The sequence below is a fragment of the Lynx rufus genome, unplaced genomic scaffold, assembly GCF_022079265.1.
Source record: "Lynx rufus isolate CCGP_SWC_20201006 ecotype Redwood Valley unplaced genomic scaffold, mLynRuf1.p SCAF_4, whole genome shotgun sequence".
Lineage (NCBI taxonomy): Eukaryota > Metazoa > Chordata > Mammalia > Carnivora > Felidae > Lynx > Lynx rufus.
The window spans coordinates 113,454,921-113,599,099 of record NW_025814856.1 but is presented as its reverse complement, the minus strand read 5'-3'; the positions used below and the strand labels follow the sequence as shown (position 1 = coordinate 113,599,099).

The 144,179-nt window shown below is 35.9% G+C and overlaps 1 protein-coding gene across 1 annotated transcript; it reads right to left on the bottom strand.

Annotated features, from left to right (window-relative positions):
- Nucleotides 1-41,182: 41,182 nt before the first annotated feature.
- ITGB8 (integrin subunit beta 8) lies at nt 41,183-120,369 on the bottom strand. Its single transcript, XM_047097671.1, has 14 exons — nt 120,243-120,369; nt 94,033-94,118; nt 88,057-88,228; nt 73,139-73,385; nt 71,651-71,816; nt 70,894-71,052; nt 60,807-60,902; nt 57,463-57,552; nt 53,259-53,393; nt 50,287-50,692; nt 47,574-47,799; nt 44,518-44,624; nt 41,402-41,565; nt 41,183-41,305 (listed from the first exon to the last, which is right to left on the bottom strand). Exons 1-14 carry the CDS (start codon nt 120,367-120,369, stop codon nt 41,183-41,185), a joined length of 2,304 nt encoding a protein of 767 aa, XP_046953627.1.
- Between the last annotated feature and the right edge of the window lie 23,810 nt (nt 120,370-144,179).

The following is a 144,179-nucleotide window of genomic DNA, read 5'->3' as shown; positions in this document are numbered from 1 at the left end:
AAGTATGGAAAGAACCAAATGTCTATCGTATCGATGGATGAATGGATAAAGAAGATGTGGTATATATATATGATGGAGTATTACTTGGCAATCAAAAAGAATGAAATCTTGCCATTTGCAACTACGTGGATGGAACTGGAGGGTATTATGCTATGCGAAATTAGTCAGAGAAGGACAAATATCATATGACTTCACTTCTATGAGGACTTGAAGAGACAAAACAGATGAACATAAGGGAAGGGAAACAAAAATAATATAAAAACAGGGAGGGGGACAAAACAGAAGAGACTCATAAATATGGAGAACAGAGGGTTACTGGAGGGGTTATGGAAGGGGGGATGGGCTAAATGGATAAGGGGCATTAAGGAATCTACTCCTGAAGTCATTGTTGCACTATATGCTAACTAATTTGGATGTAAATTAAAAAAAATAAAATTAAAAAAATAAAAATAAAAATAAATTAAAAAGTAAATAACAAAATGAAAAAAAAAAACAAACCTATCCTACAACCTAGTGATAGCACTACTAGGAATTTATTCAAAGGATACAGGAGTGCTGATTCATAGGGGCACATGTACCCAATGTTTCTAGTAGCACTTTCAACAGTAGCCAAATTATGGGAAGAGCCTAAATGTCCATCAACTGATGAATGGATAAATAAGGTGTGGTTTATATATACAATGGAATACTACTTGGCAATGAAAAAGAATGATATCATGCCATTTGCAGCAACATGGATGGAAGTAGAAGTTATTATGCTGAGTGAAATAAGTTAGTCAGAGAAAGATATATGTTTTCACTCATGTGGATCTTGAGAAACTTAACAGAAGACCATGGGGGAAGGGAAGGGGAAGAAATAGTTACAAAGAGGGAGGGAGAAAAAGCATAAGAGAGTCTTAAATACAGAGAACAAACTGAGGGTTGATGGGGGGAATGGGGGGAGAGGGGAAAATGAGTGATGGGCATTGAGGAGGGCACTTGTTGGGATGAGAACTGGATGTTTCACGTAAGTGATGAACCACAAGAATCTACCCCAAAACCAAGAACACACTTTACACACTGTATGTTAGCCAGTTTGACAATAAATTGTATTAAAAAAATAAAATTGCTAGAACTATTAAAACATGCAAATTAAAAAAAATAAATAAATACAGAGAACAAATTGAGGGTTGCTAGAGGGGAGGTTGGTGGGGGGAGAGATGGACTAAATTGGTGATGGGCATTAAGGAGGGCACTTATGATGAACACTGGGTGTTATATGTAAATGATTAATCACTAAATTCTACTCCTGAAACCAATCTACACTATATGTTAACTAACTTGAATTTAAATAAAATCTTGGGGAAAAAATGCAAAAAAAAAAAAAAAAGGAATTATGGTTGCTAATTAGCTGACCTTGAAATAAAGGAGATTATCTTGCATGATCTGGGTGGGCCCACTGTAATCAAAAGATCTTTAAGTGTGAAAGAGGGATGCACAAGAGTCAGCAACAGAGGGCTGTGATGTGAGAAAGACTAACTTTGATAGCTTTGAAGATGGAAGGGGGCGGTGAGCCAAGGAGAGTGGGCAGCTATTCTAGAGGCTTCTAGGCTGGAAAAGACAAAGAAACAGATTCTATCCTAGAACCTTCAGAAAGGAATATACCCTCATCAGCAACTTGGTTTTACCCCAGTGAGACCCGTTATAGACTTCAGAACAACAGAACTTTAAGATAATAAATTTGCATGGTTTAAGTCACTAAATTTGTAGTAATTTGTTATATCAGCCCTAGAGAACTCATACATCCTCCAAATGAATCTCAACGGCAGCACCTTTTCACTCAGCGTCTTGTGTAAAACACTTGAATTATTTTCCTATTTGTTTTAAGATGAAGACCATGTTCCTTAAAGTAATCTATAAGGCCTTGCCTGGGCTGGCTTTCCCTAACTCTATGGCCTCATCTTCCAAGTTTGCCCTGAGCATCTGTCTGCATTCTAGCCACACTAGCCTTCTTGGCTTGTGGTCCCTTCTAACACCAGTTCTGCTGCCCCTGTCTGCTTCAGTTGGCTAGCTCTTACTCTCCCTTCAACCCTTAGAAAAATAATTGCTTCCTCAAGAAGTGCCTCTTACCTCTATAACCAGGTCACTTTCCACTATTAGAAGTTTTGTTAACACTGGAGAGTGAGCCTCTGGTGTGTAATGATCAAAAGTATGATTTTGCATTTGTTCATGTGATTCTTTGATTAAATATACAATTTCTGTGAGGTCTACCCTGTCATGTCATAATTTTTCCTTTTTTTTTTTTTAAAGTTTATTTATTTTGAGACAGGGAGAATGAGTGGGGGAGGGGCAGAGAGAGAGGGAGAGAGAATCCTAAGCAGGCTTCACACTGTTTGCAGGGCTCAAACTCATGAACTGTGAGATCATGACCTGAGCTTAAACCAAGAGTCGTATGCTTAACTGACTGAGCCACTCAGGCACCCCTGTCATAATATTTCTTATGCCTAGCATAATGGCTGGCACCCAGTGGGCATTCAGTATGTATTTGTAGAATAAGGGAATGGATGAATGGATGAGGTTGGACTACCAGAAAACGGGTCCCAGGTTATTTGTGATAACCCCTACAGAATCATTCTAATGGAGAGGTATATTAATATTACCTCTTATCAGGAATACCATTGAAAACAGCTCCATGAAATCTGTTAACTTTGTTTCCTATAGGGCTATTTTTGAGGAATTTTTTCCATCATATTACTCACTTTGCTATAAACCAAGTATGAAAATAGTTTATTTTTCATCCTGTTTTGGAATAACTTTGCTTTGCCAGAGAAAGTAATCTGTTTTCTTTCTTTGATAAGTGAATGGTAGGGGCGCAGCTTAAATGCATGACCTTCAGGATTGCAGCACACATAACAAAGCTCCTAGGAGAATTGACAGCTGATGACTTGTAGCAAAGGCCTTTCCCACTCACCCTCAAATGCCCTCTGCTAAAGAGAGCCACTTGGCCCAACATTACTCCACTTCTCAGGGGTTGAGAGGTATAAAGGCTCTTTTATCCAATAGGTACAACTCTTCAGAGCTGCCCCAGTTTAAGTGCTCCTCAAATGAAAGGTTTCGTTTGATGGCTTCATAGTTCAACTCCTCTCTCTTCCCATTGAATTTTCCCTAATCCCAGGTGCTAATCACAAGAGCCCTCCCCAGTAAACTTCCTGCATACAAATCTTCCTAGAAGTCTCCTGTCTAGAAACCTGACCCATGAACTTTTCTCTCTCTACAAGGAGAACTGAATGATTTTACTTCACCTGGAAACTCAGAAACCCATCTAAAATAGCTGAAGTTCTTACATAATCTACAGATTAACAGATTTGGCCTATGTTGTCTATTTGCATGCTTGTCTGTCCACTGTCTTTTTATTCATATTATATAATTATTTTTATTATATATACTCTGATTTTAAAGTTTCCAACTTTATTTTTTAATGGTTATTTATTTTGAGAGAGAGAGAGAGCAGGAGTGAGTGTGACTGTGCATGTGAGTGGGGGGAAGGGCAGAGAGAGAGAGGGAGAGAGAGAATCCCAAGCTGGCTCTGGACTATCAGTGCAGAGCCTACCCGGGGCTCAATCCTACAAACTGAGCCTAAATCAGGAGTAGGATGCTAACCGACTGAAACATCCAGGTGCCCCTAAAGTGTCCCAACTTTAAAGTGATGAATAATGCAGGATTTCAGTGAATAAACAAACCAAATAAATAGGAATAATATTCTGTTGAGGAGATAAAATAAACACTGAGCACAGAGATTTAGGTTTACCTGGGACATGTTGAATTTCTTGCACTAAATGGAGATAGCTATGCCCAAATATTGTGCATTTTGATTGTTTTCCTGCCAGTGTTCTTCCATTAGGGTACAGCTATGGCCATTTGAAGTAAAAATTAGCTGGACAGAAAAAGGAGGTGTAAGTATACTTGCCTTTTCCTAAAAATTTAGTTTCTGCCTAAGAAGTAAGCTGGGAGAAAAGAAAATGGGGAATTCAGAAGTCAAATGGTTCCTGGTTCAGCCAACCTTCCACAGTTTTCTCCTTTTAGACAGTTGTCCTTAAATAACCTTTATCATGATGTCTTGATTCTGCACAACTTCAAGCCATTTATCTCCTGGGAAATTAAACAACGTGCAATGTTAAATTTCTCCTATAAAGTGGGTATGACTCTGCTTCTCAGTTCCTCATTTTTCAAACCCTTGTAACCAAAGTTACCAAACACAGAAATAGCGTGAGAATTAAATAACAGAAACATTTCCTGATAGAGTCATTCAATTCACTTACTTGAATCTCATAGGTTCATTGTTTTTAGGAAGTAGAAAGCAAAGCTTTTGGCCTTGCGTTTTGGCTTAGGTAAGTGAACTATGGTGCTCTGCTAACATTCCTGAAAGACTATTCCTTGTACCCATATCAAAGACATTTGCATTTTCTGATCCTATTTCCTCAGGGTAAGTTTTTCTGATCTTATTTCCTTATTTGAAATTTATCTCAAAAAACAAAATCAGAAACATGAGTTTCCTTGATAACAGTGGGGAAATGCAAGGCTCTCTTTTTTATCTTCAAGGTCTTCCTTGAGAACACTGAGTCCCTTGACAAAGAAACACTTTACATAACCTAAGGAATACTGAATCTAGTGCATTTCCCATTAAGGGCAAATTACTTCATACAGTCAGGAGTCTGTATAGGATGTTTAATGTAGACCTCAGAGACCATTATAACTTGAATACTAACCTTGGTAATATCTGATTGTCCTAGCAGTGGAAAGAGATGGAGTAATTCTCAAGGTTTATTAGACTATTTGCTAACTTGTTTGTTTACTTTGTGAATACCCATTGAGATCTGCTCATAAAAGTAATAGAAAATGCAACTAAAAATATAGTGAAAACTGTCAGGCAGTTAAAGAATAATTCTTCCTTTAAAATAGAACTAATCTAATAAGCTAGCAAAAGAGTGCTAAGTCATAAGAAAAATCTGCTTTTCAAATCAGTTTATTCTGATAATCATCCTAAGAAATGTGGCTTCTCTTAGGAGTCAAGGCTTTATAAAAAAAGAAATAAACTTTTGGGAGATTAAGATAGTTACCTAGCAAAGTTAAGATGATGGTCAGAAACATGGCTTGGGAAAATGAATCCTGATATAAGAACAAAATTCCACCCCCTAGGAAGATAACAGGAAAACATGACACTAAAAGTTGTGACCTCTTAACCTAATTATACTTAAAAAACCACTATCTCAGTCTTACAGTTTGGCTATAAAATCACTAAATGGACTCAGTAATAGAGGATGGAAAGCAAAAAAGAAAAGATTAGAAGAACTTAAAAGAATGTCATTAGAATGTGATGTGACTTCAGTTAAAAAAAGGACTGCAGTAGATTCTGACCCCAACTAGTCCCAACTTCACAGATTAGGAGCACAGGCCTCCAGAAGAGTGTCTTCATTTCAGTCATCAACTGCAAGGAGACCGTCAGCTACCCTCTCTTCTGACCAGCTAGCTACCAATTTAGGGAGTCCCATTACCTCATCAGGTGTGATAATTTGCTAGAATGACTCACAGAACTCAGGAAACTGCAATACTTATGAATATAGTTTTAATTTAGCCAAGGATACAAATCACATCCAATCAAAGGGAGAGACCCATGGGCGAGGTTTAGATGGTCCCAAACACAAAGCTTCAGTTGTCCTCTCTCCATAGAGTCAGGATAGGTTGCCTTCCCAGCACATCAGTGTATGACAGTATATGTGTTGTCAGTCTGGGAGTTCATCCCAGTTTCAGTGTTCAGAGTTTTCCATGGAATTTTGTTATGTGGGCATGATTGATGGAATCATTGTCCATGTAATTAAACTCAATCTCCAATCCTTCTCTCCTCCTCAGAATTTGAGCTGTTACCATCTTGCTCAAGGCTCCAACCCTCCAATCACATTCTTGATCTCTTGGGCATGGCCAGCCACCATTCTGAATTATCTTGTTAGCATAAATCATGAAAGGGCCTGCTGCGTTCATCTTATTTCAGTCACCTAGTTAGTATAAACTCATGTGTGGTTCCAAAGGCCCACCATGAATAACAAAGACACAGTTATAACTCTGGAAATTCCAAGGGTTTAGAGAATACCAGATAAATTCATTATTAAACAAAAGGGAACCAAAATATTGTAGAAGAGTAGCATTATAAACACAAGAAGATAAAAATTAATTTTTGGATTATTTGTGTAATTGCTATTACGTCACTTCTGTGGCACAAATGCTATTTGTACTTAATGAGTTCAACTACAAGGTGAAGGTATTGCCAGACATTTACTGCACTTACTAGTAGCAACAAGCATTTTTAAGAGCTCTTTAAGTTTTAAGTACCCAGTGTCCATTTTCATTATGCAAAAAGTGACATGAATTACTGGGACAGCAAAAAATATTGAAGGTGTCAGATGATTTTACGTGAAAGAGAATATAGCAATGTTTTGTTAAACTATACAAAGGCTTTCATTTTGATTTAAAATATGCCTTATTTTATAAGCTAACCTGACTTAAAAAATTTTTTTTAAATATTTATTTATTTTTGAGAGAGAGAGAGTGTGAGTGGGAGATGGGCAGAGAGAGAGGGAGACACAGAATCAGAGAGAGAGGGAGACACAGCAAGTTCCAGGCTCTGAGCTGTCATCAGAGCTTGATGCGGGGTTCGAACTCATGAGCCATGAGATCAAGCCCTCAGCCAAAGTCAGACACTTAACCGACTGAGCCACCCAGGTGCCCATAATCTGGCTTTCTAAAAGCAAGTCAAGATTAAACTTCTGATTTATTTTGCATTAATTAACATTTTACATAAAAACCAGGGTTCAAGGGGCCTGGCTGACTCAGTCAGAAGAGTATGTGATGCTTGATCTCAAGGTTGTGAGTTCGAGCCGCACGTTGGGTGTAGAAATTACTTTAATAAAAAGTTAAAAACAAAATAAAGAACTACAGTTCATAGAAAATTACTCAAAAATGAATATATTCCAACTTATGATTAAGACTTACTGATATTTATTCACTGAATTTTGTATTTAAATATTTATAATTAAATATTTGTGTAATGCTAATTTATTTATTTTTTCTAATAACCCCATCGTATAAAATGTGAGATTTTAAGGTTTTGACGTTGCTGGATAAGAAAATAACAGATGGTGTTCACTTGGTTCTGATGAACAAATATGTGCTTCTAGCTTTCCATTTTAGGATTTGACATTTTCTACTTAATGATTTCCAAAACATTGGACTATGTTAATCTTATTCTGTTTACCAAAAGTATAATAATGGAAGCTATTCCTGAGTAATTTTTTGAAGTCTTAGGTCACTGGATTTAAAAACAAGTTTGAAATTCAGTCGTTTCACACCCAAAGGTTTTATATTTTCTAAAGGTAATTTTCTTAGGCTTTTCTAATTTTCAGAAAGGTACTTCCATCTGGAGAACCCCCAAAATAATATTTCCTCAAAAATATTCAGGAAGACAGTTTGTGGAAAGGCCTACTAATTACAGAAAAATAAAATACAGAAATGGCAATGAGATCTGATTCTTTCACTGGACAAATTACTTGAATTTCTAGCTGCAAAAAAGTTTCTTCCTCTTGTTTTTCTGCCCTCCTCCCCTGCCTCCTTTCCTTTCTTCCTTAGAATTTTCAGTCATATGGTGCTTGGTGAGAGAGAGATTTAGAATTTGCAGATACTTTCTTCCTTCCTAGCATATTTAAAATGCTTTTAATATTCTACCCAAGGTTGTCTACTTGTAATGTTAAATTATGGTATTTTTTTAAAAAATCATTAATGTCTTAGGATCCTAGAGTAAAAAGTAATAAACCTCTTTATTTTTGTGTGTATAGTAACATACTTCTACAAACTTAGCAAAATATTTCATAATCCAGCTGTGTAATAATCAAATCCAGAATATTCTACTGTTCATATCCCAAGCATGCAGCCCTAGACAATTCAGAAAATGTGTGGATATTGAGCCAAACTTCTTGTGAAAGCATTTCTCACTCTGTTCTTTGTTGTCATCAAGTAGAGTGGAAGCAGTAGCTAGAATGAGATCTGGAAAAGGGCCAGGTTGATAAGTGGGAAGGCCACTGGAGATCACGGCCTTCTCTAAGCATTATTGCTGAAGACAGAGCAGTCTTCTTTGGTATTTCCCCAGCCAGGATTAATAACTTTGTTCATATCCTGCCTCCCCAGGCCTAGAAACAATCCCCAGCCCTTTCTTTTTACCAGTATGTTCTCTTTTTCTCTGTTAATAACATTATCTCAACTAAGTATAGAGGATCTGATTGGTGAATTCACACTAATAAGTTAATAATTGCTAAGAGCCACATATGTTCTTAGTCTCTTAGAAGGATATTGCACCTTACAGACGACGCTTTGGCTCAAAGGAACAAATGTTTAATGGTAGAATTTTATGAAGTCTTAAGAGATGATGATAATTTTTGCAGATAATTTAGTTATAACCTAACCAGCACAAGAAAATTATGAAAAATGCTTAGAAGTAAGAAAAACAGATTGTCTATAATAAGAGAAGTTTATAAAAGTCAGTAACTTATATGAAATTTACATCTGTATAAAAGGTCTAATGAAAAAAGGACATGGGATATTCTTTATTGAATAACAAAAGAGAAAGCCTTATAACGTATCAAGGAATAATCCCCCAAAACATTTGTTTGGCTTATGAATAAAACTATAATAATATACTGAAAGGTATGAAAGAAGAGTTGAATTTGTACTTTCGTATAGGAATAATGTTTTTGTTTCTAAAGAGGTCAAATCTTTTAAAAAAAATTTAAGTTTATTTTATTTATTTTGAGAGAGAGAGAGTGTATGGGGGAAGGGAAGAGAGAGAGAGAATCCCAAGCAGGCTGTGTGCTGTCAGTGCAGAGCCCAATGTGGGGCTCAAACCCATGAACCGTGAGGTCATGACCTGAGCTGAAATCAAGAGTCAGTTGCTTTAACTGACTGAGCCACACAGGCGCTCCCTTTTTAAAATTTTGAATTGAAGGAGTTGACATATATGATTATATTAGTTTTAGGTATACAGCCTAGTGATTCAATAATTATATACATTATAAAATGCTCACTCTGATAAGTATAGTTACCATTTGTCATCATACAAAGTTATTATAATCCTTTTGACTATATTCCCTGTGCTATGTTTATCGTCCCTGTGACTTATTTACTGTATAACTAGAAGTTTGTGCCTCTTAATGTCCCTCACCTATTTTGCCCATCCTCATGCCCCTCTCCCCTCTGGCAACCACCAGTTTGTTCCTTGTATTTATTAGTCTGTTTCTATTTTTGTTTTGTTTGTTTTATTTGTTTTGTTTTTAGATTTCACTTGTAAGTAAAATCGTGTGGCATTTGGCTTTCTCTGTCTGACTTATTTCACTTAACATAATACCCTCTAGGTCCATCTATGTTCTCCCAAATGTCAAGATTTCATTCTCTTTAATGACTGACTAATATTCCGGTGTGTGTGTGTGTGTGTGTGTGTGTGTGTGTGTACCACATCTTCTTTATACAGAGGTCAATTCTTACTAAATTATTTTTTGAAATCATAATATAATTACTAATTGATTTTTTCTTCTTGGGTGGATGTGGGGCTTGATGCAAAATTCTGAATTTCATGTGGACAAATGAGATTAGCTAAAAATGTTCTGAAGAAAAATATAAAAAGGAGGGATTTGCTTTGAAATGCATAACTATTGTAATTAAAATATTGCAGTAAAAGATCAGAATAGATAGAATAGATGGATAGACATCCTAGTAAGTATTCAGAATTCATTCACAATGATCACAAAGGAGTCATGACTGAAGATTTCCCATTTTCTTAATTTTTTTAATGTTTATTTTATTTTTTATTATTTTTTAATATAATTTATTGTCAAATTGACTCACACACGGCACCCAGTGCTCATCCCAACAAGTGCCCTCCTCAGTGCCCATCACCCATTTCGCCCTCTCCCCAGCCCCCCATCCACCCTCAGTTTGTTCTGTGTAATTAAGACTCTCTTATGGTTTGCCTGCCTCCCTCTCTGTTTGTAACTGTTTTTTTCCCCCCTTCCCTTCCCCCATGGTCTTCTGTTAAGTTTCTCAAGATCCACATATGAGTGAAAATATATGGCATCTGTCTTTCTCTTACTGACTTATTTCACTTAGCGTAATACCCTCCAGTTCCATCCACATTGCTGAAAATGGCATGATTTTATTCTTTCTCATTGCCAAGTAGTATTCCATTGTATATATAAACCACATCTTCTGTATCCATTCATCAGTTGATGGACATTTAGGCTCTTTCCATAATTTGGCTATTGTTGAAACCACTGCTATAAACATTGGGGGTACATGTGCCCCTATGCATCAGTACTCCTGTATCCCTTGGACGAATCGCTAGAAGTGCTATTCTGGGTCGTAGGGTAGTTCTATTTTTAATTTTTTGAGGAACCTCCCCACTGTTTTCCAGAGCAGCTGCACCAGTTTGTATTCCTACCAACAGTGCAAGAGGGTTCCTGTTCGCCACATCCTTGCCAGCATCTATAGTTTCCTGAGTTGTTAATTTTAGCCACTCTGACAGGTATGAGGTGGTATCTCAGTGTGGCTTTGATATTTATTTCCCTGATGATGAGTGTGTCTGTTGGCCATCTGGATGTCTTCTTTGGAAAAATGTCTGTTCATGTCTTCTGCCTGTTTCTTCACTGGATTATTTGTTTTCCGGGTGTGGAGTTTAGTGAGTTCTTTATATATTTTGCATATTAGTCCTTTATCCGATATGTCATTTGCAAATATCTTTTCCCATTCTGTTGGTTGCCTTTTAGTTTCGTTGATTGTTTGTTTATTTTTGAGAGAGAGAGAGAGAAAGGTCCCAAGTGGGAGAAGGGCAGAGAGAGAGGGAGACACAGAAATTGAAAGAGGCTCCAGGTTCTAAGCATAGAGCCTGATTCGAGGCTTGAACCCACGAACTGTGAGATCATGACCTGAGCCAAAATCAGATGCTTAACCAACTGAGCCACCAATGTGCCCCAAGAGTTCCCTTAATTCAGCAACTTACTCAAGGTGAACCCTGACTAATGACATTTGTTTACCAACTGGAGCAGAAGTCATCAGTCCCCATCCTAATCCTCTGGACCTCCCTATTATAGTACACCACCCAAACTTGTGTCCCCTCATCTGGCCGCTGAAGCCAGGTCTGCCTCCAGAGGGTTCTGGAAATCCTGGAAAATTAGGCCCACAGCTAGTAGCTTTCAACCATAGGCTGACTGGAGTTGCTGCCTAAAATCTCCAGTTCCCTCCTTCCTAGTGTGGACACCTTAGAGGACTGAGGTCTACACTGTCTCAGACATAAGTTCCAGTTGCTCACAGTGGTAAAGAGTTTGATAGGACATTCTTTGTTGGTCATTTTCCATGTCTGTTTCTCTTCCCTATTTCTCTATCAGGATCTTTTCAGATCACCTCCCAAATAAATTATATCCACTTGAATCTTTGGGGGTGGAGGAGGCAGCTTCTGCAGGAGTCCAAATTGACCCACCAGTAAGATTACAGCTGGCTATAAGGTTTCACAAACCAGAGCTGCACAGACCAATGGTATAATTTTCTAGAATACACAGTGCTATGCTATAGGTGCCACCATCATATTGCACAACACGGGGAAATGGGTGGTTTATTATTTTTCTTACTTTTTTTTTTTTAGAATTAGTATATTCTTTTTTTTAATGTTTATTTATTTATTTATTTTGGGGGGTGGAGGGGCAAAGAGAGAGGAAGAGAGAAAATCCCAACAAGGCTTTGTGTGGTCATTGCAGAGCCTTATGAAGGGCTTGATCTCTCATACCTCAAGATCATGATTTGAGCCAAAATCAAGAGTCAGGTGCTCAACCAACTGAGCTACCCAAGAGCCCCTTGGAATTAACATATTCTTGAGAGATTTTTAATTTAGAGTGAAGGTATTAAATTTTCTGCACAAAAATGATGCTTTACTAACATCATAGTAGAGTATGTTTTCAAATTGCCATAATTTAAATTTATAAGCAAAAATACATCTTCAGTTTGTGTGATTATGATGAATTCACATATTACAAAAGAAATGACAATTAGATAATTATATGGGGAGAGAATCAAGTTATCCCCAACCTCATAATAAAAACAAAAATAGTGGCACTGACAGTCCAGGGCTGGCTTAGAATTCTCCCTCACCCTCTCTCTGCTCTTCTTCTGCTTGCATGTGCATTTGTGCATGCACGTGCTCTCTCAAAATAAATTAGTAAACTTAAAACAAAAACAAAAATAAATACCAAATTCATCAATAAGTTAAATATGTAAATAAAGAAAAAATACTCTAAAACAACTAGAAAGTACTGCAGACTATGTTGTCTTGGGAGTGGGGAATGACTTTCTAACCATAAAAACAGTGAAGGAAACTGCAAAACATTGTTAGATATTACTACATACAAATGAAATATTTCTGTGTTGCGAGTAATGTAAACGAAACTAAGAAGGAAATTATAGAGTGGAGAGGTATTTTAAGAAGTTTTGGCAAAGGTACTAAAACACAATTTTAACATTATGGACTTAAGAGAGATAGAAATGGATCATTTCACTAGTTTAAGGTTTGGCTATATTTGCTAACTGTGTGATCTTGGGCAAACTAATCATGGTAAGTCTCTATTTTCTTATGTACTAAAAGGAGATAATTGTATATCAAATATATCATAATAATATATCCAAACAACTTAAGGTTGTTTTGACCATTAAATGAGATTATCTAGATAAAGTACTTTGCAGAATGCCTGAAATATGGTAAGAGTTCAATAAAGTCTCATTTTAAGTATTATTGTCTTTAAAACTGGTCTACATTTTTATAAATATGAATACTTACAGTGCTATTTATTCTTTATAAAAGATGAATGTGACAGAAAGAATAAAAAACAATTTACAAAATAAGAGATTGAAATGATTAAGTGCTAGTGATTTATTCTAAGCACTTTACGTGAGTTTGTTATTTTAATACTTACAATAACCCTATAGGATAGGCACATTTGTTATTTTTTATTTTTATGAGATGAGGAAACTGAGGCACAGGGGGGTTGAGGAACTTGTCAGTGGTCACACATCTAGTATTATATTTATTTCTCAAGGAGTTTCAGTGATTATCAAAAAAATATATTTTGAAAATTCCTTTACCTAATTCAGAGTTCCAAAGAACTTTTAATTATTTTTATAATTACTTTATTATTAATCATATATTAAATATTTTTCAATGGAAATTGGTTATTTCCTTTTGTCCTTACCAGACTTGGGCAGCTGAAAATATCTGGTGTTTGTGGAGAAGGGAACTGGGTGTAGGGTAGGAATCAGAGGAACACTCTCAATAATAATACAACATTTTCAAGTAATAGTATAGAGAAATTATTCATGATAAAACTAATAAAAGAGAAAAATGACAACCTAAAGGTCAGACAAAAATGAGAGTTTATATAAAGAAAATTAATCTACTCACAGAAGTCTCAGTATAGGGAGGCACTTGTTTAGGTGTACATGACAGCAAAAGTTTTAAGTCTGGGGAGCTCAAAAGCATTGAGGGCCTTCTGGAATCCTTGGATACCTGTCATTATTCTTACCAGCCAGGACAGTGAAGCTGAGAACAACCTTGGAGGTGGTTGGTAATGGGGTGTCACATGGAAAATTGCCTTGATATAATGGAAGTCTACAAGTATACAATCAGAGAAGCTTTCCCAAAGGTCACAGAACAGAAACACTCAGGGACTAAACTAAAATTATCAAAGCTCACTATTTATTGAATCAACATAAAGCAAAGAGTAAGAAGCAAGAGAAAAGAGATAGGGTACGTTAACACACTTGGGAAAGGGTAAAGGGGTTAGAAGGACCACATGATGTTACTTCTGTGTTATACAGTGTTTCTCTGTCTTATCCTTCTCTCTAAGTTATCAGCCCCCCCACTCTTAGTGTGGTTAAAAGGAATAGTATTGAGAATGAACAAGGAACTCAGCCAATGGAAGGTGCTTGAAGTCAATAAATGCTTGTGCTATGGGAGACACGGGGGCAAATATACCTGACCACAACTATAGCTTGCTCATTGGCTTGTCTTAACAGTTGTAGATTTTAATCTGCATGTCTCAGGGAGAAGACACATGAACCAGAATGGGTGTCACTAAGAGATGGAGGGTAATTAAAAATCTTACGGACATTTGTAGGACATTAGTAGAACATTAAGATTTGGTATCTCATGTGCCATACTAGTATTTGATGACTTTGATCTTTCCATCTCCACCTATGTTTATCACTAGTGGTGTTTTTACTTTATTTATGTCTAACGCATTTCACATGTTATTAACTTAGTGTCTTTGCTTAACATATTATGAGTTTTTTTTGTGTCTCACAAGCTACTTTTATACTTATTATGTTTAATGTTTCTCATGAGTTTTACTGATTCCATTTGCTTTTCCTGTCTTCTATAGGAGATCTGAATATTCTCAAATAATACAGCAAACACACCTTGCAAAGGGGAGGGTGTGAAGAAGGATACAAAGAAGGATCAGGGGTTATACAGAGGGAAGATATCTGTGTGTCTGTGGAGGTAGTTCGTTGGTATGGTCTGCAGGACCTAGCAAAAGGTGAACAAGGTATTCTTCTTCCCTCTGGGTATTTCCTGCATTCCCTCTTAGCTCCAAAACACTGGACTGTTTATACAGTTGTCCTCCCTTATCTGTGGTTTTGCTTTCCATACTTTCAGTTACCCGTGGTCAACCACAGTCTGGAAGCAGATGATCCTCCTTCTGACTTCTCCTTAGAGTATCAGTAGGACCTAATGCTATATCACAATGTTTACATCATTCACTTCACTTCATCTCATCATGTAGGCATTTTATTACCTGGCCTCATCACAAGAAGAGTGAGCGCAGTACAATAAGAGATTTTGAGAGAGAGAGAGAGAGACAGAGACCACATTCACATAATTTTTATTAAAATATATTGTTCTATTTTATTAATAATTGTGGTTAATCTATTACTGTGCTAGAATTTTCAAATTAAACTTTATTTTAGGTATGTATGTATGTATGTATGTATGTATGTATAGGGAAAACAGTGTATGTACAGGGTTCAGTACTATCTCCTGTTACAGGCATCCACTGGGGGGCTTGGTGACCTGTGGGTAAGGAGGGGGCACTACTGTACTTTTTCATGGATGATTATAAAAAGACACTGAAGAATACTCTTTATATAGCTTTATACATTGAAAACATTCCTTTTTAAACTTTTATGCTGTTTATTCTTCTACCATCACATCTTTACTAAAACTAATAAATTGTTTACTTCAGGCTGTCAAGGCTTAACTAGAAAAGCATATCAAAAATCAGAATATCAAAGGATAGAAGAAAGGGGGATACACAGACATTCTCAGGCAGATGGCTCCTAAATTATTCAAGGTAGAGTTAAGACTTGCGCACAGAATTTGACTGTGGGTAACATAAAACTGGGATTCATCCAGTATTTTACTCTGTAATTCCTATTGCATTCAACTTGTGTTTGTAGTTCAAGGCATACATTGATTTGACCATTGAGTACTGTAAATTCCAGCTGAATTTTAATTAGCTGAGTTCTAATATAAGGGAGAAAAATCCCCACTGTCATTTACAGTATAAGACTATCTTCTTTGTTTTTCATCTTGGAGCATGGAAATCACCAAAGTTTTACTTTTGTCTCTTAAGATTCTGATCTGAGTGGGGTGATACTAGTCCAATATTTGGCGATTTCTGTTTTCCCAGGCAATTATTCTGTACTATGTCTGCTATACGAAGACAAATACATTTTAAAAAGGAATATTTAACAACTTGAAATTCCTTACCTAGGTAATTTAATAATCATCTGGATACTGTTATTAAGGCCAAAACTGAAAATGTCCAAATGCATAGGTGGCAAAATACTTCCATGAAAACAGGTGCCAGTTTCATCACAAGAAATCCTGACAGTGCCAAAAGTTGCACTGTTCAGAGCTCCCATACGGTTTTAATTCTGAAACCCAGCTTTAACCACGATGTTTTTCATTTTTGATTTTTAATGAAAACCAGTTGGCTACATTTCAAATGGGTTTTCTATTCAGAGATTATGAGAAAATATTCAAAATGATTTTTAAAAATTAAATATTATATTTCACAATTGTTTGATAATGGAACTAGTTGTGTAAAACTATTCAAAGTAGTGTTAACTTTATGTTAATAATATTTATTTATGTGACCATATATTTTAGTATTTGTGTATTAAATAGCCCTTTTTCCTTGGGTAGAAGGAAGCTGAGTGTGTGTCTGAGGTGGGGAATTACAAAGAAATAGAGATTTCAGTACAAGAAAGTATAAGTAGATTCAGTATTTTACATGTAATTTAAATTTAGATACGTCAAATAGAGTTTGTTTTTATATCTCCAACAAAGCTTAACACAGTGTTTCACACAAGGTACTGCTGAGGATTTAGTGAGTGAATAAATGTAACATTTTATCTTATTCTTTTATATATATTTTTACAAAGGATTTTCAGAGAAACAGGAGGTTCTTTTTATCTTTGCAGTTCCACCATAAATAAAGGACTACAGTCTTCCAGAATTGTTCCAAGAGCAGTAAGGGTGGGAGGAGGATTATCTATGAGCATAACATTACTGGAATCTCCCCATAACTAGAACAAGAAATTCCCTGTATTATTATACTAGGAGAAAAACACCAATTGTAATACTGAAATATTATGCCAGCTTGCCTCATCATTACTCTCCTCCACTGACTCTTGTCTCTATCCCCTGATGCCAAGCAGTTTCTTGCTCTTCTGGACATGGCTTTTGCTGATAAAAAATGGATTGGAAGAGTGCTTACATCCAATGATTAGCCCATGGAAAGGGAATTTAGATAACTGGAGAAAGGATTATGGAGGAGGTAAAATTAAACTTGACCTTGAAAGAAAACAGGGATTCAGATATGTGAAGAGAAAAGAGCATTGTGGGTCAGAGGATGAGCATTGTTAAGAAGGTAGTGAGGTACCACAGATTAGGTTTTGTGATTGCACCATGTGCAAAATATGGTAGAATATGTGAGGTTATACTGTGTAGGGTGTTTAAAAGCAGCTGGGTTAGTTCAGCATTGAAAAAAAATAAATGTTAAGTGATATCAACAAAGAAAAAAACAAAGAAAAAAATTGATCATGTCAGTAGATGAAGTAAAAACATTTGGAAAAGTTCAACATCCATCAATTAAAGAACTCTCAGCAAATGAGGCACAGAAAGAGATTTCCTCACCTTCATAAAGGGCATAAATATAAAAATCTACAGCTAGTAGTTTACTTAATGATGAAAGACTGTGAATGCCTTCACCCAAGAATTGGAGATAATGCAAAGTGTCTGCTCTCATCATTCTTATTTAACATTGTACTGGCAGTCCTAGCTGGTACAATGGAGTAAGATAAAGAAATAAATGCCATACAGGAATGCCTGGGTGACTCAGTCGGTTAAGTGTCCAACTTTGGCTCAGGTCACGATCTCATGGCTGGAGTCCCGAGTTGGGTTCTGTGCTGATAGCTCAGAGCCTGGACCCTGCTTCGGATTTTGTGTCTCCCACTCTCTCTGCCCCTCCTCCCACTGGTGCTCTGTGTCTGTCTCAAAATAAATAAACATTGAAAAAATTTTTAATTAAAAAAATAAATAAATGACATACAGATTACAAAAGAAGAAATAATATTATTTTTATTTATAGGTGACATAATTGTCTAAATAGAAAATACCTAAAAATCTACAACAAAAGCCACTAAAACTTATTTAAGAATTTTTTTTTATGTTTATTTATTTTTGAGAGAGGGAGAGAGACACAGAATCCAAAGCAGGCTCTAGGCTCTGAGCTGTCAGCACAGAGCCTGATGTGGGGCTTGAACCCACATACAGCAAGATCATAACCTGAGCTGAAGTCAGTCTCTTGACCTACTGAGTCACCCAGGCACCCCAAGATACTAAAATTTATAAGTGAGTTTAAGTAAGGTCACAAGATAAAAGGTGAATACATAAAAATCAACTACATTTGTCTATACTGACAATGGAAAATTAAAATTTGAAATTAATAAACTGCCATAAATATTGAATCAAAATATAAAATGCATAAGAATAAATCTAACAAAATATGTGTAAGATTTTTATGTTGAGAGTTATGAATTGTTAATGAGAGAAATCAAAGAACATTTCAATAAATGGAGAGAATATATCTTGTTCATGCACCAGAGGAATCAAAACTAGTAAAATGTCAATTCTCTCTCTAAATTGATTTATATATTCAATAGAGTCCTAATCAAATGATTTGTTTTACCAAGTGCCAAGCTTATTTATAGAGAAAGAATGGTCTTTTTAAGAAATGGTGCTGAAACAATTAGGCTTTCAAAAAATGAACTCACCTCATATTTTTAAATTGAAAATGAATTATATATCTAAAAGTAAAACCTAAATTTATAAAACTTCTGGAAGGAAAAATGGGAAAAAAATCCTTTGACTTTTCATTAGATCGAGATTTCTTAGATATGAATCTTTCCAAAAGCATGAATCTCTCCCTCTCTGTCTCTCTCTGTCTCATACACACTCAAATTTAACTTATCAGAATATAAAATCTATTCTCTTGAAAGATTCTATTAAGAAAATAAAAAAAATAAGCCAAACTCTGGAAGAAAATACTTGAATAACACCTTATAAACAATTTATGCCAAAGTATATGAAGAACTTTTAACTCAGTAACAAGAAGACAACCCATTTTTAAAAATAGACTAAAGGTTTGGACATTTTACCAAAGAAAACATATGAATGGTGTGTTAATTATTACTGCTTAACAATTTACTAAACAACTTGCTGGCTTAAAATAATAAACATTTATTACATTTATTACAGTGTTTGTAGGTCAGAAAATAAGAAGCAGCTTAGCTAGGGTTGTTTGTTTGAGTGTCATCTGAAGCCTTACCTAAGGGCTAGAAGATCTGCTTTCAATATGGTTGAGTCACATGGCTGACAAGTTGATATTGGCTGTTATCAGGAGACCTGAATTCTTCACTGTGTGGATCTCTCCCTAGGTATTTTTGAATTCCCTCATTACCTGGCAGCTGGCTTACCTCAAAGTGTGAGCCAAGATACATCAAGGAGGAAGCAGCAATAGCTATCATGATGTAGCCTTAGAAGTTACACACCATCAGTTCCAGAGTATACTACTTGTTACACAGCCTTATTAAATTTAGAAGAGTGCAACATAGAGATGTGAATATCAATATCTCTGGATTATTTGGGGGGCGGACATCAGTAGACACTGACTACTACAGATAGCAAAGAAACACATGAAAAGATGCTCCACATCTTTAGGCATTAAGGAAGTACAAATGAAAACCACAAAGATAGAGCAGTGAGCAGTACACACCTATTAGAATGGCTCTTAGAAACCTAACACTACAAAGTCCTAACAAGGATACAGAGCAACTGGAACACTTGTGTATTGCAGCTGGGAATGTAAAATGGTACAGCCACTTTGCAGAATAGTTTCGTGGTTTCTGGTAAAGTTAATCACATTTACCATTTGCCCTAGAAATTCTCTGTCTAGGTATTTAAATGAGAAATAAAAAATGTATCTGTATGATACATTTTTGAGAATGCAGACAGCAGTGTTATTATAATCACTAAAACCTGGAAATAGTCCAAAGGCTTGTAAACTAATGAATGAATGGATGATCAAATTGTGGTACATCCATACAGTGGAATTCAGCAATAAAAGGAATTACTTACACAGGTCAACATGGCCGAATCTCAAAAGCATTATGCTAAGTGAAAAAAAAAAAAACATACACAAAAGGCTATTGTATGGTATAATTCCATTTATATGACATTCTGGAAAAAGGAGACTATAGGGTTAGGAATCATTAGTGGTTGTTGGGACCTGGGGATACGAAGAGAGAATTGACTATTAAGCCGCATTAGAAACTTTTGGGCATGATGGTAATATTCTGTATCTTGTTTGTTGTAGTGGTTATACAACTATATGCATGTATTTATTAAGATCCATCTGAAAAGAGTGAATTTTTCTATAGGGAAATTATACCATAATGAACCTGACTTTTAAAAAAGCAAAAATAATGTATTTAAATATTATGCTAGCTTCCATACTTTAGTATTGCTATGAGAAGATTGTGTTTGGGTAAATGTCTGGAGAGGGGCTATTAATTCAAAGGAAAACTGCAAGTAAGAAAGTTGTTTGGCTATAAGTGAAATCGGTGATTGCATGAAAGGGGTGTACTGGATTTTCCATAGGAACAGAAACAATAGGATGGAGATACATCTTTCTCTCTCCAATAGGATGAATATATATTTTATGTTTACAAGCATTTGTTTGTTTATTGGAATTGGCTCATGTAATTTTGAGGCTTAGTAAGTCCAAAATCTAATGGAGGAGGCCAGCAAGCCTGAGTCTCAGGAAGGAGTTGCATTTGGAGTCTAACGGCAGTCTTCTGGAGAACCAGGAAGTGCTGATTTGCGGATGAAGTCCAAACTGCTGATTTTGCTCCAAAGGCAGCCTGCTGGAGAGTTCCCTCTCGCTTGAGGGAGGCCAGTCCTTTGTTCTATTCAGTGATAGAACAAGCTGATTCAACTTCCACTTCAGCTAATTGAATGAGGCCCAGTCACATTATGGAGGACAATCTGCTTTACTCAAAGCCCACTAATTTAAATGTAAATTTTACCCCCAAGCACCCTCACAGAAATATCCAGAAAAATGCTTGATCGCATATCTGGACACTTTTTCCCAATTAAGTTGACACTTAAAATTAACCATCACAGGAGGGATTGATTGACTGGAAAGGGGAATAAAGAACTTTCTGAAATGAGAAATGTTCTATATCTTCATTGAGTTGGTGGTTCCATAGATGTATACATTTGTCAAAACTCATCAAGTTGTAAACTTAAGATCCATGCATTATATTATATGTAAATTATACATAGGAGGAAAACATCCAAAAGAGGCCTTGGGCAGCTGTACTGTGACTGTTAATACTCATACAGAGTTTATGTATATGAGTGTGTGTATGTGTATATGAGAGTGTGTGTTCGTTGGTGAGGGGAGCTGCCAGATAAGTGATAGAAATTGTTCCTGCTGTGACATTTTGTTCTTCATTTCTCTCCTTTATTTTTGAGCCACCCACACCCATCATAAAGACTCAACTGACACCTTCACTCACCATCATTTTTAAGAATGCATTTACTTTATCCCCAGTTCTTTGGAAGTGTGTAGGTTTCTTCTTCTATTCTGCTCCTGTTTTCAAATCATTGCTGACTAATTAGGCCCTTATCTATCCATTACCAGAATAGAGAGTTAAGATGTATGCTTATTCTTACTGAATGACTAAGGAGCTAGGAAGAAACTTAAATTGCATATTTATCTTTTATTAATAGAAGAAATTTAAAATGATACATATAGTTACCATTCTAGAAATCCAGTTGTGATTCAAAGACATATATATATACACACATACACACACGTACACATATATATTACTTATACACACACATATATATATATATATATATGACTTATATACTTACCCAAATAGACTCCATGTAATCAGGAGACAAGGCAATGAAATCTTGAAGTTTAATAATTGGTCTTTTCACAATTTATCCAAGGATAAAGGGGAGAACCATGGTCGTCGAATACCAGGAAGCTAGGAAATTACCTAGTGAAAAGTAACGAATACTTGCAAAATCAATCTGCAGATTAAAGTTAATATTTTTATGCAAATTAATCTCATATATTTTAAATGCATTGAAATATAAACTTTAATTAGCTTATTGAGGTACAATTGACATGCAATATTATATTAGTTTCAAATGCACAACATCATTATTTGACATTTGTATACATTATGAAATGGCTACCACAGTAAGTCTGGTTGCCATCTGTTACCTTATGAAGTATTAATAAAACATTGGCTATATTCCCCATGCTGTACATTGTATCTCCATGTAATTACATATTTTATAACTGGAAGTTATAAAATTTCTTGCCCACTTCTTGCCCTCAACCTCCCTCCCCTCTGGTAATCACCAATCTGTTCTCTGTGTCTATGAGTCCGCATTATTGTTTTGTTTTGATTTTGAGTTTCTACATATAAATGAAATCATGAGATACTTGTCTTCCTCTGTCTGACTTATTTCACTTAGCACGATACTGTCAAGGTTCATTCATGTCATAGCACTGACATATAATATATATCTCACTTCTTTTTAATCCATTCATTTTATCCATGCATTCATGCTTAGTTTCTTTCCATATCTTGGCTATTGTAAATAATGCTGCAATGAACTTGGGTTGCATATCTCTTTTCCAATTTGTATTTTGTTTTCTTCAGTTTGATAACCAGTAGTGGAATTGCTGGATCACATGATACTTCTTTTTTAAATTTTTTGAGGAACTTCTATAAAATTTTCCATAGTGACTTCACCAACTTATGTTCTCATCAACAGTGCATGAGGGTTCTCTTTTCTCCACATCCTCACCAACATTTGTTTTTTTCTTGTCTTTTGATAATAGCCATTCTGACAGGCATAAGGTGATATCTCATTGTCATTCCAATTTGCATATGCCTAATAATTTCTGAGATTGAGCACCTTTTCATGTGCCTGTTGGTCATGTGTATGTCTTTGTTGGAAAATGTCTATTTAGATACTCTACCCATTTTTTAATCAGCTTGCTTGCCTTTTTGTTATTGAGGCATATGAGTTCTTTATATATTTTGGATATTAATTCCTTACCTTGCAAATACTTTCTCCATTAAGTAGGTTGCCTTTTTCTTTTGTTGATGGCTTCCTTTGCTGTGCAGAAGCTTCTTAATTTGATGCAGTCTCATTTGTTTATTTTTGCCAAGACCAATGTCAAGAAGCTTACCGTCTATGTTTTCTTTTATGGGTTTTATGTTTCAGGTCTTACACTAATGTTTTTAATACATTTTGAGATAATCTTTGTGTAGGATGTAAGATAGTGGTCCAGTTTCATTCTTTTGCAGATAGCTGTATATTTTTCCCAACACCTTTTTAATGAAGAGACTGTTGTTTTGCCATTGTATGTTCTTGCCTCCTTTGCTATAAATTAATTGACCGTGTATCCATGGGTTTATTTCTGGGCTCTTTGTTCTGTTCCATTTATCCATGTGTCTGTTTTTGTGTTAATAACATTCAGAAAATATGTATGGTATGTTCTTGATCTTTTTGTACTTTGTTGAGGGCTGATTTGTGACTCAGTATGTGATCTGTTCTGGAGAATGTTCCATGTGCACTTGAGAATAATGTGTATTCTGCTTCTTTAGGATGAAATGTTCTGAATATATGTGTTAAGTCCACCCAGTCCAGTGTGTCATTCAAAGCCATATCCTTTGTTTTTGTTTCCCTGTTGATTTTCTGCTTAGATGATCTGTCTGTTGCCCTAAGTGGGGTGTTAAAGTCCTCTACTATTATTGTATTATTATCAGTGAGTTTATGTTTGTTATTAATTGATTTATATATTTGGGTTCTCACAAGTTGGGAGCATAAATATTTACAACTGTTAGATCTTCTTGACAGATAGACTCCTGAACTATGATATAATGTCCTTCTTTATCTCTTATTATAATCTTTGTTTTAAAATCTAGTTTGTCTGATATAAGTATGGCTATCTTATATCTTATATCCAGCTTTCTTTTGACATCCATTAGCATGATAGATGGTTCTCTATCCCCTCACTTTCTTTAAAAAAAATTTTTTTAACGTTAATTATTTTTGAGAAGAGAGAGACAGAGCATGAGTGGGGGAAGAGAGAGAAAGAGGAAGACACAGAATCTGAAACAGGCTCCAAGCTCTGAGCTGTCAGCACAGAGCCTGACGCGGGGCTCAAACTCACGGACTGTGAGATCATGACCTGAGCCGAAGTCAGATGCTCAACAGACTGAGCCACCCAGGCACCCCTCCATCCCTTCACTTTCAATCTGAATGTGTCTTTAGGTCTAAAGTGAGTCTCTTGTAGTCAGCATATAGATGGATCTTTTTTTTTAACCATTCTGATACCTTTTGTCTTTTGATTGGAGCTTTTAGTCCATTTCCATTCAGAGTGATTTTTGTAAGATATGAATTTAGTGCCATTATGTTACCTATAGAGTTGGTGTTTCTGGTGATGTTCTCTGGTACTTTCTAGTCTTTGTTGCTTTGGTCTTTTTAAAATGTAGTATGTCATGTTGATTCATTTAGACATGTTGAACCATCCTTGCATCCCCAGAATAAATCCTACTTCATTATGGTATTATTTTAAAATGTATTTTTAAATTCTTTTTGCTAACATTTTGTTGTGAATTTCTGCATCTATGTTCATCAGGGATTTTGGCCTATAATTTTCTTTTTCTGTGATGTCCTTGTCTGGTTTCAGTATCAAGGCCAAGTTGGCTTTATAAAGTAAGTTTGGAAGCTTTTTTTTCTTGAGCGTTTTGGAAGAGTTTGATAAGGATCAGTATTAAGTCTTCTTTGAATATTTGGCAGAACACCAATGAAGGTGTCTGGTCCTGGACTTTTGTTTGTTGGGAGGGTTTTGATTAGTGACTCAATCTCCTTGTTAGTAATTCTTGTAATCATGTTTTTTTTCCCTTCACGATTCAGTCTTAGAGTATTTTAAATTTCTATGAATGTATCCACTTTTTTCTAGTGGTTCAGTTCACTGGCAATATAATTTTTCATAGTAGTCTTATTTGATCCTTTATATTAATATGGTATCAGTTATAACTGTTATCTTTCATTTCTAATTTTATTTATTTGAGCTCTCTTTCTCTCTCTCTCTTTTTTTTTTTTGGTGGGTCTGGCTGAAGGTTTGTCAGTTTTGTTTGTCTTTCAAAGAACCAACTCTTAGTTTAATTGATCTTTTCTACTGTTATTCTACTATTTCATTTAGTTCTGCTTTCACCTTTTTAATTTTTCCTTCTAACCTTGTGTTTTGTTTGTTCTTTTTCTAGTCATTTATGTGTAAAGTTTATTTGAGATTTCTCTTGTTTCTTGAGGTAGGCCTGTATTACTGTGAGCTTCCCTCTTATAATTGCTTTTGCTGTATCCCATAGATTTTGGTAGGCCATATTTCTGTTTTCATTTGTCTCTAGGTTGTTTTTTTTTTAGCTTCCTTTATAACCCAGTAGTTTTCAGTAACATATTTTTTAATCTCCACATATTTGTAGTTTTTACAGTTTTATACTTAGAATTGATTTTCAGTTTTAGATTATTATGGTTGGAAAAGATGTTTGATATGATTTCAGTTTTCTTGAACTTACTGAAATTTCTTCTGTGGTCGAACATGTGATCTGTCTTGGACGATGTTCCATATGCTCCTTGAGAAGCATGTTTATTTTGCTGCTTTTGTATAAAATATTCTGTATATATCTGTAAGTCTATTTGGTCTAATATGTTGCTTAAGGTCAGTGTTTCCTTATTGATTTTCTGTCTGGATGATCTATCTGTTGAAGTAAGTGGGGTGTTAAAATCTCCGACTATTGTACTGTTGTTAATTTCTCCCTTTAGATCTGTTAATATTTACTTTATAAATTTTGATGTTCCTATGTTATCATTATGTAGTGCTCCCTTTGTCTTTTATTACATTCCTTGTTTTAAAGTCTATTTTGTCTGAATATAAATATACCAGGTTTCTTTTCATTTTAATTTGCATGGAATATGTTTTTCCATCCCTTCACCTTCAGTGTGTGTGTGTGTCTTTACTTATGAGTCTCTTATAGTCAGTTTATATGTGTGTCTTGATTTTTGTTTGTGTGTTTGGTTTTGGTTTTGGTTTTTAATCTATTTAGCCACTCTATGTCTTTTGATGAGAGAATTTAGCATTTATATTTAAAGTAATGATTGATAAGTGTGTATTTACTGCCATGTTGTTAATTGTTTTCTGGCTGCTTTTGTAGTTCCTCTCTATTCCTTTTTTTTCTTTTCTTTTGTCTCTTCCTTTCTGATTTGGTGACTTTCTTCAGTATTATGTTTAGATTTCTTATTTTCTTTTCTGTATTTACCATCATTTTTTGCCCTGTGCTTATCATGCAGTTCACATGTATCATCCTGTGAATATAACAGTGTATTTTAAATTGATAACAACTTAAATTTGAACACTTTCCTAAATTCTACATTTTTACTCCACCCACCACATTCTATGTTTTTGATGTCACTTTTCACATTTTTCTATTTTATGTATCCGTTAGCTAATTACTATATTTTTAGTTAATTTTTACTACTTTTGACTTTTAGTGCTCTTAGAAGCTTTATAAGGGATTAATCCACGCTTTTACCAAATATTTACCTTTTCCAGTGAGATTTTTACCTTTGTGTATTTTCTTGTTACTAATAATGCCATTTCTTTTCAGGTTAAAGAGGTCCCTGTAATATTTATTGTATGGCCAGTTTAATAGTGGTGAATACCTTTAGCTTTTGCTTATCTGGTAACTCTATCTCTCCTTCAAACCTGAATGGTCTCCTTACCATGTAGAGTATTCTTGATTGGAAATTTTTTCTTTTTAGCACTTTGAATATGACATGCCACTCTTTTCTGGCTTGCCAAGTTTCTACTGAGAAATATTCTAATAGCCTTTTTGGGTTTCCCTTGTACATAGCAATTTGGTTTTCTTTTGTTGCTTTTAAGATTCTCTCTGGCAGGGTGCCTGAGTGGCTCAGTTGGTTAAGCATCTGACACTTGATTTTGACTCAGGTCATGATCTCATGGTTCCTGAAATTGAATCCTGTGTCAAGCCCCATGTCAGGCTCCATGCTGGGTGTGGAGCCTGCTTATGATTCTCTCTCTTTCTCCTTCTGTCCCTCCTCCCCCATGCACACTCTCTCCTTCTCTTAAAAAAAAATTAAAAAAATACAAAATAAAAAACAGATTCTCTGTTTACCTTTTTTTTTAACTTTTGACATTTTTTTTCTTTTTTTTCCCCCAAATTGTTATTTAAATTCCAATAAGTTGGCATACAATATAATATTAGTTCTAGGGGTAGAATTTAGTGACTCATCAACACCCAGTGCTCATCATAACAAATGTCCTTCCTAAAACCCATCACTTGTTTAACCTAACCCCCTGCCCATCTCCCATCCAGTAACCCTCAGTTTGTTCTCTATAGTTAAGAATGTGTTTCCTGCATTGCCTCTCCTCCCCCCTTTGCCCCCCCCCCCTTCCCCTGGGTTCGCCTATGATCCAGCAATTGCACTACTAGGTATTTAGCAAAAGGATACAAATGTCTTGATTCCAAGAGATACATGAACCTCAATGTTTATAACAATATTACCAACAATGGCTAAATTATGGAAAGAGCCCAAATGTCCGTCAACTGATGACTGCATGAAGAAGACATGGAATATTACTCAACAATAAAAAAGAATGAAACATTTTTGCAGTGTGGATAGAGTTGGAGAGTATTATGCTAAGCAAAATAAGTCCATCAAAGACAAATAACATATGATTTCACTCATATGTGGAATTTAAGAAACAAACCAGATTAACATAACTTTTGGTATTTTAATTATAATGTCTTGATATAGCTCTCTTTGGGTTCATATTATCTAAAACTCTTTGGGATTCCTGGACTTGGATATTTGCTTTTTTTCCTCCTAGTTTGGGGAAGTTTTCAGCCATTATTTCTTCAAATAAATTTTCTGCCCCTCTTCTCTCTCTCTTCTCCTTTTGGGACCCCAATAATGTGAATGTTATTCCTCTTGATAACCTAGATATCTCTTAAATTATCTTAAAAAAATTCTTTTTGTTTTCTTCTTTGGGTGAATTCCAGTACTTTATCTTACAGCTCACTGATACATTTTTTTTTTTTTTATACTTCATCCAGTCTGTTGATTCTCTCTAGTGTATTTTTCAGTTCAGTGTTGGTATTCTTCAGCTTTGTGACTTCTGTTTAGTACTTATGTTTGCTATTTCTTTGTTAATGTTCTCTTGTGTTCATCCATTCTTTTCCTGAGTTTAGTAACTATATTTATGACTATTACTTTGAATTCTTTATCAGGTAGAATACTTATCTCCATATCATTAAGGTCCTTTTCTGAGAATTTATCTTATTCTTTCATTTGGAACATATATCTCTGCTTCCTCATTTTATTTGATTCTCTGTGTTTGTTTCTATGTATTAGGTGAAAGAGCTACCTCTCTCAGTCTTGAAAGAGTGGCCTGGTGTAGGTGATGATCCTTCTTTAACCTTGCCCTAGCTCTTGGTTGTCTTTGGAACCTTTGTGTTTGTCTGAACCACCTGATTTATTCCTGATATGTCCCCATTGTTGAGGGTGTGCCAAGATTTGTTAGTGATCCAAAGGAAGGAATCTCATTTACCACCTATTTTCATTGCTGCTGATTGGAAGCCAGACCCTTAAGCAGCAGCTTTTAAAGTATGCACACATATACAATTCTGTATGGCTACAATTGTAATCTCTACTGGTCTGCAAACTAGACATGGAGGTGTCCTCTGTGTGACAGTTGTGTATAAGCTATTTCTGGGAAGTCTCCTTGAGCTGTAATGAGGTCAATGGGTATGCAAAGATGGCTTTTCCCTGTTTATGTTCCCTGGGAGTGAGTGCCTCCTTAGTATCTAGATGTGTGGAAATCCTGAGGCTTATCCCTCAGACTGAAACTCCAGGCTAAATAAATGGGCCTTTTTTACAGGAAGACTGGACTGTGTTTCAGTCTGCTGTCTGTGCAGTGCCCTGGGTGTGGTGGCCTGCCAAGAACTGTCTTTCCAATTGTTACAGTCCCATGGAGCTCTGGAATGCCAGCCCCCTTGGCCACCAGGGCCAGGCAATCAAGGAATATCCCTTGTGTGGATTGCATGTGCCTGCTGGCTTTTGCAAGGCAGCTGGAGAGTGGGGGATGGGGGTGGGCAGGCTTGCTGGCTTCTGAAAGGCAAGGGAATAATGTCTTGAGTGCACCCTTCTGTGGGATTAAGCAGTGTAGCAGGAAGTGCCTTGATTCTACATGTACCAGCTTTAGGCTGAGAGCAAGAGAATGCTCTGAGCTCTCATATTGGCCAGCCCCAGCCAGGGGGAGGGAGAATGTTGCAATTGGCTGCACTGCAAACTTTAGCTGGGGAGCAGAAGAACTCTCTGATCTGCCCTAGTTAGGAATAGGTGAGTGCTGCAACCACCCACACTCTCTGGCCTCAGCAAATATTATGATTGCTTGTCTCACCTATCCCAGCAAAGTGTCAGGAGGGTGCTCTATCCAAGTTCACCCATCTGTGCTAGCAGGCTGTGTGGAGAATGTAGCAATGGCACCCACCAGAGTTTCCCCCTTCTGGGACTGTCTCAACTGATTCAGCCCCTTTAGCTGATGCCCTCAAATCAGGAAGTGAATCTCTTTCTCATATAGTCTAAGTGCTTTTCAAACTGCTATTTTTTCGCTGCATCTCAGGATGAGCAAGACTGAATGTGAGTCATCCATGAGGGGGAATTCTGTTTCCTTTAGCACTTTGGGACTTCCAGATATCAGCCCTATTGGTTTTCTAAGCCAGATATCCTGGGGCTGTCTCTCTGGTGCAGATCCTAGGAGTAGGGGTCCCCAGTATGGGGCACCAACCCCTTGCTCCTCTGAGAGAAGTTCCTCTCAGGTGAGATCCCTTTTTATTGTGTGTCCCTCTATTAGGGGTAGGTGTTTTTTTTTAAATAAGACTGTGTTTGCCTCGCCTACCTCTCTCAATGTGTTCCTTTGTTCTTTGTTGTACAGAGCAGTTCATCTAGTTTTGAGATCTTTTTCAGAGGGAATTGATCCATTTATAGTTGTAGATTTGGTGTGTCTGTGGGAGGAGGCAAGTTCAGGATCTTTCTATGCTGCCATCTTAGACACCCTCCTCTAATTCCTTTTAAAAAACATAATAAACAGTATTTGGGGAAAAATTTTCAATACATGTTATTTGTAGTTTTCAGATTCTGTGGTCAGGGAGAGGGAGTTGTAAATTATATCCAAAATCATTCTTGAGAAGAGTCTGAGATTATTGTTTTGATATTTGAAAGGAAGAAAAATGGCACTTACTTATTCTTTTTCAAGTTATATTCTAACCTATAGAGTAAGAACAGACAGTTAGAAATAGGTAGACATACCTAGTGCTAGCCATTCATCCTAGGAGAAGATAAGACCCGGAGCATAGCCTTATATGTTATCAGCACCAATCTATGTTGAAGTCTCTCTTTTTTTTTTAATTTTTAAAATATTTATTTATTTTGAAAGACCAGGAGAGAGGGGGAAGGGCAGAGAGAGAAGAGACAGAATCCCAAGCAGGCTCTGCTCTGTCAGAGCAGAGCCCAATGTGGGGCTCAAACCCAGGAACTATGAGATCATGATGTGACCTGAAATCAAGAGTCGGATGCTGAACCTACTAAGCCATGCTGGTGTTCCTGATGGAGCCTCTTTTTCTGGCATGAGCCAGACATCAGACTTCTCTGTCTCCCAGATGCAGGAACACATTTTAGAGCCTCTGGTGGGTCCCTTGAAGTCCCACTAGGCTGGCAGTTAGAGGGAATATGTTTCACCCTATCCCTGGAGAGAGGTGAAATAGAGAGTCAAAGCAGAGATCTATAAAAAAAATTTTTTTAACCGATCTTTTTATCCCTACCATCTCTGCCCTCTCTATATTTTCCATGGCTCAAAGGATCCAGAGTCCCAGAACCAATTTTCAGTACCATTTTTTTTTTGGGTCTGTCTGTTAAATACACACACATATGTATTTCTTTTCCATTTTGCTATTCATTGGCAGTATAAGCATTGTTTCCCCTTTTCAAGCCCACACAAAAGCAGAAATACTACCAAAACAAGTGCAAAATTTAGTGGACTAGAGACAAATGTGGATACATGTCCATAGATCTACTTTTTTTCAAAAGAATATAAACCTAGTGTGGTAGGGTTCCCTCCCTAAGGAGAGAAAAAACAAAACAAAATAAAAACCTGAAGGCAACTTGGCTATACATGTACTTGACAACATCCCTCACAACCTTGTAACAAGAGACACTTAATCAGATGGCATGTTTGTGTGTTACCGCATATGGGAAACAAAGAAATAGAAAATGTGTTTAAAAAACTATGTCACATGACATTCCAGGCTCTGTTTTTCGGGTACAAACCCAATTGAGCAGTGCTGCACGAATTAAGTTGCTTCCTAGAAGAAAAGCCTCGATGTCATGACTCTCTGTGTGAGAATCCTGCTACACTAGGTCTAGGGCAAGGGAGAAAGAAGTGAATTAGACCTGAGAGAAGAGTAAATAGATGTGATTCCTCAAAGTAAGAGGGAACATAAGCATTTTCTACTCCAATGACCAGGGAATAGAATAGAAGGGATGCTGTGCCTAGCTGTCCTTGGTGTGGCCGTCCTCCTTGTATTTCCTGAATACAACAAATAGACCTGAATACTTGTGTCACTAAACAGAGAAGAAGGAGATATGTTGTATACTTTGGTGGGGATGAGGGTGTGAAGAGAAGATTTGATTGAGTCTTCTGACCAGGATGGAATTCCAAAGGCCATGTTAGGAATTCCCCTGTTAATTTGGGTAATGATGGAGATACTCCACTGTTTACAATGCACACAAATATAAATACATTTAGTTTTTGGAAAAAAACAGAGAGGTTTTCAGTGACAGAAAAATGAGAACTGGCTATAGATAATCAAAATATTTAATGTGGGCCTCTACATGCACTGGAGATGTTAGGTTTCCTATAAAAAGTAATTGAAGTCAACCTTATTTTTAAAATTTTTTTTTTCAACTTTTTATTTATTTTTGGGACAGAGAGAGACAGAGCATGAACAGGGGAGGGGCAGAGAGAGAGGGAGACACAGAATCAGAAACAGGCTCCAGGCTCTGAGCCATCAGCCCAGAGCCTGACGCGGGGCTCGAACTCACGGACCGCGAGATCATGACCTGGCTGAAGTCGGACGCTTAACCGACTGCGCCACCCAGGCACCCCAAAGTCAACCTTATTTTTAAAAATAACATGCAAGACAATCATTTTATTACTTTGATTTTAACTATAACAAATGACAGGGAAATTTTGAGCACAGGTTTTTCTCAGGGACATGTCTCAGGGGCTCAGAGAAAACAGAACATCACTGACTCTTTCAGCAGTTATTTACTGAGTGCCTGTACTGAATATTGATTATCAGGTACTGATTAGTAAGCATAACCCATAGCTTATGGTCTGTTGATGCTAGTTTTCACTCTTTATGGAAATGGTTCTTAAACTTTGGTACACATTAGAATTACTTAGAGAGTAGGTTAAAACACAGATCAGTGGGCCCCATTCCAAGTTTCTGGTTCAGAATATTTGGAGTTTCTAGTAAGTTTTCATGTGACATTGATGCTGCTGGTCTGGGGACTGCCCATTGAGAACCATGGACTTATAGATTATAATTAATAGGGGGAAATATAAAAAATAATTGTTGCTAATGTCAAATTAAGGTTTTCTTATGTGGATAATGATCTTTCATGACCTTAATGATGGTGAGAGTGTAGTTTGTAGTCATAACAATGAAAAAAAACAGCACAGAATATGACAAAGCCCAATAAAGGAAGTAAGTGTTTTCCTCTCACTACTATAGTCTGAGGATTTTTTTGAAGCTTAAAGCAATTCACTGGAAGAAGTCTAAACAGTACCAGGTCCTAAGCACTAAATAATGCACCAGTCCAAATAAGAGCTAAAGGACTGCCAAGTTGAAAGCCAAGGTATCATTTATTTTTCTTGTGCAGCCTACCATTACTTCTAATTCTGATCAAATTTTTCATATACAAACAACTGCTTTAAGGAAATCCTGTCTATCTTGCAGTTAGGCCTATTTTGATGATTTTGAAAACATGATCATTGACATGGTTTAAATATTCACAGCTTTAGTTTTGTCTGGCCAAATATTTTGATGAAGTTAGAATTTAGTCTAAAAGTCATGAATTGGCAAGAACAATGTGGTCTGTGAGACCAGATTGGAAGGTTTATCCAATTTGGATAGAAGTCTGTAGTGACTTTCAGAGTTGGCATTGGAATTCTCTTCGACTAACTTCTTTTCTTATCACTGATTATCTAGCCAGTCTCCAAATTCTCTCAAATATTCTTTGCAATAGTAGCTCATATTCAACTCCCTTTGTACTTTTCTCTAGATTTTTACTTCCTAAAAAATTTTTAAGCTCGTTTCACTGACTCCTTTTTGTCACAGTTTGAAATGCTTCCCTATTATACCCTAGACCAATTCAAACCTTCCCAACATAAACATTTCTCTCTACATTGGTTCCTTCTTCTCTGCCATTATAAATATGCAGATCTCACCCATTCAAAAGCAACTTATTTAACCAATCTCCTCTTGTTGAATACTGAAGTTTTTAACCAAGATTTTATATTTGGTATTATATCCTGCTCATTCTTTACTCAGTGAATATAAGAGATAGTGGCACATTTATGGATGGGATAACATACACTTATTAAAATGATTGTTGAAATATTGACATGGAAAAATACTTGAAATGCTTTGAACAAAAGTATTTTTATACTAGACTATTCGTAGCATATTTCTGTCTTAGGTACAAACAGGTATATCTGTCTGGAAAATATATGGCGATGTTTAATGCTGGGTGGTCAGACCAGAGAAATATTTATTTAAGTTGTAGTGTCTAGGTGTTTTTGGATGTTTTATAATAAATATGCATTATCTGCACAATAGAAGTGATAAAAGTACAGAGAAAAATAAAATGAAAATATGCGTAGATGTGAAAGTGATTGATGTTAGGAAGTTAGAATTAATATTTTTTCCTGATTTTGTATACTTCCAATTTTTTTATATTAGTACTAAATAATATTTAAATTTGGTATAAAAAGCATTTAATACCATTAATACTTAATAATACTTAAAAAGAAACTTTTAATTGAGTATAGTTGACACATGTTACATTAGTTTCAGGTGTACAACATAGTGATTCAACATTAATAGAATTGAATATTGACATTTAGTATTAAAGGATATGAAATTAATGCTTAATTTAAAAAATATATTTGTTTTATATAAGTATATGCCAAGCTATATATAATTCCGACAACATCACTCTTCTAAAGCTTTAGAGCTTGCTTTTCCCTACCCCAAATTCAAACTTCTAACCCTGGGAATCAAGTTCTCCATAACTTAGCACCTGTAGGCTACTGCCTTTCATTATCTAATGTTGTATCTCAACAAGATTTCAGTGGTATTACATGGAATTCCCAGTCTTGTCTGCTTTACCATTCCCCTAACTCTCCGTGACATTGCCTTTCTGCATATCCACACTCATCTTTTCTTCAAAGTCTAGGCCAAATGCTCTCTTCTATGGACCTGCTCCAGTTTAGCTCTAGCATCTGAGTACATTACCAAATTTTTTTTTTCGTTTTTAAAGCCTATTCACTCCTTCCTGTGTAGTACTTTTGCACATACATTAACTCTCCAACTTAATTTATTGCACATTTGGGAGTGATATGGAGAAATAAATTAGTAAAGCTAATTAAACTAGTAAAATCTATCCTCACAAAACATGATCAGTCATTTATGGAGCATAAAACAGATCTGGGTATGAATTCTGCCTTGGTAACTTGCTGGCTGTGTGTATGTATACAAAGTCCTTAATATCTCTGTGCCTTGTTTTTCTTATTTGAAAAATTGAGGGAAGTGGTATTAGTATTGCTGAATAATCAGTGAAACAATTATATAAAGCATACATTGTTAGAGTGCAGATTATCTGCTAGAACATCGAATACAGTGGTTTAGCTATAAAGATTGTTTCCCCACCAGGTGTCAGTCTTGAGGTGAGCAGATGATTGAAGGGGCCGCTCTGACAATTTCAGTATAGGGCTTCCTTTGCCAAGACAGCTGCTCCAGTTGTTTCAGGCAACAAAAAGAGGGAAAGAGGAAGTGAGATCCAGAGTTGCACGTTTCACTGGCATCATTTAGTCCTGTAACACATTTAGCTGCAAAGGAGTCTAGGTAGTTCAGTCTTAGCTGTGTGCTCTACTGAAACTCAGGTCCTATTATCGAAGATAGAAGGGAAAAAATGGGGCCAAACGGCACTCACAACAAAATCATGATTCTGAGACTGAAAGACTAGTCCCAAAGCCAACTGGGATGTATCCTCAAAAATAAAGTCCTTGTGGGACCTACTTACAGCTTCCATCTGATCTTTCTAGTACAACTTCTACTTATAGATGTGCTACATATACATTTTCCTTCAAACTATTAAAATTCCTAATGACAGGCAATCTGTCTACATGTCTTATTTAACTTTTAACTTGTCCCCTCATGTGCTTTACTCTCGGCCCTCAGATCACAACACAACACTCACAATCACAAACACACAAGGGTATTCCATAAATTTCAGTTCTTAAATATGGCTCTCCAGAATGTGTCACTGAAATTTATGAACATGTTACATTTGTATCAAGGTGATGGTAGAAGTCTCTGGCTAGTAAAGAAAGCCTGATTTATCTTTTAGCTAATTTTTCAGTTCTTTGTAATTTGGATATTCTTTCTACTTCCACTGTTGGTTGAGCAGCTATCAAAAGGGAATAGAGAAATTTGGATGGCCCTACATCTTTCAGTATCATCGGCTTTACAACTTTCTTCAAGTAGCTTTTTGGAATTATGTAATGTCCTCTACCAATGACAATGTATGGATGTTACTACATTTCCTCATGTGAGAATGCTGTTGTCTGGCGGCTCCAAGGGTCATGTAACACACAATGGTAAACAAAGAAGCATTTTGTGCATTCTTAGATCTTTACATTTTTATTTTAAAACATAAAATTTCACATTGATTAATATCTATATTAAACAGAATGATGCATTAATTAAATGCCTTGTCATAACTGTTATAAGCTCTGTTAGAAAAATAAACATCTCACAACAAACTACAGTGTCAGCTCTTTAATAAATACATAAAACAGAAGTTAGTAGTCAATTAGAATTACATGAACAGTTTCATAGTATATTTTGTGAAATTATCATATTTCCCAATTTTCTGTGTCATTTAAGGCAGTTTAACTTCATGTATAATTTAAAGCCAGAAATAATAAGAAATTTGTTTAATGAGAATTTGTTTTTCTTAAGAGCTATTTTATATTCAAATATTTTAATTTAAAAATACACTCTATATTATTTTTTTTACAAAGGTGGGATTTGTTAAATGAGACAAATAAGGTTTTATTACTGATAATTTAAAAACATTTCTAAATTTTATTTTTGCAGAGGTTTTAAAAAACTTTAATGAAGTAGCTGGTAAATGTAAAATAGTTTTTAAAGTTGTATTAAATATACATAAAATGAATTTCTATATTATGTGCAAATTTATATTTTCTTACAATTTAGAATTAAAATATTTCATATTCAATATTCTTAATAAAATTTATGTACCATAAATTTTGTTATTGTGGAGAATTCTTATCAAAATCACATTTATCTGTGGTATAGTGTAAAGTTAGTAAATGTTCTTTACACAAATCACACATTTTCCATCCTTGATAACTGCAGGGTTTTTTTTTATTGTTGGGTTAAATAATTTTAACTGAAGTAGGCCATAGAGGTTGGAAATCTGAATAATAGAGTTAGCTTATGAAGATAGATTTTATGCAGGAAAGTATGCAGGTAGATAAAAGAGTAGTGTTATTATTCTCAGGTGTTTCATTAACAGCTGCCCAGATAGCTGAACAATTGTTTTACATAATTCAAATAACTTAAATATGCAGTTTAATGACAGTCATTACATGGGCTTGAAGGTAAATTTATCAGAGCCAAAGAAAAAATCAAACCAGAGAGCAGAAAGGAGAAAGAATAAAATTGTAGGAGGACTTGAGGGGACAATTGTTTGTTTTTTTTCCTACAGTACTGATTGGTTGTATCATATTTTTCTTTTGTTATTGACATCAGACATACAAGATACTACAAAATCTAATTACAATGGTTTCATATATTTTCCAGTTAATTCTGTTTAAAACTGAGATGATCATATGAAAGTATTCTTTAGAAAGGCATAGAGAGATTAAAAATTTGTTAGCAAAATTGGGAGAAACCCACCCATTCTTATTAGTTAAGGTAGGTATGCTGAAATCGTAGCCAGTAGCATAAAGTATAAATAGGAAGATGAAAGAGCTTTTACAACCTAAAGGTTTGCAGGATCTGAGCTCATAATCAGATAGGCTCCATGATGAGTTGTATGTGATTCAGTTGTACTGAAAATTGGCTTCACATGTTACCATAAATTGGTTCTGAAATATTTATAAGAAAAGGAATGTCCCTATCCCCATGAACATTTAAAGATGAATTAGTGTAATGTTATATAAGAACAACTTTAAACACTGCATCTAAGATGCCAATGATTGTAAGATATAATCACAATTTTAGAGATGCGAATTGAAAAAGTAGAAATCTTAGAATCAATGACATACGAATATGTATAATCAGTTACCCATAAAAAAATTGCCATAGAGTAATTATAAAAGGAAAAGGAAATTATCTGAAAGAATGCTAGTTCTATATTTCTCTGAAAATATATCTCAGTTTACATTGCATGAATTGGAGTTCATAAGGTCAATATAAATAAGGATCATCATAAGTTAAATGTTAAGAGTATATAAAACAGAATACAATGTGCACATGATTGAACTCCCAACTAGCTATATTTCACTTGATACTTATATTAAAAGATCTAGATCTCAAATCCTTTAGACCTGAAAGAAGCTCAAATGGGTGTGAAAATTTTAAATTCTTAATTTCAATGGGTGTGTGTTGGCTCAGGTGCATAATGAATTTTGAAATCATTAAGAGATTTTTGGAAATGAAGAACTTCATTATATCATTACATTCAGTTATTTTTCATGATTAGCCTTATTGAGCCTGGAGTTTTAGGCAAGCTCTTAGGAAAAGTGAGTAGGAAAACTAGGAGTAAGGAAAGGAAGGAAAAGTCATTGAGTATAACTTAACTATACCAGGTACCAGAAGGAATATAATTCTATGGAGAAAAATTTTCATAGTTCATCATGATCATATTTCAGTGTCTCATGGATACCTATTGTCATACACAAGAATATCGTTAGTGGAATTAAGTATATGTTTTTTTTTTAATTTGGAATTTATTCTTTTGTGAAGTTTTGCATCTTTTTCACCCACTAATTTTGAGTTTTGAAAAATTTGCCTCCAAATAAATCTATTCTGATAACCTTAGATTTCCTTTTTATCCCTATAAATCAAAGCTGTATTGAACATTCAGTACATAATCAGATTTTTGGTGAATTTTTGAGTCTTTCAGAGAATGTCTATGACTTCATACATATTAACAAGTTTCAAAAAAAGGTTTCAAATGTTTAGAAATCCATGTACACTGTGGTGTAAAGATGTCCCCAGAGAAACAAAATGCATACAGTTATATTGTAGTGTATATATGGCACATGTCTAAATCATTACATACTTTAGGGCACAAAAATGCTGTCGTACCAAAAGTGTTCAAGTTCTTTGTTAATTATTTAAAATTTCATTACTTGTTTAATATCATGAATCTCAAAAGGCTCCTATGGTCATATTAGTTGAAAATAGGCTCTATTTACATAAATTATTTAATCTAAGCATACCCTGTTTTCCCTTACCTTTTAATTAATTCTAACTAGTCAAATATTAATTCTCTTCTCAAAGCCATTTTATAGGAAAATATCCATTATTCAAGTAAAATATAAGCTCTAAAATCTTTAAGAATTAGGTCTTTAAGTAAAAAAAGAAAGCACAAGACATCACAAGCATAACTACAATCATCATCAAGCCTTGAACTGCCTATGAGAAAGTCTGTCTTTTCCTATAACAGCGTTGGTCCATTATATTAGTGCAAACTAGTGACAGCATAAAAACAGAAGCCCTCGGTTTTTAAGGGTTTCATTTTATTATGCTCCTTTGGATAACTCATTCTACATGGAGATTAGTTTATGAACATTATAATGTTAATTTTTAAAATTGTTGGCATTTTAATAAATGGATAATTTCCACTTTTTCCTTTTGGGGAGCTATAGTGTATCCATATTTTTTCTTTTTAAAATGGATGCTATGTGTGACGGGCAGGCTGCAAAATACGATTTTTATGTTATCCTTGGTGATCAAAGGTATCTTACACAAGTGAGTCACAGTACTGAATTATGTCAATGTCCCCAATTTCATTTGGGGAAGAAAATACAGTTCAATTTAGCATCATAATTGCGTGGCTGGAGGGGACATTTAATGGGACTGCTGTGTTTGCTCCAGAACACTTACATGTTTTTAAATCCTCTTTGTGGTAAAATAAGGGGTGGGAGTTAGTCTCATTAAAATGCAAATATCCTGGCATTTCTTCCAGTGCTTGAAGACAGCAAATTTGGGAAGTTAATTATAAGAAAGCATTTTAAATAAATTCCTTTGTTCTCATAGGCAAAGCTCTGTACTACACACAGGACTATTGGACTTCTAGCCAATAAAATCAGACCAAATAAGTCTGTAGGGATATGGTAATTGTGAAGAAGTTTCCACTGGGGAAGACAAAAGCTGATGGCCTCTATATCAAGCTCTCAGGCTGAGCACTACACAACTCACAGGCTGTCGTTTGAATGGACTTCCCTGTACTTAGGCCATGCTGAATTCTCTTAGAAGCTGATTAGCAAGAAAGATTACAAGCCAGTCATGGAATTCAGTTTGAATTACTCTTTTCTGCTTTCCTTTGAAATTTTCTCATGCTCATATACTTAAGACTTCAGTAAATCACATTTAAAAATACTTGCCAATCAAATATTTTAAAGATTCAAGAGGTAGCATGATATTGTGCAACGGACACTAGCCTGGCAATCCGAAGATAGAATTTCTCTTCAAATGCTGCCACTTAATCACTTGGGTGTTTTTTAAGAAATCATTTAAACTTTGTGAGCCTCAGTTCCCTGACTAACAAAGAGGATGAATTAGCTTACTTCTAAGCTATTGTCTATCCTCCTCCCACTGTATACCTTTAAAATTCTGGTGAGTAGGGTTGAGGTGATTCAGGGACAGAATCTCTTAGGCTGTACTGAAATGCAAAAAAGAATAGAGCTTACTATAGCTTTTAATTTGAAAAATGCTCATATCTACTTGGATTTAATATCTGAGAGAGCGCACTAAAAAATGTGGTACTTTGCTTGAGGCAGAGTTTCTAAATACCTTGTGAACTTCAACCTGATGATTAGACAAATGAAATGGTGGAACATCCAGTTTATCAGGTAAGAAGATATAAGACTCCACGTCTGCACACAACGAAGCTGTTCTGATTTTGATGTGACTTTACAGTGTCCCTTATTAAACATTCAGCTTTTAAAACATCAGTATTCTAATAAAGTGACATTGTATTATTAGGTTTTTATGGCAGTAGTAACTTAGCACTTATTTAATCCAGTCATCTGTGACATAATATAAATTTATCCTGTAAGAAAGAAAAAACATGAAGGCAAAGAGGAGAGAATGTTGGGATTAGTATCTTGTAAAAAGCAGAAAACATAAACAGATGCATAACACTACACAGTTTCGAAAGAAGTTTCCCTCAAGATTAAGGTTTTATCTATTAACCTCTTGAATGAGTGAAACACTAACCATTTATTCATCTAGATGTTCTTGTCTAGTCACTGCCAGTTGTAGAAGTGTTTGGCAACAGTACTATAACTGCCTGTTATTTTTTTCATCCACATGTTCAGTGGAGGGATTACTGTACCCTTGTAGTGACACAGTGCCCAAACTATCTCACAGCATTGTCTCTCTCTGGGAAGCACAGGAATGGCAGGTACCTGTAAAGTGTAATCAGTGCTCTTCAGATGATCTACATTCTATGCTGATCTAAATAAGTTATATATTACAGTAAAGTGCTACAATGACACTAGTCTCAAACAGTAGTAAGACACATTTTTCTCTGAAAAATTCAGCAGCGATGTGAGTCACATGATGATGAGGATGCTTGTCAGTCTTCATTCAAGTGGACAACCAGCAACCAGCATGATCTAGAACAGTTTGTCTCCTCCTGTGACTTCTAACAGTATATTTTCTAGGAGCAATTATTAAAAATCCAGTTTCCCATAAAGTACTTTTTATCTCTTTAGAAGTTGCACCTGAAAGTTTCATGAGCATTTAATTTGCTGATATCCATTTTTATTTCTTCAGGTTTCTCACGTCGGTAGGTTACTGTTCTTGTGCAAACGCTTTGCAGAATCAACTTGTCCTTGATGGAGAAAAAATACTATCGTTAATTAACAGCCTAAATATTGGAAGTGGACAATGACATACTGATAGTAATTCTTTTTTAGAATCCACTGACCTTTTTTGAGGCTGACACCCTGTAATCTGCCGAGGACTTAATTTTATTACTGTTCCATTGTAGTATCACCTGTCTAATGATAAGGACTTTAAGCAACCCAATCAAGAATGTAACTATGAAGATGATGAAAAATATTCTTAAATAGCTTGGGCTAGAGAAACATTCTGTAATGAAGCAAACAAATAAATGGATTAAAACTAGAATGAGTAAATCAAAGGATTCTAACAAGCAAACAATGTTCTCCATCTCAATTAATAGGACCAGAGATATTTTCAAACCTGCATTTTTAAAACAGGAGAATGCCATTACTATTGATTCAAAAATAAACTCCATAATTTTTTTATTACACATTTATTATTAAAATGTTTCCAGGAGACATTCTTTAATTGTATTAACTGGAATGTGTCCAAATCCCTTAAACAAATAAAATTTTACCTGTGGCAGAGAAGAGACAGTTTTTGTGGTGTGTACTGTTGGTCACTAAGTGGGAAACAGGATTTAAAAATTATTTAACAGCTCTGTGCATTAGCATATGTTTCTGTGGTTATGCTTGCTCTTCATTTGTTGCACATCAGTAATGGAAAGTAAAGTAAACAATGCAGAAGCTAAAAGCAGTACTACTCTAATAGATGAATAGCTATTTCCTTTGAAACTGTAGTGTAAATTTCCATTATTATTACAAGTAGCTTCTCCAGGGAGTAGGAGTGTCCAACTCCGGACAATATGCAAATCTCTTTCCTCAATTTTTATTAATTTGGTTTTTACTTGTCCATTAACCAAATCTGTCATATTTTGCTTCTAAAAATTCACTGTGTATTTTTTTCAAGAACAAATAATTACTAGCTGGCGAAGGAAATGCTGCATTAAGAGGAGGAACATACTAGGTCTCTGTTTTAGTACCAGACCTTTGGCAAACTCTAGTTGGAAAGTCTGCAGGCTCTGTGGATGCCAGAAGTATTACCCTATTTTAAGGGGAACATTGCACAATATGTCAGTATTCCACAGAACTCACCAGCTGCCCCAGATTCACAAAATTACCTCCTGGCTTAAAGAGGCAAGTATTTTCTACCCATTCTCCAGACTTTGGGGACTTCACCTAAATGTATGAAGGTCTCCCTGAGAGGGCCTTTTGAGAGGGGACCTTCCAAGTCTTAGACCTTACCCAAACATGGGTAATTTCTGTCTGAATTCCCAAGGGATGACCAAGCATGCTTTTGAATAAACCAAGAGCTCAGGAACAATGTAAGGGCTCCTCACCAAGTGAGAACACTTCGAGCCCAGTTTTCTTTTGGTCAATGACAACGGTCCTTGAAAGAAAGGGTAAAGGGAGTCCAGAGGGCTACTAATTGGAATAGAAACACCAAATGAGAGTACAAGTCTCCCTTTGTTACTGTTCTCACACACAGAGACAATCCAAGATGCTCTATTCAAAAGTGGTGCCCTTGGAGTCTTCCAGAGTGACCTTCAGGTCTATGACATGCATGCCTTTCATCCTGACAGACTGTCATTTCCTCTGGCTGTCTTAGAACTAGTCCATCAGGCTAAAGCAGATCCTTAAAGGGGACACGTGGCTTGATCCCACTTTTTGGCTTCTTGCCTAGGAGGAGCTTAGCCAGAAGACCAAAACACCCTTTAAGTGTGATTGAGTGGATAGATAATAGGGGTGGCTAACAAATGTCCTTTTCCTCTCCTTCCACCATAGTTGTGAAAGGGAGGGGAGCCCCCTAGCTACTGTTACATTTTACAAATATTTCTAATGGGTTAGGATAGAGGACATTTTCAAGGCTCAAGTTTGCATGCATTTTAAAATGTTAGAATATCATTTTGGATAGCCAAACATTTAGCCTTGGCCATGACTCTCATCTTGGTTTAGGTCAAGCAAGGGCTTTTCCTAAGGACCTTTAAGGGAATACTTTTTGTAACCACACTTAGGTCAGAGTAGGTTTGTTTACTTAACATAATAAATGACATGTTGACAGGAAGGGCTCTATTTATTAGAAAAGGCACTTGGCTTTCTGGAGTGATTGCTGCAGCCCCAGCTGGCAGCACATGGGCTGTTTTCAAAGCCAAATTTATTATGGACTAAGATCAGTGTGGATGCAAGAGAAGAAGGAAACAAAACTGGAGAAACTTTATTCTTCTATGCAGGCTCTGTAAGAGCTGGAATTATTTTCATAAGCTGGAGGAGAGACTAGAAATAATAGTAGCAGTAGAAATTCTTTCAAAGAAGACATAATTTAAAGCTTAAGTTCTAATTCATGTGTACTTCAACACCTTAACACCTGAGCAAAGTCGGTTACTGGCTTTTGAGTTCTAATGAAGTTTTGTCTTAAAGTGGTCTTTGAACACAGCTTTCACATGTTTCTCCCATTTGTGTGTCATCTTTTAATTTAAATATATCTGTCATGTTCACTGGCTCATTTGCTGTCATACAATCTTTGAGGTTGGTATTATCATCTCCATTACAGATGAGGAAATTGAGGCTCAGGGAAATTTTGTAAGAGGGCTGGTATTTCTTATTGATGTCAAGGAACATGCTTTAAGCTTAAAAGTTTTCATGCCCTTTCCATTAGGCTGCCTTTATAATCACTCACCCATAAATTATATTTATGTCAAAATGAAAAACACCAGAAAGGGATGGCCCTTTTTAGGACATATATTTTGCAAAAGCATGTAATTGCTACTTAGAATTTTTGGTTCACCTGAAACATAAAGGAGAGTTTTGGTTTTACATGAGGAAGGTTGTAACTGAAAGTAAGCTGGGTTATGAAAGAGAAGAATGTCTCCATAGAGTTTATGTCTAAGGGTGAAACGGACTGTACATAGGAAATTTCCATTCTTGGCTCACTGAGGCCTCTGTAGACACTCTGTTTGGTATGCTTCCATAGCGGGGCCCAGCATGGGCATTTAGCTGGATAATTGAGACAGGAGATCTACTCATTCAGCTGAACTATGGCAAATATACTCAGCTGCTTTTTATAAAGTACCATCTCTGGAAGACTGAAAACACTGAAGCAGTTTTTCCTTTCTTTAGGATGATTGATTATGGGCTCTTTGGGGGAATATGATTCTCTACAGATACTCTCCAGTGCTTTCATTAGTAAGCTTTGGTTTACCTGATGTTTGGTCCATATAATGCTGTTCTGTGAGAGCACATGAAGTTTTACAATGATCAAGTATAGCTTGAGATAGATTATGAGGGTGAAGACATTGCACACAATTCCTATAAAGACAAACAGAAACGAAACATTTAATCTTTGAATAGGTTGTATGCTGGAAGCCGAGCTATCCCGGCCTGAGGGGCAGGGCCCGGGCTGTGGACGGATTGGTGACTGCAGGGCGGCCCACCGACAGTGAAGCTTCTTGGACTCCCGTTTTTAGGTAATTAGGCCTTAAAACTACCTGGGGTATTGTCTGTTGGGGAATTGCCCTCGGCAGGCCCCCTGGGAAAAGAACCATTAGGGAAGAAAATAAGGCTCCCCAAGAAATTGTGGCTCCCACAAGAAAATAAGGCTCCCCAAGAAAATAAGGCTCCCCAAGAATTAGGTTTAGCTCTTGCCACCCTATGCAGACTCCTCTAGTTACAGGAAGGATAGCCTCATACCTTTGCCAGCAAAGAGGGCCTGTAAAGGAGAGACAGTGATTTGAAAGCCTCACTCCGGCAACTAACGAGTGTATCTCTGGGCACAGGTGACTTCAACCCCTAGGCCCACCTGGCCCCCCGGAGGCATTCCAGATGATGACTGAACCTAGTCTGTTAAACTACAGAATGGTTCATTGGTTCCTAGGTGCATTGTCTCTCTGAGAATGTATTAGGCATGGGTTTCTAAGGCTTTTTCAGCCCCTTTCTGGCACCTCGGACCGAGGCAAACACATTGTTCTGGCCTCATGTGGTTAGGAGGTCATGTCCCTGTAACTGTTCCACTTGAGGTGTTGAGAAATGGAGGGCCTTTCACGAGAACAGCAAAGCAAATGCTTTGTAGATTATAGATAAACACAGGTGCATAATGGAATAATGTAAGAAATTAATCTATAATCAAAGTGTATGCGGGAAAGTTAGGGTAAAATCACCATGTTATTTCTTTTTTTTTTTTTTTTAAACGTTTTTTATTTATTTTTGGGACAGAGCGAGACAGAGCATGAACGGGGGAGGGGCAGAGAGAGAGGGAGACACAGAATCGGAAACAGGCTCCAGGCTCTGGGCCATCAGCCCAGAGCCCGACGCGGGGCTCGAACCCACGGACCGTGAGATCGTGACCTGGCTGAAGTCGGACGCTTAACCGACTGCGCCACCCAGGCGCCCCTCACCATGTTATTTCTTAAAGGTCGTTTATACATAGGAACATTTTCAAAATTAGGTAATGTTAGAAAAAACATAGTTGACGTATGCTACAAGGAAATCACTAGTATATATAATGCCACGTTTACTGCAATAAATCGGCCAGTTCAACACACTGCTGCCGTCTGTGTCCATTTTTATTTTAGTTTTTTATTTTAGCTTTTTATTTCAGTTTTTTATTTTTATTTTTTAGTTTTGTTTTATTTTCACTTTTTCTCTGATGCTGTTCATCCTTCTGGAACCCCTGGACCTGCTGGAGCTGGACTCCGGCAGTTGTAAGCCCATAGTATTTTTTGCAAGACATAAAATATCAAAATAGAGTACTGTTTTAGGATAGTAGTCTTGTAAAACTGGGAAAGAAAGCCAAAATATTTATTTGTAATACTGGCTGAATTTAATACCATGCAAAATTATATTCTAATCACTAAAACTATTTTAATAATGTATACAGTCAAAATAATGATTTTTTTTGTATTGAGAAGATAATACCCAAGAAATACATAAGAAACTTTTATTACAAATAAAATCAGCAAAAATATTTTAGAAGATAAATGTTATACTACTAGAAAAATTTATCAGTGAATACACAATTCAAGTTTCACTTGGGTTCATTAGAAATAACTCCATCATTATGTTTAAGTACTGCATTTCCAGGAGAGTTACATAAATTCCCATGTATAATTTTAAAAATTTTACTTGAGCTACCAATCTGAGAAAGTGAATGTCATAAAATTTTTGAATAAAACAAATTAGAAGGCACAATGATGTTTAGAGTAGTGGTCTTTGAACAGGCTCAAATTGTTACTGGAAAATTAGTTACTGTCACCAAACAATAATGCCATCTTCACTTAACATATCACCTATTACTTATACATCACTTTTTTCCAGGGGTGCTTCATAGCCAGTATCTTTCTTTATTTTTTAAAATAATTTAAAAAACTCAAAAATAAAAAAATTAAAAAACCCAATAATAATAGCTAATATTTATTCTAGGATTATTATGCACCAAGTAAAAATGGGTTTTTTTTCACATGAATCATCTAACTTAATTCTGTCACAGAACTATATAGCAAAGTATTATTATTATAATCATCACTTTCAATATCAAGAAACTGAGGCACAGAGAATTTCGACAACATACCCTAGCTCAAACAGCTAATTGATGGTAAACTGCCATCAATTATCATCATGTTGTATACCTTAAGCCTTGAGCCTTGTGTAAGCAAGGCTATATGTCAGTTATATCTCATGAAAGCTGGGTAAAAAACAGTGAGCCCTTATGAACACCAAATCTGATTCTTCAAAACAACAAACCTGTTTCAACAAAGCTAAAGCAGGGGCACCTAGGTGGCTCAGTCGGTTAAGCCTCAGACTCTTGGTTTTGGCTCAGGTCATGATCTCACGTTTCATGAGATCAAGCCCCATGTTGAGATGTGGAGCCCCATGTTGGAGATATCCCCTTGGGGATATCCCCATGTTGGGGATAGCGTGGAGCCTGCTTGGGATTCTCTGCCCCTCCCCCTGCTTATGTGCTCTCTCGCTCTCTCTCTCTGCTAAAATAAATAAATAAACGTAAAAAAAAAAAAAAAGAGTAAAGCAGTGAAAGCCTAGATCAATTCCAATGCTTTCACAGCTATCTAGTGGCCAAAAGTTAGGATCTAAGTTTTCTTGTTCCTAAAGTCCCTATTCAGTTCCTTTTTAGCATGATGATAACAAATTTATCTGGTAGAGAAGATCCAGCAACTTCTAAGATTAAGGAAGGCAAAATAAAAGGATGAACATAGCTATGGTGAAGAACTGCTTCATGTATGTTTGGAGTTGGAGAACACATACCAGTTTTCACTGCAGGCTGTGTGACACGTGGGGCAGTGTTCACAGAAGCGGCCGATGCTCCTGGGATCAGTGCACTGACACTTGCCACATACACATGTGCCTCTTCCACTACACACTTGGCCCTTTGGATTGACACAGTGCTGGGCTGATGCTGATGGGCACTGGCACCGATCTCCTTCCCAGCCACTGAAGCACTGGCATCTGCCCGCTTCACACTCTCCATGCCCTGCAACAGACACTCCAGGACCTAAGTTATTGGAGCCACTGACTTTGTGCAGTGTTTCCAAACATAAATTCCCCTCCCATATCCATGGAAACACACTGACAGTCAACTGAATGGAAATAGCATCGTTTTCTATTCGTCTGACATAAACAATGAGAGGTTTTAGGAGCGTCTATTTTTGAAGCTGTTCTGTTGTAGATAAACCCCATGATGCTAATCTCTTGTGCTGACAGTTGTGACATATGCCCCACTGCAGTGGCTGCCTGACTACCTGAAGGTCACTGTGCATTCAGTTTTAAATTAAAAACACACAAATATAAAAAAGCTACAAAGGCTGAAGTAATGTTAATTGTCAGTCTTGAAATCCAAAAACCAGGGGTATTTGATTAATAGCCTCCATAATCATTCTCTTAGTTTCTCATTATTGCTAAGGGCCTGGGATACTTTTGAAGGTCTGTTAAGGCAAACCCTTCTAGTGCTTCAGTTCTGTTAGTGCCATGTTTAAAGATAAGATCTCTGGCGGAGTTGAACTGATCTCTTCACATCTTGAAGACATTATTTAGCAGGTTAGAGAGGCATGTCCTAAAGTATGCTGTGAGTTGTTATTAGGTGGTAAATGAGAGAAAGCAAGGTGGAGTGTGGGTGTATGTATGTATGTATGTGTGTGTGTGCATGTGTGTGTGTGTGTGTGTGTGCATGTGCGTGTATGCACATGCACACCTGTGTGTTGGGGTTGGGGGCATGCGTGTAGACAAGTAAGTTGAGGAGAAACATTGGTTATATGTAGTTAAATGGGTTTTAGACTTCAGGAAGCATCCAAAATTTAATATGCCCATGTGGATTAGAAATCCTCAAGAAGGAGTATATATTACAGGGTTACGTAGTGTTTCTCAAGCTTATTTGGCTACAGAGTCTTCTTTCCTTCCTTCCTTTGCTTCCTGGCTTCCTTCCTCCCTCCTTCCCTCTCTCCCCTTATTGCAAGCACCTCACAGGGTAACTGCTCCATAGAGTCTACTGTTGGATCAACTCAATTGCTAAATGTAAAACTAATGAGGTCCAGGCCAAACAAATGCCTGCCAGACCCTGTTCCCTATATGCAGGCTGCACGCCCAATCCTAGCCAGCTGACCTGTGAACATATGTTTTTATTCTCAAAGGAAACTAGTGAAGAAAATGTTTGTCAGCTACATTTTGCACTTATAACTTATACACAAATAATTCAAAGCAGATTTTCAACTGCCTGTGGGCTGGTAGAATAGTCATACAGAAGAGCTAGTATATTGATTTTTAATAGTTTACTATAAATAGAGACTGAGATTCCCAATGTATTTCAAGCTGCTATCCCAATATCTGTGGGATATCAGAATTCTTCCTCTTCCCTGTTCCAAATAGGATTAGTTCTAAATATTAGAAGATAATTGCTGGCTTGTTCTTAACTTATCTATAATCCATTCTACCAATGATACAAGATATAGCAGGATACATGTTTGGCATATAAAATATTTTGTGTATATAACAGAATAAAAAGTCAATTTTTCATTGCATATTTATGTGATATATGGCAAATTTATAGCTGACACAAGAATAGAAAATTCATTTTGTATAGGCTTGTCACTTTCCATATGGTTATGATAATGAAATATTTTAGTTCATTAATAATTTAATTAATATTTGCTTACCAAAATGCAAAAATTTTTAAAATGGTGTTGTAACAGTAAGTGGACTTAGCACACTGTCATAGAAAAATTAATTCATTTAAAAACAGTGTTTTGTATTAAATTTCAAATGTTGCATAGATTTTCTAGAATCTAACCTCTAGGTGGCAGTAAACTGAATTAGCCAAAAAGTACTTTTGATATTTTTATTTTAAATTATTTCATTTTTAAACGTGGTCTGTGTGTGGCCTCTGGTACTAATCTTCTAGATTACTTACAAAACCCGTATTCTCTTGAAGAATGCTGTTCTCTGATAATTCTGTTGCTTGCATTGTTCCAAAAATAAACTGGATAGGTTTAAATTATTACAAATTTATAATACCATCTATAATAATGCATTAAGAATTTTCCAATGAATGGAAACTGTGTTTTTAAAGCTCACTATCCTTTGAGAAAGCTAGAGGGAGTGACTACTTATGAGAATAAATCAAGTCTTTTCTAGAAGAATGCTCTGATTATAGACAACCTGCCAGACATCAGAAATTTCCTTTTCTGATATTTATCTTTATAAAATCAAGGCATGGTTGAGAATAACACTTAATTTTTGGTTTTTATTTTCAGTTATTTTCTGTACAAAAATAATTTAAAATATAAATAGCAGAATCATGTGCCATAAATGCACTGCCATGGCCTAATTTCATAGACTTTGAAATTTTGAATATTAATTTCAGATTCAGGGTTGGTAATTAAAAGATGTGACTTAAAGAGACTTTGATATATATGCTAGTTTAATAGTAACTAGTAAAAACTACATGTATATATTTACTTATACTTACCAGCACACAGATTTCCATGGTGATATGGACAAGAAAAGTCATCCTTTTCACAATATTTTCCATACACTTTCCCAAGCTTAATTTTGTGACATAAACATTTCCCACAAACACAAACTCCTCGGCCACTGCAAACAGGTTGATCTTTATGTGACTTGCAACTCTCAGAAGGAAACTGATCTTCATCAAAATGACATTTATTCTCATTACACTGGAAACATTTGGCATCTAGAAAAATTTCATCTATACACTTTCGTTTAGGTCCTCTGCTGTCCTCACACTGACAGCTGCAGTTTCTGTGTATATGAATTTTAGTGGTTTCATTGAAACCAATAGGTTTGATGATTGCATAGCTTTTTCCTCCTGTGACATCACATTTTTTCATTGTAACTGTGACATTGAAAAGAACCTAAATGGAGGGAGAGAAAGAAAATATATTTATATGTCTTGATTATTTTTATCACTACTCTTTATGTGTGAATGATTTTTTGAATCAATAATATACCATCTTATAGAAATTCATAACACTTGTAAATTACACAGGCACTCTTTCATATATAGATGTAACCTCCCTTTTCCATTTCATTTATTTCCTAATTAATGAACCAGAGAGTCAAAAGAAGCAATGACTGCTACTTGTCTCTATTGTACCATTAAATGGACATGGGTTTAAGTCTATTTGAAACGTCTACTCCACTTCCAATGACTAACTGATGTTCTCAATTGATTTCTTAGCAAACTTGAGAGAGAATAGACCATTTTCTGAATTAAGTACTTAAAATGTGGGGTTAACGAATATTTGGCACAAGGGAGAGATCAAATAAACTAAAGGACTACTGCTCTACTGGTTTAAACCTTGAGATAGGATGTTCAGATGAACAATTTTTATTTATAATATATAAATATATAAATATGTAACATATAAATATTAATATATAAACAATATATAATGTATAAATAAATTTATTTATAATAAATTATTTTTAATTATAATAATATATAATATATATAAACCCCAAGTAAAGATTCAGGGTTAAATTTTAGTTTATACGTGGTGTTAATGAAGGAAAACATGAGGCTTTCTCTGATGCTACTTAAGGGAATAAGATTTAGGACTCTCTCAGATCTTAAGATCTCAATACAGGGTCCTACATTTGTCTCAGTGGAGACATGAGCGTACAACTAAAGATCTGTGTTGGCAGGAGTTTGTTTCCCTTGTGAAACAACAGATCCTGCCAAGTTTTTCCTTTCTCTCTATTTTTTTCTTTTTGCACAACATGATTGGTTTAATGTGCCTTTTTTGGATTTGTTAGCCTACCTTATAATTTTCAGGTACTTTGGCAAATAAGCTTGTCTGTTTTTTTTTTCCATCTTAGATTAAGATCCATTACAACTTAAAAAATTTGTGGTAGCCTTTTTTGTTGGGATGAATATACGTGGGTGGGGATATATCCATATATATAAATTCACTCTGACCAAAAAGCCTAGCAAAAATACACACACACACACACACACACACACACACAAGGTATGAAAGATCTAAGTTTAGGCTTTTATATTACATATATGCATCAGAAATTAACATCAGTTTCATAATATTAAAATTAATGCAGTTGGTATTTTACTTGAAATGTTTTTTTGTCTTAAAGAATGTTAAGGATTAACAGATGTGTAGGATAATGTGGCCATTGCCAATATTAATAAAGCAAAATTTGGGGTTTATGTAATTAAGAGGTCATATGACTCTTTCTGAGAGTCAAACTGTTTATACTACTTAGTTGAAAGTGAGGGTGAAAAAGGGATTATAGACAAAGTAAAAGAAAAAAAAAGTAAGAAGGAAAACCTTTCTGCCAAAACTGATTTTGAAAGAATGAACTACTTCTAAAAGGCTAACCCTTTCTCAGAAACTTTTGCTAGCACAAAGTTTTTCTATATTTAATGGAAATCAAATATATATTTATATATTATATGAAAATTATATGTTATAATTGTATATTTTATAAACCAAATATATATTTTTCATATAATGTCTTTTTAACAAAATCCAAAAAGTGATTATGCAGGGACCTACAGAATTAGAAACTAGCCATAATTGATTTCAAATAGCCAGCTTGTTGGAGCAACCATACTACCATACTTCTGAACTACAGCATGACACTAAAATAACAACATCATAGAACTTTAGAGATGAAAGGAAAAGGGATTCTAAATTTTGTAATCTGTTCATTTAAAAATTAGGCAACTGATGCCTCAAGGTGGCTCACTGAAAATCACTTCATCTAACAAGAATTCCCTTGAAGAGCATATTTCTGTGTGTTTACCCTCTATTGTGCTGATACTGGGAGAATTCCTATCACCCCTGGTCCTATTTCTTAACACTGCAATAATCTGGACCCTCTGTTTTCCAGGTTATCCCTTTTTAATTAAATGACACTTCTTTTTTATTGTTCTTAATAAATGTCGCCACTTCGTCCTAGATCATTGTGAGTACTGGGACAATAGCACAGTGAAAGATTTTGGAATTCATTGCCTTTATCAGTTGCTCCATCACTCTCATTCTTTTTGTGGCTTATTACCTTCAATTTCAAATTTATTCTGAGATTTGCAACCAAAAAGGTAGGTATCATCATCATCATAAGTGTAAACACTACTTGTTTGAAAAGATGTGCTTTACTGATATATACTGGCTGTGACACAGAAGTTTAAAGTTATTATCATTAAATAAGTATTTAATATAATATATATTTACTTAATTTGAGAGTTTAAGACAAATAAATATTTAAGACAAATAAATGGAGTTAAAACAAGTAGGAACTTTATAATAAAGAGACAATAAAAATTACTTTGAACTATATAAATATGATCCTTGGAGTCAGTAGTAAATAAAGTTTTCCAGAATGGTTTGATTTTTCTGTGAGAAAACTTGCCAAACAACTTAGTTTATTTTAAAATGGGAAAAATGCACACCCACATACTTCGTCATTGCTTGTCACATTTCCACATCCGTCTGTGCCTGCTTTTCGGGTCCCATCTGGACAGATGGCAGTAATATTAAAATAGACGCCTTTTACCTGGTTTTCCACCTGAACTTTCACTTCTGAAATGAGTTTCTGCAGAGACATCATTTTTTAATTGTATATCATAGAAATTTCAAATGTAAACAACTAAACAGAGTCAAGCTTATTAAATGATTCTAGATTTAATTTTTAACTAAATCGAAGAGTCTGTCCCTATGAAAGGATGAATAAATATACTGTTTCCACATAATGACCCAATTATATTTGATATACATAAGAAATACTGAAGGATTAGACCATATGCATTTAAATTGTTCTATTTTTTTCACATATTTCCATGACTATGCATTTCGATCACTTTGGAGATATTTCTCCTTCAGCCTGTGTTACAGAAATAATCATTTTAAATCCAGTAATGTTTATATTTTGTGACAAAATTTGAATAAAACATTGAGAACACATATATCATCACAGAGGGTAGATCTTAACGGCTTAAAATCTGAAACACAGTCCTGACATTTATGTTATATATAAATAAATATTTCAGTTTCAAACACTTTAGGCTATCATGAAACCTAAAACACCTTACTGATACAGAATTCAAAGGTAAATTTTGGGGAGAGCATTTCTGTACTGTAGGCCTAAGAATTACCTGCCAGATATGTCCTGTAAATTCTCCAAGCATGCCCTAGGAATTTTGCCAAGTCCCTGGGGCTTACTTGTGTTAATCAAATTTGTTCTAATCCTTGATACTGAAGTGGGACAGTGGGAACATTTACTAGACAGGAAAACCATTCACTCATTTATTCACTCATTTATATAATTATTCAAAAATGTTTATGTAATGCTTATCATGTATCAAGCACACACTAATTTCTTCCGTCACAAATCTTTGGTTACAAACATTTCTAGCTGCATTAAATAAGTACTGAAGATCTGCGTGTATTTGATCTCATAAAACAGTCTACCACATGCAAAAGTCCTTAACTTATACTTGTAAACAAAAGGAAGGAGAAAAGATGAAATATATACCTAAGGAAAGATGAATAGCAAGATATGAAGACAGACAATTTTTCCAAAGGCTTCTAATTTTTTACTTGAGTAAATTTTAATTTTCAACTGTATAGTCAATAAAGAGATGTATGCTTACTAATAATTGGCCACAGTGGTAAATCTAGAACAAGATACTTTTTCAAATTAGTAAATTTTATTTGGATTAGAGAAGACTGTGTCAGCCAAATTTTTAAATCTCCCAGAGAGCTCATCCATTGTAATCACTTACTTGGACACTCTTAGCAAACTAACTGCGACTTCTAATGGTATACAAATGGTGTTGATATGGTGATAGTTTGACAGATCAGAAGGACATTCCTAATATAATGAGTGTTCTCAGTTTGTTCTTCTGAAATTCTTTCTGTTAAAAAGTTAAGCTTGTTACACTAATGTTTTTCACTTAAGCAAGGTGTGAAGACAAATATCTAAAATTTTGCCCAGTTTTGAGATTTAGAAATTAGGTTCCAAACACAATATCAAGATTCTTTTTAATATCTAATAGATACAGAGGCAGAATTTATTTTTCAATATTTAATTCTGTTTGTATTAAATATAACTTATTTTTAATATCTTAATTTCAGTTTAAGTTATTATCGTCAGGATTTTTATTTAATCTTAATTCTAATGGCAGTGCTATTGTAAAGGATAAAATTAAAATGAGGTCACATTCACCATACACTAAATTTGTATGTAAATTTTATAAAATTCTTACAAAGGAAATGCAAAAACTTAAAAGTTAGAGTGAAGTATCTTTATTCTTCAATGCATTGTGAATTATTTCTGTTGGACTGTGAAGACAAAATAAAACTTCAGAAGAATTTTGAAAATTATAAAAATGTATAAAATAATAATAGAATCCTAACGTAAAGGAGATTAGTTAGCCAGAGTGAGTCTCGTTGGATTTGCTAGTATTTTCCCATTGTTTAAGGTCAGTCAGAACTGCAGTTTGCTAAGGCATTGGATACCTAACCTTGGTAAATAAAGAATATAAAACCAAATGCTGCTGTTTCCCTTTCTATTGGCATAGTCTGACACACAGGCAAGTTTGTCAATTTATATTTCTCGTTTGGACTAGTAAATGTGTTCATACTATAAAAACTGGGGTGTTTTCTAACACTGTAAATCCCTTCCCTATTTTGATTATTCCTGGGAACAAACTGCAGTTGGGAATGAATTGTATATGTTTGATTTTCCTTGATGAGAAGTTTCCCCAGACTTAATGTTCTTTTGTAATAGTGAGAAATAAAAATAATTAAAGACGGTCTTCCTTATTTCATCCAATGTATTTTTGAGGCATAGAACAATTCCTTGGCAAAAAAAAAAAAAAAGTCTTACAAGATTTATTTTTCTTTTTTTTTAATTAAAAAAAATTTTTTTAACGTTTATTTATTTTTGAGACAGAGAGAGACAAAGCATGAACGGGGGAGGGGCAGAGAGAGAGGGAGACACAGAATCTGAAACAGGCCCCGGGCTCTGAGCTGCCAGCACAGAGCCCGATGCAGGGCTCGAACTCACGGACCGCGAGATCATGACCTGGGCCGAAGTCGGATGCTTAACCGACTGAGCCACCCAGGCTCACCTATTTTTCTTTTAAAAGAATAAAGTTGAGGGTCACATGGGTGGCTCAGTCAGTTAAGAATCTGACTTGGGCTCAGGTCATGACCTCATGGTTTGTGGGTTTGAGCCTTGCGTCGGGCTCTCTGCTGTCAGTGAGGAGCCCAGTTTGGATCCTCTGTCTCCCTTTCTCTGCCCCTCCCTGCTCGTGTGCTTTCTCTCTCTCTCTCTGTCTCTCCTCTCTCACAAAAATGAACATTTAAAAACATTTTTAAAAGAAAAAAGTTTAAACAAGTCATTTTCTATCATGTGCCTGCTTCCTGACTTTACCATTTGTGCTCAAGTTGAAGACAGATGCTTCATGGAGAAAATGAGAAGCCTGAGATTTCTTATAATGCTTGAGCTACTATTAACATTATTCATCTCTATGTGTCAGGAAGAGAATCAGAGAATTTGGGAAGTGAGACTTTATCAATGGCCCATAAATCCAAGATAGAATAAGCCTATTTTTGGATAGTGTGGAAAAAAGAGAAAGAAAGCAAGAAAGCAAGAAAGCAAGGAAGGAAGGAAGGAAGGAAGGTAGAAAGAAAGAAAGAAAGAAAGAAAGAAAGAAAAAGAAAAAAGGGAGGAAGGAAGGAAGGAAGGAAGGAAGGAAGGAAGAAAAACAGGTGGTATCACACAGAAGGAAGCACCTGGCAACTAGAATTAAGGAAGACCTGGGTTCTGATCCTGCTTCTCCTGCTTGTTTCACCTTTGGTTAGCTTGCTTCCCTTCTTTGAGGTTCTATAAATACATAATGGGAGTACAACATCTCGCTTATGGATCAGTTGTCTGGATTAAATGAGGTCATGTATGGAAAGTATCTGATTCTCAGTGGTATTAAAGTAACAATCAAAATTATTACAACATCTTAACAATGATTATTGTATCCAGTAATGACCTGTGTTGAGAGCAGATGTTTCTGTAAAACTTTACATTTGGTACTCACTCTTCGTTAGACTGGGAAGAACATACAACTGTAATTCAATAAAATAGTATACCTCTTAAGGTGATTCTTTTAATCAAATTAGTTTCATAAAACTGCTAAAATAACTGATTAAACAATCAAGTGATTGACCTAGGAAACCCCAACAGAGTCCTCTCAGTCATCTCTATATCCCAGATTGTTCAACCTGACAGGTTGCTGCTTTAAATAGTGTGGATTTCTTGACCTTTACAACATAGGAAATTGTGACATTTATGGTAATAAAGTATATTCTATAGCCGTGATTTAGTGACTTACTTAACATTTGATTTGGAAGGAAATTTAGATAGGCTCTAGCCTGACCCGCGTTTACTGTCAATGAGACAGTGAGGTACAGAAAGCTGAACTGACTTTCCCAAGGTTTCATGACTAGTTAGTAGTAGAGCCAGGGCTAAATTAAAATTCCTAATTTTTAACCTAATTTTCTGTCCACCATTCCTCTCAAGATGATAAGGCCTTAATTTGTATCCTGCCACAGAAATTGGGGTTAAAAGTTTACATGAAAAAAAATAGTGTTTAATATATACGTACCTGATAGGCTTCTACTACCAAATTATTGAGGTTTGCAGCCTTTGATTCTATTTCACCAGCAATGGTGCCAGGCAAGAGGGGTAGAAGGTCCTAGAAAACATACCAATAGCATTTACATGACAGTGGTATATGGTGGTTCAGCAATCAACAAATATTAAACATTTTTATAGTTATTAGTGGAAGTTGAGCCATTACATGAATGAAACAAAATATAAGATACAAGAAAAATGTGAGCAACCAAGTAGGGCAGCCAAAACACATACATCTGAAATGGGAGTGTGTGTATGTGTATATGCATGAGACTGTATGCATGCACAAATTACATGTTGATCTAAAAACCCAATCAAATACAGACCAGCATTTCCCAAATTATTTCTCATGTTCCATGGAACATAGTTATCAAAAGGGTTTTGAGGGCAAGTAAGTTTGGAAAGTTCTCCATATGGTTTCTTCCCTTTAAGTACTCAAAATGCACACCTGCAAAGTAAAGGTTCAGAGAAGTCCTGCAATTTGGAAATAATTTAGCAGCATTTGTTGCAGTGTTTCCAACATTTTTAAATCACAAAACTTTTTCTCATGTAACATATATAAATATTTTGCAGAACTACTATTTTGTGGAGTGACCTATAGGACATGTTGGCCCAGACTGGAGAAAAAATCATTGTCACAAGTGGAGCCTTCATGGAGTGGGTATTCTTGATGGATGGCATTTAACAATTATGGAGAAAACTCTAGGTATTCCTAGTGAGAAAGTGAGAATTAGTGAAGGCTTAAAGGTTTACCTGGTTTAGATGAAGTAAGAAAAGAGAAGAAACCAGTCTGACTGGAGTGAAGGCTGCATATTTATAAGGAATCAGATTATAGAAAGACTTGAAATCCATTTATACACTCATTTTACCATTCACAAATATCATTAACTTCCTGCTACATGCCAGCCACTACTTGGACATTAACAATTTGTTATCTTAGGTAATAGGGAAAATTTATCACTTATAGATTTTTAAAAGCCAATTATTTAACCTTTATTGTATACCTGTTAGGTACCACTTTGGAGTTTCCATCCTTAAGGATTTCATAGGTATATAAATGACAACTTCAAAAAACGATGTATACATGAATAGAGATATGCAAAGACCTGAAGGAGAGGGATACCCAGCAAGTATTTGAGGGCTGCAAAAGTTGTCAGGGATTGTTACCTGGAGGCGGTGACTCATGAGCTGTATCTTAAAGGATGACTAAGAGTGAGCCAAGTAATGAGGGAAAGAGACTTCCAGGCATGGGGGATACATAACAAGAACAAAGGCACAAAGGAAAGAAAGAGCCTGGTGAGTGGGTGAGTGTATGTGCACAGAGGCAAGCAGGACCGAGATGAGCTCATATGCCACATTAAAGACTTGATCCTTTAAATCAGAATGAACCACTGGAATATTTTGCTGTAGGGAGAACTGTGGTCACAATTGTGATTTAATAGATCATTCTGCAGCCAAGTGGAGGATGAATGTGGGACATGGATTAGGAGGCTGTTACAACCCAGATGGAGGTGACTGATAAAAGTATGTCTGGGCAGCCAAAGTAGGTGACTCCAAGGGTAGACACGGGCCTCCTCACAGGACTCGTCCGGCTTCTGGAGCCTGTTGATTCCTACTTTGCACAGATCCTACTTTGCACAGAATTCAATTAATAATAAACCTGGTTTTATGGTTTTATCAGTCAATGAAAATCTGTTTAAAGGAGTAGGGAGAAACTGCTAAAGCCAATAAGAGCAGCAACTATTAAGTAATCCGTAGCAAAGCAGGAAGAGGCTAGAGCAGTAACAATCTAGACGATAATTTGAAATTCAACTATTAAACTTAGAGGTTAAGAACACAGGATTTAAGCTGTTAGGAAAGTTTGGGCAAGTATGTAACCTCTGTGAATGTGTTTCCTCAACTTTAAAGTGGGCTTTAAATTAGTAATACTTCCCTCGTTGTTAGGAGTATTATATGAATTCATGTTAATAAACTCAGTGCCATACCATAGTAAGAACTCAGTAAGTGGAATCTGTTACTATTGTTAATAAAGTAGTTTGGGCATTTAATTTGGAGTAGAGCCCTACTTCTGTGACTATTAATAATTGTCACATTAAAAAGGGGTTCCATGGTGTATCAGCTTGGGAAAACAGGGAACTGATTAAAGTTTCACTGTAGATTTCTAAGGGAAGAAGTGGCATGATTAAAGTAGTGCTTTCAGATGATACATATAAGTGGTCAGGTATTGGGGAAATTGGTGGAGGGAATACCAGCTTTATGGCTAATGCAAATTGATTCAAGCATTTATTGAAACCGAAGGATATTTAGTTTTTCTGAAGTATTGAAAGAAATAAATAGGGGTGCCTGGGTGGCTCAGTCAGTTGAGTGTCCGACTTTGGCTCAGGTCATGATCTTGTGGTCCGTGAGTTCGAGCCCCACATTGGGCTCTGTGCTGCCAGCTCAGAGCCTGGAGCCTGCTTTGGATTCTGTTTCTCCCTCTCTCTCTGCCCTTCCCCCACTCATGCTCTCTCTCAAAAAAACTAAACATTAATTTAAAAAAAAAAAAGAAATAAGTAAAGGACAGTGAGAGTGGAAAGAAGAGGCAGAGATAACAAAGGAGATGGAGATCCAGTGAACAGACACGTGCAATGAAAATCAAGGAGTCACATCATGGAAATGAAGAAAAGAGAGTTTTCTGGAAAAAAGAACCTAAAAGACTGTGAAAACAATATGACAGCAGGGTCACAGAAGCAATTTTTTGTTGGGGGTGGGTCCCACAATGCTGCCAGAGTGACATGGTTTTGCCAAACATCTGTTCTGTTTGTGGGTCTCATCTGGCCTGAAGGATTGTGGACAAAACCAAGATTCTTCTTCCATAGGAAACCTCTAACTGGATCAGCCACTTCAGTGACTCCTCTTGTTCCTTTGTTGGAGGCCTAGACCAAATCTAGCTATGTTGTTACCAGTGAAAACTAAGCTGATGTTCCCCAACCTAATCTATTATAAGAATATGCCCAGAAATTGAATAGAAGCAGGAATCCATACGTGAAAGGTGCAGTTGGAATGTGAACCACTTTTTACCTGATAAAAGTCTTCTCCATTAATGTCACAGTACCACACTAAGTATCAGTGCCCACACTTGGTTCTAAGTGTTATAAACAAAGAATTTATACATAAATGTTTACTTAAGACACTGTGTAGTATACATTAGCTACTACTTTATAAAATTCAGATAGTAAAAAGTATAATAACTCCAGACTCCTTACCTGGGGACCCAAGAAATATTCTAACTACCAATGCAAACATTTTAGTTTTTATATTTTGGAATTCACGCACCTTATACCAATGAAACTGTTTTCCTTGAACGGCAAAGATGACATTAATGTTGTTGTCTATTAACTTCTCAGAAAGTTGGCCTAGTGAGGGATGTTCCTGAAAAAGATAATGAAAAAAAGAAGGGATTGAAATTTATTAGCTCAATTCCATACATACCCAAACATCTATTATGAGGAAAACCATATGACTGACATAAAAATATATTGTGTTGGGAAGGATTAAGATTTTATTAGAGACGTTTAAATTAAAAAAAAATAAGATCAATATCAACATATTAAGGATATTTTCTAGATAAAAGCCCTATATAAACCTGTAAGTCAGAAAAATGAAGAAGGTTAAATCAACATTATGCAAAGTGTGTTCAGCACCTCTTTAGATTAACTTTGGTCTCACAGTGTTATCACTAAAAGATAATGTACTATTCAGAAATAGAGACACATTAGTGACAGTCACATTCCGAAATTTAGTAACAAGTGCTGAAATACAAATATATGCATGTATAAACATAAATACATGTATAATTGATATATAACATGATATAGTACAAAAGCAGAAAACCTTGCACTCAAATCCCAGGTTGTCACTTTATGGTAAAAATTCTATCTCAGGTCCATCCTCTGTAACATGTCAGTGGTTTCTGCCTTCCATGATTGCAAGCAAGATCAAAAAGATACCAATTGCATGTGATCTATTTAGTTCAGCTTCTTACATATGATAGGTACTCAAAACTAATAGCAGTTATGATTTTTATTTCCAGCAGCTCGTACAAGAGGTATTCAGATCCCTCAGCTTATCAGTACACTTAACCTTTTCGTCATGTGATATATGATAAATCTGTTTTACTTTGATAAATAAAACTTGTGCTGAGCTATACTTATTCTTGTGTTAGTGAGAAAGCTGGGGAAGAGTAGGAGAAAGGGTATACAATTTAGTAAATATGAGAAATCTGCCAACTGTCGAATGGTATCTAAAGTTATATAGTTAGACATAGTACTTTATTTTTTCTTTATATAAATGGTCTTCCAAAAATTAAAGTGATGATCTCAAATAACAACTTCATAACTAGACAGTTCTCAGAGGGATGATGTCAAACTTCACCTGCAGTGGTCCTCACCTGTTCGTTGGTACTTAGTTGCATTAGCTAAGTTGCAACTAAGGATCATGTGGCTGAACCTAATACATATCATGTGATTCAAGTTCAAATTCCTCTGTAGTTTTTACTCCTCCTTTCACCTTCCAATGCTAATTGTGTTTTCTTTAAGAGGAGATTTTGCTAAACCATCTTGGTTAACATTTCTGTGTTTTGGCAAACTATGTGAACTTAGTAAAAGAATTAATTTGACTAGTTTCTCTTATAGCCTAAGCTGATACCCACATATTAAACTTACATACATAGATATAAGATAACAGCCTTGTTTTTAAAAATACTATCACTAACATGCTATGATCTGAATATTTGTGTCCTCCTCTCCAAATTCATACATTGAAATCCTAACCCCTAAGGTGATAGTGTTAAGAAGTGGGCCTTTGGGAGATGATTGGATCATGAAGGTGGTGGAGTCCTCATGAATGGGATTAGTGCTATTATAAAAGAGGGCCATCGGATGCCTGGGGGACTCCGTCTTTTGGGCATCTGGCTCTTGATTTTGGCTCAGGTCATGATCTCATGGTTGTGAGATAGAGCATGGCACTCGCTTAGGATTCTCTTTGTTCCCCTCTACACCTCCCCAGCTCACACATGTGTCCTCTCTCTCAAAATAAATAAACTTTAAAAAAAAAGAAAAAGAGGGTCAGTGGAGACCCTTCCACCATGTGAGGTGGTGAAAACATTACAGCTAGAAGGTGTCATGTATGAACTAGGAAAGGGTCTCTCACCAGATCCCAGAATCTGCCAGTGCCTTGATCTTAGATCCCAACCTCTAGAACTGTGAGGAATAAATTTTTATTGTTTACAAGTCACCCAGTTTATGGTGTTTTGTTACAGCAGACAGAATGGACTAAGATAATAACCATAACAAATACATCTCATTTCTATATAACTTATTATTGTGGTAAAAAAACAAATCAAATTTACATGAACTTCATTTAAATGTGATATGAAACTAATTTATGAAGAGGTTTAAGAAGTATTACCACATGGATTTGCATCAGAAAAAAATTCTTCCCAGAGCAATTCTTAAGAATATAATTGTAAACTAATAGAAAAACAATTCCCAAAATACAAGTTCTGCTTGATAAATTCTTATGCCTTGTTGATACTATGTATACTCTTAAAATACATTTCTGACGATTTCCATAATGCTAGTGAATTAAAGAGAACAAGTCCAGGAAGGAAACAACAAATCTATTTGTATTGGGAATATATTTTTTAATGGTAACAACTACTTTTGAAATAGTTTCACTTTGACAAAAAATAATCACAGTTTGCCAAGCATTCCCCCTTAATTTTTAAAACCATTCATATTTTAAGGATAATTTAATCCATATGTTTTTAACCAGTTTATACTTAACTCACATAAAATCAATATTTAAAGAACAGTTCCAAATGTAAGCAGCTTTTGGAGCCTTCTTAATCTTTTTTCCCTTTTCAAAAACAGGAAGTCACATTGACCAAAAGTACACAAAATTTAAATCTAGAAGGTTCTAGTTTGGTCAGAAGCTCATTAAGAGGTCAGTTGGATTTTAAGTTTAAAAGACACATTTTTTTGAACCCTGCAAAGAAATCTGTTTTAAAAGAAAATTCCAGCTACTTTGAGGTAGATTTGTTAAAATTACAAATGTTTAACAGATGTTTAAATAAACCACTGTTGACAGGAGAGCTGTGGATTAATGGCCGTTTTTGAAGCCCCTTCCCCTTTCCTCCATGCAGCATATTATCTTTTAAATATTTTATCTTTTCTGTCTTGTATTTCACTAGCAGAACACTCCCTCTCAGCCAGCTGTCCAATTCTGGTGACGTCAGTGCTCCTCATCTCTAACTCCCCCTCTGTCCAACCCATTACATATTGTTTCTCTAAACTCTGAAAATAATTAATAGAGATAACAGACATTTCAGGGGCAAAAGGGAAAAGGGAAAGCAATGTGCCAAGACAGCTGCTAAGTAATTAAGGGCAAAAGGATTCCTTTCACATTTTTCTTCTTCACCAACACCTTCGCTGTGACTTGTGGGAAATAACTTATAAATGTCAGAAGGAAAGAGGAGGTAAGAAAGGTTCATTGGGAGCAACTCCAGTTAAAGAGATAGTTGTGTAGAAGCGTATGGGAGAATTTTAATAATGTGCATAAATAGTGACGAAAAAGAGAAGTGTTTAAGATTCTTTTCATAAAACTGAACTTGATGTTAAAATTTTTATAAGCTAATAGAGAATTTACAGTAGTGAATATCATCATAAGATGAAAAAAGACCAATGTCTTGTTAAATAAAGTACACAATTATCTGGATTATATTTTTACAGTTCACGTTTTAGAAGAAAGAGATAAAATGAAAGTACTCTGATAGCAGAGATTTATTTAGAGATAAAGACTTTAAATTATGTGTTGTCAATCTCCATCTCTGGCAATAGCCTATTTTCCATTTGCATAGTTGCACAGTAGTAATCACATAGACCAGGGTTTCCTATCAGTGGCTCTATTGACATTTTGGGCTATGTATTCTGTGTTGTGGGTGTACTGTTGTCCTGTGTACTGTGGGTATTTAGCCACATCCTTGGCCTCTACCTACTAGATGTCAGTATCTCCTGCCTTCCCCAGTTGTTTGTAACAACCAAAATGTCTCTGGAGTTTGACATGTCCTCTGCAGGGCAAAATCACTCCAGTTGAGAACCATACCAAGAGCAGGGGCTCTGGAAACAGACCACCTGGGCTTTAATTCCTGGTTCTGCTTTTACTAGCTATGTGATGCTGGATAACTGTTGTAACTTTTCTGTGATCCAGTTTCCATATCTATGAAACAGGTATAAATAGTAGTACCTCCCCTTCATAGTTACAGTGGGGATTACGTGAGTTAATATGTATAAAGGCTTTTACTCACCATTCTGTAATTATTAAATCCAGATTAATGGTGAATAGGAACTCATGTCCTGATGTGACACTTCATGGCATTTACTGTAGGCACTACTATATATAAGGCTGTGTGACCACAGACTAATTCCTGATCCCTATAGTGCCCCCATTTTCTTATTTATAAAATGGAGGCACTAGCAATATCTCTCTCACTATGAGTGTGGGTGATGTTATATAACGTAATGTGACAAGTACCATAAGACTTAATAAAAGATAGTTTCAAGAAAATGCTGCTTAGTAAAAGCCATTTGGAGGACATTACTAAAGGTTAGATATTGGGCTATGCTTGGATAAGCTATGCTTCATTTGCTTCATTGGTTTTGCCTTTGTACCTGGCCCCTCAAATGTTTGAATTTGTGGCTCCTGGCAAACACACTATCATTGTAATCATGCTATCCCAGTTACTGAAGGAGGGGGACGGACTGATAACTTCTGTAAGCTTTTCAATGAAGAGTGGTAATAAAAATTTTCTGCTTAAATATGATTGAACTGAAACATATCATTTAATTGGAACATTCTATTTCATAAATATTTTCATCACATTTTATTTTTATTGTGCCACTTTTGCAAACCATTATATTTTTCAGAGCTCATTTTCAAAGCCATTATAAAAGCAGTGCCAGACTACTCTAAGCCTAACCCAGGTGTTTCTGTGTGCAGCCTTTGCTTTCAATTTAAAAGAAAAAAAACAAAACTAAATATTGTTTGCAGAGATCATTCTCCGGCTATTTTTCTTTGAGCATGAGAAACATTCAGATTAGATCTATTCTAAAGTTATTATTGAAGTCATTATTGTTCTTATGACATTTATAATTTAAAAGTTAAGAGAGCAGTAAGCTGAACAGAGGCATTTTGTTAGTTTTAAAAGTTTCAACACTATTTAAAAAAAAAACTCAACTGCACGTGGACTTAAAACAGGATATAAAATTTTCTAGGTGCATTCTGCCCAGTTGACATTTCCTTTACTTTCCTGATTGTGCATATTCATAAAGCCCAAAGGTGCTAAAAAATCTTAAACTGGTCTTATCTCTTTAATTAATTTTAGAAGTTATAGTTTTAAGTAGTTTTAAACAGAGAGAAAAAAGTAAGAAATAAGGTGAAAATTATTATTACATGCTTTAGTGGAGCCATATTAGAATTACTGTTATTATTATTCCCATAATTACAAATCGGTAATTTCCCTGCGACTAAATAAATACTAATGCTCTCAAAAGGATGGTTTTGGTTTAGACAGTCTCTCCATTTTTTACTTTAAATAGTTATTGTGCTGTTATGCCTCAGTCTGTGACAAAAGGTAGAAGATTAGGGGTTATTCTAGATTTATTTTTCATTAGAAACAGCATTCAGTATCATGCAAAATTAGGACTATTGTATAAACTTAGGCTTGGAAAGTATATTTTTAGGTGTTCAAAACATTTAGAATAATTATTTTGGGAAGACTTCAGGGTTGAATATGCTTAAAACTATTTTTTAAATGACTCCTAATTTAGCTTTCTTTCAGTGTCACCAAAATCACTCGCATTCATTGGTCTTCTGAAAAGCAGTCAGTACTCAGTATGAAGACTTTGGTATAGGGGGCAAGCTAGAGATCTGAGAATCAAGTACCCAGAGCAAGGTATTTGCCCTCCCTCTCCACTTCATTGTGGATTGGTATATGATGCTTACTCTTTTGGGTTGATTCAGAGATTTAATGAGCTAAGGTATGTGGAGGGTCCAGCAGATAGATCATAGAGCTTAGGGTTGGGGGTAATAAATGGAGGCAGTCAGCATAAGCACAGCAATGGATTCTGGTATTAGACAGCATAGGTGTGGATCTTGACTGATATTTGTAGTACCTCAGTGACCTTGCATAAATTAACTTGAGGTCTCTAAGTTTCAGCTTCCTTGTTTATAAAATGGGTTGAAGAGATATGAATGAGATAGCATAAACAATATGCTCAACAATGTGCCAGCATAAAATAAGTGCTCAATGAATTAGCATTTTTATTGATATGTCTGAGACAAAGAAGATGAGCAGCAGAAAAAGGGAAACGTGTAACACTTTCTGAGGTTATTTCTAAGTTACTTCTTAGTCACAGAGCAGCAAAAATAAGTAAAAAGTCTCTTTACTAAAAGATTAATATTGTCTCCTTACATGGAATGCTATATAATAGCATTAATTATAAATGACGCTCTCAGACATTTGAAAATGTCAGAAATAGCCCTGTCAGAAAAATAGGAACACAAATAAATATAATAACTTTAACTTTTGTTAACTCAGCAAAGTTATAGATTAAATTAGTCAAGCATCTTGTCAGGCTCCCTATCTTCAGCGGCAGCTCTGGAAAAACTGAATATAATTCCAAGTAGTTGAGATACATGGAGGAAAAAAAAAGCCTTCCTAACTGGCTTACTATAAGTGAATAACATGTTAAATAAAGTTACATGAGAAGTCACAAGCAGAATATTGACCGTTTTCACCCATAAAGAAGCAAAACTCTTTAGTAATGCCTAATATGCCTTCTGCAGTTCAGCTTCTGTCCTCTAAGATGGTGACCAGTTCAGCGGTGAGTATATCCAATTGAGGCTTCAGGGGAGGGAATGAACTATGAATCCCAAAGCAAGGGGATTCTGAGGAGTTATGTGATAGGAAAGATGAAGAATCCCTGAACCATAATATGATGAGACAAAGAAAGAAAAAAAAAAGGCTGGATAGAAAAAATAACACCAAATCTAAGCTACTAAATACATTTAGGACTGTGGTAGGATTTTGCCAATCTGCATATCTCCATCCAGAACAGACAGTCATAACAACCTTTAAAAATCCACGAATAAGGAAGGGTTCATTGCATGGCTGGTGTGCCTCTTCCAACTTTTGCTCCTCAGCTCCCTTTCACTGTTACTGTAGACCTTGGTGTTATTCTTGGCCACTGCCAAGCATGGGGTGAATACTGTAAGGAAGTCTCTGAGGGAGGCTGAGAATCATCCTGGAGGAGCTGGGTGGAGAAACAGGTTGAAATTCTAGACCCAGTATTAATAACTTTCTTCTATACCATTAATGATTTTTATACTAATACCTACTATTTTAGAAAGAACGCCATATTTTAAACAGCCATTATTACTGGATAAGTTATAAAACTATATTACTCAAGTTTTCATTCTGGAATTAGAGAAAAAGCAGTGGAAAATGTAATTTATTCAATAGTATAATATTATTTTCCAAAAGCCATATACTAATTTTAATAATGTGTAAATAGAAACTATTTTTAATTCTGTCTTCTTTATTCATGTAAGACAAATTATGTGCTTTATGTCTTTCATAAGTAAGACTGCAACCAGGAAATTAGATCAGAAATTACACCAAGGACTTCACTGCTGTATTTCTTGTACTTTTCCCTTGAGACACTGTGACAAAGAATACAGATTTTAATTTAAGATTGAACTGGACTGAGCTACTTGAGCCCCACCTCTGCTACTTATTAAAACTTCTTAGCTGTCTGTCCTTAGTCAACTTACTTAAGTACTTCTACCCTCAGTTTTTCTGTTTGTTAAAAAAAAAAGGCTAATTATGACTATTCTACAGTTGCTGTAAAGATAAATTCGATGCTGTATGCAGTGTTTGCTATAGTGGTTTCAGTTAATAAATACCCCAAACATGGTAGTTGTTGTTATTTTGGAAGTCACATTGACCCTCATGAAATAGCTATATGTACAAGTAGCAGAACTCTGGCCCATGTTATTTAATCATATAAAAGGTCTTTTATCAGTTATTTCCTTTTATAAATAAAACAACCAGAGTCTTAGACCAAGAAGCCCAGATACCATTCAACATTGCTGGTGTTGGCCACTGGAGGTAGAGCCAGTAAGTGAAGTGTTTAATTGCTTGTCTAACTTATACCTTTTTAATTTCCTCTATAATGGCAAAATAGGAGAGAGATGGAGATCATTTTAAAATAAGCAGGTAAATCTGCTTAGAGTCAGGTTCAGGGTAGCTTTGGATATAGGAAGGTTCAGAGCAGTAGCACATCTTGCAGATATAAATGCATAGTCGAGGGATCAATCAATATGCTTCAACTTCTTTTGTTTTAGGGCAGTGTCCCTGGAAATGAAGGGAATGAGAATTCTTAGGAAGAAGATCCCTTAAAACAAAGACCTGGGATAAATGAGATAAATATATTCTTCTAAGGTATTAACAAACACACTGCTCCTTGGTTTACTCAATACACATCAGTGACATGTGGAAGTTTCATTCTGTTAAGTAGGTGGAACAAAGTTCAAGAAGGCAAATGCAGTTGATGACAGATTATCCAAATTCCTGATGTAATAAGAGCCCAAACACAGTGCAAAATTCCACCAGAATTATAATTAATTTCCATAAGGTTATATGGCATGGTATATGTCTAAAATTATGAGAGCATTTCTTTGCCTTAAGGAATCTTTCCAAGATGGACAGCAGCACCCTCTAAATATAATTATAAAGACATGACTTCAGTGACTTGGCAAAAATTCAAAAGGATAATGCAATGCAATTTGAGAATAATGTGATTATTATTTTTTCTTTAAAAAAATGCTTCTCCTTGGCTCACAATAGAATAGCTACTCTTGTCTCCTCCTCCACTCCCTGGTAAATAATTAGAACTCTATCTCAGATTTAAAAAGGTTAAATAGAAGGAAGGAAAGATAAGAAATGACTAAATTAAAATGGGTGGGTCTACGAAAGTGAAATGTGACTGAATAGAAGAGAATTAAAAAGGGAAAGACATTATTGGAATAATTCCAAATCCCCAATTTTAAAATTCAAACTCTAGTTACCTTTTAAAATCTTTAAATTTTGAGGCTGCTATCGAGGGCTAAACCAACCAAGGGATGAACTTATTCTATGCAGTAATACTTGCTCCTCTAGATATTTAGTAAGTCTGGTAAGATGCTCCAGATTAACTAAATTTAAACTATTTAAATTTGACTCATGGGAACCACACAAATTTCTACATAACTTATATGCTTCCAATATTGAAATTCCCAAAGTGTGTTTGAGGATGAGGTGCCTTGGAGCACTACGGTACACTTACCAGAGTGCCTTGGAATATCTTTAAATTTCAAGGTGATAATTTGACATCTGTCAGGTAGCCATGAACTACTAGCTGGAGGTAGTTTGTGTTTTTAAGATTACATTTGGCTTTGTTCCTTTAGATGATATCATATCTTTCAAAACTGGGCAGCATGAAAATCAATGTGGAACAGGAAATGAGGGTGGTGATGTCTAGTCTGATTCTGAGGCTTGGCAAATTTCTATTCTTAAGTTCATTACTACGAATGACATAAATATACACACGTATTTTTTGATGATTCATGTATATTATTTTTAAGTATATGATTCAGAGCTGAAGCTAATCCTCAGGAAGCAATCCAGTTATCCACTGATTTAAAAAGAAAGATCCCCTAAATATAGATAAGCTTCAGAGGGAAGGTGTGAGGTCCAGAATATTGAAAGCCAACCTTGTTTTACTCCTTTTTTTCTTAGTCTGTATTTAGTTCTCCCTATTATACTGTGAGGATTCTTCAGGCCAAATACACTTTTCTTACCAATCCTTAATATTGTTTTTAGATACCAACTATGCAGATCCAGTTGTTTTTAATATAAAGCAAAAAGTGTATACATATATATGTGTGTATGTATATATATATATATATATATATATATATATACATACACACACACACATACATATACACACACGTTTCCTTTTAATGTTCTTTAATTCCATACACAGTAAGCTCCTATATCACTTTCATTTTTACAAATTATACAGTGCTTTTTAGCATATCAGAGAGTCAGCTACTAGATGTTGTTGAAGTGTTTTAGTCTTAATATATCAATCAGCATTTACCGATTGCATTATTACATAACTTTTCTCTCATGGTGTATCCTAACTCTGAATCATGCCCATTCAGATAATTTCTTGGTACAAGAACAGGTGAATTGTCAGTTTAAACCTATATCTTGGCCAAAAGAATCATAACTACTAAGAATCTATTGCTATGTTACCATGCTTGTAGATCTGACGTAGATGTTGTTTTTCAGATGGCAGTTTCCGTCATTTGGCACCACTATGCCTGCCAATTTGCTATCAAGAGCAAGATGAGATGTCTGATCTGTCATCACCAGCAGCAATCTTTTAGCTTCTTTTCGCCATCCAATATGACTCTTAAAATAAACATATAATTAGATCTTGTACCATACCATGGATCTGTACTGTGGTCTCGATCTCAAGAAATGTAAAGTTGGGAATTTAACAAACATTATGTCAGGCTAGAATGATGTGTGTAAATACAGTGCTGTTTCCTAAATAGCACTAACTTTTATTTGCATACCCTCTATTTTACCATAGCCATTTGACTGCACATCTCACAGCTAGAGATTTCTGGCGCTCCCCCAGAGGAAGAACAAGCCAGGGCTACAAAGTGCAGAGCACCAACACAATGTGAGTAGGAAAACAGGCTATTTCGGGCTCTTCTTTGGAAAGTGGTAAGTGAAAAAGAGTAGCCCTTTTGGAAAGGATTTTCCAAGTGCGTAAGTTATTCTTTCCCTTTTATATTTTCCTATTTATTCCCTATTATTCCCTCTCCCAATTTAGCTCCTCTGTCCTGAACACATACCAAAATGAATAACACTGGTGACAAGTAAGAGTCAGAAGAATGTATTCTTCTATATTATGTTTTGACTCTATACACCAAAGAGGAAAAAAAAATCTTAAATTCTTGGGGAATTTTGTATCTGAGCAAAATGATATGAAACTTCTTACCTCACAGACAGCTGCCTGAAGCATGGCATCAAAACCTCCTTCAGGTGTATCTATATTTCCGGAGATCTTTTGTCTGTGAACTGCTTTTTCAAACTCAGTAATGTTCTCTGTCAAAGATAGCACATGGATGTATCCATGGGGAGGCATACAGTCTAAATTGTAGTCGCTGTGTAAAAAAAGAAGAAATGCAAATTCTATTTTGCTATGCTTCATTCAAAGATACTACTCACAGTAAAATTGTGTGGTTTGGTGTAAAAAAAGAACATAGAATAATTTTTTTGCCAAGGAACTTTTATTAGAGAAAAGCAGTACTTTATAAAATCACAGAAAAGTTCAATACTGTTGGATGTTTCTCTGCAAGTAGGAAATAGGAATATAATGGTTTGGTATCCAAAAACTAAAGACGAAACGTGTTCAATATAGGACACCTACAGAGCTTTTGTTATGCTAATATGCATGGCTAGTTTTTAAGAGGAGATAAGAATTTGCAGTGCTTTCCTATCATATTTGACCATGGAATAGTTGAAAAACACTTTTTGGGAAATGTTTTTTAGGAACTTAGTGAAAACATTATACCATTGTTTGATATTTAAAATATTATGCTGGTTTTTAAAGTGATAATTGGGGTGAAAGTATCAACGAATCATGAAAGTTTATTAAAATTGTTTTGAGAATCCCATGATGTCCCCAAAAGTGCGAACAATTTCTCAGGCACATGCACGTTCAGGAGAAGGTGCACACAGCTCCATGAGGAGATGCATCCATTACAACAGTTAGCAGAGTTCTTTGGGCAGATTAGAGTGTACACTCTAAAGTGATCTGGGCAGATTATGGAAATAGGAAAGATGTTAAAATGAAATGTTATATTAACGAAGAACTGAACACATTTCTCTCTCAGAACTCGACAGGATAATTAGGATACTGTGTGAGAAACTTTTATTTTTAAGGTTAGTTCTTGTTTCATAGTGGAGCATATGCTATTTAGAATCAGAGTTTCAAAATGATAAGAAAAGAGGCTCTTTCAGCAGAGCTTTCTTTGAAGTCACATCTTAAACAACAAAATTACAAACCTAGTCACAACACAGTAAAGGAAAGACAGTTGCAGTACTGGCAATATAAGCACTTTAAATTTGACCAACCTTCATTTAACAAATTTGGAGCAATCAAAAAGGACAAAAACAGAATTCTCAAACAGGTATTGCTATACATAGTAGCCTGAATATTGGGGTTTTGTCTAAAATTACTAATATTATTTGTAGGGTTTTTTTTGTGATAAAACTGAATCATATTTGAAAAAACATAAAACAAGAAGTCCAAGTTATAAGCTCATAAGTTTTCAGATAAAAACATACTTCCTCTCCAAATATTTTCATTTCTCACTTAATAAAACAAATATAAAATTTAGTAAGTCATTTATATAAAAACAAATAGATTTTCTAAGAAAAAAATTAATTTGGCATTGTGAAATTCACATCAACCTCTAGATACCTGCATTGATTATGAATCCTTTCTGGGTGGATGCTAATGTATGGTGAAACTGTTTTATCAACATATGAGCCAAATCCAAGGCGGAAGTCACGGGAGAAATATGACATTTTTCTAGATAAATCATTTCCAACGGAATTTAATTTTTCAATATTATTGTGCATTGATGCTGAGACATCAACCAGGTAATAAAGATCCACAGGGTATTTCTTCAGAGGATGAATTTTCAGCATAAAATTAGCTTCCGCTTCTAGTTCAAAGAAACACAAACGTCATATAATATTCATTTTAAACATTTCAGGATAAGCTCTCAATGAATCGGTTATATTTTATATACAGAACAACTACCACAAATTTGTACATAATGAATGAAGTTAGGAACATCCCGGAATAATTTTAAAGCAGTTTGAAAACCTCATCAATTTATTTGTTTCCAGCTTCTACAATGGATTTGTCACAATTCTGTAGTGCAGAGATAATAACATATGGGCCAGTATAAATGCAATAGGAAATATATTGCCACATGAACCTGTGTTTCCCTTAGTATCTAGGAAAGCATAGCACAGTATAGCAAGTAGCATTCTATCTCAAGAGTAGGTGGCTGTATTGGTTTGAAAGTGGCTTTTGGTTTGAGGAAAACTAGAAAGGCATCTTAAGAAAAGTTACCTCTCACTGGATACAGATGCAAATTTATCCCTTTGGGTTAAGGCATATTTACGTATGAGATGTGAAAACTCTAGTACTGAGCAGTATGTTAACCTATTCAAAATAAGTAGTATGTCATTATGAATTAGGTAATGAGATTCTTCCCGACAGTTAATCCTGAGAAGGAAAGAGACAGTAATCTAAAGAATGGTACCCAGCAGTGCCCCACTGGGCACCTGGGCAATGTAGGGAACACAATTTGTCTAATGCATAGTGGATACTTGATAAACATATGTTGAGGAGGGATCATGGAGGCCAAGGAACTAGATGAGAGGAGAGGGTCACCATGAGGAGAAATGTGGGAGCTTCCCAACAACTGTCTGCAGTGCAATTTTATTTAATTCTCTATCCATTATCATTTGCTACAAGGACCTGTATCATTGTATATAAGGATATAGTACTCTATGGAGTTGGTAGTTCTGTAATTATTTTTAACTAATTTTTATTTATTATTTACTTATTTTATTTGAGTATAGTTGACACACAATGTTACATTAGTTTTAGGTGTACAACTTAGTGATTTGTCAAGTTTTTATGTTATGCTGTGTAGCTACCATCGGTACTGTTATATTGTTATTACAGTATTGACTGTATTCCTTATGCTGTGCCTTTTATTCCCATGACTTATTCATTCCATAATTGGAAGCCTGTAAGTATATGGTAAAAAGTTGTCAATTTAAATATAGGTAATTTGTGAATTTACATTTTTAAACAATAAAGTAAGTGCTTTGTAAGTCATTAAGTATCAGTGGAGAATAATTTGAGCAGAAAATTTTTTTAATAAACACCAATTTGTAAATACAATAGGTAGCCTGATCTACCTATCAAAAGAATCCTCTAATTTATCAAATCATATTTTCAGAAGTAGCAATAATCTCTTGCAAATTATTTTATAAGTCAGATGTTTTCAAGTCAGTTACAGAATGTATTCAATATAATAAGGTTTTTCTGGCATGTAATAATAATGATGGGAGAAATTACTCATTACTAATTTGCCTGTATGTGTTGGAAATCCCTTTACTGTAACACTCCTATTTTGTGTCCAAGCTTTTGGGAGGAGAATTTGGCATGTGAAGGCCACCCATCCCACTCCCTCACTCCTTCCCTTTAGGAGCTGGGCTGCCTCCAAAGAGCGTATATTCAGCTCTGCTTTCCCAGTATCTAGCGAGAATGCCTGTCCCTGTGGAAATGTCTTGCTATTTGGATGGAGAGGTTCAATTCAGGAGAATGTCAGAAATCTAGACAGAGCCAAGTTGATAAGAAATAGAAATGGAACATAATTGGGGAGTGTGGTTCATGTGGTTTAATGTGTGGATCAGCTTCTTCCTTTTTTTTTTTTTATTTTTTACCAGTTGTGTAATTGTTTTTTAACTGTTGACTTGGGTATAAGCTGAAGACCTTAGGCACTGACCACATGGTATTTTCATCTTGGTGATCATTACAGTTTATTGTGTCTCTGTCTAAAGATGAAAGGCTGTGTGTTTTCATGGAGTTATTGAATAATGCCCTAGATATTTAGTGTATTATGCAGGTTGTTATAAAGTTGGTTCGTTATCTTAGCCAACAGAATCTGCAAAGGCATAGTTCCTTAGAGGACTAAGATATTAGGGGAGGTCCAACCAAATGTTAGCCATACAAGAGCTCTCAGCATACAGTAGCTGCTCTTAGCCTTGCAAGCAAATCGTGGTCTCACTGGCCTCAGAGAAGATGGCTGTATAGAAGCCTTCCCAAATGGTCAGGGCTGGAGGGTTTAGGCTGCTCTAGCTTGATTTTGAAGTATATAGACCTCAGCTTGGGCTGAGGCCTCAGTAAGACAAGTTTCTAATAAAGGGGAAAAGAGACTCTTCCCACGCACAGGCTTTTTAGTCATTGCTGGAGAAAACAAACATTACCCCTTTTAAACTGCAAGGCATTTGAGGTTCCTGTAAGGTTCTAGTTGTCAGCTCAAGTAGGCAACCCTAGATAGACTAATCCCAAATTCCACTTTGCTTGTGGAATTTATACAGGAGGAAGAAACATTCTCTTGGAGGTAGTAGAAATACCTTTTCATGGGGACATGGATACTGTGTCCCCATATAAAATCTCCACTCAGTTCATACTGGGGTGCCACCAACACAGGGCTCAAAAGACAGATGACATTAGAAATTTTGAATATAATGGATGAGAAAGAAACACATGTAAAAATAAGATTTGGTATCTGTGATCATCATTGCTTTGAGGTTATCAACGTAGGCAGTAATGTCATAAATGCTACTCTGAGAGAGGTGGGTTCTTTTAGTGGCTAAGAGCTACTAAGTAACATAATCTATGTAAACTATTTACTGTAGTATTTGGTACAATGTAAATATATATATATTATATATAATATATATATATTATATATTATATATATACACACACACACACATTAGTAATTATCATTATTACTATTACTAAATTATAAGCCTCATTAGGGTAAAAACTATTCATTTATCTCTGAAGCCTCTGGATTTGGTACATGCATAGGCACTCATAGATGTGTTTAACTAAACTACACTGAAGCACATTTTGATACGGCATTTCAAAAGGTCCACATATTTACCTTCCTGAGATGCTAATATCTATGACTTCTTTCCCACAGAGGAGGAAAGAATATCATCTGGCCCCAAATGTTTATGCTACTACTTATATTATTTCCAAGAAAGTTTCATTCTTATACCTTTTGAGATTCTAAAAGCTCAGATCCTTTCTTCTGTCAATTAACTTCAAAGGGAAGAAGTGAGTCTGTGACATAGAATAAGAAATAGGACTTGGGGGAAAGCTGAGACCTACTTAGAGCTATTGCCAGTACTGGTGTTAATAGCGCAAAGAATGAAAAGTAGTGAGAATGAGTTTTAAATCACTCAAATAATGGTGTTAACATCTCGGAAGATTTGGCTGAAACAACCATGATGGGACATTAAGAAAAGATAACTAAAAACGTTCTACATAAGATGAAATTGAAAAACTATAAGAAACTGCGGAAAACTAGTAGGAAGAAAGAAGAGCCAATTTCTTGTACTTGGGTGGGGGAAGAAGGCCCCAGAATGAGATGGGTTTGAAACATCAAGGCACAGACTCCAGCACATTTCTGACTTTCTGTGGGGGATAAAATAAGGGATTGTGCCAAGGGGTAGAGGGGAAAAGAATGAATGACTTCTATATTTTTTATGGTTAATTTTTTTTAATTTAAGAAGAATACCTGAAAAATCTTATATTTTAAATTAAGCTACACTAAATTAAAGGGATTTTTTTACAATACAAAAATGAATTAATGTTGAAACATTTTCTTAAGTTAGTGAGGTATAGATTATACTTATCCTTATCATATACATTATATTACTTCTGAAGTAGAATTAGAGGATTTCTTTCTCTCTCCTACCTTCCTAAAGATTTCATTTCAGTGTTCTTAGGGAACATCAAGTAGGATCAGTAGCTTCTGTTACTATTTTTCCATAAGATTGATAGGTAAAAATAAGAAAAAAAGTATAGTTTAAGAAGTAAAAAGTAAAAGAAAGTGTCACTTTTAAATTTTTAAAATTTTAAAGATTCAATAATATATAGTGCATATATTAAATATACAATAGAATCCTACCAACATTGTTTAAAAAGTTTAGTTAGTATATGATCTAATAGAAGTATTCATGAAAAAATTTTTAGATTCTTAATAGATGCTACATTGAACATAATGAATTTTATAAGATAAGAATAAGTGATTATAAATAAATCAAATCAATATCAATATTAGGGGATAAATTCATTTTACACTTAGGTATGCATTATATGTGTCATGGTAGAGAGGACTTTCATATCATGAGGAGTGATGGTTCTATATATCTGGAGTTGGTAAAGTGTAGCTTTATATGTTATGCTTCAAAGCTGGCATGTCAGGGTGCATGGGTGGCTCCGTCAGTTAAGCATCCAACTCTTGATTTTGGCTCAGGTCATGATCCCAGAGACATGGGATTGAGCCCTGAGTTGGGTCTGCGCTGACAGCACAGAGCCTACTTGGGATTCTCTTTCCCACTCCCTCTGCTTCTCCCCTGAGCTGTCTCTCTCCCAAAATAAATAAATGAACTTAAAACAAAACAAAACAAAACAACTGGTGCCATGTGCATTTATTTTAAAGGTTATTTCTGCACTGTCAGCGCAGAGCCCAATGTGGGACTCAATCTCATGAACTGTGAGATCATGACCTAAGCTGAAATCAAGAGTCTGATGTTTAACTGACTAAAGCACCCAGGTGCCCCATCATATGCATTTTTTAGATGAACTTATTAAATGTAATTTAATAACTACTTGTTGTATATGTATATTATAATATAGAGTTCTGTCATAGCTATGTTGGAAAGATGGCTTACACCCATTAGACAATTACGCTAATTTGCATACAGAAATCCAAATAGTAGTGGGAAACTAAATAGAATCAAGCCCCATAGTGATTGACATAGACATTAAGCATTTCTCTTTTCACTCTTCTACTCCCCATACTGCCTTCAGTGACCTTAGTTAAGAACTCAGTTGAGGTCTCCCACATCTTTATCCAACCTGTACCTCCTGCTGAACTTCAGCTTCAAATACAGTAAGTCACTACCTCAAATTAAGATGTCTCAGTTTGAACTCAGTACCAACCTTCCACAGAAGGCAGCCATACCTCTCACCTTGTTACTTAAGCCACAGCTCCAGTGTCTCCTTGCTCATCAATCACCAACCCCTGGGGATGCTAATGAGAGACATCTCTCATGCCTGTCCATTTTTCTCCTGCCTCATCACCATTACTATTATTATCTATAGCACTGAAACTGTTACCCACCTTCTGAACTGTTAATTTTTAGTCTCAGGAAGAATCAACCACCATTATATATACAAAAAGGAACAAACTAAATTTAAATTCATTTAAATGTATATATTTAAGTGTAACACAATAATAGAAAAAAATTCACCTTATAATTTTCAAATCCCGAGTATATAAAACAGAGAAAGACATTTTGAGAGGATATAGTCATATTTATTTGAGGCAAATAATATATGATAAGCTTCATGTATAAGCTACTAAAAATTAGTGTTCAGTTAGAAAAACAGGAAAATTTGTATGAAAGGCAAATAACACACAGAAAAAGAACTAAAGATGGTTAAAGTAAGCTTAGGAAAAATGTTGCAGCTTTTTAATTCTAGGATAAAGGGAAAAGAAAACAGCTAACAGACGAGTTACATGTAAAAACTTAAGAGATTAAAAAGAGTGAAAAGGCAAGGTTGACTCTGAAAGCCTTAACTGGACATCCATTTTTCTTATAAATAACCTGATAATATACATTGGGAACCTATATAAATTTATATATATTTGACCTAGTAAATCTATTTATAAGAATTTATCCTATATGAATATTCTATTTTATACAAAGATACATGCATAATGAGTATCACTGAAGATTTGCTTTAAAAACCTTCATTCAAATTGGATTGGGATTGTCTTATTTATTGATTCATTTGGGTTTGTTACATTTATAGAGTATGTTTATAGAAAACTGCCATTGCTGTAATATTGTCTTCCTTTTTTTAATTTAAATTTTAGTTAACTTACAGGGCAATATTAGTTTGAGAAGTAGAATGCAGTGCACCCAGTGCTCATCACAAGTGCCCTCCTTAGTAGCCATCACCCATCTAGCCCATCTCCCAGCCACTTCCCTCCATGAAACCACAGTTTGTTCTCTATCATTAGGAGTCTCTTGTAGTTTGTTTCCCTCTATTCTCTCTGCTCCCCATATGTTCATCTGTTTGTTTCTTAAATTCCACATAGGAATGAAATCATATGGAATTTGTCCTTCTTGATAGACTTATTTCATTTAGCATAACACATTCTAGCTCTATCCACATCCTTGCAAATGGGAAGATTTTATTCTTTTTGATGGCTGAGTAATATTCCTCCCCCTCTCTCTCTCCCTTTCTCTCTCTCTCTATATATTTACCACCACATCTTCTTTATCCATTCATCAGTCAATGGACATTTGGGTTTTCTCCATAGTTTGGTTATTGTTGATAATATTGCTATAAACATTGGGGTTTGAGTACTGCTTCAAATCTATATTTTTGTATTCTTTGGGTAAATACCTAATAGTGCAATTGCTAGACTGTAAGGTTGTTCTATATGTTGTTTTTTGAGGAACCTCCATACTGCTCTCCAGAGTGGCTGTACCACTTTGCATTCCTACCAACAGTGTAAGAGGGTTCCCCTTTCTCCACATCCTCACCAACACCTGTTGTTTCTTGTGTTGTTAATTTTAGCCTTTCTGAAAGGTGTAGATAGTATCTCATTGTGATTTTGATTTGTATTTCTCTGATGATGAGTGATGTTAAGCATCTTTTCATGTATCTGTTGGCCGTTTCTTTGGAAAAGTGTCTATTCGTGTCTTCTGCACAGTTCTTAACTGGATTATTTGTTTTTTGGGTGTTGAGTTTGTTAAGTTCTTTATACATTTTGGATGCGAACCCTTTTTCAGACATATCATTTGCAAATATCTTCTCCCATTCAATAGGCTTCCTTTTAGTTTTGTTCACTGTTTCCTTCGCTGTGCAGATTTTTTTTTTCTTGCTGAAGTCCCAATAGTTCATGTTTGCTTTTGTTTCCCTTGCCTTCAGCAATGTGTCTAATAAGAAGTAGCTCTGGCAGATGTCAAAGTGGTTGCTGCCTGTGTTCTCCTGTTAAGATTTTTATGGCTTCTTGTCTCACATTTAAGTCTTTCATCGATTTGAGTTAATTTTTGAGTATGGTGTAAGAAAGTGATCCAATTTCATTCTTCTGCATGTTGCCCTCTAGTTTTCCCAACACCATTTGTTGAAGAGACTCTTTTTTCCATTGGATATTCTTTCCTGCTTTGTTGAAGATGAGTTGACCATGTAGTTGTGGGTCCACTTCTGGGTTTTCTTCTTTGTTCCATTGATCTATGTATCCGTTTTTGTGCCAGTACTATACTGTTTTGATGACTATTACTTTGTATTATAGCTTGAAATCTGGAATAGTGATGCCTCCAGTTTTGTTTTTCTTTTTTAGGATTGCTTTGGTTATTCAGGGTCTTTTGTGGTTCCATACAAATTTTAGGATTGTTTGTTCTAGCTCTGTGAAAAATGCTGCTGGTATTTTGATAGTGATTGTATTTAATGTGTAGATTGATTTGAGTAGTACAGACATTTTAATAATGTTTGTTCTTCCAATCCATGAGCATGAAATGCTTTCCATTTCTTTATGTACTCTTCAATTTCTTTCATAAGTGTTCTTATAGTTTTCAGAGTACAAATCTTTTACCTTTTTAGTTAGGTTTATTTCTGGGTATCTTATTGTTTTTGGTACATTTGCAAATGGGATCTATTCCTTGATTTCATTTTCTGCTGCTTCTTTATTGGTGTATAGAAATGCAACAGGTTTCTGCATGTTGATTTTATATCCTGCAGCTTTGCTCAATTCATGTATTAGTTCTAGCAAATTTTTGGTTTCAGGTTTTCTACATAGAGTATCATGTCATCTGCAAATAGTGAAAGTTTGACTTTTCCCTGGTGGATTTGGATACTTTTATTTCTTTTTGTTGTCTGATTGCAAAGGCTACAACTTCCAGTACTATATTAAATAGTAGTGGTGAGAGTGGACATCCCTGTCTTGTTCCTGACCATAGGGGAAAGGATCTGTTTTTCCCATTGTGGATGATATTAGCTGTGGGTCTTTAGTATATAGCCTTTATGATGTTGAGGTATGTTTCATCTATCCCTACTTTGTTTAGGGTTTATATCAAGAACAATTACTATATTTTGTCAAATACTTTTTCTGCATCTATTGACAGGATCATATGGTTCTTATCCTTTCTTTTATTAATGTGATGTATCACCTTGACTGATTTGTGAATATTGAACTAGTCCTGCAGCCCAGGAATAAATCCCTCTTGATCATGGTGAATAATTATTTTAATGTACTGTTGAATTCAATTTGCTAGTATCTTGTTGAGAATTTTTGCATCCTTATTCATTTTGGCCTGTAAGTCTCCTTTTTAGTGGAGTCTTTGTCTGGTTTTGGAATCAAGGTAATGGTGGCTTCATAGAATGGGTTTGGAGGTTTCCCTTCTATTTCTATCTTTTGAAACACTATGAGAAAAATAGGTATTAACTCTTCTTTAAATGTCTGGTAGAATTCCCTTGGGAAGCCATTTGGCCCTGGACTCTTGTTTGTTGAGAGATTTTTTTATTACTGAATCATTCTCATTTTTTGGTTATGGTTCTGTTCAAGTTTTTCTACTTCTTCCAGTTTTCATTTTTGGTAGTTTGTGAGTATTTAGGAATTTGTCCATTTCTTCTACATTTCCCAGTTTGTTGGCATATAATTTTTCAAAGTATTCTAATTGTATTTCTGTGTTGTTGGTTGTGATCTCTCCTCTTTCATTTGTGATTTTATCTATTTGGGTCCTTTCTCTTTCATTTTGATAAGTCTTTCCAGGGGTTTATTAATTTTGTTTATTTTTTTCAAAGAACCAGCTCTTAGTTTCATTGATCTTTTCTGTTTTTTTTTTCTTCTATATCATTTATTTTTTGCTCTGATCTTTATTATTCCCCTTCCTCTGCTGGCTTTCGACTTTATTTGATAGTTTTTTGTTTTTATTTTTGTCTGTTTTTCTAGTTTTACATAGCCTAAGGTTAGGCTATGTATTTGGGACATTTCTGGAAAATTTTTGGTTTCAGGTTTTCTACATAGAGTATCATGTCATCTGAATTGCAATATACTTCCCTCTTAGGACTGCCTTTGCTGCATTCCAAAGGGTTTAGACTGTTGTATTTTCATTTTCATTGGCTTCCATGTATTTTTTTTATTTCTTCTTTAATTTCCTGGTTAACCCATTCATTCTTTAGTAGATGTTCTTTAACCTCATATATTTGAGGGCTTTCCAAATTTTTCTGGTGGTCGACTTCAAATTTTATAGTGCTGTGATCTGAAAACATGCATGGTATGATCTCTGTCTTTTTGTACTTGTTGAGAGTTGATTTATGACACAGTATGCGATCTATTCTGGAGAATCTTCCATGTGCACTCAAGAAGAATGTGTATTCTGCTTTAGATGAAATGTTCTGAATATATTCGTTAAGTCCATTCGTTAAGTCCAGTGTGTTATTCAAAGCCATTGCTTCCTTGTTGATTTTCTACTTCAATGATCTATCCATTGCTGTGAGTGGGGTGTTAAAGTCCCACACTATTATTGGATTATTATCAGTGTGTTTATGTTTGTTATTAATTGATTTATATATTTGGTTTCCTTCAAGTTGGGGGCATAAATATTTACAACTGTTAGATCTTCTTGATGGATAGACGGTGAATTACAATATAATGCCTTTCTTCATCTCTTGTTACAGTCTTTTGTTTTAAAATCTAGTTTGTCTGATGTAAGTATGGCTACTCCAGCTTTCTATTGATGTCCATTAGCATAACAGACGGTTCTCTATCCCCTCACTTTGAATCTGCAGGTGTCTTTAGGTCTAAAATGAGTCTCTTACAGGCAGCATATAGACAGATCTTCTTTTTTTAACTATTCTGATACCCTTTGTCTTTTGATTGGAGCATTTAATCCATTTTCATTCAGAGTAAGTATTGAAATATATGAATTTAGTACCATTGTGTTACCTATGGAGTTGATATTTCTGCTGATGCTCTATGGTCCTTTCTAGTCTTTGTTGCTTTTTTTTTTTTCCTCCACTCAGAGTTCCCCTTAAAATTTATCGTAGTTCTGGTTTAGTGGTCACAAACTCTTTTAGTTTTTGTTTGTCTGGGATCTTTTTATTTCTCCTTCTCTTCTGAATGATGGCCTTGCTGGATAGAGTGTTCTTGGCTGCATATTTTTTCACATTCTGCACACTGAATATCTTTTGCAACTCCTTTCTGGCCTGCCATGTTTCTGTGGACAGATCTGTTGCAAACCTGATCTGTCTTCCCCTGTAGGTTAAGGGCTTTTTTTTTTCCCTTGCTGCTTTCAGGATTCTTTCCTTGTCTGTGTATTTTGTGAATTTGACTATGATATGTATTAGAGATAATGAGCTTTTGTTGCATTTAATGAGAGTTCTCTGTGCTTCTTGAATTTTGATGTCTGTCACCCTCACCAAATTACAGAAGTTTTCAGCAATAATTTACTCACATAAACTTTTGCCCCTTTTTCTCTCTTTTTGTCTTCTGGGATTCCTGTGATACAAATGTTATTACATTTTAATAAATCACTGAGTTTCCTAAGTCTGTCTTCATGATCCCTGATCTTTGCTTCCCTCTTGTTTCAGCTTCATTATTTTGCATAATTTTATCTTCTGTATTGTTCTTTCACTCCTCTGCCTTATCCATCCTCATTTTTATGCCCTCCATTTGGGTTTGCATCTTGGTTATAGTATTTTTAATTTTGGCCTGACTAGATTTTAGTTCTTTTATCTCTGCAGGAAGTGACTCTCTGGTGTCTTCTATGCTTTTTTCAACCCCAGCTACTATCCTTAAAATCATTGTTTTAAATTCTGGTTCCGACACCTTACTTACATATGCACTGATTAAATCTCTGGTCATAATTTCTTCCTGTTCTTTCTTTTGAGGGGAATTCCTCCATCTTGTCATTTTGGAGGAAGAAACAACAACAGTAATAATAGAATGAAATAAAAATTAAAAAATAAAAATAATTCTTTAGGTCCTAGATCCTAGGTGTGTTTTGGTTTGCTTGTTAAGAGAAGCTGCCACGTTCTTTCTCTCAAATTATGAAGATTGTTCTGTTAATCCTCAGATCAATTTCCTAGGTATCCAAAATGGTTTGATGTTGACCTAGCTGTGTTCAAGAGAAGAGAGAAGCCCAGGATCCCCTTACTACTCTGGCATCTTAACTCTTTCTGCCATAATATTGTCTTCCTAATCAGCAACATAAAATTCTTCTGCATTTATTCATATCTTCTAGGTAGCACAGTGGATCTTATACATTTTCTTTTTAAAGTTTATCCCTAGATAGTTTGAGTTTTAGATTGCTGCTAGGAATTTATCCCTTTTTAAATTATATTTAATATATGTAAGAAATCCATTGATTTGAATATTTAAAAAAACCTGCCATTTAATTAATTAATGAATTTATTTATTTATTTATTTATTTATTTATGTGCATATTTATATATTTATTTTAATATGCATACCTTATTTACATAACAAAGGATGAGGTATTTTTTTTTATTCATTTTTTTTTTAAAGTAAACTCTAGGTCCAAGGTGGAGCTCAAACTCATGGCCCTGATCAAGAGTTGAATGCTTTGTGGACTGAGCCAGCTGGGTGCCCCTATTTTTTGTTTTCTATTTTAAAAATTATTTTTGGTTGATTTGCTTGGATTTATGAGATAGACATATGATGATAATTTTGCTTTATCTTCTAAAAATATTTATAACTCATATTTGGTTTTCTTGTCTAACTGCTTTTACATAAAACTTCCAGAAGGATTTTAATATATATTAAGGAACTATTCTTAAATTTTTATTTTGGCAGAATAGACACTAAATTTTATTGTATAATTTTTCAGCATCTGTTGAGATAACAAACATATATTTTTTCCTTTTGGCATTGTTTTTCTTATCACATATGGTTTAATGTGATTTCCTAATATGTTAAGGGTTTAATACTAGGGTTATGCTAACCTTGTACAAACTGAGTAGCTTCTAGGGCTTTTCTAAAACTAATGGAAGAGTTTATGTAGTACAGGTATAATGCATTTCCTATGTTTGGGTGAACATTAAATCATTTATTCTGAAGAAAACATTTAGACCTAATGTGAGTATTTTATAATTTTATAATGTTATTAATTTCTTTGATCTTTATTAGGTTTCTTAGGGCTCACTCTCTTCTTGAGTCAATATTAGTCATGCATATGTTCCTTAAAATTACCTATATTATTAAGATTTATACATTTTACCATAGATTTTTGTGATTAATTTTTTTCTTAATGGCTTTTTTCCCTTAATATTTGTTTCTCTGGCTATAATCTATATAACTGGGTTATTTACTTCTTTTCTTCTTTTCTTAATTAGCTATGCCAGCAATTTGTCTATTTATTGGACTTTAAAAAGAACTAGCTCTTGGATTTATACATTCATTTTCCTTTTTTATTTCTCTTTTTCATTTTGTTAATTTTTTTTCTTAACTTATTAATTCCTTCCCCTTGTTTTCCTTATGGCCTTTTTTTTACTCCTATATCTTAATTTGGATGCTTAGTTAATTTTTGTTCATTCTTCTTTAATAATAAAAGCATTTAAAGATCTTAATTTTTCTGGGAGCAACTTCATTCACATCCCATGTATTTTTTTTTATTTTTTTTTTACATTTATTTTTGAGAGACAGAGAGAGACAGAGCACAAGTAGGGGAGGGGCAGAGAGAGAAGGAGACACAGAATTGGAAGCAGGCTCCAGGCTCTGAGCTGACAGCATAGAGCCCGACGTGGGGCTCGAACTCACAAACTGTGAGATCATGACCTGAGCCGAAGTTGGATGCTTAACCGACTGAGCCACCTAGGTGCCCGACATCCCATGTATTTTGATGTCAGTTGTTGTTATTGTTATTACTAAATGGTCTATGACTAGAGTTTTGATTTATTCTTGGAGACAGACTTTATTTAGGAGAAACTTTTCTTTGTTATTTAATATTTGTTTATTCTCTTATACTGACTTCAAATATTATAGCACAATGTACACACATATTGACCTATAAAAATATTTTTTTGCTTTTTGGAATTAAATATTCTTGTCTAAAATATGACTAATATCTAAAATTACTCCATGGCCTTTGAAAATGTTATTTTATATATCAAGAGCTTTGGACCAAATTGTGTTCCCTCCAAATTTACATGTTGAATCCCTAAACCATAATGTGATGTTGTTTGGAGATGGAGCCTTTGGAGATAATTAGGTTTAGATGAGGTAATGAGGGTGGGGCCCTCGTAATGAGATTAGTGCCCTTATGGAAAGAGACACCAGAGACCTTCATCTCCATCTTCTTCTCTCTGTGTGTCTCTTTTTCTCCCTCCCCAGGAATGAAATCAGCCAGTACCTTGATCTTGTACTTTCTAACTTCCAGGACTGTGAGAAAATAAATTTCTGTCGTTTAAGTCCCCTAGTGTACACAATTTTGTTATGGTAGCAATAGAAGATGGTGAATGGCATAATCTTACCAACCTAATTACCTTCATTTTTGTGTATCCCTTTCCAACTGTTGCTTGTATATGTCCATACTGGGCTGTATAATTGTTTTATATGGTGAAGAGCATAGTTTTAATTGGAAGCTGGGAATATGCCTGACGCCAAGAAAGAAATAGACTTTGTTTTTCTGGTAATTGAAGAATCTGGAGAAATAGCTCAGCTTTGGAAAAGGGAGGTCATGTGTCAATAATGGTTATTTAAAAATTTAATGCCAGGACAAGACCACCCAGAATGAAATAATGAAGACTTAAAGGCAATTGCATACTGCTTAAATCTAAATGCATCTAATTGACTGATGCATACCTATGTACCTGAAATTATCTTGTCATATGTAGCTTGTACACTGGGATTTTCTAGCAGTGGAAGAAAATGAATAATTTCCAGTGGCCTACTACATGTGCCAAACTGTGTAATACAATGTGATGAAATGAAGTATAAGAGAGGTATAGGAGGAGAACTATGTGTTACTCTCAGGAGCCATCACAAAGCAGCTCAATTATGATAATTATGAATTGTAGTTTTGTGTTTAAAAGTTTATCGCAAAGGCTCTAAGGACTTAGCTTAATTTACATCTCTTACTAATTAATTAATCAACTAATCAAGTCAACATATACTTACAGAGTGCTTACTAAAAGCCAGCACTCTGTGAGGCTTTGGAGAAAAAGGGGAATAAAACATGTTCTCTTTCTTCAAGAGCTGGCAATGGAATTGGAACACAATTACACTACAATGTGATCAAGTCTGGAAACACATAATTATAATATAATGTGGTCAGGTTTGCAGAGTGTCCGAGGCCACACAGCTAGCTAGCTGTAGGCACAAAAAAAGATCAGAATTCTGATTTCTTTATTCTGAGCCCGCTGTTATTTCTACTACAATAATATTGCCTTTCACAAAATATTAAATATAAGCAAATAAAGCTAAATGTAATTTAAAGTCTGAATCATCAAGATTTATTTGAAAATCACCAAACCTGGACGCAGCTGGATCAACACTTCTCCTGGTGTCACCTGTGTATTCATTTCATTTTCACTTGCTATTACATGCACCGATGGGTATTCTATCGAATCAATTGAGCAGCCTTTGCTTATTAAATTGGAAATAATATCACAACGTTCACTTCTTGATCCACCTGAAATGAAATCCTGTTTAAAAGAAGGAAAATCACTGATGTTTTTAGTGCATACCGTCTCAATTATAACCAAAGAAAACCACACAGCAAATATTGTAAAGAAGCCATCTTCCAATGTCACAAAACTTATGCAACTATTCAAAATATCTGCTTGTTTCCAAAAAGAATACTAAAAAAATTTGTCTTAAATAAAGCTTTAATTCCTAAATCTTATCTAAAAAGAAGAAAATTAAAGAGGAGATTTAAACCAAGTACTTTAAATATTGTTAACTGATCACTGTAAAATCATTCCAACTTAATTCTTTCTAAATATTTTACATTGGAAAGACTACTTCAAAAGAAAATTTATCCAAAATAGACCATTCATTCATTCCAAATGTAAGTCTCAGTTCTCAAATAACCCAATTGGTGTATGCATTATAAATTTTTATGTTCGGAATATGAGAGAGGGTCCTCAGGAGTCACATGCCCAATGTAAGGTACTGAAAATTCACAAAAGGATGAACTGGAGATGTATATTTCTTAGACCACGAAATCCCCCACCTTAGACACACAATAGCCTATAAATAATTTAATAAACCAAGAAAGATGTTCATAATGAGGCTGGAAGATAGAAAATTGGAGCTAAAACTATACTGGATTTGCAAGTGAATCTAGAACTTTTATTACCATTCAGCATTGGTTAGTTGATCTTTATTCAATAGCCATTCAAGAAACTTGGAATTAGTGGAACAAGCTTAAAATTTAACTTATCCTGAGAAAAAAATTGATATTTTTATTTTTCATGTAACCATTCATGTTTTCCCCTAAGAACAGGAAATGTATTAAAAAGTATAAAAATATATTTTATTATATATAATGTTGGCCTGAATTATTTGGAACATTTGCTTACACAGTAGCTAGATTATTTGCCCAGTGATTTTACTGGCAGTGGCTATTATGATCTGACATTCAGTCATTCCTCCTTTAGTTCAGCTGATCCAGGGAATTGGGTTTCCAATTAATCATTCAATCAAAGAATACAGATTGAATACTTACACAGGGTCAGTAGTTTTTAGGTGCTGAGGATACAGAATGGAACAAGACAGAGACCTTGTCAAAGAGTCAATAGGCCATTGGTGAATCCAGCCATTAAACAAGTAAATGTAATTATTATAGGCATTAGATTTAGGGGAAGCATAGAATTTCAAAGGGTTATGGAAGAAGGAAATTATCAAGTTCAATATTAGTTGAATATTAGATCACTAATTATGAATAGTAACATCTGTGTCACTGGTATAGATGGGATGGTGGTAGGCAATATAAAAACATTCACACAAAGATTTTAATTCCTCTCTTAATTTAGAACAGGGGTTCAAAAACTAGGCCTGGTGGTACAAATACAATAATCCATGCCCTGTTTTTGTATTGCTTGAGTGCTAAAAAAAATTCATTCTACCTTTTAAAAATGCTGTTAAGTGATTAAAAAAGAACATACAAGAGAAACAGTATGTGGCCCATAAAACTTAAAAAATATTTACTGTACTGATATTTACAGTACTGATCCTGAATTAGAGTGTGAAGCACCCTTGTAATATAAATATATTAAGAGATATTAAGAGGATATATTAAGAGGATATATTCTTTTCAATCAAGATTTCCAGCTGTCATTTGGTAAATGACTTCATGGGAATAGAAAAATTCAATTTGCTTTGCTATTGACCATACACCCAGATTTTTATCATGATGTTTAAAAATCTCCAAAGCCTTAATTTCTTGTATCCAAATTTATTCTGTCCATTGATAAAACTTAGAGGTACTCAATATAAGATTTAGCTCAAAGAACGATGGCATATATTGCTATCATATGTATCACGTTCCTTCAGAAAGCTCCAAGATAGATGAGAGGATCCTTCCTGTCCTAGAGTTTGAGCAATATTGAGGGTACTTAAGACTTGGTACCTCTATGTTCATGACAGGCCACAGACAAAGGGCTACATGCATTTAATAGATGGAAAAACACCAAGACTTCAAATCAAGAAAAGAAATAAAATACAAGTAATTCTGATTTTTCATCTAGGGATTCTGTTATTTGTGTACACAGAAATGGAAAAGAAGGGAGTACGGTTAATTCACTGCAACTATACATCACGCTATGCCATTTGACCTTTAAATGTCAAATCATTTTGCTGAAATAGGCAAAATAGTCTCAATTATTTTGCAATGTCTGAATCAGCATGGCTGTTTTTACTCTGCTGTAAAAACTGAGTTAGAAAAGCACTGCCAATTTGACAATTAGGTTTGAGAAGGGAAGAAAAGACCGTGACATCAAAATAAAGAATGGAATGCTGCCCCTGCCCACTGCGGCCTACTTTCCACTTTGTATAAAAGAAAAGAATTTGAAACCACACCCTTTTAATTTGTGGTGTTTTGTGTCATTTTAATTTCTTCTAATGCTTGTGTTTTATTTTTTCTACACGAAATACACAAGCAAAACCATACTCCTTCTGCATCTAAATCCCATTTGTAAATGAAAAGCCCAGGTTTGAAGTTACCTCAGGTAGCTTTTCATCATTTGTTACTTTTATCCATTCAATATAATTATTTGTGGAAAAAATAAGAAAAGCTTTTTCTTCTTATTTCTGAGTCTTTCTGATTTCCAAACATGGCAATCTGCACGGAAATGAAAGAACTCTATCATGTTCCTTTTGACGGTGAATACCTTTGTGTTGTATTTTAGTATAATTACATTCGAAGGCTGCCCTCTGAACTTCTGACTATGTGATCACAATCTGTGTATGACATAGCATGCAGGAGAAGAAGAGAATTCTTCAAAACTCATCAAGTCTTTTACATATGTTAAAAAGGAGCTTGATGCGTTAAACTAGGCAATACTGATAAGGTCTTTTTCATCCTAATTATTTTACAATTATTTTTATGTAACATGGAGAGAAAGAGCAGGCAAAACATCTAGAACATCAGGTTAACATGCTATACAAGAATGTAGGCAAATCGAATATACCCTGTCCAAATTTTCTAGTGATCTTTTACTTTTGACCAGCCTTGAAAATTATACAAACCAAGCTTAATTTGTTAGTTTTAACTATTCTGATCATGAACACAGAAAAAAAAACTAAACAAAACAAAAGCCTATTCTTTCCCCATACCTCCACTCTCGTTGGTTAAGAAATAAAAGACATCAGTTGCATATGTGTCTAATGGTGGGTAATCTTTCAAAATTAATCATTGTATTCTTCTTCTCAAGGATGTCAGGTCAGCCTGCAGGAAGTGGACAGCTCCTTCTGTTAATGATGTGCTAGTAGCTGAGTCCTAACACTGGTTGCTTCCCCCTAAGTTGTGTTCTTAACACAGTCCTCTTGGTTTCCTAAACCTGAATGAGTTGCTTTGGAGTCTCACTCAAGTTCTTTTAGTAACAACTCCATTTCTTAAGCAATGCCTGTGTCAAATGCTTGTCACATACGGTTTCATTTAATCCTCACAACAGTATGTCATAGGTACAATTTTTATTTCCATTTTAGAGCTAAGGAAAACTGAGGTTCAGAGTAGTTAGAGTAATGTATGCAAGTTTATATGGTTACAAACTGATGGTCCTGGGATTTGAACCCAAGTTGACCTCATTTCAGAGCCTGCATTTTCAACACATGAATTAGATGGCCCTGTACTACACAGAAGGATATTCTGGAACACAAACAGCCAAGTGATTTCCAAATGTTTTCTGAGATCCTCTTCTGAAACATTTGATCAACAGCAGACATGGGTTTGCCTCCTGTGCTCTGGCAGCCACCTCACATTTCTCCTTGGATTACCTCTTGCCATTTGGCCACCAATTTCTCTGAATACTCAAAATCTTTCCTTTTGTGGCAGGACTGACATTTGCTATTCCCATAACTGAGCCTCTCCAGATTTTCTGTGCCAGCGGCGATATCAGATAAAGGGGTCTCTCTGGAACTTGGAATTTTATATGGCTGGCATGTTACATTTGGCTGACAGCTGGGTTTCTTAATCATCTTTTGAGAGTTTCTCTAAGCTACACTTACTAAAGTTCTGAGCAGCTGACATCAAGTTGACACAAACTTCATGGCTTCCTTAGTGAAAATCTAAAATGGAGTATTGGCCTAGGGTCAGGAAATATAAAGCCATGAAACACTCTTGACAGAAAAACCTAGAAGTAAATTCCAAACTCAGGGTTATAGAAATGAGGAAAGGAAGGCTCAGAGAATAGAGTGAGTTTTGTCTGGTCATTTGGCTCATAGGAGGTGATGGGACTTGTCATAGAAATTCTGGAATTGTCCTCTCTCTGACATTGCCTCATTCCATGGGTTCTGGTGAAGCACTGCCTAGTTTCGAGTGACATCTGATTTCCTCACTGGTAAAGGCTAGAGTATATCCAAGAAGCCTTTGGGTTGTCAGTAGGAGACACTTTCAGACATGGCTAAGACTACTTTGTGAAGCCCTCCTCTGTCTCTTTACTGACTTGCTTTAGAAGAAAGTAATGTCCACCATCCTTTGCTACTTTTTAGCTTTCTTTTTCTTTCTGGGAGATGCATAAGTTATAGGCAAGTAGTAACAGGAGAGGTTGGAAAGATGATGGTAGGTGCAGTTTTTGAGCAAAATCAGAGAAGGCAAAAGCTAGAGATCTTCATAGCAAGCAAAAGGTCATTAAATATCTCTTTGTTCCAATTCCCAAGAGCTACATAAACAAACGTAAAGTTATCTCTGTAATTTCACAAAAGAACCCCAGATTATAGATGGCTTCTTCATTGCAACTTATTACGTAAAGTAGTTCTGATGGAAGAATATCAACAAAAGAAAAAATTCACAAAACAACTTCACAGCCAGGAAAGAAGGAATGCATTATATTTGTTTTACTAAGAAGTTTGTTATTGGGGTACGTTTCTCTTGTTAGAATATAAAAACACTAATTTTGAACAATAAAAGATTTCTGATTTATTCTCCATTCCACAGAATTTAAATGTACACAGTATCACACAAATAGGGTCACATGTCAAAGGAAAAGCATCCCATTTTTCATAAGTAACTAATGAATTGATATACAATGTTATGAAATGGAGTAAATAACTTATCTTTAAGTATTTCAAATAAAAACAAATGAAACAGCCCTATAAACTAACTTGCTTTTCTTTATTTTTTTAAATTTTTTTTTCAACGTTTATTTATTTTTGGGACAGAGAGAGACAGAGCATGAACGGGGGAGGGGCAGAGAGAGAGGGAGACACAGAATCGGAAACAGGCTCCAGGCTCTGAGCCATCAGCCCAGAGCCCGACGCGGGGCTCGAACTCACGGACCGCGAGATCGTGACCTGGCTGAAGTCGGACGCTTAACCGACTGCGCCACCCAGGCGCCCCAACTTGCTTTTCTTTAATAAGCAAGTACAAGACTACAATCCAACTAGGATATATAACCTAATGCCCCAAGCTGTAGCAAGAATTTCACACAAAACCTACTGACCTATCAAAAGTCACTATCTGTGTTTGCCAATTCTCTCTATAGGACAGATGGAGAACATAAAATGGCTTGCACTTCATTTCAAAATTACCATAATTTTCCTAATGAAAAGGTTATACTTTATTTTATAGTTAGCCAGATATGCTGTTTCTAAGCATACAACCAAATAAAATTTTCCTGATGCTCAGCAGTGTCTTTCTTTTTCCTGATGCACCTTCAAAGCACAAAATATTAGGGCAATAAAATCATGCCTAGAGAAGTCAACTGTGAAGAACAGGGAAAGAGAAAAGAAGAGAAAAGAGAAGAGAAAGGAAGAAAGAAGAAAGAAAATAAGAAAGAAAAAGGCACACCTCTTGAGCACACCATCCACATTCCGGACCCAGAGCAAGGCACTTGGTGCAGGAAGCTGCATTCGAGGATGTACATCTATTGTCTTCTGTAATGGAGGATAAAATGGGGTGTTACTCTCATATTGAGAAGTATATACAATTCTAAACCAAAATGTATTTTGAAAACCGAAATAAGCTGACCAATAGTTTTAAGTACATGACACTAAAAAATACATAATTTCTTTGGGAAGGGGTAAGGTTAACTACATAACAATTAACAGATACATTTCCTGGATAGTTATTATTTGGTTTTATAAGGTTGGAAAAAAGTAGGGTGATTAAAATGTAATTTAGGTAGGTTTGGGGTTTGGCTTCAATTCTACTACAATAGTAAAAGACGATCCACATTTTTTTAGTGTGCTAAAGTTTCACTATATTTCATATTATCTGAACTAATGAGGCATTTTTGGATCTAGAATTTTTCCCTGTAAAAATAGTCATACACTGACCCCAATCTGAACATGTCAATCCATGTTGGGTTATAGTGAATTAACTTTCTGAAAAATGATCTTGATTTCTTGAGAAATGATGACATATAGAATAAATGGGGATTCTGATTGTGTTAATATTGATTATTTTGGCTTGATGGATATCAGAATCAAATGTAGCAGCATGATTCAGCATTTTAGATACAAAGTAACTGAATGAGTTTAGTTTACCCAATGTAATTTTTCTTACTAGATCACTTCCAGATTGTGACCAATTCACTTATCCATAGATTCCCACTTGGCTGTGACATTTTAGTAACGTGGCTGTGCCTGGAAACTATTACCTTTATCCCTAGCCACTAACTACTTGTATCATTATAAGGAGGCTCATCATTATGAGCTTAAACACATAAAATATAATAAAGCATGAGTCATAAATTATTTTACCATGAGTTTTTAGTGGAATAATCACATACTTCCTACAGTCCATCCTTTACTATGAAATCACTGGATACTGGAAATCACAGCATTTTATTCATCTCACCCACAGCCATACAGTAAATAACACAGACATTCTAGCTGTAAGTAGGTCACAGTCTGGGTGAGGAGATAACTATATAGGCAAACAATAAAATACAATGTGATAAGCACAACGAGAGATATCACCAAGGCACTATGGGCACACAGTTAGGGGCTTCTCTGCTCTGGAGAGAAGGATAGGGGTTGGGGGGAGAGGGTATGTTTAAGGATGACTCCATAAAGGCAGTGATATCTAGTATGTCTCTTTGACATTTCACTTTTTTTCTTCTAATCTGTGTTTATCTTTTTTAAAAAATGTAATGAAAGAGGGCCATGTGTGTTTGTGTGTGTATATACAATCACACAGGGATGTGGTAGTTTGAAAAGGGATGGAACCCACAAAATTTCTGGTTGTCCCCATCCAATCAGTTTTTCTTTTTCTTCTCTCTCAACTTGCCCCAACATTCTACAATACAGGATTAAAGCTGCTGTGACCTAGAGGTGGCATGTGGTGGGCTTTGGCAGTGGGAAGATAAAAAGAGAAACTCTAAGAGAGTAAATATAGCAGAGAGGTAATAAGTGGGGTAATAGTGAGCACCCTTCCTCTGTGTTTCCCCAGACAACCAACAGGTTAAGCCAAAACTATCCTTCCTGAACACTTAACAGCAGTTCCATTATCTCCTCTCTGTGTCCCCTTGCAGCCTTTGTCCTTGGCTTTATACCAGCTTTTGATAAACATTATCTAGAACTTCTTTACTGATCTGTCCCAACCTGGCCTAGCTAAAATAACTGATGTTTGGGCTGCCTTTACTACTAGGGTGGCCACCTAACTATGAAAACTCCATAGCCTAAAATCCTTCCATCTGGCTTAGCCTGCCAACCTATAAAAGGTGCTTATTTCTGAAGTATTCAGAGGAGAGAGTAACCTTCTTAGTTTTGTTCTCAGAAAGAAATCAAGCACATTTGCAGACCTAACTTAGCCTTCACTAACTCTTAAACTTGACCTGACTGGAATGTGGAATTAAGTCTATTTCAGTTCAGACTTGACTAGCTCTTTCACTCAATAGGTAGGACTTTGGCAGTTAAGATTGCACTCTGTTGGAAGGGAAGCTGAAGCTTCTATGACTATAGTCTTTGTTTCTAATAGTTATTAGACTGTGTCCTAAGTTAACCCAGATTCAAGGTCAGGTCAGTCTCCTACTTCCAAGACACAAGTTGTAAATAACGAGTTTACAAGCAAAAATTTGTTTTCTTTACAGTCTGCCTTCTGACCATTTGTTTAAAAAAGTTCTAGTGCCAACTTCTGTTCTCAAACTTCAGATACCTAAGAATGATGACCAACAGGGCTACAAACTTTGGTCCTGTCAATACTTCTCAGGTTCCAGGGTTGACATTTCTCAGTCTACATAATTATAGGTAAAATGATCCCATAAATGGATATGGATGGCATAGGCCTTATGATTCTGCAGAACTGGAGGAGGGCCATAAATTGAACTCCATGGGAATAATGTCAAATGTTAACTGCCGGAAAGTGTCATGGTGGGACTTTAGAGAAGACAAACCAGACATACTCTGCTAAGCAGAATCTTAAGGATTTTTCTTTTTAATTTTAAATACACATTAAGGGAATACCTAACATGCAAATATCACACCAATTAAAGCAGTTCTTTACACTGAATGGACATGCTACTAGGGAGGCAGTTAGTCAATGTGTGCTAAAGGTGTGTGTGTGTGTGTGTGTGTGTGTGTGTGTGTCTGCCAGGCACTTTCATGTAAGTAGAAATATTACACTGAACACACATCAATGCATGAGTGCTGTTTACAGACACAAGCAGTTTGTCATCAGCCTCTAGGTCTACTCAGTCCATTCGCTGCCCCATTACGGATGCAACATCACAGGAGGCTGCTTTCCAGTGGAGGTTTCCTAGCAGTCCTCAGCACTGACACCTTATTAGAGGGTGTGCTTGAGTGGTTTTTCTTCCCACTCTATGAGAGTGGTAGCTGCCCATCCAGTGATGTGGCATAGCACTGTATTCTTTAGCATTGTGTTTTTATTAAAGACACTTTTTTTGTGGATCCTAATGGAAATTAGGAAAGACAATAGAAGCAGAATCATATTTTATACTATGTATCTTCAGAACCCTCTTTTGTGCTCATTTGCCTTATTCCTAACTGCCTCACAAACCCCATGTAATTAAAAAGTGTGCTACCAAAACAGAAATTAGTAAAGAATTTAATGTCATGTAAGTGTGTACATTCTGAAAATTTCTATTCCTTGATCTCTGAGCATAGGCTGAGAGTCTTACTTTTACTCATGTTACAACTAGAGGTAACAGATGTGATGAGGTACCATTGCTAAATAGTCACTAGAAATAAAGTTCCCAATTTCCATAGCACTGTGACTCAACAGCGATGTGTTCTTAGGCTAGTTACCTAAATTCTGAGGCTTCATTTCCTCCACTGTAATGTAGAACTAATTATACCTATATCAAAATACTGATATGAGATGAAATGAGCAAGCATAAGCATGCCACGCATAGTGTGTAGGATATAATAGACACTCAGCAAAGGGATTGCAATGTTATTATAATTAGTGTTATAATAACTTACATGTGTAAGTTATTCTATGTGTATACATATATTGTATGCATATTTAGATCCAGCTTCAAAGAAAAGGGAGGTGTTATATGTCTTTAAATTTGTCATAAATGTAATTAATCATCTTTCAAATGAAAGTCCTTTGGGTCATGAACACATTTTTATTTACTTATTTTTAAATTTTTCTTAGTGTTTATTTTCGAGAGAGAGAGAGAGAGTGAGCACAAGCAGGGGAGGGGCAGAGAGAAAGGGAGACAGAATCTGAAGCAGGCTCCAGACTCTGAGCTGTCAGCACAGAACCCAATGTGGGGCTCAAACCCACAAACCATGAGATCATGACCTGAGCCGAAGGCAGATGCTTATCTGACTGAGTCACCCAGGTGCCCCTTTAACAGTTTTAAAAATATAGCTAATATATAAAAATAAAAAGCTACTGCTTTTATTTTAGTTATTTAAGATGATTCTTAAAAGCCAATTTAGTCAAATATACACACATCAATCCAATCTGTTACAAATACAATTTTGGCATAACTATACTGGGTTACTGAAAATCTCTTACAACACCTTCATTTTGTTCACATTCTTCAAAGGGTACCTTGACTTAATCTGAATATTTTTCTAATTATTTCCCAGAATTAAATGTTTCTGACGCATGTGAAATGACCTTTATAACAGTCTGTCATAAAGTGTAATAAATATCCATCAACAACAGGATAAAGTACACAAAAATCAGGAAACTACATATTTGTGACTGTCACTTAAGTATTCTTTGTTTTGGATGATACGTTTATTCATATTATTTTGAGAATGTTTAATCTATAGAAGTAAGAAGAGAAGGGAAATGGACCAAAAAAGTAACTAAAAAAGAACATAGGGTTCAATGTTTACATTGGGATCTTTCCGTAAGTCAAGTGATCAGAGAAAGTGAAAGTTTTAGGAAACATTTCTAATGTTTTTCTGCTCTACAGTCTACACCACAAAATTTCAACAAAATTTAAAGGATGCCCAAAGTTATCTGGAAGAACCAACAATTAAAACTGATACAGATTTTAGTATTTTATAAATTTTTTTTTCAACGTTTATTTATTTTGGGGACAGAGAGAGACAGAGCATGAACGGGGGAGGGGCAGAGAGAGAGGGAGACACAGAATCGGAAACAGGCTCCAGGTTCTGAGCCATCAGCCCAGAGCCCGACGCGGGGCTCGAACTCACGGACCGCGAGATCGTGACCTGGCTGAAGTCGGACGCTTAACCGACTGCGCCACCCAGGCGCCCCCAGATTTTAGTATTTTAAATTCAGAATCAATTATTCTAGATTCTCCTATTAGGAATAGACAGAATGATTTGTGAAGAATGTAGAAATGCATTTTTTTCCAGGCAGTATCCTTTTCTTAATTGCATTTACTATACAAATTAAATTAAACTTGGACAATTATTTAAAGCTACTTCCTTAAAAAAAATAAACACTGTTACAATGAATACACACTCTACTTTGATAGCAGTCAAAACCAGACAAATTGAGCACACTTAGAATAAAGTTTTGCTTTATTTTGGAGTTTGCTTATTCTAGATGTATATCATGGCCATGTAATTGTTACAGATGTCTTCAAAATATATTACCTGATTATTGAAAGTTCCTTTTGCACAGAAATTTAGCACGCTATCATTTGATGTAAAAATAAAAATGAAGCAATAGATTAGTGTTTGAATCACTTGCTGTTACCTAGTTATTCCAAGTTTTGACTGAGGTGCTGTTTCTTAAATGACCCTACAAAAATATAGGGAGGGAAGAGGTGGTTAAGACTACTTCTTTGAAAATCAGGCACAGGAAACAAAACCAAAGTCAGTTTAATTTTAAGAGAGATTAGGTAAAGGGGCATGGAAGAAAAGGCAGAAGCATGGGAAGCTCTTGGTAGATCTGAGTAAGGAAGCTCTGAAGAGCTAGAGATGTATCATGAGGAAGCTAGTGACTAAGGGAGTATTGCAAAACAGAGGGAGCAAGGAAATAGTACAAGTACTTGTATTTTTCTTTTTGTTTTTTTTTTCCCTTGGATTTCATATAAACATAATACAAAACCACATTATTCATTAACATTTTACATTTGTTCTTTAACTTAGCATTTAGACTATATGAAACATAACTTTACTGTTGAATAGACAAAGAACAAGATATAATTAAAATTAAAATAATGCATCTGTGCCAGAACTTCAGCTTACTACAATAATTTTTATGCAACAAATGCATAGTTCATAGTTCTGTACTCATATAGAATTGGTAGAAAAATTCACTTTAATCTTTGTAATTTGGTACTAAATTATATATTCAGAAAATACTATTGTCTAGCAGCAATAATACCCAACCTAGAGCATTTTTCTCTCCCCTTTGCCTTTACCATATTGTTTGTTTCAAACTTGTAGCAAACAAGCATTCAGGCCATGGAAATGAAAATGAGTATCTTTATGGGAAAAACCATTTTGTCTAAATAATTTTGCTTCTACTTGCAATTAAAAAATATACCCATATTTTTGTTTGGTGAAAATCAGCTTGGATTCCTTTCTTTCTTGACTTCACTGTTAGCCGTTCCAGTGATTAGGTTTGATAGTCTCAAAATATATTTGGAGGAAAAGGTCGTGGTATGTTCAATATGTTCAATAATGTTCAATATGTATGTTGTGGCTCAAGAGAAAAGGTGAGGAAATGAGGACATTATAAGAGAAAAATAATTGTCTTAGCTCCCCAAAGAAAGAACCTGAGCTAGAGATTCTTGGAAAGTGATTTATTGAGAAGGGAAGTAAGGTAAGGTCAGGAAGGCCAGCCACAAAGATATTGCTGCAGTCAAATTCTAGTCTTAGCCTGATTCCACCCAGAACTTGGAGCACAAATGATACCCCAAAGTTGTCCCACTTTGAGGTAAGGAGTGGGTCTGGCTTTTATACCCTCCCATAAGTCAGTCATTGACTGATGTCAGTCCAGAGAGGGCTGAGACTTGGGGTGGCTTAACCTTTACACATTGCTGGGATGTGGCTCTCTTTGATGGAGGGAAGCCAATTTTCCACCAACGTGGCAACTGTGAACTGTTAACAGGCCAGAACTCAGAGCAGCTGGGCATGGTGCCCCAGTCTTATAAAAGGATGTCTAGACTAGCAGCAGCCATCTTGAGCCCTGAGGGAACCCTCCTACTGGAAGCCAAGGGTAAGAAAGGCAAAGGTAGGGGCGTCTGGGTGGCTCAGTCACTTAAGTGTCTGACTTTGGCTCAGGTAGTGATCTCATGATTCAGGAGTTTGAGCCCTGTGTCAGGCTCTGTGCTGGCAGCTCGAAACCTGGAGCCTGCTTCAGATTCTGTCTCTCTCTCTTTCTCTGCCCCTCCCCGACTCGTGCTCTGTCTCTCTCAAAAATAAATTATAAAAAAACATTAAAATAATTAAAAAAAAATTTTTAAATGGCAAAGGTAAAGAGGGCCCAGCCCCTCACAGCACCATGGAGTTGCTGCCCCCATTCTGGGTTGTCTCTCAGAGCTGTTTCTGAAGTAAGAGGAAAATTCACCTGGGTTTGAAAGATAATAGAAGAAAGGCTTGAGCAGGATTAATGTAAATGCTTTTTTAGAAATGCTAGGCATAACATTACTTTACATGACATAGACCATCCACTCTGAAGAGATACATTTTGTTTTCCCTTGGAAAAGTAAGACTACTAGACTGTAGAGGGAAGGTGCTTACATATATTTTCTTTCTATCCCCAAAATCCAAGTATAGCATCTGATACACACTCAGTAAATGTGTGATGAATAAATGTAGTCTAAGTGGAGGTTGATCTGGTAGTTTAATTTCTGAGGCTTTTATAGCTCTTGATTATTTACATTAAAGAAATCTTCATTTCTAAAACCTATTTATTATAAAAGGCAATATAATTATACTTACTTAATGATACATATCTGGATGAACTCATCTTGATGTTTTCAAATGTGAAAAAAAATGAACCTACATATAGGGGCAAATTTTTTACATCTAATTTTCTGATAATGTACAGTTCTACTAATTTATGTTAAAGCAAGGGTAGTTTCTAAAAGAATTCTGAATATGTCAAGGGAATGATACTGAATTGAAGTCACATTTTTATTGCTACCATTATCAGATGCAAAACCACCAGATTCGCTTGATGTTTCATTATGGCTCAGATCTACATCAAGTTTCAATTAGGCAAATGTTCTTTGCCCCTGTAAAGTTGAGTATTTTTTTACTGAGCAGAATTTCCTTGTAATGCCATTGTTATGAAATAGCACTAATCTTTTCTTCTTGTTAACCAGGTTTATTAGGTTTTTATTGTAATCTTTATGTTTCAAGGACAAGTTTCAACCTCCCTCATTACACAGAAAAAATTCATGTGACCTCAATAGGGTTTTATGCTAGCATAAAGACTTTTGGAGAACAAAAGTGGAGAGAAAGCCATGTTCAATGCCAGGCAGGTTAAGAAATGTTAGGGCAATACTACACATTCCATTTGTCTGCCCTGCCCTGTTTGGGGCAATCCCAACGTGAGTCAGAATTTAAAGTGGGCTGGGATGGCATAAATCAAAATGCTAGTTCATGATGGAATTTACAAGAAGAACCATCATGAAGCCACTGATGACACTCATTTGTGTTGAAATGGGCCATCACAAGAAGGGTGGTCTGGTGAGGTCATATCACCGATGTTTCATTGTGATTCATATACACACACTTCAGTCAACTTAGCTTTGAAAAAATTATTGCAGCTTACAGTGGGTGATCGTATAAATTATGCTCTACATCAGAACACTTTTTAACACAAAAGAGGCCACTATTAAGTACACTGGTGCAACGGGTATAAATTGGAACTTCTCAGGTAAGCTGAAGTCTAAGGTCATCCTAAATGTACTTGAGTTTGGTGGTGCAGAACAAGAAATAAAAACAATATACAAGGAAATCCATGCTAAGGTGACAGAAAATGTCAGGAGAAAGAGAATGCCATGAGTTAGTGATGAAGTAATCTCTTGACATTAAGGAGGACCAGACAGGTGCAATGCAGCAATCTTGTTGAAATTTGTGATTGTTTTTAGATTGTGTGTACACACACACACACATGTTTATATGCTTATGTGTATATAAACATATATGTTTATATTTTATATTTCATGTATTTTGACATATTCTTAGATGTGGGAAAGAGATGAAAGAATATGAAGAATACTTGTTTGCACTTGAAAATGACTTTGTAGTTTATATTATTTTCTTGACAGGAAGTTTCTCTTGGTGGTCCAAGCAGGTTTTCAATGTGTAACAAGAATTTTTCCTGAAGAGGATCAAATTCACTTTTGCAATTGCTCTCTTACCTGAGCACATCAGTTTGTCTTCTGACACTTATTCATCTGGGGGAAATTTGCAAGGAAGTAAGAGACACTCAGTCAAGAAGAAAGATAGTGGTCAGGGCACAGCATCTCTCAGTATAGTTTTCCTTCTTCAGACTTGGAACTTGAGCAAGGATCAAAAATCTCAAGATTCAGGGAGGGCTCCAGAGGCCCCTCTGAGGCATATTCTGGTTAAAGCTGCATTTGTCTAACTTGGAAAAGCAATATTAGTCATGTGCTTTGTGCCTTGTTTTAACTGGAACTTTTCCATACATTCCAACTGTCCTGTTTATGAGGCACACTCCCTTTTTATAAAAGCCAAAATATTCACCGGTTTCCCACTCTGTTCCTCTAAATAATGTTTTTAATCTAACACACTAGAGTTCCAGGGGCTCTTCCTATTTTCCTCTCCAAGGTATGAATTTCCTTTCTCCCACTTAAAAAAAAATCACACTGCTATTCACATCAAAACCTCAAATGCCATACTTAAGTGTGTAAAAGAAATGCCCCAGGATAGTAGGAATGCATTTTATACCTTATTTTTTTTAACCTGAAGTCACATTGCAGGTATGCACTTGATTAGAACAGCAAAGAAACACTTTATATCATGAACAATTTTGTTCTAAATAAAAAAAAAATAAGGCCCAAAGTGAAATTTAGTTCATTTAGCATTTGATTTTCCTGCAATTACATTTCAAAGACCAAAAAGGTATTTATATTTTACTCTGTCACTTAAAAAAGCAAACCTATATATGCAACTGTATAAATTAGGGAAAATAAAAAAAAGAATAAATATTTATTAAGTGATTACTGTTTTAGGTCCTCTACCAGTTGGTGTTCTTCTATGTAACAATACCAAAAATAGGTGTATGATTTCATTGAAACTTTAGAAAAATCCTATGAGGAAATCATTAATATGCCTATTTTACAGATGGGGAACTATAACTTAGGGAAAAATCTCATCCTAAAGTCACACAGCTAGTGAGTACACAGACCAAGTTTGAACCCTGTTCTGATTATAGAGGCTTTTCTCTTAAATAATGTCCTATATGGAACAGAGAATAACATAAAGACAGTTATACCAAGGTATGACTTAAAACTCTCACTAATTGAACTATTATTAGTCCTTCAGTGATGACTCAGTAATAATTCCTATGTACCTCAAGATGGTTCTTTCATAGAAGTAGTATGTCATTATTTTTCCTATTATTATTCCCACTCTCGGGATGAGGATGTTAGATTCCCCCAGCAGGATTATTTTCTGTCCTCAGTACCAAAGACCTCCCTAAATACTACAGTGCTCTTTTCAAAGTTCATTTCATTTCCACGCACAAGGAGACTTTGAGTTTTAATACCAAAGCTCCAGCCTGAACATCTCACTGAGTGCTGAGTGCCTAAATTAGATTGGTTGGCACTTTTTCAGCACAAGGGAGAACTTCTTTTACAACCGTGTTTCCCCAACCTCTTGCCAGGGGACAGCTCTGGGCTGCATGCTAATTAGGCAGAAGCACTTGAGATGGTGTTTGCAGTTGCTATTTCCATTTGTGAATTTCCAGTTCTGCCCTGGAAGCCAAATCTGGAACAGGGAAGCGGCAACTTGTTCTTGTCCTAACTGCCTATTCTCTGACCTTGGCTTGATAATTTAACTTTGCTGGGGTTTTGCTTCCTTGCTGATGAAGTAGAAAAAATCCTCCTCCTTTTTATGTGCTCTAAAAACACTTCAAAATGCAGAGTCTGGGTTAAAATGACATGATTGGATAGAGGACATTTGCTTTATAACATGCACAGTCCTGTTAACTTATGGGAATATTTTAAGATTTTTATAATTCGGGAAGACTTATTTATAATTTATAAATTATATAATTTATAATACGGGAAGACTTATTTAAAAATTTTTTACCATTTACTCATTTTTGAGAGACATAGTGTGAGTGGGGGAGGGGCAGAGAGAGAGGGAGACACAGAATGTGAAGCAGGCTCCAGGCTCTGAGCTGTCAGCACAGAGCCTGACGCAGGGCTCGAACTCATGGACCACGAGATCATGACCTGAGCTGAAGTCAGATGCTCAACCACCTGAGCCACCCAGATACTCCTGGAAGATTTATTTTAAAAAAGCCACCCAAACCCTGTATGTTAGGTATATCCAGTTGCCCATCAGTAATCTGGTAATAGAGAATCATTCACCATTTTGAACCACAGGCACATGCAAACTTCTTGAAGGATAGAAATGTTCCTTATGCAGATTGTAGCAGTAGTTCCACAGGCCTATACATCTGTCAAAACTCACTGACACTTTAAAGAAATGCAGCTTATTGATGTAAATTATGCCAATACATCGTATTTAAAATTAGCATTGTAAATTAACTTTGACAGAGTATTTTTTTGTTAGCTAAAGGACAGTCAGTGCACAGTGAGGAAATATATTCCTTTCCTGATAGTATATACAAAAATAGTAAATTATGTGGTTTTTAAAAAGTAAGCCAGTGACATATTACATAAATCCTTTGACTTACAGATACTTAACAGGTCCATTAGTGGGTAACTAAAGTCATTTATCCCTACTGTACTTATCTGATTTGCATGATTTTTATTCAGATCAAGGGGTATATTATTTTAATATTCTTTCAAATGGACTGATCCCAGTTGTCGGATGATAAAATTATTTTTCCAATTCAAAAATGAGTCTTTATATTCTACTGGGAACTTCTTGTAAGTCCTCATCAGTATGAAAAATTGAAAGGAGTACATATTAATACCAAATGTAAAATTAAGTATCTTAGTAATTCATACTATTATCGCTAATAATACTAATACAGCATGAAGTACACATTAATATATTTTATTTTTTTTAATTTATTTATTTATTTTTGATAGAGCAGAGGAGGGGCAGAGAGAGAGGGAGAGAGACAGGATCCCAAGCAGGCTCCACACTGTCAGCACAGCGCCCACTGTGGGGCTCGAACTCACAAACCTTGAGATCATGACCTGAACTGAAATCAAGAGTTAATTTCACCCAGGGCCACCCAGACACCCCTAATAATATATTTTATATTCTATTCTCTACAGTAAAGTTTCTTCTGTGCTCAGTGCCAAAGATGATCCTCAATACTTGAGTGTCTTTTATAAAATTCATCTTACTTTTGGGCTCACACAAAGAAAATTCTGAATTATAATAAGAAAATTTTCACCTGCCCTATAGAATAGAAACTTAATCTTCTATAATACTTCAATTATCTTAAACTATTTCAATTAATAATTGCCTAGTTTAACTTCATTTCCTGGAAGTTGACTAAGTACATCTTTATACATGTATGTCAAATGACAAGGCTTTACCTCATAGTTTTTGTGTATACTTCTTTTTTTTAAGTTTGTTTATTTATTTTGGGAGAGAGACACCACAAACAGGGGAGGGGCAGAGAGAGAGAGAGAGAGAATGCCACACAGGCTCTGCACCATCACCGCAGAGCCTGATGCCAGGCTCAAAGCCACAAACTGTGAGAGATCATGACCTGAGCCAAAATCAAGAGTTGGATGTTTAATCAACTGACCCACCCAGGTGCCCCATAAAAACCACCATAGGGTGGTGAATTCAGGACATTTAATAGTGATACTATATAACTAACTAATTTATTGTCTGTATTGTCCTATGAAATTCTTGTTCCATATTCTCCATATGTACCCAAATGGCCCAGCTATTACTTCTCCCTCATCAAAACTCAGCTTTATCAGAGTTCATCTTTCTTTGGGTAAATCTTCAACCAATGCTTTAATGTTCTCATTTTCACTGCCTGCTTATAGGGCTCTCCCCTAACTCCCTACCTCCTCATCTCCCAGAAATACCAACCTCTATTCTTTCGAAGTCCAAAGCCCTTATTCAATGTGACTCTCCCCATCTTTGTTATTACCAGATGCTTTCCTAAATTTTACAATGTATTCAACCCCTTGCTTTTGGGTTTTGGCCTCTTCTGATCCCATGTAATCACCCAAATCACCCACATATCTCACTACCTCTACTTTGGGCAGAACCATTAGTGATCCCTGGGGCCAGGGACAGTGGCAAGGAATTCTCATGAGGTATATTCTCATGAGAGGCCATTGGATCATGAAATCATGAAAGTAATATCTGAGTTTTCGTAACACCTGGAAGTCAATTTCTGCCCCGCATGTCTATCACCAGATAATCTAGTCTGTGGCCCTGTTCTCAGAAAGCATTGAACTCTGGCATCAATGCTATGCTGACCTCCGAGAGTAGCCAACCATTGGTCCTGGACCAATACCATGTGCACCCTGACAGAGAACACTAGGCCTCATTCTCCAGCTGGGCTATGCTTCCTTCAGCAGGGCACAGGACATGCTGAGGAACCCACTCCCCTCTCTCATCCTATCATAGTCCCATGAAATGTCATCATGCATTGTGTGCCTTTGGATTCTTCAAGAGGCATCAAACAAACTACATCCTCTAAACTAGAGACTGGTACTAATAATCATTTAGTCCTTGTGTTTCCATTACCAACCTCAGAGGTTAGGCAATGTGGTTATATTACATTGGCCCTCACATTAAGGCTCTGGTTCTAGATAGTTTTAGTTGAAACACTCACCAAAAGGGATCTTTTTAATCAAAATTCAGAATGCCTGAAACTTTCTCTCTTCTTGAGTGTTTTTATCCGTGTTACTATCTTCCAAATGAATTCCCTTGGAACTTGAGCCCCATCTATCATTTCTAGAGAGTTTCTTTTGCCAATTACAATCCACTCTTCTTCAATAAATTCAATGAAAGTTCAAACCAAAATGCACAAAAAGACAATACAGCAACACCTTGGGAGGTATGCCTTATACTAAAAAAGAGACCAGCTAGGTCATTTTTTCCTTTTTTTTTTTTTTTTTTTTGGCCAATAATACAGTTCTGCTATAATGAGTTCTTTGTTTCCAACTAGAACAGCCAGTTCTACAGCAATCCCTACACATCTCAAAACTTGCTTGCATTCTTTGTTCTACTGCAGTCAAATAATACCTTACACCAACCACTCCGCATAGCCAGTCCAGCCTCCTAGCAAGCTGGCAATAAGGAAAGACATTTCCTAGTTTGGCATTACTTAAGGCACCTTCTGTCAGCCTAATCTTGTAGAATTTTGAAATTTTCTTTTAATTTTTTTTCTTTGTTCAGCCTCAAAATATTCTAAATCTGTTTTGGAGCATAGCAATAATCCCTCATTCCATAAGGATGAAGCTTTCCACCCAGTTTCTTGCTCTACTCAGTATCTATAACAGTTACTAGGGAATTGTACTAAATATATGCTCCTCGGGAGCAGGAAAAGGGCTTGTATCTGGGAAAATGTTTGTGCTCAATTCCTAGGATAGGACCCTGGTACCATATGTGTATGTGGAACAAACGGTATCTCAACTGTAGCTGCATTTTACCACTGGCATATCTTGAAATACCAACTTTTTCCATTGTAAAAGGAAGTGGATCCTAAACCATGCAAAACATCAAAATATCTTGGGCCAAAAGCTACTGCCCACATCACACACCTAATAAGACATCTTTGGTCCATTTCTTTAGAGCTGACATTTCTTGTCTTTTATCCTCCTGTCTTCATTACTAGACTTTCCTTCCATTTCTAAACTTGGTTTCTCCCATCAACTTTGATTTGAACTAGTCCTTGGCAGCTACTCTGATTCCTTACTCCATACAACCTGGGGACTGTGATTTGTCCGGGAGGGTGGGGGGGCAGTTCTCTAAATGAAACTGCACCAGTGCTGATCTGGAATGGCAACAGACTCTGTCTTGGACAAATGTAACAGTGTTTGCTGATTAAAACAAAACAAAGTAAAACAAAATAACAAAAATACCTGGGAATGAGAGAGAACACATCTCCAAACCATTATGATAATGATGGTTGGCTCATGGGTAAGGTTATCATGAAAAGGACACTTTTTAAGACCGCATAAGCTGTTTTAAAATATGAACATTTATTACTTTGAATAACTGCACTCAAAAACATTTTTAAAAATCATCTTGAGTATATATCCAGTAATGTCACTTATAATTTAACACTACAATTCTAACTTAATGATCATATTCTTATCTCCTAAACTAATTTTTAATTGGGAGCTTTTAAAAATAAGTTAGGGAAGGCAATTCTGATAAATCTTTTTAATATTAGTAGTTTTGGAGCAAGAATTGATCCCAGTACTTTTGTTAATTCAATTATAAAATCCCAATGGAAACCATTTTGACTTTCATTACATTTTTCTCTGACATGTAAATTAAGCTAATTTATTTACTCTGAAAACAGAAAGGAGGTCACATTAAGACTTATTTTTAAAATGAAAAATAGTTCTTTTTGTCCATGAAAGTAGTATGGAAATGTTTATTTTACCTATTCATTCACTTACAGATATTAAATATATGCCAGCTGACTAATTCAACAAAGTTTGGCTAATTCATGTCAGTAAAATGTTCTTTTCTGTGACATATTTTAAATTAGTAAGGGTAAATAAAAAGTAAAACTAAAAACATGCATACACTTGACTCTTACTATAATGCTCTTGGCAAGAAAATAGAATTCAGTGTAATCTCTTCACATCTTTGAGTTTACCAAGAGGCATTTAGTTACTAACAAAGAAAAGCACCTTGTCATGAGTTAGTTTTCCTTATGCAATAATCACTGGTGTTTTCATTGTTTGTTTGTTACTTTTCCTATAGTAATATATAAATTACTAGACAAGTCTGTCCTTAACTTCATTAGCGTGATAAGCAAGAGTGAAAATAGTGGTGGGCATAACATGACCAAATAACAGTTACAACCCAGACTAAGAAATCATTAAGTAAAGTTAAGTTCTATTTTCCTATCTTGATAAATATGCATTGATAATGCTCTACAAGGCTGGATCTGAATTTAGAAATTCTGACTCTTTAGATTTCTGTTTGGGAACTGGCAGTGTGTAAAGTGTTGTCCCCTCCAGCCCTTGATCTGCTCCTCTTCTCTCTTACTCCTAGTTTTATTCTACATTGCCAAGTAGCCTATCACTTACCAACATGGACACTCCCAACATATATTTCCAAGCTCTGTTTGCTCCCCCTCTCCTGGAGTTTGGAATACAGTCTACCCACAGGATGGCCCTGAAAGTAATTTGGGGCTGTTTGGGCAGAGAATTCTGGAGATGATCTAAAAGGGGATTGAAGACTGAATAGTCATAAAGCCTGGATAACTTGCCTTTGGGGAGGGCCAGAAGAGGGACTCTTCTCACCTCCTGGAAGATAGTCTGCAATGATGATCGAGAGCATAGAGTCAGTCCACTCAGGTGTGAATTCTGGTTCCATTACTTATTTATTATTAAGATATCTTGAAGAAGTTATTCAATATCTCTTTAATTTGTTTAACTATAAAATGGGAATGATCAGTGTACATACGTCAGAGGACTGTGGACATTAAAGGATATGTTGTGGTTTTTTTTATGTTTATTTATTTTTGAGAGGAGGGAGGGGAGGCAGAGAGAGGGGGAGCCAGAGAATCTAAGCAGACTCTGCATTGTCAGTGCAGAGCCCAAAGCAGGGCTTGATCCCACAAACCATGGGATCATTACTTAGGCTGAAATCAAGAGTTGGACACTTAACCAACTGAGTCACCCAGGTGCCCCAAGGATATATTTTTATTCTGTATGTACAGAAGGGTATCTGGCATACAGAAAATACTTCACAAATGTTAACTATTGTTATTATTTTAACTTTAGAACCCAGAACCATACCTGACACAAAGTTGTAGATGCTTTAAGAAAATCTGAATGAATAATGATTAAATGGACTAGAATAGTCCCCCTTCAAATCTTTTTTGGTATTTGGTTAAATGATTATAAATTCCAGTTTGTATAATCTAAATAGAAATCAGTCTTAAAATACACACTGAGGATAAAGGATCAGGATTACTTTTTAGACTTAATTATCAGCAGTGAAAATAATTATCACAGAAATTCAAAAGGAAAACAGCTTTGTAAACAGTAGATTAAAAAATACCAAGTCTCTATTTTGATCTTTGCTAAAGATTTGCCTATAAAACCAAGAGACTGCTTTCTGGAGTGGACTGAAAAAGCAGACACAAGTGTATTTTATGGCATTAAAGCTTTTATAATAGAACTCCCTTTTAAATGAAAACTATATTTCCTAAAGTTCAAATTCTAATGAGGATTAGAGATACAGATACCCAATTTTAAACTAATCTTATTTGCTTAGATACCCAATTTAAACTAATCACTATTGTCCTCACCTCATTGAGTCCTTTACCTCAAATAGTTTATTAGGACCTACTGAGTGCCAAGCATTGGAGACACAGAACCAACAGGCAGTTTCTCTCCTAAGGAGGTACCAGGTGGGTGTGCAAATGGGACGTGAACAAGGATCCAGAGGGTTAGGCATGGGATGCTCTGGAAAGGGTTTGTCTGCCATATGGAAGAGCCTGAAGGCAGTGGGAGCCATAGAAGATTCAGAGTAGAAAGGTAAAATGTGGACAAAGATTTGAAATGATGGAGACTGATTAGGAAGCTCATAGAATGAAGGATATTTCAGGCTTTCTCCACTCTAGTGGCATTGTCTTAAAAGGAGGGGATAGATTGGAGATACCATTATGGACAAAGAGTTGATGTTAAAAAAAAACCCATTTTCCTTTAAGCATCTCATTAGTCTCACCCACTTATTTATCATCTTGTCACCCCTCCACTACCTTACAACACTTTTCTTCCTAGCTGTAGGTGAGACTTAGATAACCTTTAATAGCAAAGGAGAAAAAAATTCCTATTACTGTTATCCACTTGGAAAACCTAAGATGTTCCCCCCCCCCTTTTTAGAGGAGCTAAACCATAGAAAAGATTGTGAAATGCCTTAAGTGGATGTACAAAGAAAACATAATAAGTTTGATGTCATCTTATTAAAATGGCCTGCTGTGACTCTCATATATGATAGCAGCCTGTCCTGGTCTCTCTCAGGACAATTTCTCACTCTGCTTTCTTTCTTCTTCTTTTTATCATGTGTGTATATATCATAACACATTATCATAACATACATGTATGATAAAATACGTGTGTCATGTAATGAGATCTATATAACATATCAATCATACATATATGTTTATATATACATATAAGCACATGCATACATATATATTTGTCTTCATCAATTAGAATGTAAGCATCATGAGGACAGGGATTTTGTTTTGCTCTCTGCTGTATTCCTAGTGGCTTAGGCACAGCCTTTGATATCTCATCAAACTTCTGCCTGAAGAGATACAGTCCCTTGTGCTCCTTGGATGGCTTCCTCAAAGGAGAGTAACAAGAAGAAGGGCTGTTCTGCCCTTAATGAGATGATACATAGGGAATACCCCAAGGTCATTCACAAGTGCATCCATGGAGTGGGCTTTAAGAACCATGCCCCTCAGGCACTCAAAAGAGTGCCTGGAAATTTGCCATCAAGGAGAAGGGAACTCCAGATGTGTGCAACGACACCAGGCTCAACAGAGCTTTCTCGGTCAAAGGAATGAGGAATGTCCCACAGAGTATCTGTATTTGGTTGTCCAGAACACATGAGGATGAAGATTCACTAAACAAGTGCTCTACGTATGTTATCTATGTACCTGTCACAGCTTTCGAAAATCTATAGACAGTAAATATGGATGAAAACTAACTACTGATTGTCAAAGTCATAAAACTGCAATAAACAAAACAAAACAACAGCAAAAACTTCTGCCTGAAGAAAGCATATTATTATATACCTTTAGCCTAGTATATATTGGAAATCCTCTCATTAACCAATACTGCTAGACATGGCTAATCATCGCAAATATTTAACAGCTGAAGGCCTACTTACTTCAGTAAAAATTCATGGAGAAAAAGTAATATGAATATATTAAACAATATAGAGCATCAAGCTATAATAGAGTAGCTCCAAGCAGCTAGGAATGTCAAAGCCCTATGATAATCAACAGTCTGACTCATATACCATGATTTTGTCCCTTTGAACACTTTTGGCTGAACAGGTAACCAGCTATTTAGTAGATTAGTCTCTTTTTCGTTCTCTCTCATAACCGCAAGTCATACACATCTGTAACACATTGGAGATCCTGTAGAAGGCAGAGTTACATTCCAGGTTACTCTCATAAAGCCACATTCTTGTCTTCATTCTCACTATGATAAGAAACTAACCATTGTAAGGTATATTTAAGATGACTTGAGAGTGTTTGGGGGCTTCCACAGGAGGTATGCTTTGACCCTGCCCCAGTTCGCAAATCAGTATCCTCTCATCTGTAGTTACTCTGTGCTAGTAACATTGTTACAGGGCAGGACCCAGGAATCCCTATAGAAGGAGTATGTGAAAGTCCTCTTTCATGTGATAGTCACACTGAATGTATAACTTAGAGCAACATCCAGAAGCTTTTGAAGAAGGTATGAGGCGACATAACAGTGTTCAAATTTCATCTCTTCTACTTACTAGCTAAGTGATTTGGAGCAAATTATTTATCTCCATTGTGCTTCAGTTTCCTCATTTCTAAAACAAGGATAATAATTCTACCTCTCTCATAGTATTAGTATGAAGATTAAATTAATATGGTGAATCATTTAGATGAGTGCATGATATAGAGTAAGAGCTACCCAACAGTTTGTTAAATTATGTGAGTTCTTTCCACTACATATAGAAGCCACACTTACATGAATTCTTTAGGATATAATTGGGAAAGTGACATTTTTAGAGATTAATGATTAGGTCACCTACTTAAGCTCAGTATTTAATTGTTCAATTTAATAAAATGCAAAATGAATCATCAGAAGATATTTTTTCCTATGGCTTCTTTTATAATCAATATACAGCTTACAGAATATATTTCATCTATAATTAGAGAAGATACATAGAGCTCAGCATTTTCATGCTGGCAAAACTCTAAATTTATAGACTTGGGCTGCAACAGGGACTAATTTTGAGGACCAAGAAGGACTAATCATATACAGTACACAGTTGGTTATGGATGTTGTTAGGTTATTTGAGGAACATGTAAACAGACTATTTCCTTAGGTCAGATAAGGTAAGATTCAATAATATCATAAGTAATACCATTTTTATACCAGTTACTCAATGAGACTTACGAAACCAGCACAAAGACATCATTTAAATGACAGAATGCTATACAATAGGTATTATCAAGAGGAGATACTTTGAGCATCTGAACTTATTAAATACAAACAAGACAAAGGCTACATAACAAGGCAAACAGTTTACTACTTTTCAAAAAAACTGATAGTCCAAGGATTGGGTCCTATTTATTAACATGTAAAGAAGCTGAGATCAAAACAATACCCTCTGACACCCAGCTAGTGAACAGTAAAATGACTGCGGGGAGCTGGTGCTGATGAACAAAATGAGGAATTTAACACCCAGCTATTTCACAGGTGGGCAGAAAAGGCTCTAAACTGTTGAACAACAAAGACTGGGTTATCTCAAATACTTTATTTGCTTTGAGGAAGGTTCTTTCAAAATGGTGAACAGGAAAATTGAAAAGGCAATATAGTGTTGCTATATCATGATATTTCTCATGCCTCATAAAAAAATCAAACTGGAATGAAAACTGATTATCATATTTATCTTGTTATTACCTATATTAAAACCTATTCAAATATATCCCTTAGTCGCCTAAATAATATCTCCTGATTCCCCTTAATACTTTATTAAAATTAAAATAGTTCCCAAATAATTCATTAAAATATCTCCTGACTCCCCTTAATAATTCATTAAAATTATTAACTAATTTTTTTCAGTCTAATCAAGGCTTCATTAGCTTACCAGTTGTATATGTTCATGAATAAATAATTTACCTTTAAACCTTAAACATACATTGGGAAAAATTATCAGCTGGCAGAATTATTCTGAGATAATTTTTTTATACATGGTCAGTCCTATTTTTTAGAGTCCTATATAAATGGTTCTACTTGAAGATATGGTATATTTCAAACAAACAAAAAAAGAGGTTACAATATTAAGTCAACTTTATCAAATGTGAATGGACACACACAAAAATATCACAGCTAAATTGGCTCATTGGGCAATTTTTTCATGTTTATACTAAATATAGAAGTACCTTTATTTTTCTTCTGGAAGAAGATTCTGTTATTGTCTCGTAAATGTAGTAGAACTGGATTATTCAGTTCATCTGTTTTTTGCAAAGATTAGAGATTGATAGGAAAAAAAATGAAGCCTTGTCTTAGACTGAACAAGATAATCAATCTGATGAAAAAATTAAGAAGAATTTACTTATTCATTCTTTCATTCACTCAACAAATATGTACCTAGCACCCTGTACGTAGCTGGCATTTCCATAAGTAAAATAAGAACAAAGTACCTTCCTCATAAGCTTTAATGTAGTTGCTAGGTTGGGAAAAGGGAGACAGTAAAACAAACAAATACATAATATATCAGGGTGCTAAAATATATAAAAGAAAAAAGATGCAGGGTAAGGAACTAAATGGTGTTGATAAGGAGGGCAGGGAAGGTCTTTTTAAGATGATATTTGAATAGACATCTGAAAGAACTGAGCGAGAGGGAATCAGAAATATATCTCATGGAAGCACATTCCAGGCACAGGACAATGAGTTCAGGATTGGAGGTAGGATCATGTTTGGTACATCCAAGCTATAGCAAGAAGCAAGCAAGCGTTATTGTAACAAAGTGAGAGAGGAAAAGAGGATTAGGAGGTAAAGTCAGGAAGTCATCAGAATCTTGGAAGCCATGTAAAATAAAGATGTGGCCTTTAATTTGAGATAGATGAAAAACATGTAGAGTTCTGAGGGGAGGAGTGATAGAACCCGAGGCACATTTTTAAAAAGTGAGCCTGGCTACACTTTGAGGTAGAGAAGCCAGTTTAAGAGCCATTCAAGAGTTCAAGCAAAAAATGGCATGGACCACTCCATGGCAGTGGAGGTGGTAAACTGACTTGTGGAATGTGAGAGAAACAGAAATCAAGGATGCCACCAAAGTGTGACCCTGGACTACTGGAAGTATGGCTGATCACAAAGTGAGATGAGGAAGAGTATTAAAGAAGCAAGTTTGAGGGAGAAAAGTGGACATTTGGTTTTGAATACATTAGGGTTTTGCCTTTAAACATACAGTGGATATGCCAAAGAGGCAGTCTGCTCTGTTCTCTGGAGATCAGGGAAGAGGTCAGGACTGCAATTGTTAGCATACAAGTGGTATTTAAGACCCAAGACTGCATTAGTCCAGTATATATATATATATATATATATATATATATATATATATATATATAGAAAAGAAAGTTCAGGTATAACTTGTTTGGAGTTTCAGTTTTAAGGGTTGTTCCTCCTGTCTCTTCAGTTGACAGTTTTTCTCCTGTCTACTGGACCATTGCATGTGCATATCCATACATGTTGTAATACCTCTTGTCTTCTATTTCTCATTCTCCTTTATAGCAAAAATCCTTGTAGGAGTTGTCCATTCTTTCTGTCTGCAATACTCCTCACTTGTGATTCCACTGTGATAAAATAATTGATGTTTGTCTGGGGAAGTAGATGTACTCATGCTGTTTTTTTTCTTTTTCATATACATGCATACCAAAAAGCTGTTACATAGGCATAGTTTTAAGAGAACTGTTTTTAATGCAGCCATTACAGACTCACTGAAAAGTAAATGGTTCAAACTCTCTTTATCTTTGCTTCTTCCCTCACTTCTGCATTTCTTCCCTTAAACATAGTAAACATTTCTATAGCCCGAAATTTCAGCTAAAAAAATCATGCTGTGAAACAAATGATAGTGTTTCTCCTCCAGTAGTACTTTGATTTACTGAAATATTTTGGAATAAAATGCTGTGAAGTTTGCTTCAAAATAATCTTATTGGGGGAAGGAGATGAACTGAGTAGGAGAAGAGATGAAAGAAGGAAGCTGGCCCTGAGTTGATAGTTGATGAAGCCTGGTGATAGGCATATGGGCATTCCTTATACCATTCTCTCTGCTTCTGTATGTGTTTGAAAATTTCCAAATATGAAGTGTGAAATGAAAAGAAACCTACTGTCAGTACTGCACTTAATCCAAAGAAATCCATTACAATGGTGAAATTTTAGATCATTTGTTAACAGGTGATGGAGCTATTTGGGGGCACAGGAATTTTCCCAAGTCATAATCAGTTTTTTGTTTGTTTGTTTCTTCTACAGCATAAAAACTTTTCATAGACAGCACAAGCTTTTTTTTTCTCAGAAAGTGTCTTAGTTGCATTAAGATAGAATTAATTTGGATGTTTATTGTGCAAATAATTTGGAAGACTAGACTTTTAAAAATGAAGCCTTGATTCTTTTTGTTTCTATTTTATTTATTTATTTATTTTAATTTTATTTTTTATGTTTTATTTTGTTAAATTTACATCCAAATTAGCATATAGTGCAACAATCTTAAATATCCTCTTACTTTAGGTAAGCATAAAGAAATTTAAGAACACCTGTGATATGAAATATGTTCTAAGGTAAAATAATATTACAGTTACAAAATAATGCTAATCCAGTTGATTGTTATTTAAAAGAATAGTTGATTATGCACCGAAGGTAAAATTTCATTGCAATAATAGTTAACACCTTTTTTTTTTTTAAAGAAAATACTTTCTGAAATTTGTCACTCATATTGCCATATAAAAATTTAGGCAAAATAGATTTTTAACCTTGCAAAGTGAGCAAATGTAGAAACAACAGTGTTGCTACATTAACTCTTCAAATATTAACTACTAAGTATTCTTTAGTGTTTTCCAGTTACTCATTAACCATTTTATTCTGTTATTGTTTCTCCAATTGTCGGTGATTTCCACCAGGGAAAGTTGAAAAACATTTTTGTAGATTAGAAAAATGGTCAGGTTTTATTAACAACATCCCCTTGCTCACCATATAGTCATTATTAAAAGTCCACTATGTATTTGGGACCTATAAACCCTACTTCAAAAATTAAACCCAAAGTTATGTTGTTGTGCAGTTTATGGTTCCTAGCGTATGCCTTTATTGCCCTAAACATTTCCTTGGTGTAAACTACTGAACAAGGGAACAAGATTTCTTTTGTAACTGATACCTAAATTTCTGTTCTGCTTTAAGCATCTAATTTGCACTGTGAAGACATATAATTTGAGACTTGTATCTCTATCATGGAAGTACAACAGTTTATGCTGATCTCTAATTTTCTGAGTTGTACTGGCTATAATTTAAATTTTTTGCATGATTTTAACTGCAATGCCAACCAGTATACATCAGAAACCTTTGTATATTGACAGAGACTGGGAAAAGGATGTCTTGTTCTGATTTCAGATAAGCATTGCCTTTTCACAACTGCAGGTGCAAGGGAGCCCATTCATAGCATTTGCTCCAAACCAGTTATAGTCACTGGATGAAAATACAATGCTATTACATGAGAACTTGACTGATCTTTACAAGCACATGAAAAAAAAGTTAATGTTTATTCATTTTTGAGAGACAGAGAGTGCAAGCGGGGGAAGAGCAGAGAGAGAGAGGGACAAAGAATCTGAAGAAAACTCCAGGCTTTGAGCTGTCAGCACAGAGGCGGATGCGAGGCTCGAACCCAGGAACCATGAGATCATGACCTGAGTCGAAGTCGGACACTTAGCCGACTGAGCTACCCAGGTGCCCATGAATATTTTTAAAGTATTGTTATTAGTAGTAAATTCTAGAGGCAAGTAGCACTTTTTTCTTTGTCAATGTATTTGGGACAAAATATACTCTGTTGACACAGTCTTGGTCATTTTACTATTGAGTGTGTGTGTGTGTGTGTGTGTGTGTGTGTGTGTGTGTGTTTACTAAATCTAGAAAAATACTTTGTCACTTATTAACAGAAGATGGAATTATACTTGGTGGAAAATCTGTTGCAGTTAATGGATGTTCCACTGAAGAGATAATTGACAATGTTACTATTTCCTTTGCTTTAAATTTCACTTATTTTGAAATAAACATATAAACCAAAATATAACTACAAGATAAAAATTTACTCTAATTACTCTCATTCACATAACTGGGTAAATCTCTTTTTGAAACAAATATTGGACAATGATATGTGCAACAAATGAGTGAAACTAGCTGGATGTTTCCATCATAAACTCTAACGTATAAGGTTATGACTTGATCGTTTTTATAAGCTTCAGGTGGAAACATGGCACATCAATTCAAAGTATAAAAGAAAATTTTAGTCTACAAAACAATTACAACCCTACTTCAACAGCAGAGGTCAGAGAAAGGCTCTAACAGAATTTAAAGGCTTGATGACCAAAAGTGTTTGGCCTATATTTAAAACCAAGAAGAACTCATCCCAAATTGATGATTAGTTCTATTACTTACTGTATGTTTTACTGTTTGCCAACAATCCAGTACAGCCACCTTAAATTTGCATGTAATTCAAAAGTGCCACACCTTTTCATACACTATTCGACTTGAGCATTCCTTGTGATTTAGGGAGGGAGGTACTGTCCTCACTTGCAAAATAAGGACAATATACTTTATAAAGAAGTATCCTTTCCAAATCAAGACAATTCTGATAGAGGTGGCTTGCCTGGATTAAATGGTGTCAATCCTGGTTTAAATTTCTGTCTCTGTGTTTCAGTCTCAGGGGCTGATCTCACTGAGGGATCAATCAGCTAGGATTTTTTTTTGTTTGTTTAAGCTGAAAAAAAAAACGGTGACTTAAAGAATATTGGTAGTGTATTTAATTCATTCAGGCTGAGCACTATGATAGAAGCAACTTGTATGCAGCCATCTTCTCATGGACTCAAAACCAGAAAACTCACTCCCATTATACCAATGTATCCTCAGCCTTGAATCAAATGCAAGTTAGTGGTTAGTGGATCCACATGCAGAAATATGGGGGGCATCTTCCAAGATGACTTAAAGAAGAATGCTTTCAAGGATGGAGCAGAACCCCTAAAGTGACTTATGTAAATATGGCCTTCCACTCCTCCAAGCTTACATTCTATTACTGCTTGCCCCAAACCCGGAGCAACACACAGAGTCTCCTCGTGTAATTAGTTATTGCTGTCACTCCGGGGCGGAAACACTTCACACCTGGCCTCCCTCAGGCCGCCTGAAGGGAGGACGCTGCCACACACACCCGCCCTTCTGAAGTTCTTAGGGCAAGGAGGCTGACACTGGGCCACTTACCTGGCCGGGATATGCTTCGTCACAGCCCAAGACCTTTGGGAAAGAGAAGAAAACAAAAGAAAACAAAACAACTTACCACTCTGGCCCAGTCCAAGAACAACTAAAAACACCCAGGCCGCCCGAAGGAATGGGGCAGGACCTGGCCGGCAGTTTTGCAGGCAGACAAATGCGGCAGTAAAGAAAGCCAGGGCGGAGCGGCACATAATGCAAAGCAGCCCGCACAGCGCCCGCCGCCTGGCTGCTATCCGGATGCGCGCTGGCGACTCACGGGCGCACCTCGGGGCCCGCCGGCCAAGTGTCGCTAAGACGTTTCCCGAAGGCCCAGCAGGCGGACCCCGCGGCTCGTAGCAAGCGGTGCAGGTATGCTGGCCCCGGCACCGCTTGGCATCTCAGGGCCCCCCCGGCCCTGCCAGCTCTGCTCCGCGGTCCCGCGATCTCCGCGAGAAGCACCTCCTCTGACGGTCAGTGGCCCGGGGCGGCGACGCGAGCGAAGGCTCCGCAGCCCGCTCTGGGACAAAGAAAAGAGCTTTTGTTTCTCTCCAGCCGATGGGGCTTCTGCTGCATAAATCAGCTTAGTGAACAGCCAAACAGAATCAAACCCAAACAAAGCCCGAAGCCGGGGGGGAAAAACCAGCCTAAAGTACTATCACTGGGTGATGCTGCATCTGTGGGAGGGGACGCCGGCGAGGCCGAGGGGGAAAAAAGTCGATGGCGCATCAATCAGCGCGAGCTTCTTCCACAGGTGGGCAGGGAGGCCAACTCCACTTAGTTACAGCTTTGCAGCCTCGTCAGCTGAGCGGCGGGCAAAGTCAGAACGGCAGCGTCCGGGCTGGCGAGGGAGGAAGCTCGGGGTGCCAGTAGCTGGGGGAGCCGGCTCCGGCAGCACCCTAGAAGCCCCCGCCGGCGCCCGCGGACACAGAGCGAGGCATAGCAGCTCCCCGCTTCGCCGGGAGTGGAGCGCACGGCCTCTAGCACAGGAGAGGAGGTTCCGCGAGGGTGCAGTAGCCTAGCCTTGCGGGGCGGGAGCTTCGTACCCTCGTCCTTCTGGCCCCGGTGTGCGGTTCAGGCGTCCCACCGTCCAGAACCCGGGCAGCTGGCGCACTCCGGGGTACACCCCGCGAGCAGGCGAGGGAAGCGAGGCTGGCGAGGGGCGGGGGAGCAGTGGTCCCGCTCCGGCCCCCGGGTTGGGGGGGCTCCCGAAGTGCTGATAGCTGGGCGCGCTCGGGGCCGCGAGTTGCTAGGAAACCGCCCCACGCTACCCGGCGCCTCGCCCCGGCCGCCTGCAGGCTCAGCGGCGGCTCCGGCGGCAGCAGCAGCAACAGCTCCGAGCAGCGTGGGCGGGACATTGGTGAGGCATGAAGTCACCGCGGCCCACACTCGCTCTTTGTTTTGCTCACTCCAGCTCTTTTTCTCCCCCTTGGCTCTGATAGTTGCCATTCCCATCGTTCACCAGAGCTCCTGATGCGTAGCTGCGCAACGGGAATCGCTCGCCCTGTTTCCTCTCCCCCTCCTCGCCGAATGCCTACACCCCAACGCTCCCCTAGCCGGCGTGGAGACTTGATAAGTACTAATGGCAGCTGCGCGCAGATCCCAGCCTCTCACCCGGGCACTCTGCGCTTCTTTGTTCCGAAATACTCACTGCCCGGCAGCTGCGGCGTACCAAGTGGAACACAGGGGCCTCTCCCCGCCCCCAACACCCTCTGTTCCGCGGGTGCGCACTGCCAACTTCGCTTGCAGATTTAGGACCTCACTATTCACCCCACCCCAAGACCATCCGGCATCTTCCCAACAGTTCGAATTGGGCCAGTCCGCAGAGGCTGTACCCGGAGCTGCTAGCTGAAATTTCTCGCTCCTTCTCGCGGAGCCTCAGTCCTTAGCTGTCCAGCCTTGCTCTTCCCAGGGTCTGGTGGTGGCTCTGGGTTTTTGCTAGTTACAGTGAGTCTTTTGACCTTAAGCGTCACCTTTCAAATAAACGGAACAAAGAAGTTATGAAGTGCGGCGAACGAAGCAGGAGAGAGAAGCTAAGGAGATGGTGAGAGAGGGCATTTCTGCCTGCTTGAAGTTCAGAAATTTAGGTGCAAAAAGGGAGCGGGTATTAAGCTGGGCAACTGTCAGAGAAGCCGCGCGCCTCCTCGGATCTTGTCACTACCTCTCTAGACCGAGGGAGGGAACCCAGTCCCCCCGGATTGAAAACAAGGCACTGTTCGCATTCTGAGACACAGAGTGATGGTTTTCTTTTTCCTCTAGGGGCAGGAGTGGTTCCCTGTGGTAAAGTCTGACCTCTCATTTTTCCACTAGCAGCCTGCGCGACGTCTTTCATAGAGCACCCGCCTCGTACAGACATCAGACCAGTCTAGCCAGGTCAAGGTGAAATATGTGGGAGTTTCCCCTCCTTCTTATTTGTTTAATAGTTTCCATCTCCATATTTGGAGTAAAAAAACAAGTAGGAGGCTTTCTCTCTTTCTCTCTTTTTTTTCTGTTTTCTAATTGTTAACCGAGTGAATGGAAAGTACCTGGTTAATAAGCCACAGCATTGAAAACTCCCCCTTTTCAGGTGTGGACTGCACATTGGGACCCACAAAATTAGCTAAGCAAACCTAGAACCCAGCTGGAAAATTACAATTGCCCTAGATCTACAAAGAGGGTCCTTTTGAGAGCCCGAATGAATGAATGATCCAAACCTGAAAAAATAATCCTTGTAAACACAATTCACCATAGGCAATGTACTCTAAATAGATAGAATTAAATCTAGCCCAGCTTCATAACTTATTTTCTTTCTTTAGTTACAAGTTTGAACAGCTCTGGTTTTGCTTCAGGTGATCTTAAAGGAAAGGCCTGGAAACTGGCTGGGATGGTGTGAAGATGTTAAATTTGAACATAAAAGGAGCATATTCTAACTCCCATGAATCATTCTTCAGTGGGGGAGCATGTGTATTTTCCAGAGAGTATTTCACAGTCCCAAGGAATGTAGCCACCATTGAGACCGTGTAGTGCTACAATGACGAGAAAAAGTCAGTTCGTAACCCCTGTAAGGAAGTGTGTATAGGTGCACTCTGCACTGTAAAGTGACTATCACATCAGCGTTATATGACATATTTAATAATCTAATTCTTCATGTTGGAAATGTAAATGGAAATTAGAATATTAAATGAAATATAAATGTATGTAAATAATGGGTATAGTTTTGTGACATTAAAGAGGTATGCACTAAGTTTTAACTCTCTCTATATATCTTCTTTAATGTATGGTGGGGTTACATGCTCATAAATCCATAATAAGTTGAAACTACTGTGAGTTGGAAATGCATCAATACACCTAACCTGAATGTCACAGCTTGGCCTAGCCTACCTTAATTAAACAGACTCAGAACTTGTACATTCACCTGCAGTTGTGCGATACCATGTGACACAAAGCCTGTTTTATAATAAAGTGTGGATCATCTCATCCAACCTACTGAATACTGTATTGAAAGTGAGAAGAATGGTCATATGGGTACAGAATGGTGGTAGGCATATTGGCTGTTTACCGTTGTGGTTGTGTGGCTGACTGGGAACAGCAGCCCGCTGGTGCTGCTGGCATGAGAGGTAGGTATCCTACCACATGTCACTAGCCTGGGAAAAGATCTGAATATGGTTTCTACTGAACTCATATCACTTTTGCACTATTGTAAGGCCAGAAAATTTTAAGTCAAACCATCGTTAAGTCAGGGACTGCCGGTATTGTTAGATGTCTAGATATTTTATATGCTAGGCCAAAAGAACTGTGTAGCAAGAGGAACAAAATAAAGTTTGTAAATTTGTTGCAGGAGATTTTGAAGTCATTTAAAAAGAAAGACTTCCATGTTTTGTTATATGAAACCCATGCAACTATATATCAGGATGTCAGTTTTATGGAGTTGTTGAAGAGTAATATCAGTGCCATTTATCAACACTTCCTATTTGTAAAGAGGTTATAATTCTGGTTATCAAAATAAAATAAAACAGTATCCCAGCTGAGACCGGGATCCTAGCAGGTTATTTACAAACAAGTTAAATGTACATTCTGGGCTATACATATATAAGTGAATTCTCCTGAGTCCTGCAAATCATTTGTAGGGTTTTCTTTCAATAAGAATAATTAGGGCCCAGGCACAAATTTTGCTTATTTCCGATAAGTACCATTGGTCAACCACAACTTAATCCTTTTTTTTTCTATAATAAAATATACAAGATACTGTGAAGAAGTAGAGTATTGTTACCTTTATCATGTTACCTGAAGGCTTCTAACAGAGGAAAAAAAGTTCCAGAAGATAGTCAGTTGATTAATTCCTGTTTCTAGCATGTTCTGCTGTCTTGCTTTGAAATTTATGACAGCTAATTTTTCATCATTTGTGGTAATGAGAGCAAATGAAATTCACAGATAGTCTAAAAATATCATTTTAGCTATTCATTCCAGTCTTCCTATCATCAGATTCTTTTAGTTGCTAAAAGTCATAAAATTAGATGAATTCAGTTTCTTCCCTGCTCCTTTGATTTCTAGCAATGAATAGGCTATGGATGGATAGCAACAGTGAGAGACCTAGGAGAGACTGCTTCTTTTGTCATGTGTTCCACCTTTGACTAGATTTTGTCCAAGTTATTGTTCTCATGGTTACAGTTAAACCATATACATATTTTAATATTATATCTTTCTGAAGTTAGGATCAGATGTTCAGTATGTTTTAAGCAGAAGCTCACAAGTTATCTATGAGCTTGCTTCATCTACAGCTCTTAGGAGATGATGAATGATCCAGTAAGTGGGATGTATTGTTGTAACCATGTCTTCTAGCGTCTTCCAATGATGTACTGCAAGACAGTTTTCACTGAAATATTCCATAAGGTAGTGTTACTCATACTGAGAACTGAAGACTTCCTACAACATGATTACCTACCAAGTGATTCCTTAGTTCTATTCCAGGAGATTCTGAATTCACATATCTGGTGTGGTATCCAGCAGTATTTATTATTATAAGATCCTCAAATGATTCTTCATGCAATGAGGTTTAAGAACCTCTGCCATAATGCATTAATACAGAAACAAAGGCCTCACGTGTGCTTATAGACAAACTCCAGTGTCAGAGGCAAAGCCAAAGATACAAGAATTTCTGGTGCCAATGACTCTTCTCAAGGCATTCTATGGATGATTAACTCTATGAGATGTTAGTGTTTTCAGAAACAGACTTACATGACTAAGTTTGGGAAATGCTGAGTTAAAGTTAAATCCTTTACGGGAGGATTTTCCGGGAACTTATACAGGCTAAAATGCAACTGGATTATTCAAAAGAAGAACGCTTTATTCAGAGAACATTTCACAGACTAATTTTCCATAAAGCACACTGCTGAATGAATCCTATCTTATAAATGTGGAAACCAAGAACCATATTGTGAGGAGACCGACCTTCTTGAAGAGAATTATTGAACAGACATAATCAGAGCCCTGGGTCTTGTCCACCACCTCATATCAGTGATTACTTTTTGTTTCAAGTAACAGACTCAGACTGTGACTGCCATAAGTGAAAAGGGAAGTTATTGGAAGGAATTTGAGAGCTCACAGAATCAGCAGGAGGCTGAGTGACCAGGACTGAACAAGGTCAAAAACCAAGGGAGGCATAAGCAATGGCAGTAAGGGTCCAGCAAACAAGAATGCTTTTCTAAGCAGTCCTTCATCTTTATACAACTTGCACATTCAGAATCCTGGTTGGGAATGTCTAATTTTCAGAATTTTAGTCACATGCCAGTCCCCTGGCCTTCTGGGGGTAGAGGGCAGTGGGGAGGATATTTGGCCTTTGGCTTCCTCAGTGGAAAATATAATACCATTTCCCATCAAAATGACATGAAGCCACCTTAGGTTGATGAAGGGAGCCCTGTAAAGTGACAAACGCTCATCACTCACATATCCTGGCTTCCACAGGCAACTGCTTTGCATTACAGATGGATTTTGGGTAATGATGAAGCTTTAATTTAACTACCTTGCCTACTCACTAATGCTTTGGTTAGTGGTATTAGTTATCTTCATGAGTACTTGTGAATGAAACATTTTATATGTGCACAGTCTAATCCTAGCTTTCTGTTATCTTTCTTTAGCATATGCAGCAAACTAATGCTTATTCAGCCTTTAACTCCTCAGAATCGTTATAGAGATATGATGACGTTTGAATTAATTTTTGAGCTGTGTGAAATTCTTTATTGGTCAAGTCTATAGCAGATCCTATTGTTGACCTTTCTGTGTCCTTCCAGCCCCACTACTTCATTCCACATGGCCAGAAGTGCTGCGGACTGAACACTCATGGCCCCTGTCTCAACCAAGGACTGACCTAATAGGAATGGAGAAATAAATATTCTAGCTTCCTTGCTCTTTGTATGGAATCACTTTGGGACTTGTGTTCTATACTAGTGCTTCTCACACTAGTTTTGGACCAGTTTTGAAATTTTCAATCCATTATTGATTAGTAATTTAAACAATAAAACATAATGAATTACTAGAAAAATGGATGCCACCCAAATGTCAAATTTTTATAAAAGTTCCTCAGTACAAACTTTTATTTTTTATACGTGTTTTATCCTGGAGCAGTCTGGGAAGGTGCAGACATTGGTACCATCACTCACCACATTCTGAGCAATATTGAGCACCATTTTCCCAGGTTCCCCTATAGAAGTAAGCCACAGATGTCCACAGAGATAACTGTATTCAGACATATTCTTCATTGGCCACTTTTTCCTCCCTCATTTCTCCACTGTTCCCTAGTATTTCCTTGTCTCAGGGTCCTCTTCTGGAGGAACCTAAACTAAGAAAAATAATAAATGAGCCTGAAAAACCACTCTCTGGACTCCTCCATGTATGAATTTGAATTTTATTCTTGTCTAGCTATAAGGCAACCCACAGAAGAAAAAGTACAGGAGCTTTGAGGTCTGAAAAATCTAAATTTGAATCTGTTACTTAGTAGCTGTGGAACCATGAGCAATTAATTAATTAATTTACCTTCTCTGAGCCTTGATTTATTCACTTATGCACAACGAAATTAAGATAACTACAAGAATTGCAAATTAAAACAATGAGACCCCACTGTACTTCTAGTGGAATGTCTAAAATCCAGAACACTGACAACTGGCAAAGATATGGGGCAATAGGAACCCTCATTCGTTGTTGGCATGACATGAAAAATGGTAGAGCCACTTTGAGAGGGTTTCATGATTTCTTACAAAACTAAGGCACCTCTTACCATATAATTCAGCAATTGCACTCCTTGGTATTTACCCAAAGAAGTTGAAAATTTATGTCTACACAAAAACCTGCACGTGGAAGTATATTGCAGTTCTATTCATAATAGCCTAAACTTGCAAGCAATCAAGATGCTCTTCCATAGGTGAATGGATAAATAAACTGTGGTTATATCCAAACAACAGAATATTATTCAGTGCTAAAAAGAAATGAGCTATCAAGCCATGAAAAGATATGAAGGAACCTTAAAGGCATATTGCTAAATAAAGTAAGCCAATGTGAAAAGTCTACATAATGTCTGACTTTTAACTATATGACATTCTGGAAAGGCAAAAGTGTAGAAATAGTAGAAAGATGGTTGCTAGGGTAAGGGGGAAGGGACGGATAAATCGATGGCACACAGGGTATTTTTATGGCAGTGAACCTATTCCATATAATACTACAATGGTGGATATATGTCATAGTACGTTTGTCAAAACCTGTAGAATATACAACATCAAGAGTGAATCCCAATGTTAACTATGGACTTTGGGTGATAATGATGTGTCAGTATAGTTCAGCCATTGTTTCAAGTGTACCGCTGTGATACGGGATTTTGACAGTGGGGAAGGCTGTGTGTATCAGGGAGCTAGGAGGCATATGGGAACCCTCTGTATTTTCCATTCATTTTTGCAGTGAAACTAAAAATACTCAAGTTTATATAGTGCGCGCGCACACCACACACACGCACACACACACACACACACACACACACACACATACCTGCCAAATAAGATTATTATGAGAATCAAAGGAAAGGTCACGAATGAAACATGTTAGAATTCACCATATATTATCTCAAGGGTTTTTGCAGTAGCAATTTAGATTATTTAAACTTCACAATATAAACAACATTGAAAATACATACATACTTATTTCAAGACTTGGATCTTATCGTAAAAATATCACCCAAAATTTTGATTTTGCTGAATACATAACTCTTTTCTGGTAACTATACAATTCTTTACATACATCAGTGGATGTAGTGAGCATGTTTTTATATAGACGCCTGTATTCCTAGCATTCTTTACGATGGTCTAGTTTTTTTTTTTAATTTTTTTAATGTTTATTTATTTTTGAGAGAGAGAGAGAAATAGAGAGAGAGACAGAGCTCGAGAGGGGAAGGGCCAGAGAGGGAGACACAGAATCTAAAGCAGGCTCCAGGCTCCAAGCTGTCAGCACAGAGCCCGATGCGGGGCTCGAACTCACAAACCACGAGATCGTGACCTGAGCTGAAGTTGGACGTTTAACCGACTGAGCCACCCAGGCGCCCCATATGATGGTCTTGTTTTAAGTCTCCTTAATCAAACAAAATTGTTCTGCAGTCTTTCAGCCTGAAGTCATCCTTGTGCAGTTTGACATAAGACTATATGAAAGCTTCATTCATTTGTACATGACAGGGGCAATATACTTAATACGGCCTTTTATTTAAAATCCAACATGTTTAAACTTGTATGTGGTCAGGAGGGTAATATGTATATGTAGTATATTTTAAATGTTATTGCTTTATTGCTCAGTACTCTAAATGTATAGCAATGTTAAGGATCCACAGCTGGTTTTCCCAAATAAAGGTATCAGCAGATATTAAAAAGACAACATGTCACCACTGACATTGTTCATCTGTTGAGCCTTGATGGTATGTGGACTGATTTGCACATCATTACACAGCTAAAGGCCTTTCTGAACTTCAATAACTCAGAGTAAGCCCACTACTAACATTTTCTCTCTCAGCGTTTTCTCATGATCACATAGCCTCTGGAGAATGAAGTCACTACAAAATTTAAATTATTCTAATCAGATTCACATGGCATTTTTATACTTGGAATGCTTCCATTCTTGTCCCCCTTCTCCAATTTCAGAATTACTTCATGCTTCACCTTGAAGAATGTGACCTTTTCACATAGTAAGGAAATTCTTTGTAAATTAGGCACAGGATATTCAATTTCAACATTCATTTAATAAATATGTAAATATTTATTGAACATTTGCTATGTGTAAAGTGATAGATCCTATCATTTTCTCAAAGATATTAATTAATCTGATTTGGAAATAATATGTAATAATAAAAAAAGGTAACTGAGTTGGTAAATAGGATAGGTCAGAAGTAGACCTTAACATCAATAAAAACTTAATACAATGCAAAATATCCTTTGAAAATTGATGGAGAAGGAATAAATAATTTAATAAATGGTATCAGGATCATTTTTGCTATTTGGGAAAAAACAATATTAATTTAGAAACTTACTTTATACCAGAATAAATTCAGGATGGATTAAAGGGCTTAGTGTAAAACTACAAGACTATATATTTCTTTTTTTTTCTGATATTGACAATAAAATTTCTTTCTAAACTGTAAAGATTATTTATCCAATTTCAAAAGAGCAAATCAACAAATTTGATGATGATTTCTTTAAAACCTAAGTGTTTATACTTACTTTGTAAAAGGGTAAAAAACATACACCATAGCATGTGTTCATACAAATCAATAAGAAAATATTTAGTTTACAATAGATATATGTGCAACACTAATTTTATGTCTGGGAAGTTAGTCCTGTAAATATGCAGAAATATAGGAAAATTGTTTATAAAGATGCACATTTCAGTATAATATACAATAACAACAAAAAATGCAAATGATATTTTTGGCCATGTGAACCCTTTTCAAGCTAAATTAATGAGAAGATTATCAAGTTTTTCAGTGTGCCGTAGGTATTATTATTCTCTCTCAGAGATGTATGCTACATAACACCTGTCTTTCATTAGTTAACAAATTATATTAATCTCACTTTAGTGAAATGTCCATAATCTTTTCCTTCCTATTAAATGCTTTTACGTCTGCCTCAGCTCAGGCTTTTCTAATCCTTCTCTTGAACACCCAGCCTTCTCATCCCCACAATGCCATAGGAGTTTTCCTTCTGAAATACGAATCTAAACTTTTTATTTTCTTAAACCTTTCTATGGTTCATCTTATGCTATTACCCATCCTTTCTCTAAGACATGAAAGAGACCTTAACTTAATTGTTGAGAATCATTTCTAATGCCACTTCTACAAAATCTTTCAGAATTTCTTTTGGCATAATCTACAATATCTTTCATTTTTAGTAATCTGTAAAAAAATTTTCATTAAAAAAGTAGCATGTTTTTATTTTAGAAAATTTGAAGAATATATTGCATTTTCATGGTGAATTTTATTTGCTTTTTTTATGTGGCTTTGTTCATACTGGATCTACCATTTTTGTTTTTAATATGCATTCTTCATGAATATCTTTCTATGTTATATATTATTCCCTAGTGAGTTTGTTATTCAGTTTACTTAAATATGCTCCTTGATTCCACCAGATTCTTGGCAGGGAAACAGATAGCTTACTCAAACTGGATAATTTGAGGAGACTTTGTTAATAAAGGGACTATTTATAAACATGGGGATAGAGTGTCAGTGATAATGCTGTATTCTTGAGTTAGAAACAGTGAGGAGATGCATCACTATCCTTAGGATTCAAAGAGTAAAAGAAGGGTGCAATACTAAACCCCAGAGGTATTGAGTGTGTGCATATCACGTGACAAGTTCTGTTACCTCCATTCAAGAGTCACAGCCAGCCTGAGGTCATCTGCATAGAAGGGACAGGAGGAATAATTGCCCCCACTTCATTCTTTTTCTCTTCTCCGGTGTCCTATAAGACATACCATGGGTGAAGCCTATCCCTTAGGATAGAAGGATAGAAGAGGATAGTGGAGCCATAGCCAGGGTCCAGGCAGGCTGGCCCCTTATGGCAGACAACATAGTGGAGTGGAAAGCTGGTGGGGCAAGCAAAAGATACCTGGCATACCCTTAGGATGGGATGTAGGTCGTTTATGGTTTTTGACCATTTTAATAATAAACATATTTGCATAAATATTTATTTAAATTATTAAATATTTAAAGATTCTTTTCTTAGGAAAATTCAAGGTGAAGGTTACTGGGTCAAAGATTAGATACATTCTTGAGGCTCTTGATACTTCCTGCCGAATAGCTTTGCTTTTCCAAAGGACCCAGAAGAATAAGAATGAAAGGACTTGATGAGAAATTTTGCCCAGTGAAGAGCCCAACCCTGGGAAATCATTGTGTCTTTGGAAATGGCATCTTAAGGGAGGCTCCCAGCAGGAAATGGAAAGCACAGTTAAGCTGGATAATTGAAGCCTAAAGGCAGGTTTTATGGAAGGGAACAAGTAATAGTGTGGTCTTCTGGGGCTGATAGCAGTGAGGAATTTTTAGCACCTTTGGCTTGTAGGGTTAAGAAGAGGTGTTATTTCAAGGAACACACACAAAGGGCATGAAGGAACTGTATAAAGAAAGCCTCCAGACTGGAAGAAAGGAACCAACCAGTTAGTAAGCCAGCAGGGCAAAAGAAGGGCAAATAAAGACCTTGATATCAATTCCTACTGTCCAAACTCCTGACCTTGCCTCAGAGGGACCAAACCCAATGAAAACCAGAATTAAAGTAGCCCTTTAATGCAATCTACACTGGCCAGTTTCCTGGGAGACAAAGAGGGTAGAGAGGGAACTGGATAGGTAAATGGAAAATATCCAATGTGTTTAACTTCAAAGGCAATCAAATGGCCAAAGGAAAGGAGATTGGCTTTATTAAGATTGCCATAAACTATCTTGGCAAGATTAGCAAAAGAAACATGAAAATTGCCCTTTACATTTCACATCTCTGCCTAATTATTAAGTGTTTTTATTGCTGCTAGAAAAAGTAAATTTCCTCTCAGATATACCCCTAATTATTTGTTTGAGTTCACTGGATCTTCTTGATTCACTGTGAAACACAGTTTCAGAATCAAATGTGAACACATGTTTTGTTTGGCCCTCATACTATCTGCCTATAGAGTGATTTAATTGTTTAAAAATTTTTTTTTGCCGAATGCTATAAAGCCAGGAGATCTCAAAAAATCCTACTTTTAGCTTCTCTTGACCAGTCAGACTATTGAACACAACTGGACCTACATTTCTCCAAGGCACTGAGCTGGAGCTGTATATCTGCTACCACCTAAGAAGGAGCTGCCAGGCGCTTCACTTTGCCACAGTCCTCACCACTCCTGCTCTGTTTATGATAGTCAGTTATCATTTTGCAACGTGATCATGTTACTGCTTCTCATATACCTGGGCTGGGTTTGTTCGTATATGTTCCATGCCCAAGTCCTATAGTCATTGGAGTTTGCAGTCCCTGCACTAGTGACTCATGGACAAAGGAGGCAGTGCCCAGCCTCCTATTTCTTTATTTTCTTAGGATCAAATGACCATTTCAGCCTCCGGTTCTTTATTTTCTTAGGATCAAATGTCCATTTAATCTCAATGCAGCAGGAACTACATTATCACCAGTGGAATGTGGCATAAGTAAAATTACTGGCAATGTTTCCACAATTTCTTTTACCAAATAGCGATTGCCTGTTACCTGTTGTGTGTCCTCGACCTCACCACTTTCCATTATGCTTCTTCTCTCTGAGTTTTACCTGACCTGCAGGAAGTGTGTTGGAATTATAATAGCTTTTCTCTCATTAAAACAGATTTATTTTTGTGAAATTAGACACTTCTCAGATGGTTTTAAGTCCTGAAACTAAATAATAGTATGACTCTTCATTATGGACACTGAAGATGCTATTGGAGCGATGTTCAAGCAAAGGTATACATACAACTGAACAATATCGAGTTTTGTTATTTGCATAAAATATTTAGTAGGACTTTAGGCCCAGAACTATTTGTCAACACTCCTTAGATTATTAGGAAGGTTAAAAGATAACAAGAGTTTGAAGAACTTAAAGATTTATCTTAAATATTTTACCCTAATAGCAAACAATCTGTGTCTAAAGAAGGAAGAGAAATAACAACTAGAGGCACAATGGCCACATGACTTTACTTGAGAAGATCAACAGAGCTTGAAAAATCAGTCCAACAACCTTACTCTGTCTTCATTTTCTCTTATCTATTTTAGACCCCAGTACAGAAGATTCAGAGACATGTTGGAAAACATATATCTTTATGTTTTGAGGAAGGTGGAAAATAATTTTTGCTGACAGGGAACCAGATTCTTAAGACTAAGAAGGATTCAAAGAGATAAACTTCTTGGTAGGACATATTAGATTAAGTAAGTGACTAAAGCCCTTTCAGCATAACATAAGAAGTTCTCTCAAGGCTCAGTCATCCTGAGATGGAAAAGAACCTAGAGCAGTTGAGTGAACAGGGTCAGGAAGATTAGAGGTGGTACCTCAGTGCAGGTAAGAGATAAAAAGCCAGGTATGAATGAAAAGTTTAAGGACAAATTAAAAGTAAGAGCTTTGGAAAAATGGATAAGGTCTGAGAGTCTAATGTAAAACATGGTAACTATAATTGATAACTCTGTATTGTATAACTGAAATTTGCTAAGGGGGTAGAAAAATATTCTCATACAAAAAGATAAATATGTGAGGTGATTGATGTGTTAATTACCTAGATGGGGGGAATTTTTTCACAATGTATACCTACATCAGATCACCATGATGTACACTTTAAATATGTTATAATTTTGTATGCCAATTAACTCAATGAAACTGAAATTTTTTTTGTAAGTAAGATTTTAACCTTAATACTATATTTATCTTAGGTTTTTATTATTATACATTTTATACCGAGTAAATCATTAGTGAACCAATTTATATCTTTATTACTAAATCAAGAAACATAGAGCTCTGGTGTACATCTATCTTTCTTCTAAATTCTAGGATACAATAATGAATAAGACATAGTATTTATGTCCTAGGACTTCATGGTACACTGAGGGTGATAGTCATTTAAAATATAACTACAGGGGCACCTGGGTGGCTCAGTCAGATAAGCCTCCAACTCTTGATTTCAGCTCATATCATGACCTCAGGGTTGTGAGTTTGAGCCCCACATTGAGCTCTGTGCCATCAGCTTGGGATTCTCCCTGTCTCTCTCTCTCTCTCTCTCTCTCTGCCCCTCCTGTCCACCGTCTCTCTCAAAGTAAATATATAAACTTAAAAAATTAAAATATAACTACAATATAATCCTATATTGATTATAAAAGCAATATGTTTGGAATATATAGAGTAGTATAGGGAAGTGAAAAGTTTACTCCATTGGAGAATTGGGAATGGCTTTACATGAGAGAAGTCTGGGCAGGGTTTTGAAGAATGAGGAATGGATACTGGAGTAATGAAGTGGATGGAACAGAATGTGCAAGGGCCCAGAGCTATTAAGTTTTGTAGTGGGTTCCAGTTTGATGGTGGGAGGAAGTAGCCAATAATGAGACTAGAGAGGTGTGTAGAAATAGGCCATGGAACAGCCCATTGGCCAAGGAGCTTAGGCTTTCTCCTAAGATGATGGGGAGTCATTGCAAAGTTCTAAGCAGGCAGATGGTTTGGTTAGACTGGCATTTTGGATTTATCACTCTGGTTAGTGTGGGGAGTGAATGTCAGAGGATGAGAATGGAGCAGGATTAGGTGACATGTGCAAAGGACCTGGGCCAAGAAAGTGATATTTGGTGATGGAGAGGAGGTAATAGATTTGAGAGATATTTAGGAGGTTAAAAAAGAGATATTTATGATAAATTTTGTGATTAGTTAAGGAATATAAGAAGAAAACTAAGATATACTGGGGAAGATAATTTAGAAATGGCCTGTAGGAATTTCAGATGGAGATACCCAGGAGGAAGTTGGGAATATAGGTTTGAAGCTTAAAAAAGAAGTATATACTGTTATTATAGATTTGAAAGTAAAAATATTCTAGGTGATATATGAAGTCATGGGCATTCTTTGGGGAAATATTTAGAAGGATTACAGTTTATGGCCAAGAAGAGGAGTCTGGGAAACAGCACCTGAAGGCTGAGCAAGGTGGTCAGTGAGGCAGGAAAACAAAGATAGTAGAGATTCATTGATAGAAACCAAGAAAAGCTGCAACATTTCTAAAAGGAAGCAGTGATTAGAAGGTCAAATGCTATAGAAAAGTCAATTCTCATAAGGGCTTCAAATGCCCTACTTGATTGGAACCCAGGAGATCACTGCTGTTGTCAGGGAGAGCATCCTCTGTGAAGGGTGAGTTAGAAGCCAAACTGCACTACATGAACAAGTTGGAGACATCTTTTGAGATACTGACATGAGAAGAGGATGAAAGAGGACAGAATAACCTGACAGGAACTTCTGCATTTCTCAAAGAATCTTTACATATGCTGCCATATTCATATTTTTATAAAATCAATATGGAAACTTTTGTATCACAACATAAGCCATGTCTGTAGGACAGTTTATCTGTTGTCAGCCTTCCTGGGGGTAGGAATTGACATTTCAGATTTCAGTCTAAGAGGAAATAAGTAATATATATAACACTTTATAGGGAAATTCAAACATCCCTGTATTTCAAGGCATACTTGATATAAGAAATGGAAGCTATAGAAACAGAATTTGCAGTACAATCATTAAAATAACAGACAAAATAAAACATATTTGTGTAAGTTTGACACTCTGATATAGGGAAAATAGGTAAAGATCTGCTTTAGAGGCCAGATTCTTAGACATAAAGAGCTAGAAGGAACCTGGCACACTGGGTAATTGTTGAATTGAATTTTAGGAATTAAGCCTTTTGTAATATGAATGAAAAATTGGATAGTAGAAGGGTAATGTGATTTAATCAAAATTGCTCAATGAATAAGTAACATAAACCAGCATTAGTTATATTTCACAGTTAAATTTGATTCTCATTCATTTAGTGCATCTTATGTGCCAGGGACTATGCTAAACACTTTCTATTCATTTTATCTTTTAATCTTCAAAGGCAGTTATTACCTCAATACTTTTATTATTACATTTTGGAGAAGAGGAAACTTAGTCACAGAGCTAAAATAATGTCCAAGATCACTTTGTAAATGGTGGAGTTAGCATTTAAACCTAGGCGATCTAACTAAGAGGGAAATGCTTTTAATCATGACCATCTTCTACCAAATATAGGCACACTGTATAATTATTACTTGAAACTGTTAGAGACATTCAGCTTTTTGTTTTATAGATAAGGATCATACGTATGGCATTAAAGACTCTGGTTTTGGCTTTAATAAGGAAAGAGTTAAAAACAGAAAAGTTACAATGCAATAATTGAGAAATTGAATTAATAAATTGGTGTTTTCCTTCAACACATAGATTTTGAAAAGAAAAACATAATTTTGATTTTTTCTTTTTACCACAAATGTAATGTAATAATAACATGTTCAGAAAAGCTTATTGTCCATGATGAAATAACACATTTTTGCCAAGGTAATTATTATAATAATAGGCTATTGCACATTTTTCCCTCCTCCACCCAAGTCATTTTTTTTTAATAAGCAGACTTTCATCTGCTTAGCATCTGAGGCAGATGGCAATGTATTTGTGTAACTGGTTGTTTTTTGGGGGGTGGGGTAGCAAGGCAAGTTCAAAACTTATCAAGAACTTTAGTTATCATCTTGAACTATGTAAATCATACATATTATTTTTGATTTGATATAAATTATTTGATTTAGCTTGACACTCCAGTAGTAAAATTCTAAGAATATTGACTGATATCTTTATACACACCTTAGGGAATTAATGGAAAATCCAGTAAATAGAACTGATTTTATCAGTGGAGAGGTACATAGCAGACCGAGCCCATTCAATCTGAACTGGCTGTTCAGCATTTACTAAATGGTGCTGTTTACTGGCTTAACAAGAATTAATGAAGCCTTAGGGTTTGCTTCCCTTCCAGATAAGTGCAGAAGAATGAAATGAGAGTCTGGCATAGGTCCTTTTTCTTGCTGAACCTGGCAGGCCAAGTTCAGGTATGCATGGTGGCCAAAGGTTTTCAGTGGAGGAAGGGGCAGAGGGGTACCAACAGAATCACCTATTGGAATTTTCTAATTTTACTCTCTAGACTCTACAAACATTTTTCTTCAAGTTAAGAGTCACAGTCTCCAGGTAAAAGGGCCAGTGTCTCTGGTTCTCATGCTTAGCTGCATATTAGAATCACCTAAAGTACTTTTAAAAACTACTGGCATTGAGTAGTTTTTGAACTAGAATCCTTAGAGTTGGGGATTGAGCTGGTATTTAAACAGAGTTAGTATTGCAAAACAAAAAGTAAAAATTTGGCAAATTATTCTAATTTGTTTCCAGAGTTGACCATCACAGGCTCACTTGTATAGGTTGAAAATCCTGATATTCTAACTCATTGCACTCCTCCTGCCCTCAACACATGCACCATTTTCTCATGATTGAGAACATCAGATTTATATGATGAAGAAGAGAATCATGGGTAAGAATGGAATACCCCACTGCTGAAGCAGATCTAGGTCTGAGTTTCTCAACCTTTGCACTATTTAGGTTTGGTAACTATTGTTGGGGAGTGGGGCGGTGATGTACATTGTAGGCTGTTGACTATCATCCCTAGCTTCTACCCACTAGATGCCAATTGCATTTCTTTCCAACCTCCCCCCCCCTCACAAATTGGGCCTACCATTAAATGTCTCCAGACATTGCCAAGTGTCCCCTAGCAGGCAAAATCACTTCTGGCTGAGAACCACAGATCTAGGCAATAAACTACAGAAGGACCTAGCAATGATTCAGGGATGGATCTAGCTGGATAGAATTAGATATCCTTAAATGCAAACTGGAATGCATAAAGGCTTATCTGGGGCTTTACATCTTATCCAAAGAAGTCACAGAACTATTTGGGATTTTTTCTGGTTGTCTGTTGCTGCACTAAAAAAAAAATGTAAAGAATAGTGGCTTAGAATAGTGACAACATTAATTTTATTCATAAATCTGCAATTTTTCCAGGGCTAAAGGAGAGAGGTTGTTTTTGCTCTACTGGGGTGGCGCAAAAACTGGGGGCTAGAATCATCTGAAAACTCACTCACAACTCTGCTGGCTGATGGCTGGCTGTCGACAGGGCCTTCAGCAGGAGCTATGGCTGAAAGACCTACACGTGGCCTTTTCATGTGGCTTCTTGGCTTTCTCACAGCATGGTGGCTGGATTCCAAGGGCAAGTGTCTTGAGAGAACCACACAGAAACTGTTTTGCATTTTATGAGTTGGTCTTGGAAGTCACATAACATCACTTCCATTGTGGTCAAAAGTCTGCCCAGATTCAAGAAGAGGGAACATAAACCCCATTTTTTGGCAAAGAGATGTCCATGTCACTTTATAGGAAGAGCACATAAGATGGTATGTATTGCCATAGTCATCTTTGGAAAATACAAACTGCCACAAATTTGAAATGGCAAATCATTTAGAATTGGTTATCTGGAGTCTATGACACTGTTATCTAAGGATTTTCCTAAGGACCACATATATCAATAAGCTGGTTACTAATTGTTTTAAATGCCAATATCTGGACCTCTCTCTCAAGGATTCTCATTTGGCAGATCAGATTTAGGCATCTGGTGTCTGGTTTTTCGAGAAGTCCTCAAAATAATTCTTATGCGTGTTAAGAATGTTCTTTGTTTATACAGATGCTTTAATCATTTACACATTTCCATTACACATTTACACATTTTCTTCTCTGAAACAAAGTGGTGATACTTTGAGGAGAGAGAGAGCTTTGAGGAATGTAAGTCTCCAGAAGAATCACTTCAGACATGCCTTTGGGTTTGTAATATGCACATGTTACTTGTCAAGAGACACTTTGAAAGTAGTGTTGTTGATTGGAGTTTTGTGGACATTTGATTTTAGTTTCCACACATGTCAAAATGGAAAGAAAAAAAAAGGAAAGAGATTACATTATAGTCACAATCAAGAAATCTGTTTTTTTTTAAGTCTAGTTTTATGATCAAATTTTATATGCTTTTATGTTAGGCATCAAAAGAAAAAGCAACATTTATAATGATGTAGTTGAACTTGTGTCATAAGGAAGGATTCTTTGTAGAAACTTGACATGATAATGTATATGGTGATGGGAATTCCATTTTCAAGGAACCTCATGAAATATGTGGGAAATAAATACTAGTAGAAGACATTTCCCTGAACTTTGCTGATCAAGCAACTTCAATGACCTAAAATATACTTGAGAAAGCAGCATGTAAAAAAAGCCTCTGTGCAATCAAAATAGAGTACAAAAGTTTATACTTTACTTGGTTTACATGCTATTAACTTGCATGAAAGTCTGATAGCAAGGTTCCCACCTTACAGCAAAGGAAAAACATCACGTTAGAATGTGTCAGAAGTGAATGACTACAATCTGGCACAATGAGAAGTAGAACTGAGGCAACAACAAAAATTTAATTATTTCAAAGCAGAGTAGTTTTTCAGAGTATAGGAAACCCACTTTTATATCTCACTCTTTTTAAGGGCACCATTCTAGTACAGAGGTCCAGCAACTATTTTTTCATCATAGTAAGTCTGACTTTTTGAAAAGCTTAACTGATATTAAATATATTCTGTTTAAGAGATCAGGAAAATATTTAACAATTTGAGAAAAAAATTTCTTCTAAGTGGTTAAAATTAAATAAGCTTTGGTGATTTAGTAGACGAACTTCCATTATGTATAAAATTATTTTTTGTAGATTGCCTCATTGGTAGAAGGTGCTAGATAATAAGTGTTTCCTTATTGACATGCAAATAATTCATTCTATTAAGATTTTTCTTAATTTTTTTTACAAAAATAAAAGCTTAGGTGTGACATAAAATCTAATATGGCGCTCTAAATCTAATAAACTGTATCAACATTTCAGAGTTATATTCGTATCAGCAAATGCTAATAAGCTGGGAAGCAACACAAGAACCAAAGGAGTCATCTAATCTACCACCAAGTCCTATTGAATTTTGTTCCAGAATTCCTTTCAGATATATTCACTTCTCTGACTCCACTGCCACCAGCCTTGTCCATGTCACATCATTTCTCCCACCTACGTTTCCTCAATAGGCTTCTTTCTCCCATTTCTCTTGGCTGCCCCCAATCCCTTCTCCATGCAGCCATCAGATCAAATCAGTTCCTTTTCCAGTCTGTTACTGTGACTTTCCATTCTATTTCAAATAAAACTAAAGTCCTTAGCTTCTCCTTCACCATCCTGAATGATGGACTTTCGTCTTACTTCTCCACATCTCACGAAACTCCCCTTTGCTCACTCTGCTCTAGATCCTTTGGCCCTCACTAAGTGTTTTGGCCTTTGTATAGACACTTCCTTATGCCTTTTCTCTATATTCTTGGCAGAGCTGGCTCCTTGTTCCTCAGGTGTCAGTTTGAGTATTGCCCCCTCCAAGAGGCCTTTCTTGATTATGCTACCTAATGCAGGTCTGTCTTTCCTCACCATTATTCTTTATTACAGTACAGTGTGTTTAAGTTCTTTTGTAGTTTGTATCATAATGCATTTTGTTTACTTATTTATTTTGTTTCCCTCACAAGCCCCATGATGGCAAATACCAGTCTGTTTTATTAAACATTGATAATGGCGAATACCTGGCACATAGTAGATGTGTAATAAATATTGTTTGAAATAATAAATAAGTGAATAGTGGCCTATAAATAAATCAAGAGCTAAATGCTTGGAATTTATAATGGCAGGTGAGTATGCTAATAAACTTTTCTGCATCTTTAAGAAAAACTGAGGTGATTCATAGATGTTCTATCAATATGGATTTTGAGATGAGAAGTTTGTAGAGTTCATAACTAATTTCTCACTGTGATATTATAGATTGCATTGATTCCCTTCTCCAAACATGACTTTTTCATAATACAAGTAGGGTGTTAGAAATGTTTGGCCTGATTCAATCAAGTGTTTCTTCAGAGGAGAATAAAAGGAGTGAGGTTATGGATATGGAGATACAAAGCTGGGAATTATTAATTCTGTATCCCATTTACCCTCAAGCACAATTAAGAGATTACACCTGTCATGAATGTTCTCTATGGAATTTGCAGAGTTTAGCATATACATTACATTCAGTAATGGTTCAATAAACATGAGTTTAATTGAATTTACCTTGTAAAGTTGGAAATGAGATACATTTATCTTTGTTCAGGCTTCTAGATTTACTCCATGGCATCCAATTAATGATAATTTTAATATAGATTATGACAAAAAAGATGTTGGTTTCTTACATTCATAAGTGGTGCATGCTTCTTGAAGCCGGATACCGTGACTTAAGTATTTTTCCATTTTCAAGATGGGCCTAGGAATGGAGGTGGTACACAATAAAAACAGAAATAAATTATATTTTTTGAAGGAATGGAAATATTTCAGACCACCTAGGGGATCTAGTTTAAATTACTTTTGTGTACCGAATAGATTGAGAAGCAGATATAATAATATAGGCTTCTAATGCAAATACGCAAAAGTGAACAAACATGCTGAAATAGATCTCCTTACACTTATGTAGAAATATGTGATGATATAGGCAACAATTTTATTATTAAAGGAATGCACAGTAGGTCTTATGTAAAATAAAATAAAAAAGAAACCTTTAGGTGGCGGCCAAGAGCTATGATTATGAATTCCTTAGGCTGCTTTTATGAGAATTTATGATCTTGTTTGAAAGTGGTCATGTTAAACAGACTATTTAAACCACAGTAATTGAGTGCAAAGCAAATACAAGAAACAAAATTAGGTCTTCAAAGAAATGGATTTGAGTGTTAATATCATTAATCAAATCCTGATTTTGATTAAACAATGGGTATTCTGATTATGAATATTCGTTAGGAAGCCAGATCTGGGAAGAGAATTTTATTGGAATTCAGTCATGGGATTAATTACTCTTGGCAGTTAAATAATTATTTTAATTTTGAAACAAATCATCTTTAAAACAAAATGGTAGCATTTTAAGAACTCACAGAGTGTAATAAAGATGTCAAAACTGTCCAGATGCTATTGTGCAATTGGAAACTCCACTCAAAATTGACACAATGCCCCAGAAAAAAAGGTCAATGATCTAACTCATTCTTGCAACATCTGCCAGAAGCTATGGTTTCTTGGAGTACTGTGTTCTTTTTCTCTTGCATTACTCTTTTTCTCTTGCATTACTTGAAAGTTGATGATCAAATCCATCGTATACCTCTTTAAATTCTAGGAAAAAAAGGGGGAAATAAAAATAATTTTAAAGTGTTATGATTTTTTGATGGTATGCACTAGGTTTTCCTCTCTGTTTGTTCTTTTTATCAATATGCTTTAATCTACCAGAGGAAACAAATTTAAGCATTCATTATTAGAAATTTCTTGGTAGTAATTTTCGCTTAAAGTTATTATTAATGATTCATCTGTTAGCATTTAGATTCATGCTGTACACGTTGACAATACTTTTGGCAAGATAGACTAAATTTGGATATTTGTTTCCAATTAATTAGGACTTATGTGATGACATATCTCTAGTTCAATTCTTGTCCCCTTAAATAGCACATTTAACATCAATATATGCACACTCAAGATCATGGAGGAGGGAAAACAAGTAAAAGACAAACTTAGAACACATGGAGTTGACAGGTTTCAAGATGCAATAAGAGTACAGAAACAAATTAAAATACTATAGCAAAAACCACACGTTACTGTTGAGCAATAAAAAAAAAGAGAAGGAAAAGTGTGGGTTGATATTAATAAAGAAAAGCTCTATAGAGAAGATAAGTAAATTGGTGATTTCCCAGTGCATTATTGGGAAGGGAATCATTTTAATCCCGAAGAAACTCTATTTCAATTACTGAATGTTCATATTCCAAAACTGTAGTGTAGTAATATAGATGTAACAGTAGCATTGAATTGTTCCTATTCTAAATATTCTCCACTATGTTAGTCAATGGCAAGGTAACATCCCCTCTCAAAAAAACATTTCGTATGTTGTTTGATTACGTAGCAAACTTCATTCCTCTAGCAGTTTACAATGTAAAATTGTCTATGAGTAAAGTTAGGCTAAAAATCTAGAAAGTTGGACCTATGAGATTAATGTGGTAAACATATATTCTCCTTGTCACCGTGAATATTCAAAATGATATTCCTGAGGATAGGAATTAGGAGAGCTGGCTCTAACATGATTCTGATGGTATATATGGCGATAAAATTATAGTCAGGATACATCACTTCTCTGGAAACATTTTTCTTCTTTAGAACATGAAAGAGAAAAAGTGGATGGTCTGTACATTTCCTCTTAGCTATAAAATGTTACCTTTTTTTTTCAGGATTTTTAGAGAGTAAAACCAAATATAATTCAACATTATCGATATAGAAAATTTTGTTCATCTAACAAGTAAAAGCACAGCATAGTTTCAGTGAGAAATGCAAAATGAATCCACTGTATATAGGGCCCCACATGTAGGTCAAGAATGGCCCCCTAACATTGTGCAATGCTCAACATACATGACTATGTGTTGGTTCTATAATTATGTCAATAGTGAAGAAAAGAAGATGTGGAAAATTCCTCTGTAATAAAATTTTTATATAATTTTTAATTACAAGTTTGTGAAAGCATAAATAAAGAATCTGCCACTATGCTAATGGATTTAGTTATATATGTATATCTCATATAATTTATGTAACTATATGGTCATGAATAATTCAAATATTAAGATATATATCTCCTTTGTTTAAAACAATGCATTTAAACCTGAATGGACCATTTATCTTTACATGCAATACACTATTGCATACTTTTGGAAATTAGGTGAAAGTCTATAAAAGAAAGATGAACATCCAATTCCCAAAACAAACAAAAAAACAACTCAAACTGTATGCTCATTTGATGACAGGGAAGCAGAAGAAATCTCTATACTCAAGAAATTTTTGTTA

What these genes read in the sequence shown, in the direction of transcription:
- ITGB8 (XM_047097671.1), bottom strand. Translation starts at nt 120,369, where the DNA reads ATGTGCCGCTCCGCCCTGGCTTTCTTTACTGCCGCATTTGTCTGCCTG. An exon ending in GTTGATCCAGCTGCGTCCAG is followed by an intron (nt 73,386 to 88,056) that starts GTTTGGTGATTT and finishes TCTTTGAACTAG; the next exon opens with AAGCGGAAGCTAATTTTATG. An exon ending in GGGTGTCAGCCTCAAAAAAG is followed by an intron (nt 41,306 to 41,401) that starts GTCAGTGGATTC and finishes TTCTCCATCAAG; the next exon opens with GACAAGTTGATTCTGCAAAG.